Source organism: Aethalodelphis obliquidens, unplaced genomic scaffold (genome assembly GCF_003676395.1).
Source record: "Aethalodelphis obliquidens isolate GAN/ISIS:26980383/991018 unplaced genomic scaffold, ASM367639v1 scaffold2, whole genome shotgun sequence".
Classification (NCBI taxonomy): Eukaryota; Metazoa; Chordata; class Mammalia; order Artiodactyla; family Delphinidae; genus Aethalodelphis; species Aethalodelphis obliquidens.
The window spans coordinates 69,935,071-70,079,249 of NW_020837946.1; the positions used below are offsets into that span (position 1 = coordinate 69,935,071).

Consider the following 144,179-nt stretch of genomic DNA (forward strand, 5'->3'; position numbering starts at 1 on the left):
TGACTATTAAGAATTCACAGATTATCTGAAACGTTTGCTAATCACCCCACCCCCGTGCTAGAGAGAAAGGCTCAAAGCACTGGGAAAAGCCTGCTGTGAAAACGTCAGGCCCTTCTTGGGGTTTAGGTTGTCAACCTATTCCCAGCCACAGCTATTGTATGACTGTATCAGGGGAAACAGAGTACTTGTGTGTGAGAATTGGGGTGCAGTGGGGGGACCAGAATGTTAAGAAATTTAACAAATTCATACGATTTTTTTTTCTTTAAACATTTGAGAGTGTTGTGTTTATACATGCTGGGCAACATAAACCATAAATCTTGCTGGATTTCTGCAAACTGCTGCGTGAAGCCCACAAACGGCATTCCTGTCAATGGGAGGAAGAGACAGACAGAAATCAAGACACAGACAGGCAGCACCCCCAGGATGTGAAGCCTGCTCCTACTGCAAGCTGTAGTGGAAAGGGATGATGACATCCAGAACAAAATGTCTTTTCCACGAGGATGCTAAAGCTCTTGCTTTGTGTTCTCTGTGCAGAGAAAGAATGATCAGTGGAAAGGGCTTCCTTTCCACCCTTTTCTGGAATCACAATATAAGGGGTTTTAGTTATTTTTAAACTTCTTCCTTTAGAGTCTATTGTTATGTTCCATAAAACAGACAAAACTCAGCAAGACAACAAAGACTTGATCTGTAGGAGAAAAAGTAATACAGAGCAAGTCCTCTCCAGAGGGTAATTAAACCTTAGTCATTCATCCTAGAAGTCCCAGTTACAGTTAAGGTTAATGTTCAGGTAGCTTCTTTCCATTTTCTTAAAAAAATATTTTTAAACATTTTTTTTTTTTTTTTTTTGCAGAATGTTATACTATTAATTGCCAATTTGCATATGTGTGCAGCTGCTGTTTTGGCTCTGAACTCAATCCGATAAGCTTGCTGGAGGTATCGCAGAGCACTTGGCAGCTTTCCTGTTTGAAAAGAAAGCCTCTCTCCACTACAGAACAGCTGATCGTCTATCAGCGATAGACCCTGATGGCGTGAATTACAATTACACTACTTTTCACACTAAATCTGGGTGATAGCTACTTGGAAAGAAGTTTCATCATTTTTTACCACAAACTGGAAAAAGAATTACATGGTCATGCTGTGCTTTTAAAGGCAGTTTGGTTCACTTTTGTCTATTTAACACCTAATTCCAAGAAGTCCATAGGCATCCAGATATCTGAATGGCACGTAATGAATTCACTGTTTAGATGGAAGATTTAAAAAATCTACCTCAAATTACATTTATTAACAGGGCGACCAGGAAGTGTTAAAGTTGTTAGACGCTTCATTTATTAAATAATTTGTGGGTATTTTCAGTTGTCATATCTAGAGTCATGGGGTTTGCTTATTTTTTTTTAATTAGCAATCCAAAACAATGCTACTGCAATTTAACAATTCATCACATAATCTTGGGCTCTTCAGTTCTGCTGTTAATGTTAGATAATTCAGATGGTTATTTTGATCTGTTTATAAATGATTTGGGTTGCACTGTGCTGTGAGGGGGCTGCAGCCAGGCAAGTCTTTCTCATCTTCCTTGCATTGCTCAGGGTAGCTGAGGGGCCTTCTCAAAATGCATTTGGGGAGTTCAGCGTCTAGCAGGAGGAAACCAGGAATGGGGGCAGAGGACACTAAAATAACTGGATTTATTATCATTACTAAACTTCTTTATTAATTTACATTCCCTGTCTGCTTGGAAAACTGAGGAAAGACCTCTTTGCCAAAGTGCGTCTTATCAGATGCAAAGTGCGTGTCTCTCGTATCCTGGGAGGTTAGAAAGTCCCTTCTTCCCTCTTGCCAGATCATCAGAAAATGTAAGAAGCCCCCAAACATCCCTCTTCTTCTCAGTCTCCCCTCAAATCTCTTCCCCTCCCATCTGACATTTAACTCCATTTGTTTAAAGCAAACGCCCGCCCGCCCCCTCAAAAATGGAGTTAAACCCACCTCAAGCAGCAGAAGTGGAACACACTCATCCTGACGTAGTGAACCTAAGAGAAAAATAGATTTTGTTTTCCTTTTCTAGTCGCTAGCTTTATTAGATTTCTCACTCTCACAGATTATCCGAAGACTACCCATTGATTGATCGCCCGTAGAGCTGCATTTGGTGTAAAGAAAAAACTCACAGCTTTATTGGCTCCCAGGAGACAAAACAAACAGAACAAGATATTCATATTAATGCAAACAATGCAACAAATGAGGGGAAGAAACGCCCGGCTGAAGCGAGGCGTCGAGCGGCCGACCGGGCCGGGAAGCGCGGGGCTGGGGGGCCGAGGGTTCCGGGCGCCCCCAGCCGTCGGTGCCCGCGTCGCCCGCCGCCCACAGGGGCCACGGGGCCAGGCGCCCGGCTCCAGGCCTCGCGGGCCCGGGCAGGCCCCGGGCGGCGAGAGAAGGCCTCCAGGCCGGGCCTCCGGAAGGGCCTGCTCGGGCCCTCACCCCCTCCCGGGGCGGGCCTGGAAGGACCTAGCGCTCCTGGCTCCTCTCCCTTCCCTTCTTCCCGACGCTTCTAGGGGCCCAATTCCCGAGTCTCAGTTTCCCTTGGCACCTGGGTCAGAGGTTGAAGTGAAGAATTCCCGCTGCGCCTCCTCGCCCACCTGGGCAGCCTGGAAGGAGAGGTTAGCAAGACTCCAGAGAACCCAGGAGTTAGGGAGGAAGCCAAGCAATACGCGCCCTCTCTCCCTTTGAAAAGCTCACATTATGCTGGAGGAGACTAGATCAACACACACGTTTCGACACAACGCAAAACATTGTATAATCAAAAGCGAGGAGAGCAGTGTGTACAGCAAAGCCTGAGAGCTATTTAAGAGGCACCGAGACTCTCCTTGTGGAATGAGAAAGGAAGAAAGAAAATTCCGGGCACAATAGGGGTATTTGCTCTACCCCTAATTCCCTACCCCCAACCATGCACAGAAAAGCGAAAAAGTACGGGAAAATCTGTTAGGTAAGACTTGACTTCACATCTTTTTAGTCAACAAGGTATTACAAATAGGGGTGCATAGGGCATACTTATGGTAAAAAAATTATCTGTTGTTTATCTAAAATTCAGATTTAACTGGGCATCCTGTATTTTTATTTGCTAAACCGGGCAATCTTAACTAAAAATACTTTAGTGAGGAAAACTGTATGAGAAGCAAGGCTCTTTCTCCGATGTATATTAATCAGGATATTCGGGACATTTTTAATGGGACTTTGCCTTGGAGAGGAAATGAGTCATCCCCACAGCACACTTTCCCAAGCACATGGTGGGGTGGGAGAGGATGAAATGACTGAAACACTTGGAAACGTCCTTATTTTTGGAGAAAGTGGCAGAGTTTTTTGACTCTTGTTGACTCTTATCTGGACAATGGACCAGTGTCCTTTCCCTGAGGCTGGCTCCTTTCCAGGCCAGTCCAAGGTACCATAGCATCACCTAGAAGTGGAGTGTCACTTACAATGGCACTCCCATATTGGGATCGTGTATTTTTTTCTCTTACTAGAGAGCCACATTACTCCTTGGTATTAATTGTACTTCGAAAGAAACTAAGTTGGGACTTGACAACTTTAAAGATGGCAGGGTGGAGCAAAATCTGCTTTGAAATTTATCAAGCATTCTAACCTACAAGTAGATCTTATCCAGGCCTTGCCCCGTAGATGCTGAAGGAAAAGACTTTCAAAATGCCAGTGGTAAAACCTCAGGATACTGGAGTGAGTGTGTGTGTGTGTGAGAGAGAGAGAAAGTGTGTGTTTAAGTGTGTCACAAAGCTGCTTAGCAGAGGAAGCCTGCTGCTTGCATTTCTTCCTCAGTCCTGGTTGGAGAGAGCTTTTTCAAGGAAGCTGTATCACCCTTACTGATACTTCGGATTCCTAGTGAGCTTGCCTTCCTTTCAAGCCAGTTGCTTGAAGTTGTATGAATACACCCACACAGGATGCCCCTTTCTTGCTAGCAATTAGTGCTATTTAACAACTGCAAACGGAGAAACTATTTGTCTAATGAGAGCTGTTTTCAGTGTTGATTCACCAACACTCTAGGGAAGACAGGGTAAAGCTGAGACCTCCTGGTGAGTCTCGGGTCCATCAAGACAAGTGAAGGCCACCTCTTGAAGAAAATGAAGTCTCTGCTTTAGAGAATGTTTTAGTTCCAGATTAATAGTTTTAGAAAATATATAGGCTCGCTTCCAGTTCATACTGGTTTACTTTTTTTTTTTCTTTCCCATACAAACTATAACCTTTGATTTAGAATTTGGATTAGTAAATGGTTAGCATTGTGGTTTGGGTGTCACGGTGAGGTTTTAACCCCATGCTTTAGAGGTACAAATCCTTTTTACCTTCTCTCCTACCTCAGATTGTGTCTCACGCTGCAAAATACATTCCAACACTTGCTGTTTGTTCATTGGAGCAGGCATGAGGTATCTCAACACTCAGTTCGCTAAGATGCTTCTTCTCCCAGCAGACACGTTCTGGGGCCCTGTGTTAGGGTGGTGATAAATTGATAATCCCCCTATAGTACACCCCGTCCCATTGTCAGGGAACCTACTGTCTCTGTGGTTTAGCATAATGGGTAGTATCTTTGTGTACAAAAGATTCCAGATATAAGGTAATTTAAGCGTCCTATGAAGTCAAGTACAAAGCCAATGAAAAAGTATATCTTTTTTGAGGTAAAGGAGTATTATGGGAAAAAGTGGATTGAAATGCAGGAGAGCTTGAGCTGGGTTCTAGCTTTCTGAGTGGGTTTGAAGGACTCATTCATTCTCTCTAGACACAGCTTTGTTTTGCTGTTTTCTGGGTTGTTTTTTTTTCTTTTGGTCCACACAAAAAGAAAGTTGGATTAGGCAATCTATAAGATTTTATTTCTAAAATAATTATTCCTTGAATTAATAAGCAATAACTCATCTTTTGTACAGTTTCCAAAAGATATAAGCAAGGTATTTTTAAAATTTATTCATGATATAGCCCTAAACAACAAAGAAAGCATGGGCAGACTCCAGGTTATCCGGGCATTCCAGATCCCAAGGGGATATTCAAATGAGGGAGACCAGTTCAACATCAAGGGCTTGCATAATCAGGTGCAAATACTCTGGAAAAGTGTGAGTGACTTAAAGACAAACAACCCTGTACAGACAGGACAAAGGGATAACATGTTTGAGAACTTACACTTCAGTCCTATTTGGGAACCTTGACCTCAGAAAGAAGAGAACTGCAGTAAAGCAAAAGCTAAAGTTATTTAATAAATATATGCAGCATCCTCATTCCGAATATTCTAGTGCTCGCTGCGCTTTAAGTGTATGAATTCACTCTGAGACAGGAGGAAATTAGCAATCTAATTGTAACTGGTTCTAGAAATGACCTACAAGACTTGCTTCCTTATATATTATCAGTGTCATTAGGTGAAGTGTCTTTTAATTTGAGGCCCTCCTTGAACTGTAAGCTCCAACAAGCTTTCGCTAAACAGACTTCATTCACATTCTGAATCAGGTTTTTGTCTCACACATATTAACTTTTACAAAACAGAAAGAAACAATAGAGCTTATTAGGAAAAACTTGTTTTGAATAGTAAATTAAGCATAATGGAAATAGGCACATGTTTTAGCACGGTTCCCCCCCCCTCCCTTTATACCAATTGAACATTTACATCTTTTTCAAAGTGCTGTGATTTTCCCCTTAAGTCTTAAGCTGGCATCACACACTTTCAATAAATGAAACTTAACATCACTTGTATTTACTGAGAGTAATCATTGTAATACTGTGGATTCCAAATGCACAGCCTTCCCTAAAAAGAGTTTTAAGTAGTCACCCCTAAACTGTATTAATCAAGTCATTGTGGCATTCTAAGAATACAAAGAACTACCTAATTTCAAAGACAGTGTAAAATCAACTGTCAGTTTTGACTAGATTCAAATGATGCCCTGTTCTTGAGACTGGACACCTGTACATTCAGAGGTACACCTGACTACATGGTTTGTTATTGAGAGATATGTCCCAGGTGGAGGCACTTTCAAAGCCAATATATTTTCTTTATAACTGGTGTCAAATTGATGTATATATTAAAAAATCTTGGAAAATGATCTCAAAAAGGAAGTAACAGCCCAATGAGCCATATGTTCAGGGAACCTAACAGGTTTCCATTGGGACCAAATTTCACTTCACCTTTTTGTCCTTATGTGCAAATAAAAACTTATCTGTAAATACACCATTAAAACAATCATGCAAATTTGTGAAGTCTATAGACTGAGAAGAAATTACACTAAATCCATAATAACCAAGTTGTTGGAAGGTAAAGGATTTGATTATATATTAGAAATACATAACACAACATGGAATTGAACTAAATTTATTTGTACTTTATAGGTTTACCACATCAGAGAGAGACACTTTGCTTACACAGAATTGGTTAATGGAGAAAAGGCTGATGAATAGTTAATAAATTGCTTAATTTTGATGCTGATGGAGCATCTGAATCTCCAAGTTTACATTAAGAAATGTAAAGTTAATTTTTTTTTCTGTTAGATAGGTTGATATTTTAACAGACTGAGATGCCAGGGAATTTTCCAAATGCCAGCTAATACTCTAGCACTAAAAAGTCTGTGATGTACTAAGTGCAGAGAGGCCTACTTAGTGGTTTTCCCAAGAGTGGAAACCAAAAAGCATTAACATTTATTTACACACAATTCTTTATACAACTCTTTTTAAGAATTTTCAGTTTTAAAACTTTTAAACATTCTGTATGATTTCAGTAGATCCTAACAATTTTGCATTCAGCTATTGTATTGGTATGCCTGGGCATATTCTAAAAGGAAAAATTATTCACTCTGTGTGTTTGTGTAGTTTTTCATAGGACTAGGTCAGGGATGAAGATAGAAAATACCAAAATTTACTCAGGTCATTTTATTTTTTGTGTTGTACTTTTGTTATGAAACATTTCAAACAGAGAAGGGTAGAGAGAGTAATATAAATGAAACCGTCATATATATATGACAGTTTTATCAAACTTTCACATTTTATATTGATTTTTTTAAAGAAACAATTGTGTGTGAAGTTATGCAATGGTAAAGGTCAGCAGAACAAAAATTATACTGCATGGATTACCTTTCAACTGCTTTCCTTTTCCATGTCTGGCTTGAGGGAAGGAAGTTTTATTATGTTAATTTAGGCACCTGGTTAACTAAATAGTACGGAACAAGTCAGAAGAAATTACATTCTCCTTCAGTCCAAATTCCTACCAGTTCTCTGTAGCTGTGTTTCACTTAACCTACGTAAGCCATAAGAACGTCAATGTTTCAATGATTTTTATTCTCTAAGGGTAGTTTATGTAAATCTGTAGTAGTAAAAACGTACGAACAAAAGTGTATTTTAAGCAAAAGCTCAACAATCAGCTTTTAAATTCAAAAAGTAGACAGAACCTCAGGTCCTGGGCCTGCCTCAACAGGTATAAAGAGACCTTTTCCAGCAGAGACTCAGGTTCTGGTGGATTATCTGTACAGGGGCAGCCACGGCCCTGCGGTTTTGACCAGCTCTCCCAAGGCAAGAACGCGGAGCGGAACATTCAGGTGGGGAGCTGGGCTGCCAGAGATGCCCCGGCCCGGTCCTGCCTCTGGTCACCGCGGCGGAGGGCGCGGGTGGCCGGTTTCTGAAAGGCTTTCTTTCCCCCGCAACGATTGAATGGTATGATCTCCGGGGGTCCGGAAGCCCCTTAGTCTAGTCTTAGGGTCAGGAGGTCAAGCCTTGGAAGCACAACGAACGCTCAGGCCCTGTATTTGTCTTCCTCTCGGTGCTTACTAAACCGTGTAAGTCCAGTTGGGGCCTGGCTGGCGAGGGGAGGTTGCTGGGGTCTGCGGGGCTCGACCCGGGAGACTCTGCCGGCGGTGACCTCGCCCGCGGCCGGCGACGCTGCTCGGGGCGGCGGCGGCGCTGGGGCTGAGTCGGGGGGCCTGCCGTCGGTCCGGGGGACCTTTTCCGCCTTCCTGGCTCCGACTCTCTTCCCACCCCTCGCCCTTCCTGACTTCGCCTGGCTTCCCAACTCGCTGCCCACCGCGTTCAATTCACCAGCTGAAAGCGGTGGGCGCGAGAATGCAGGCTCCCCGGCCTCTCCTCCAAGACCCACTCTCAAGAGGCGCGCGGGGAGCGGGCCGGCCCTCGGAGCACCGCGCGGGGCAGCGCTCGCCAGCGGCTCGCGAGCGGCCCGGACCCCGGAGGGCGCCCGCGGTGGGCAGCGCAGGGGCTCCCGGGCCGTGGTGGACGCGGTGGCCCGGCCCAGGTTCCACTTGCCAGCGGCGGGAAGGACGCGCGGGAAAGAGAGGGAGCAGGAAGCGGGTGGCGGCGGCGGCGGCGGCGGCGGGCCCGCTGGAAAGGAGGGAGCGCCGCAGGCGGGAGGGGGAGCGCGGAGGAGGGAGGCCGGGAGAAAGGAGGGAGCGCGGCAGGCAGGCGGAGGGAGGGCTGATTAGCATGCAGCAGCGCTCGCGCGCCCGGCTCCATTGTTTTAACACCTCCCCTCTCCTCCGCGCCAATCTGTCACCGTTCAGCAGGCGAACGCTGCTGCCTCAAATGCTGCTCTTCTCAAATGAGACGGATAATTAGTTGCCCCGCACGAATGCCGCACTCTTCTCACCCCTGATTGCTATCACCTTCTTGCTCCTGGCAGTTTTGACACCTCGTAATCAGCCTGCTGCTTTTCTCTTTTCTTCCCGACTTCTGCTTCCCTCCCCCCTTTCCGTCCTAGTTTATTTATTTATTTATTTATTTATTTATTTATTATTTTAAATGCAATCCTGGTTCCTATTTGGACGAGGCCTCTGCCGAGTTAACCTTCTGCGTATACATGTGTGCATATAGATGTATATATAAAATAGTGTGCGTGTGCGTGAGTCGGGGGCGGGCTTGCAGTTTTGCGGGAAACACTGCTTCCACGCGGAGAGAATTCTCTTCCCCTAAAGATATTTTTGGGAAGGGAGGAGTTGGGGAGAGGAGAGGGACGGGGGGGGGAGAGTTAGGGAGACCTCAATTAATGCTTTAAAGATCTCTTAGAAATTAACAAACTGGGGAGTCTCGGAATCTGCTGTCATAAGCGTGTTTCCCCCCTCTCCTCTAACAAGCACTGACAGTCTAATTACTGTAGCTACAAGCAGCTGTCGAGGCAGCAGCCCGGGAGAGAAGGCGCCACCGGCTGAGCGCACCCGGCCTGCCCCTGCGCCCGGCGAAACCACCGAAACCCGGGCCGCCTCCGGGGAGGCTGGAGAGGAGGGCAAGGCCCCGCACCCGAGAGCCCCGCGAGCAGGAGGCGGGCCTGGGAGCCAGCGGACACGCTTATCGTTTCATATTTATAGTCTTTACTTTGAAGGTTAAAAGATGTGAAGAAAAAAGGAGGGGACGTGGGGGAGTGGGAAGAACATCTCCCGAGCTTCCATCCACCCCTTCTCTACCTCCTCGAGCTCTCCCTCCCCCCGTGTTGGTAAAATAACCACGCAACCCGGGGCTGAGGGGGCGGGGTGAGCCAGGCTGGAGAGTAAGAAAGCAGATGTCCCCGCTGGCAGCAGCCTCAGCCTCCGGGGAAAGCTGCACCGGGGGGGCCCTCCCGAGGACATTCACCTCCCACTTCTCAGGCATCCCGCTCACAACTGCCTCGCCTCGGCGGGGGTGGTTTTTTCAGACTCAGCGTTTCGCGTGTGCAGCTTTTTTACCTGGAAACTGTTCTTACCCGGCCACGCGTAGCAGATGCCAAGATGCAGCCCCTACACGACTCGGAACTAAGAGCCAGAGGGGAGACCCAGCGGGTGCCCAACTCCACTTTCCAAGCTGCAGCCAGCACCACCTCTGCAGTGCGGGCCCGGAGCCTGTTCTCCAGGCTGCCTGTCCCTTGGCCCGAGAGGGCCTCTGTCCCTCGGAAGCCGGAGCTTGGGGTAGCACTGGAACCCAATAGAAAACAAGAGTTCCCCGCTTACTAAAAGTGGTGGAGGTGTCAAAAGGGTGGACTGGAGAAGAGGAGTCAGTGATCCACTTCGAGTCACTTTCTGGGCCACAATTTCCTTTGGTTGTCAGCAGGCTAGTAGATGTCAACTGTGTGAGAGGAACTCTTCCTCACCTAGAAAAGAGAAGGAGAAAGAATCCCCTTTCATGAGATAGGTACAGTGGTATATTCTGGCTGGAACACGCTGGGAAGTTTTTATGTTTAATTTTGCGTGTGTGTGGGAGGAGTGAGCGAGAGGGGAGGCTGGCTGGGCGGGAGGTAGGGGGGGAAGGGAAGAGACTTGGATAATTGTCTAGGCATTTCCATTCAGCCCCAGCGGCAATGAAAGAAAGATGTACATGCCTCAGAACCCTTCACAGTGAATGCCTAATAATGGCTATGTCACCTTGGTGAGGAAGATGTCAGTGTGATGTGCTTGGCACCCTGAGAAGTCGAAGCACCACTCTCATTCTTCCACAAGTTAAGGCTCTTCACTGTGGCACAGGTGATACCTGAACAAATTGTTCCAATCCCTTACCTGAAACCCTCCAGCTTTCTACAACACTCGTTCCCAAGAAGGCTTAAATTTCTGTTTTGAGAGTTGCAAATCAGTGTTTACTTCATAAAATGGAAGCCATGCCTCGACCATTTTTAAAAATTAAGTGTGGGGTGGGGGAGGGAAGAGAAACCTAAAAGACAAGAATCATAGGGAAGAAAAATGAAAGGGAAGTCTCATTTTAAAATTCTGCAACCCTCTGAATTTGGTATCCTCTTTCTTAAATATCTTCGTCTCGTCATCAGGCAGGATGCTACCAATGAATTAACAAATTTCTCAAGAATGTGAACATTTCTAATATAAATTAATTAATATGGATAATCCTTACAGGGTTTTAGATTTGCTCCCATTAAAGACAAATGTGTTTCTTTAGTAAGTTTAGTTTGAAAAATAATTTTAAAATTCAAAGTGATCTACTAGTTATAATAAAATGTCACCAGATCTGGTATCACCCTTCTATCAGATTACTGGAAAGAAACATGAATTTTATGAATTTCCCCCAAATGTGATTTATTTATTTATTTAAGAACAAAGAACACATTAATTATCACAATATAAGTAACTCTTTTAATATTTAATTTCATCATGTTGCTATACGTATAGTAAAAATTAAAACCATGTCTATTATTTAAAAAAAAATAATAAAGTGTTTAAATAATCCTACCAGTGATCTTATCACTGAGCAACAAATGTCTTAGGTTTGGTATTTACTCAGATGTTTATCTTGTCTGCTATTCTCTATTATTGGTTTATTCAAAAAGAACACCCACAGCATAAATAATCTAAACTTTTAAATGAAAACAAGTGAAAAAAACCCTATAAACATTTGACATCACCAAATTCAATAGATCTAACTAGAAATCCAAGCAATAAGCTTAGACATTTGAAAAAAACATAAATTATTGTTATACAATTCCATAAGTCACATACATAATTTTGAATTATGGCAATAAACACTGTAAACATGAATACAATGAATTACAGTTTTGTACAGAATGATCTTTTAAAAGGTAATAAAAGAAAGTTACAACATAAGTTTAGAAAAAAATTCAAATAGCTGTGACACTGGATTTTTCAATAAATGATTTTGAGCTAAGTTTCAATCAAGTACATAATATTACAAACCCAGAATCATCACATAGAACTTGATATGTCTGTTTTCAAATGCGTCTTAAGTCTCCCCATTAAAGTGTGAATTAAGATGCCGGAGGAAATCCCCCCTGGATGTAATGGATGGTGGGAAAACTGCTTGACAGAATTCACATACTCGAGGTATATGCAGTTCTGAGCCTGTGCCACTTAGTACCGATAAGTCACTGTCTTGATTAGGAAAGGGCTTCCAAACGGGCTGCAGGAAACAAATAAAAACATCTTCTGTTATTTGTATTTAAAATCAACTTGCACTGAATTTCAAATTCAAATTTTTTGAACGGGTTATGTGCGTATATATGAAATTCCCTAATATGAAAGCGAATTACCTTTCCTTTAGAATTGGCATGAGGACATGACTCAATTCTCTTTTTCATAAAGGGCATAATTTAACTTTAGGAATCACTTAAAATACACATTCATGCACTTTATCTTCACACATTAAAACATCTTTCAGCTTTAACACCAGCATGTTTTAATACCCGTTATCCCAACGGGTTTTGGAGTTTTGGAACAATAGTCAATAATTGAGACTTTAAAAAAATTAAATTCTATCTCTTCTATTTTATATTGGAACTTTAAGTTATAGGACCTTTATTAATACACAGCATACTAGACATGATGTGTGTGTACATGCATTTTGATCAAGAGCAATGTAATTTCGCTACTATTTACAAGCAAATACACAATGAATAAATCATATAGAAATAAGTTCTGATTTTTGAAAATAATTTTTTTAAAGTATGAAACAAATTCTATTGATCAGTTGTTTTTTGAAACCTCAAATATTTAATCGTTCAACAAAGTCCAACATTGGATGCATTCTTTTGACTTCTTATTTTGCTCCTGTTACAAGCGCATACTTTGGCCTTCTTACCCTTTCTTGTGGCTAACTAAAGTGAAGCCTGTCAACAGTTGCCAGTTAAAGGATTATGGGAAGCATAATTCTACAGAGCTACCTCCATTACTATAAGCAACACCTACATACTCTTAACTGTACTTATTAAAAAATATCTAGAAGGGCCAGAAAAAGCATTTAGTTCAAGAGTAGGTGCTCAATATATGTTTGTTGGCTGGAATATCTTATTTTCCTGAAATGTTGTAAACCAAATTACTTCTAAAATTTGCTTTCTTATCTTGACATATCTAAATTCTGGCACTTTGAGGAAAATCACCTCGAAATGCCAACTGAAAGAGACCCCTTTGTATTCCTGTTACTAATAGGCTTTTAAAATAACAACCTAGTTCAACTCCTGACATAGTGTTAGTTTTCATTCCCTTAACCAATCTCTTTCATCCTAGTTAACCAATCATTACATAAACAGTATATTACTAATTGAAGCATTTGGGTTTCACTACATCACTGTCTTCTTATAAACATTTTAGTGGACAGCTGTGTACGGTTGATGTAAATATACAAAGTCTGTCTAAGCACCAAGATAACATTCAAATATCAGTACAGAGGGTGTATAATAACACTGACTCAAATACTTTTGTGAGAAGTGGCAATTTTATTACAAAAAACTGTAATATTAAAATACATATTTGAAATCTGGAGTAAAATAATTTCCTCTCTTCCATGATAAAAGAAAAGCAGTAATAATTATGAGTATATAACAGAGTTAACTAGATTTAAATTTTAGTGTTGGCAGTTTAAACAAAAAGTACAATTGATTAATATGCACCACTCTAATGGGAAATTGATACGATATAAATAAAAGATTGTTATGTTAAAGATACTTTAAATTAAGATCTATAAAATAGTAATAGACTCAGAAGCAATTTAGCTTCTAAATTGGATGAGCCAATCTTCTACTGCCAATTTATTTTCAAAGTCCATACTTATCCTTCTCTATTAGGAGCTATTAGTTCGGATTTGAGCTTTTCATAGAATTCAGTTGGGACCCCAATCACTGACTCAGCAAAAGTAGGAAAAAAAGAAAATCACATAGAGCAAAAATAAGCAGGTATATTTTAGACTTTATTATGATAGCTGAATGTATAAAAAAAGGTGCTAAGTAGTAATGATTGAGATAAAAGTAAAAATTTGAAATATGCAACCAAAATTTCACTTCCCTTTGTTATTACTGACAACTCAAGAATTTTGTATTTCTCATAGCTTTATTAAAACAAATAAAACAACAAAATGTTTTAAAAAACCCATTTTAAGAAATATCCTTTGAATCCTAAACTGTAACATGGCCTTCAAAACAAACAAATTTCTTTGCCTTTCTGCCAAAATATCAATTATCTAACCTTATGCCCCACGTCTTGTGACAGCTCAACACCAATTCTCCTGCATTTTTTAAGCTGAATACTTTTCCATCAAGTTGTAATCACATACCAGCTGTTTCCCTTGCTGTAGCCTAGAAAGCAAATGCACAATGCAGGGTGCCATCTACTGAAACATGAATGCACAGACTAGTAAAAGAACAAGCAAGAGATGTAATAGAGAAAAAAATAACAAGCATTAGAACTGATGCACTTCACAGCTCCACAGGAATTCTACTTGAAATAAATAAAATTGTTTAATCTGTTTCATTAAGTAGTAACTATAACTGTGACTATGATGTGAAATAAGGTACAATGTAGAACATAAGTGAGTTTACAATTAAAGCTTATTATTGTCAGAGATGCCTCGTTTTCTCCACTACTAAAATATACCACAGCTTGACTACTGCCTTCTTTGTATGCTGATTTAAAAGTCTATAACCTATAAAAGTACTTATAAAGCCAAAGGGTATTAATCAAGTTGTTGGTGTTTTTTGGTTTTTGGTAAATTAAGTATCTCAAGGCAAAGAGAAATCAAACAAATGTCTGCAAGTTATATTAGACACTTTTACCAATCTGCATTTTTATGAGCTTGTTTATTGTAACAATTACATATTTTCATTTGCCTTTAGGCATTAAACACCTTTTTTCTTTTTTAAACTTAAAGAATCATTTTGTAATAGAACCTGAATAAAAGGGAGGGTAGGAGTGGATTGGGGTGGGGGGCTGTAAGTAGTCTGCAAGCTTTAGAAACATGAAAGTATTTGATTAGAATCATACATATGTAGAGACTGTTTAAAAAATGTATTAGGCTGCAGATTAGAAACCAAAACCAAAACCAAACCCTACAGATCTACGTACTGTATAACTGAGAATGTAACAGAAGTATTATTTGAAAGACAGTTCGCTTATTTTCAGAAATAGAAACATACAATGTGATTATTTACTTATAAAAAAAAATCATGCATTCTTGTAAAGATAAGTATGATACACACAAACTTTTTGATAAAAAAATGCCACCTGCTTCACAGAATGAAATTTAATAAAGAATCCTATTATAACAATGATCCCGAGTTAAAAGCTTTGAATAAGGGACTAAGTAAGAAAATGACACACACTAGATATGGATAAGGTTTACATGTATTTTAAAATGTGCCGTAAATTTTAAGGTACTTTATACTAGAGCTTCACCATATTCATCTTTTAAATTTCATGTCATTTATTACAGGACTTGGATATTTTTATTGAAAGCTTAACTTCGGCTAGTCATTAGTTTAAAAAAGGTGTCTGATAATCTGAAAGCTACATATCTGTGCATGCATGGCAAAATGTGTGTTCACACTTAATATATTTGTTAATGCAAAACAGTTACCTGCTGTGGTCCTCGGATAGCTTTTCCTGGGTAATCGAGTGAAGGAAAAGGTGCATCAGATGGGTCCTGAAGTGGGAATGTATTTACATATAATGCATTATGGTCTCCAGGTGGCAAACACGGAGCTCTATCCAGAGTTGTCCTGATACAAGTATTTACAAGATTTGAGGGTTTTGTTTTGTCAGTTGTTTTAAGGTTTTGTATAGCTGAAGCTATGGGGTCAATTCCCTGAATTTCAAATAAAGTTTCTTCTGTTTTGACAAAGTTTCCCGGGTTGTCTCTGGGCTCCATATTAAATTTATCCTGGCACATAGCCTCACATGAGGCAGGACCAAGGACACTGGGTCTTTCTGGACTGCTATGTAAGAAAGTAGAGTCACTGTCCGTAGGTGGAAACTTGACATTGAATTTAGAAAGTGATTCAAAAGAGGTATCTTCCTCATCTTGGCCCAATCCTCTTGGTGCGACAGATGTGATGCATGGTGCACCTCTATTTATATCATCTTTTGCCTGAGGCTTAAATAGCACTTCTTGTTTATCTGTTTTATCCGTACACTGTATAGGCACAGAGCACTGTGTCTCTGCAGGGGAAAAAAAACAAAAGGAAAACAGTTGCATTTCAATCCTTCTCAAAAATCTGAACGTTCAATTAGCTTTGGATAGATGAGTATTATTTTTTTCTACTGGCTTTTACAGCAACTGAAGACAACTGGGATTTTTTTACATTTGCTACCACCTTACACAGAAATATTAGCAGTCTCCAGTGGGTGAATTGGAACGTAGCTTATTAGTCACAGTTTAACTACTTTGTCTTTTCCTAGGTCCTTGTGCTGTAAGCCTTGCATCTTGTTCACAGTTATACTGCTCTATACTTAAAAAACATTTGCTTGTAGTGTATACATCTAAACATTTTATCAGTAATGGAAGCTGCAACTGTGAGCTTGCTTAGGCAAGTAAGTTATTAAAAGGAAAAACCCTTACCAGGCACATATATAGTATACAGGTTATGAATCTATATGAATTAGGTCATTTACTCCCCCTAATATCTCTGTGTGACAAAGTGTATCACCAATCAGCTTAGCCATTGTCTACTCTTAATACTATGTGAAGGCGTGGTGGTGGCGGGTGCTGGGAGAGAGAAGACTGGAGGCAAAAGAAGGATGAAATTTTAGGATGCATGTTCAGAAAGGTCTATGTGAATATATGATTTTCTCATCTTATTAGAAAAAGGCCTCTGTAGATAACAGGTAGATATCAGGTAGATACCAGGACCTCTGTAGCTCATTTATCTAGAAGCCACTTATCCAACAAATTCAGCTCTCTAGGACATAGGCAAAAGCTAGAAAGTAAATAGTGCTTTTCAGGAGTCAGGCTAAGAGCCACAAGGCCCACAGATGAATTTTGCTCTTATTCTCATTTTAGATTTATTCTAACAAGCTTGATGATGTCTCCCTAGTTCATAGCTGGTAACAAGCAACAAACTACAAGGTATGGATATGAATTGTTGAAAGCAGATATAGATATCAGTAAGAGCTGAAAGCACGAGAGGAGACAAGAGAAACAAAAAAGCAGATATAAGAACTCAGAACACACTACAGTCTAGTGTAGAGCGAACAAAGGCTACATTTTTCAATGCAAAAAAATCAATGATCAAAGCACTCTCCATGTTGATGATACCGAGACATTAGAAAAAGCTAGATTATATTCCACAATGTTACTTCAAGAAGACAGTGAGGGACTTCCCTGGTGTTGCAGTGGTTAAGAATCCACCTGCCAGTGCAGGGGACATGGGTTCCAGCCCTGGTCCAGGAAGATCCCACATCTGTGGAGCAACTAAGCCCGTGCACCACAACTACTAAGCCTGTGCTCTAGAGCCCTCGAGCCACATCTACTGAGCCCGCGTGCCCTAGAGCCTGTGTGCTGCAACTACTGAAGCCCACGCACTCTAGGGCCCACGTGCCGCAATGACTGAGCCCGCGTGCCACAACTACTGAAGCCCACGTGCCTAGTGCTCTGCAACAAGAGAAGCCACTGCAATAAGAAGCCTGCGCACTGCAACAAAGGGTAGCCCCCTCTCACCGCAACTAGAGAAAGCCTGCAGGCAGCGACGAAGACCCAACACAGCCAAAGAAAAAGAAAAAAAAAAAGAAGACAGGTTGGAGGTTGGTAATGTGTATATTTTCATTAAATGGACAAAGGGTAAACATTTTATTTTAAACTAGCACTTCAAAAAAGTAGTCATCAGTGAAGTTATACATTAACCAACGATGCCTATTTGAGCAGACGGGGTATACAGAGCACTGCGTACAGTGTCTGTCCAGATTCGTAGGCACTTAACAAATGTCAGTTCTTTTCCCTTCCTTTGGTCTTTGCAGACTTGTGACACTTTTCTCTCTCTTGCCACAGCACATTTCAACACAGATGTTTTCTGTTTGGACATGATTGTAGTACAATACTTCTTGGTTCACCCTGTTATATGCCTACTAACCTCTCTTTAGTATGTACCATCTTCTCTTACTGGATTACAGCAGCCTTTGAACCACTTCCTTGCCTCTAAATTTTTCTCATATCCACTCTATTGTTTACACTGCTTTCCCCAACCCTCTCTTAGTTTTTCTAAAATACAAATCTGGTCATGTTACCTTCTTAATAAAACCTTTTCATGGTTCTCCAAGACCTTCAGCCCTAAAACTCACATAAAGCTGTGCATGATTGGCCCTTTGTCACCTCTCCATGCTGTCATCTTTCACCACATCTGCTCTACTCCGTACTCCAGCTATAATGAACTTTGGTACAGTTGTCCAAACAGCCATGCTCTCTTGTCTTTGGGCCTTTGCACATGCTGTGCAGACTGCCTGAACTTCCCCCTTCCATTACTCTTTGCCTGACTCTTATTTGTCCTTCATGTCTTGGCTTAGGCATTAATTTCTCCGGATGGTTCTCTCTGGTTTCCCAAGACTGGTTTAGTCATGACTCTTGGGTGCTCTGAGGACTATACACTGCATTGTATTTGCAAATATACCTCTTTCTCCCATTGAAGTAGGTTTCTTGAGGTCCTAAACTATGTTTTGTTTCCCACTTATCTCCAGTACCCTGCCCAGTGCCTGCACATAGTATGCCTTCAATAAATGCCTTCTGAATGAATCTGTGTTCTCTTTCCCACAGAGCCTAGCATAATAATGTACATTTACTAGATAATCTGTCTGTAACTAGGAGTGGTACAGTAATTGAGACCAAGCTCAATTGCTGTCATTTTTCCTGGTAGTAGACATAAGAGTGGCAGGAAATTCTAGGAAACAGTATTTTCTTTGTAGATTACAACACCTGAGAAGGAGGAAACACTTATCAAAATGTTCTTCAGTAGAACAGGAGAATAAAGAATCTGCTGCTGCTGATAATGACAACTATTAACATATACAGCACTTCTATGTGCCACACACTTATAACCATTGTTTGTGCATTAATTTAGGGGTTAATTCCAGGGCTACACAGCTAATGAATGAGTGACAGATCTGGAACTGGAACCCAGGCAGCCTAGAGCCTGTGCTCTGAACCATTATGATAAATTGAACATGCTGGTTTCTAAATTATAGAGAAGGGTCTCCAAAATGACAGAAATGTGCTTTGAATTTCTTTTCCAGTAGCAGATATCCCCTTTGTGAACAAAACATGGAAAACCCAAACAGGTGGAATAAAGCATATATTTTCTTTTAGTATAGCTAGCTGGCATACCTCAGCACATTAAAGTAATCTTTTGAATTAATCTGTTCAAGCAATGAGCGTTACTATTCACACACACAAAATTTTTTTTTAAACGTTAAGATTTCTAAGATTACTAGAAATCCAAGCTTAGAAAACTTAAAAATCAAACAAGGTGCATGAAAGCACTTGTCATTCTGACACTATACTAAGAAACATGATCAGGTGAGCTAATTGTCTTTCTATTTTGTTTTGTTTTGTCAAGACGTGTATTCCTGCAAGGAAAAAAAAGTAAAATGAGAAAATTTTTTCGGTTTCTAAATTTTAAGTATAGGCTGTCCATTTGGATGACTTTTCAGTTTAATTACCTTGTATACTGACAAAAGAAAAAGATCTGAGGGTTGTTTTAACCTCTAGTCCTATATCCTTGTCTCCTGATCGCCACTGAAATATGATCCTACTTCATGGACCAAACAGTACTTTTTTTTGAAGCCACAATTACTTAAACATACATTTTACCTTTGTCCTTTCTCAAGGCTACTGTCATGTGGATGAGAAGCAAAAAAATAAAAAGTACAATTCTACTAACTCAGCAATTTATGAATTATATCTGTTTACTTAAAAGTAAAAATCAAATTTTAACAAAAAAATAACACAGGGGCCAATAATGTCAAATAAACTCTTTCCAGCTGTATTATGCAAATCACATTTAAAATAGTTCCTTTCCATTTGTATTCAATGCAGTGTTCACTCTTAAAAAACCTGAATAGGCATCTTTTTCCAAAACATTTCTTTTTCTTTCTTTCCCCCTTTGATCTACTACTGTCAGAAGCATAATATTTGATATTGTGGTTTGTTTGGAGCCAGCAAAACTCCACTGGAGTCTGTAGCACAAAAGACCTAAAACATTTCAAGAATAATGTTGTATTTATTATTTGTGACACAGTTAATATAAAACATAAGAATAATGTTAGGAAGCAGTTTTAGTGGGAAGGAAATTGAAGTTAAACACTCAGTATTCTAGTTGACAAATACATACTCAGATTTAGACTTGTGCAATTTAAAAATGGTCAAAGTATTAAGCCATTGATAACGGGGTAGGTTCTTTGTGTAACAATGAATACGTCACCATTACAATGTTTTGATACTACGCTGATGTTCAAAAAAGCATGATTAATTGTAGGTACTACATCTCTATAGCTAGTAGATTTTAAATAAAGATAATTCTTTTATTGGTACTTCAGAAGTACCTAGTGTCTTCAGTCTGCACAAAAGATCAAATTCTCAAGAAAATGACAAAAATTAAGGTGGAAACATTAGAGTTCCTTTTGGGGAAGCAGAGGGAAGGGAGGGGAAGAAGTAAATTATGTTTGTCTACAAAGATTGTTTTGCTTCTCCAACAGCATACTGTGTACCTTTTCTGAAAATAAAACGGTAGTAGTAAGCAAAAAGTGAATTTACCCTATAAAATGATTTTTTAAATAGCCTAGCTATAAGAGCTGTAAGAAATGGAAAGTGATCTTTAATTAAAGGAGTGTTAGCACTGCTGCAACATCTTTCAGAGTAAAAACTGTAAATCACAGCTCTTGGGAATTGTAGGTAGAATATCTCAAATCACAAGGGTAAAGGAGAATTTATCATTATAAACCATCAGTTTACCTTCCTTTTGTTTACAGGGGTACATGGTAGCCAGATTCAATCCATGGTATTTTGCTATTCATATCGAACTACTGAGGCAAATACCAGGAAGCCGGTCTGGGGTTTTAGGGAAGGGTGGAGCTTCTAAAAAACACACTGCAATATATCTGTAAACCAGATATTCCTTTTAAGTTATATTTTATACTTAATTTGTACTTTGTACGTCCAACAGAACTGGCCTCATGAAATGTGAAATGTTTATTTCTTCAATCAAATTACAAGAATCTATCCATGGTGTCCAATTAACTTTTAGGCAGAAGTTAAAAACAAACCTAATACTATAATTTTACTTAGCTCATATGTGATAGTGTAGCTTCAAGGTTGCTTACTAATATATCAATTAATGTTTAATAAGACCCCCAAATAGCAACTGAAGACTTTGAGAGATATATTCTATATTTATTTTTCCAAGATGGGACTTCTCATTAAGATGATTAGTAATTATGTCATTCAGTTCAATCTACATAGTGCCACATAAAATAGGGAAAAGGCCAATAATTATATAATGCAATACATTACAGAATTTAAACAGTACTTACCCATTATAAGTGGTGAGAAGCGCAAGTTATAGATCCTCAGCACTTAATAAGGATTTAGAAATATTTTCACAATAAAAAATAAATCAGTTTCAACCAATAAAATTAATATTACTGTACATTACATCAAACCTTACCAGTTACAGTGGCTGGTACATTAAGTTTGCTTAAGTGGTCTTTTTGTGCTTTGGCTAGCATGCATATTCTATGAAATTCTTCTTTCAGATCCCGGAAAGTCTTCTCTATATAACCTCTAAAAATAAATCAACATTTTAAAATGTAAGGCTATATCTTCAATTTTTAAAAATCATGATTGAATTTACATAGCACTTTTTAATGTATCACAAAATAATTACTGAAAGGTTAAAGTTAAAGAAAAATCATTTAAAATTCCTAGAAAATGTTTCCTAAAACAACTTTAATATTTGGAGAGCCAGGTACAAAGTAAGTGATAAATTAAAGTTCTAATACATAAATGTAGCAAAGACTAGCATACCTACTTATTCATATATCACACTTATGCTGGCTGTCTCATTCTTACATTAGAAATTTCAGTGTATTGACTTTTTGTCCTCTGTGAACATCTTAAATAGAAAAAATTAAATATTCCTCACTTTGATAAGGTTAACATTAAGAGCCATCCATATAAAACAATGTGGCCATAGTACTTGTTCTATTGATATAGGAGAACTTCAGAGAATTCAGTTTTTAGACCCATCTTTGCTATTAACTGTATGACTTAATTAGGTCATTTTAACATGGAGGAGCCTTGAGTTGGTCTCTTCTAGTTTTGAAAGGCTGCTTTTTCTTACAATTGCTAAAAATTTAAAATATGTACATAAAAATATATTTCAATATTTATAATTTGTAGGGTTGGCAAAAAAGGATATAGAACTACCTTTCATGGAATAAAGGAATGCCAAGACTCCTTGGTGAAGTTTCTTTTCTTGGAGAAGAAACCTCTTGTCTTCTTACCTTAAAGATATAAAATGATTACCACTTTAAATTGCTTCTAAACTCAAATGAGAATGGGTTACCAGAAAACACAATAGAAAATTTATCTTCCTCAATGAAAAATAAGTTTTGTTAGCTTACAGATATATATATATATATATATATGGTACAATAGATTTTTTTTTCCCAACGAGAACATTCAGGGAAAAAGGAAAATGAAAGTAGAAAAATAAGATGAAGACATGAAGTATTTCTGGTAACTTCTTCAATTACTATTTCCAGTATTGCTAATTCAAGAAATTTCCTCAAATTCATATCTTGATGAAATTGCTACTCTGATCACCAAGCATCTGACATGACTAGAAACTTTAAGAAAAAATATCCGTGTGAGTTTACTTTTTTTTCCATTGTTGGCCTATACATTTAAATCAATGTCTTTGTATTTTGTTATAGATTCTTTGCTGAGAAATGCGGCTGTATTAGAGGAATAAAGAAAACCAAGCTACAGCTCCTTAGCATTTAACAAACATTTTAAAGATAGTGCAATTATGTATTTAAGCTCCTTTAACACAAGTTCCTGCCACCACCCTGTGGCTTCTACTGGTATTACATTCATCATGACACAAAAGTCAACATTTAGATTTTTAAAAAATCTTCAGTCATACCTAGAGAACTTTGTGTACCTTTTAAAACTACAAATTGATAAATCCAAATATTTGAAGAAGTCCTAATATTAATCAATCATTTATAATTCGGCCAAAACTGTGTAGGGTCTTATTTAAGTTCAAATTCAAACCAGTGTTTTTTATATTAGGTGACTTTTTAGATTTTATTCAGTTAAGGTCATTAAGCTCTTACTAAAATGGATGATTTTACTTCATTGTTTCTTATCATCTGAGTACATCTCCCTTATAATCTTGCTTTTTAAAAGGTTCTTTCAATTTCTTAAGAGTCTTATTTGTTCTTTAGGGAAAAAACCTGATTCTAGTTTGTTTCTCTTAAAATTAGTATCTTCTCCAATTTCTTCAGTTTATTGCTCTACTTTTTCAGCTTTTTCTAAATACTAGTGTTTGCTTACCATTTCTAAAATAGTGTATTACTTTACAGTAATTAGTAAAATATAATCTTAGCAACCCAAACAATTATTTTTATATATTATGTCATTAGACTTAGGTAAAATAAAGATCATTTGCTGCTGCATACTTTCTGTCTGACAAATATTTAAGCCATGTCTTCTTCTGGATTAAAAGAGCTTTATTGAGCTTTATAAAGCAGTCATATCAAAAGACATTTTCACATTCACAGTTTGTTTTTACAAGTGGTAGACAAGGCTTTTCTTTAGTGTTATGTGCAATTAGAACACTCAATGGATTTTAGTGTGGACTAGGAAAAAAGGCAACATTTTAAAGCTAACCAATCATTCAGGATGCTACAAGTATAAAAACAAACTCTTAAAAGGTTATATTATATTAAATCTATAGCAACAAAATCAGAGAAGAAGTAATATTAAGAGAACAGAAACATTTGACAATTTAAGATATTAAATAAATAATAAAACAAGTGATTAATAGAGTAATTAATCTCCTTTTAAAATTTACTATTTGAAATTCTCAACATGAAATAAAAATATTCTATTAGGAGCTAGAAAGAACCAAAAAGAAGTGCTTCTGTAATTTTAGTCTGAAAATGAAGATAGTTACAGAAAACAGTAATGAAGACTACTCCAATTTTCAAAGTACTGATTTTGACATAAAGTAGGAATGATTGCTTCTGAAGTTAAAGAAGCCTAAAAACTAAGGGGGTGGGGGTGGTGGTGGGAAAGAGGTGAAGGAAAAGGCAGGAGAAGAATGATAACTTTTAGCTGGCTCGCCAAATAACGTATTGACTTACTTCTGCGATGTTAAGATTTGATAACCGGTGTGGGTGAATTTATCTGGAAAAGATTTCTTTCTTGTGTTGGCAGGGGGTAAAAGGAGGACTGACTTATTGAGGAATTTCTATGAAGTATCTAAACTAAGGACTTCAAGCTTCTTTGGGGTTAGGAACAGTTCTGCTTACTATCATTTTTGTTATCATTATTGAAGAGACATATTACTGATTGTACTGAGCAATGCATTGCACCTTCTATCATTTGCACCAAATAAGTCTATTGATATATTTCAAATGAAAGTTTTATGTCCCCACAACCTAAGAAAAAATTTCGAAAGAGACCATAACATGTTAGTTCAAGAAAAAGCAAAGCAGTTCTCTGACATTTTGAAGTAGGGTTTATCTAAAATGGGTATAGAATGTTAATATTATTTTCCACTGTAGCAATCGAACACAACTTTCTGAAAAAGATCATTTATTTTTTCAAAGGATTTAGGATTAGTATAGCTAACAGCAACTCCAACATTTTCCCCAGAAACTCAGACTTTCTTTTAAATGCTAAATGATCTTACCTAATGAAGACTACTCAGTTTGCTGAGCATCCCAGAGAGTAAGTAAACGTTAAAAGAGATAATTTGTATTTTTCTATTTTCAAATATTATCCAGGTGGACCCCGCACTGCAGGAAGTTGAAGTTATTACAACTTCAAATAAGAAAGCAAGAGAATTCTGAACATTATATTTTAGGAGATTTTAACATTAAATCATTCAACAAATGAATTTATTTTGAGGTACTAAAACTTAAAATACTTAACATTATAAACTGTTCCAAGTACTAGTTTGGAAATGGCGAACTTGTGGAATGAATACTGAAATAAGAGTTTTACACGTCGTACTTTTCATTTACACTTCCAGTATGGCACTGGATAAGTCATTCAACTAAATCATTAAGATAAACCCATTTGAAGCAGTTGGAAGACGTTGTGAAATGATTCCTTAAATTTCCTCTTATGTAAATTGGGAGAATTTGTTTTAGTGTAAATCAATTTAAGCTTCTCATAGATGTGTATTATATATAAAAAAGGTTCTGTTCAAGACTTAGTTGAATATGCAATGATATTTAAGAAGGAGAAAAAACAAAAAGTGGCTAATATTTAATTAGTCCAAAACCTTCTTATTCTTAATGCAGCGATAATGGGAAATGTTTTTGTGTTGGAATCCAAGATCTGTTAGATACCAACATTTCTAAGAAAGAAATGTATATTTTCCCCAATGCCTGCCTTTTTAATATTTGGTACTAAAAGTGAAAGTTTTTTTTTTTTTAATAAATCAATGTGAAAAATACAGAGATGATTCACAATAGCCAAGATATGAATTCAATCTAAGGGTCAGTTGATGATGGATGAGTAGATAAAGAAAACGTGGTATATATACAATAGAATATTGTGTGTGTATATAAACACACACACACACACACACACACACACACACACACACATATTTTAAGGCCGAACACATCAGCTTTAAAAAAGAAGGAAATCCTGTCATTCGAGACAATATGGATGAACCTGAAGGACATTATGTTATGTAAAATAAGATAAGGCAGGCACAGAAAAACAAATATAGCATGATCTCACTTATATGTGGAACCTAAAGAAGTCAAACTCATAGAAGCAAAGTAGAACGGTGGTTGCCAGGGTTTGGGGGGTAGGGCAAGTGGGAAGATGTTGAGTACAAAGTTTCAGTCATGCAGATGGATAAATTCTGGAGATCTAGTGCATAGCATGGCAACTACAGTTAATACTACTGTATTGTATACTTGAAATTTGCTAAGAGTATAAATCTTAAATGTTTTTACCACAATAAAAAAGAAAAATAACCATGTGAAGTGATGGATATGCTAATTAGATTGACTGTGGTAATCATTTCATAATGTATACATACATCAAAACATCATGCTATACATTGTAAATATATAATATTTTTATTTGTCAATTTATAGCTCCAAAAAGCTAGGGGAGAAGAAGAAATGCAATAAAAATTTTTAATCAGAATCATGTTTTTTCTTAAAAATTTTAAGCAACTAAAGTCAGCAAAATTAAATTGAGTTATGGAACTTTTAAAGATGATTCAATTCAAATTCATTAATACCTCTCATATGGAAGGAATCTAAACTTTATTTATTTATTTATTTTGACATTGTACCAATTTATTTGATTGCCTGAAGCCATATACTTCAAAAGGAAATTAAAAACAGAAACGTTCTCTTCTTTATGGTATATAAGATAAAACAACCTCTTAGTTATTTTTTCCATTTTTTTTTCCAGAATCTAAACTTTAAAAGGCTAATACTGAATAAAGGTGGTAAGTCTTCAATGATACATATTTAACCTATAGCAATGACTATCGCTTTATTCCAGGGTTCACATCAAAGATTCTCTCTAAAATTTAGTTGAGATCCTTTCATGCAAAAGGAATATTTATTTTCAGGTGGCTCAGGCAACTGAGTGTAGCCAATATTTGATTTCATTTCTGAGATTACGCTTTTAAAACAGAAAAGAGCTATGTTCTAACTTGGAACAATGTCAACCAAGAAGTTAGCCCAGGTGAGATGGCATGGGTTAGTAAAGGTAATATAAACTGTGGAATAGTTATAAATACTAACTTAATAAAATTTATTACAGAAAAAGAAAAAATGAGTAGTGGAAAAAGAAAGTGAAAATAAGGTATCACTTAGATTTTTGAAACTAAGAATGAAATGTTAAAGGAGAAACTGAGGTTGAATTTACCAGTTTTAGATATATTGAAACAAAATGTTACAGTGAAGTCAAGCATTGAATATGGCTGAATTAGGGAGAAAGTGAAGAGCTTAAGGTAGAAAATAGGAACAGAAAAAAGTTACAAGAGATTTGATAAGAATATAAAAGCATATTAAAAAAGAAGTTTGAGACAAAAGGTAATTTAAAAAAATACACAGAAATTGTATTTATACGAACTTATGGCCATGTGAAATCTGTGGTTCTGTCACCCTCAATAATATTACTGAAAATCTAGAAAAGCAAGAGGAACACAAATCCTAGGAGCCTTGTCTGTTCTGCATGACACAGTGTGCTAGGCAAATCCACTGCCAGTGCGGGAACAATTCCAGGGCAAAATGGGCTCCATCCCAGAGTTCTGAAGGAAGAGGCAAGAAAATAAACAATATAAAAATAAAATTAAATATCCCAATTACTTCCAAGTTCTTTACAAGGTTTTGGTTTAACGTAAATCCCCCAAAACTTCTATCAATTCAATGTTACGATAAAACATTAAAAAAAAAGTTACCTTTCTGATTAATTTTCTTAATAGGAAGAAGTATCTAATTGTGGGAATGCCTTTTCATGCAAAATAGAGAAATAACGTAAGTGACTAATTTTAAAAAGTAAGGTTTCCCATACTTCCTTCACCCCTTCTCTGAACACTACTTTAAAATGAAATGATTTGGGAAAATCCTTTTCATTAACTACTACTTTTTTGTCATACCACTACCATGGTGAACAGAAAATATCTTCATGAAAATAGTTGTTATTTAAGCAATTTGCACATATTAATTATTTAACTAAATCCACATAATCTTGTGAATTAAGTACTTTAATTTGATTTTAAAGTTCACTATAGTTACTAAGGGTCTGGAGAGATCAAATATTTGTCTACAGTCTAGTAGGTGGAGTAGCTGCCACTGGAACCCAAGCCTTACTGCCTCAGGCTCTTAACCTCTCAGTTTACAGGTCCCGACTGCTAGAGAAGTGAAGTAGTAGGGTTACCTAGCATGGTGAGGAAGATACAGAAGGGTAACATTTACACATTGCACCAATGCAAACTACTTTTAAGACTCTAAAACCTGTCTGTAATACAACAAATATATTTCTCAGTGAGGCATAGTTATAAGCCAAGTTTTGATGTTTAAATACTGCCTGGGGAATGGCCTTTGGTATGGCCCTTTTTGTGCTCAAGAATGTCCAAGAAGAAATTTACACCCCAAAATCACCCTAGATAGACTTACTCAAGTTCTGCCAAACCAGTTTACGTGTGAACAGAGGCAATTTGGCAATAGCTTCTTAACCAGAATTTCACAGTTTAAGTATTTCTCAGACTTGTCATTAAAAGTTAACCATTTGACAAAGCATGACAGTGGAGTACCTTACTGTTAATGCTATCCTCTCGAAACCTTAATTCTCTTCCTGCCTTCCTAACTACCTCCTAATAGATGACTGGGCATAGTTATAGTAGCTGACTTAAAATCTTTGTCTGATAATCTCAATATCTGCATCATCTCAGGGTTGGTATCTGTTCCCTTGAAACTGGGTCATATTTTCTTGACTCGCCATATGTTGAATAATTTTGGACTGTACCCAGAACATTGTGAATATTATGTTGGGGAGATATTCGGTTATATGGTGCCAAAGAGTGTTGATGTTTTTGTTTTTGCAGGAAATTAAGTTGGTTAGACTCAGACTCCAAACTGTCACTCCTCTGAAGAGCAGCAGCTCAGATCTCAGTTCATTCCTTTATGCTTCAGCTGCAAACTGCTTTCAGTTTGCCCACACATCCTTGGTATTAGGGAGAGCCAGAGACGGGCTGAGTTTAAACACAGAACTTCAGGTTTACTTTCTCTGGCTCTCTCCTTTATGGGGCTCCTTCCTTCTCTGGTGACTGTGGTTATTCTGGGACCATTTTCCTTTCTGCTTCTTCCAGCCAGAATGGTGGTGGGCTTTCAATTGGAATTTTAGCCACTGGAATTGTGGCCACCCTCAGGACAAAACCACAGAAAACTCGGAATCTCCCATTAGTGACAGTACTTCACAGTAGTGAGCAGCTCCTCCTTCTTGATACCTTTTTGGCTACCAGTATAATATTTAGGTTTTCTTTTTGAGTTTTGGTGTTTTCATTGGTCCCTGTTCTTCTTAGACTAAAAATGTAGGCATTCTCTAAGGTTCACACATGGGTACACTGTTCTTCCCTCATTATACACCTTTCTCTTATTGTTCATTCTCGTGTTAAGTCTATTGAGTATTCATTTCCTAAAGTCTGTATCTTCAGGCCCACCCTCTCTCTTGATAGCCACTCTCAATTCTCTTTCAATCCAATATATTTTCACTTGTTCTGCTGTCTATAGTAGAGCACCACATTTTAAAATATAACATAATCAGGGGCTTCCCGGGTGGTCCAGTGGTAAAGAATCCGCCTTACAATGCAGGGGACATGGGTTTGATCCCTGGTCAGGGAACTAAGATCCCACATGCCGCGGGGCAACTATCCCACGTACCACAACTACTAAGCTCATGCGCCTCAACTAGAGAGCCTGCGTGACGAAAACTATGGAGCCCATGCGCCCTGGAGCCTGCGTGCCACAACTACAGGGCCCACGCACCCTGGAACCTGCGCGCCACAACTAGACAGAAGCCCACGCGCCGCAACAAAGAGCCCGCGCCACAATGAAGACCCGATGCATAAATAAATAAATAAATAAATAAATAAATAAATAAATAAATAAATAAAAATAAATATTAAAAAAAATTAAAAATAAACCCAATCACCTCTTCCTCAAATCTGGTTCACACTTCTAATCTTCATTTTCCTTTGTTAATGCAAGGCCATTCTCCTTAAAATAAAAAAATCTTAGGGAAAGATAAAACCTTCAAGAAACTGAGATTAAGCATTCCTAGAATAGCAAAATTCAAAACAAAACTAGGGGTCTGATAAAGGGCTACCAACTTTTTACTTTGCCAAGAAAAAACTTAGTAAAAACAACTAACTATAAAGATCTATTATCTTCTTCATGTAAAAGAGAAATGGACATTTATCAAAAAAGTAGAAGGGAGAGTTTTTGTTGTTTTTTTTTTGCGGTACGCAGGCCTCTCACTGTTGTGGCCTCTCCCGTTGCGGAGCACAGGCTCCGGACGCGCAGGCTCAGCGGCCATGGCTCACGGGCCCAGCCGCTCCACGGCATGTGGGATCTTCCCGGACCGGGGCACGAACCCGTGTCCCCTGCATCGGCAGGCGGACTCTCAACCACTGCGCCACCAGGGAAGTCCCGAAGGGAGAGTTTTAGATTCAGCTTTACTAAAAAGTTTTCACTCTGTCCTCAGGACAAGATGAGAAACAAGAGCCGGGGACAAGAACAGGGATTCTGTGGCTGCAGCATGGGGAAAGAGGAGGAAGAGAAAATGTTCAAATCAGCAGGAGCAAGAAGGAAAGCAACATTTACTGTGGCCACTGGCCATCCAGCAGGAATACATTCTAGGTGACACTTTCAGGGAATCTGGACAAGTCAGTGACCTCCTGCACATCATTATTTGGATGAAATGTAGAGGGAAACATGCTGCCTTAATGTTAAATAGTTAAGAGCAATTAGAGGTCGTAATAACGGTGGGTAAACCCATCCAATAAGGAATATAAAAATCACACCACTATTGATAAGCATAACAGGAGAGAGAAAATAAAAGATACCCATCTTGGAATTATTTGGTTTTCCAAAAGGAACTTACCAGAGAAGAAAAAAAAAAATCATAGTTTAATGACTTACAGAATGCCTGGGAACTACCTTACAATAATTTTATCAGGATTCTAGGATCTATCTATTTATCTTAGAGCCGAGTATCAAGTGTATGGAAAGATGTCTAATTGGCAAAGAAAAAAAATCTTTCAGGTAAAAAAGCTTTCATAACATGGCAAGAGTGCCTTAAGCAAGCAACAAAGACACTGAAAGAACACAGCATATTACGTGCAAATGATAAATTAGGTGTGACCTCCCCATCTCTCCCCCATCAAATTCTAGCAATATCTTAAAGGGGACTACAAATTCAATAAGAGTTGGTAAAATACAATATTGGGAAAAGTGCTAGCTAGAGATTCTATGGTAAAATGAAGCTAAGTAGTTTTTTTTTTTTTTTTTTTTTTTTTTGGCCACGTTACGTAGCTTGCGGTATCTTAGTTCCCCAACCAGGATTGAACCTGGGCCCTCAGCAGTGAAAGTGTGGAGTCCTAACCACTGGACCACCAGGGAATTCCCGCTAAGTAGTTTTCTTACTGTTGATTTTGGATCCTATAACACATTCTTGTGCCTTTAAAAATTACCATGAAGAATACATACTATGCAACATTTCACAAGTCTAGGGTTCTGTGGAATAGCTCAAGAAATGCATCAGGCACCACACCAGCTTTTAACAGCATAATGCAACACTTTGCATGTACAGGCATCCATTTGGGTCCACCCTGTGTCCCCCACCATGAGACCAATGCAAATATAATGCTCTAGCTGCTTGCTGTTCTATAAATAACAGAGATCTTTTTTACTCTGATCCAGGAGCCTCATGTCTTCTTCCACCATCCATGAAGTTATAACTTATTAGCTTGTAGGTAGGGTAAAATCAAACCCCAGACCCTGAAACTCATGGGGTCAACAACTGTCACAGTAGTATTAAATATTATTTGCCTTTTTTTTTTTTTAACTGTGTTGGCATTTATACTGATGATACAAAAGCAATGGTGAGTAAAACTGCTGGTGCCTGAGTATGACCAAGGCCATGTTACCAAACTGTACTCATTGTATTCTTCAATGCCGTATACTCGATCAAAAAGGAAGCCAGTTTCACCTAAGAATATCCTTGATGATGACATAGTAAAAACTATTAACTTTATTGAATTTTGATCCCAAGCTAACATTTTTTAGTATTCTGTGTGACAAAATGTGAAATATACACAAAGGACTTCTATTTCATACTGAAGTACAGGGGGAAAAACACCTGTGCAAGTGTTCGAGCTGCAAGTTGAACTAGTCACTTTTTTAATGGAATGCCATTTTCACTTGAAAGCATGATTATCATGCAAGCTATGGTTATTCAGACATTTTCTCAAAAGCAAATGAAGCTAGCTTCCCACTTTAAGGAAAACAACTGAAAAGATTTGTTGTTTACGAAAAAATTTAAGTTTTCAAGTGCAAATTTTGGAAAACTTCTGTTATAATAATCTTGACGGCTGCCCAGTATAAAGACTTTTCTGATGAGATCAGTGATGATGTTAAATGTGAGTTAAAATATTATATCATGAAATAAGTCAATATTTGGAAGTTGTGCATAGCTCCCTGAACTGGTATTTTCCAAATGACCAATTCATGATGCTACAAAATCATACATAAGTAAAAGACACATTCGAAGTACAAGACAGACCAATGGCTTTTAATGTACCAGAAGAGTTCACTGGTTTCAGCTTTCATACTGCAGCTAACATTAAGAAATTACCACCTGCCAAGTTTTGGTATAGTATCAAAGGAAAATATCTACAATTTCTAAAAAGGTTATTAAAATACTCTTCCCTTTCCCAACTACGTATCTGTGTGAAGCTGGATTTTCTTCATGTAATTCCACCAACCAAACAAACAAAAAAAACCCCCCACAACCCGCCCCCCTCCAAACCACCCACCACAACATATCACAACAGATCAAATGCAAAAAGCATTTCTAACCAAAAAACAAATATCTTTTTTTTTTTTCGCCACGCCATGCGGCATGTGGGATCTTAGTTTCCTGACCAGGGATCAAAACTTCACCCCCTGCATTGGAAGCGCAGAGTCTTAACCACTGGACCGCCAGGGAAGTATGAAGAAACAAATATCTTTAAAACAGATTTTGAGAACTTTTAGGATGATAGATTATAATATATTAATAAGAGAAACTAGATTGATTTGGAGGGCTAGCCCCAACCTACTGAGGTTGAAAAAACAGCCTTTCAGGCCTTGGTCAAGATAAATCACGGAAGAACAGAATACAGTAACTCTGTTTAGTGGGCTCTGGAGAAGAGTAGAAAAAAGAAAAATGGGAAATGTGAGAAAGGGTACAGAAAGGGGAAATAAGGGGAGAAATACCATATTAGAGCTATTTAAATCTTCTTAGAAGCCAGGGAAGAGGATTTAAAAAGTGATATGCCACTTCTCGTTTTCTTCTCCCCTCAAAAATTATTTCTAGTGTAATAACAAAGCAAAAACTAAAATTATGTATTAAATTAAAAAACAGAGACTCACCAAGATTAACATAAAGAAATCTGTTGCATTTCTTTACACTAACAATGAAGTATCAGAAATGGAAAGTAAAAGAACAATCCCTTTTAAAATCCCATCAAGGGGACTTGCCTGGTGGCGCAGTGGTTAAGAATCTGCCTGCCAATGCAGGGGACACGGGTTCAAGCCCTGGTCCAGGAAGATCCCACATGCCATGGAGCAACTAAGCCCGTGTGCCACAATTACTGAGCCTGCGCTCTAGAGCCCACGAGCCACAACTACTGAGCCCGCGTGTCACAACTACTGCAGCCCGTGTGCCTAGAGACTGTGCTCTGCAGCAAAGAGAAGCCACTGAAATAAGAAGCCCACACACCGCAACAAAGAGTAGCCCCTGCTCGCCGCAACTAGAGAAAGCCCGCGCACAGCAACGAAGACCCAACACAGCCAATAAATAAATAAATTTATTAAAAAAAAAATTGCATCCAAAAATAAATAAAATACTTAGAAATAAATCTGAGCAAGGAGGTGAAAAGACTTATAGCTGAGAACTACAAAACACTGATAAAGGACACTGTAGATGATTCAAGGAAATGGAAGGATATTCCATGCTCTTGGATTAGAAAAATTAATATTGTTAAAGTGGCCATACTACTCAAAGCAATCTACAGATTTAATGTGATCCCTATCAAATTACCCACGATATTTTTCACAGAACTAGAACAAACAATCCTAAAATTTATATGGAAACATAAAAGACCCAAAATTGCCAACACTATCCTGAGGAAAAAGACCAAACCTGGAGGTATAACCCTCCCAGATTTCAGACAATACTACAAAGCTACAGTAATTAAAACAGCATGGTATTGGCACAAAAACAGACATATGGAACAGAATAGAGAGCCCATAAATAAACCCACACACTACGGTCAATTTATCTTTGACAAAGGAGGCAAGAATATACAATGGAGAAGAGACAGTTTCTTCAGCAAGTGGTTCTGGGAAAGCTAGATAGAAATCAATGAAGTTAGAGCACACCCTCACACCATACACAAAAATAAACTCAAAATGGCTTAAAGACTTAAATATAAGACATGACACGATAAAACTCCTAGAAGAGAACATAGGTAAAACATTCTCCAACATAAATCATACCAATGTTTTCTTAGGTCAGTCTCCCAAGGAAATAGAAATAAGAGCAAAAATAAACAAATGGGGCCTAATCAAACTTATAAGCTTTTGCAAAGAAAGGAAAGCATAAAAAAAATGAAAAGACAACCTACAGACTGGGAGAAAATCTTTGCAAATGATGCGACCAACAAGGGCTTAATTTCCAAAATATACGAATAGCTCATACAACTCAGTAACAGAAAAAAAAAAAAAACCCAATCAAAATATGGGCAGAAGACCTAAATAGACATTTAACCAAAGAAGAGGTAAGATGGCCACCAGGCACATGAAAAGATGCTCAACATTGCTAATTATTAGAGAAATGCAATTCAAAACTACAGTGATTTTTGCAATTCAAAACTACCTCAAACTGATAAGAATGGCCATCATTAAAAAGTCTACAAGTAACAAATGCTGGAGAGGGTGTGGAGAAAAGGGAACCCTTTTACACTGTTGGTGGGAATGTAAATTGCTGCAGCCACTACGGAAAACAGTATGGAGGTTACTTAAAAAGCTAAAAGAGAGAGAGATGCCATATGATCCAGCAATCCCACTCCTGGGCATATATCCAGAGAGAACCATAATTCAAAAAGATACATGCACCCCAAAGTTCACTGTGGCACTATTTACAATAGCCAAGACATGGAAGCAACCTAAATGTCCATCAACAGATGAATGGATAAAGAAAATGTGGTATATATACATAATGGAATATTACTCAGCCATAAAAACGAATGAAATAATGTCATTTGCAGCAACATGGATGGACCTAGAGATTATCATACTAAGTGAAGTAAGTCTGAAAGAGAAAGACAAATACCATATAACATTTATACGTGGAATCTAAAATATGACACAAATGAACTTATTTATGAAACAGACTCACAGACATAGAAAACAAACTTATGGTTACCAAAGGGGAGAGGGGGTGGGGGAGGGATAAATTAGGTATTTGGGAATAACAGATACAAATTACTATATAAAAAATAGATAAATAACAAAGTTCTACTATATAGGACAGGGAACTATATTCAAAATCCTGTAATAAACCATAATGGAAAAGAACATGAAAAAGAATATGTATATATACCTGAATCACTTTGCTATGCACCAGAAACTAACACAACATTGTAAATCAACAATACTTCAATAAAAAAAACAAAAACAAAACCAGAGACTCAAAACAGGAAAGAGTTAGGATGAATTAATAATTCAGATTTGGAAATAATTTCTACAACAGAAGCTTCAATGTAAACATTAAAATGATTTGGATATCAATTTTCTTAGAGTTTGTGATATATTTATTATGACACCTTGGGGAAAACTATGAATTTTAATGAATAAACTTGTTGAATAACTTTTTTCCTTCTAATTATTATTCTACCAGAGAGTCTATAAACAAAGATTAATCTCTAGAGAAAAGTAATATAGAAGTGTTACATATAAAAAGAAGGTATATTTGATCCAATCTCTAAAAACAAAACCAGGGGGAATGGGACATTTGCTCTGACCAAGAAGGTAAGTTGCTACATACACACGTTTTCTCCAATCCTCTGTAATCCCCAGGCTAGGCTGTCATGTGTCATTGTATAATGGGCATTTCTATCTAATAAGAGATGATGAAAAGAAAGAATCGAGCCTTAAAGGAATATAAGGATAAATTTTTTTTTTTTGTTTTTTACAAAGGTGAGAACATAAGCAGTCATATTTTTTTTAAAGTTCCTCTCTCAGGAAAGGTACTATGTGTTTTGGTAATGTAAACCATATTTTACCTTGCCAAGGAAATCACTTGATAGTTACATATCTTGACTAATAATATAATTTCTAACTTCTGTTCAAATAATAAAAACATACTTAAAAACAGGTGTTTTTATCATATACCTGTATACGATACTCTATTTTAAAGCATTTACAATGTATATAAAACCAGGTACCTGACAATAAACCTAACCTATAAATAAATATAGTTTAAGAGACTTGCAATAGAGAAAGTATCTAGATGTTGAAAGAAGCTATGGGGGCCTGAAACTCAGATGGCGATCCCCACCTAAGTGGGTGCTGCTCCTGAAGTCCAGAGTATATGAGATATGAACAGTTCATGGATGGAGATGTCATCCAAGACCTAGATTTGTGAGGCTAGGATTTTATAAGCTACAGAAGGCCAGACAGCAGAACAACTTAAAGTTCATACAGTGTCTGCCAAAACTGTCATATATAATAACTGGAGGAATACACCATGGGCAAATGCCTTTCACTGAAGAACCGTCTACAGAATAAAGAAACAAAAATAAAGAATAAGGAAACAAAAAGAAGCACTCTCTCCTCTGAAGTCATGATTATGTAATTTTAAAAAGTTATAGTAAATGAAATTGCTCTTTCAAAACCCTCAGTTTTATTCTTACTTTTTTGCCGTACACGGGCCTCTCACTGTTGTGGCCTCTCCCGTTGCGGAGCACAGGCTCCGGACGCGCAGGCTCAGCGGCCATGGCTCACGGGCCCAGCTGCCCCGTGGCATGTGGGATCTTCCCGGACCAGGGCACGAACCCGTGTCCCCTGCATTGGCAGGCGGACTCTCAACCACTGTGCCACCAGGGAAGCCCCCAAAACCCTCAGTTGTAGCTTTCAGTTTATTTAATGTTCTCCAAAGTAGCCTGGAATAATATGGGTTCTTGCCTAGAGATTATTCTTTTTCTATTAAAATGCTGCACAAAATTTAAGTTTACATATCTATGCACATACTACCACATAAGCAAGTTAAGAATTTGTTTTCTTTCCCCTACTTAAACTAAATGTTGAGTGCCTGATCAAGCCTACCTTCAGCTCACTGGGAATTTTTATTTTTAAATTAAGGTCCTATATGTTTTATCTGTACCATAAAATGATAATTAGGATTTCATTTTGTCATGTAATTAGGACTTCACATTGTCTTTTAATTTGCTTGCTAATTGCTTTGGGTCTCCAAATTTTGTTTCCCCAACCAGATTGTAGCTCCTTAAAGGGGAAAGATCTTACTCTTTTTTTTTTTTTTTTTTGGTATTCCTATCAAGGACTAGCAAGACTGGGAAAATAGAAGGAGTTCAATAAATAACTTCTTGTCCACTCAGCCATAAAAAGAAATGAAATTGAGTAATTTGTAATGAGGTGGATGGACCTAGAGTCTGTCATAGAGAGTGAAGCCAGAAAAAGAAAAACAAATACCACATGCTAACACATATATATGGAATCTAAAAAAACAAACAAACAAAAAATGGTTCTGAAGAACCTAGGGGCAGGACAGGAATAAAGACGCAGATGTAGAGAATGGACTTGAGGACACAGGGAGCGGGAAAGGTAAGCTGAGACGAAGTGAGAGAGTGGCATGGACTTATATATACTACCAAATGTAAAATAGATAGCTAGTGGGAAGCAGCCGCATAGCACAGGGAGATCAGTTCTGTGTTTTGTGACCACCTAGAGGGGTGGGACAGGGAGGGTGGGAGGGAGGTGCAAGAGGGAGGGGATATGGGGATATATGTATATGCACAGCTGATTCACTTTGTTATAAAGCAGAAACTAACACACCATTGTAAAGCAGTTATACTCCAATAAAGATGTTAAAAAAAAACCCAAAAACTTCTTGTCTAACTGATTGACAAGCGAATTTTTAGACATCAGCTTTCTTCAAACATATCAGAGCTTCTATGTTTACTTGCAATTGACAGGTACAGCACATCCTACTTCCTTAATGTTAGCACTGATGGCAGCTCCACAGCTCCATTACTGTTTTACTATTCTAAACCTATAAAATCTTTCCTGCTCCTCAAAGCTACCATGTATCTGCTGATCTAATCACAATGATAGCTACGTTAGAAATTTGCCAACTGTCTAACTGGCATCTTTCAGTAACAACTGCATTCTTTGTATTTTTTTTTTTTTTTTTTTGCGGTACGCGGGCCTCTCACTGTTGTGGCCTCTCCCATTGCGGAGCACAGGCTCCGGATGTGCAGGCTCAGCAACCATGGCTAACGGGCTCAGCCGCTCCGCGGCATGTGGGATCTTCCCGGACCAGGGCACGAACCTGTGTCCCCTGCATCGGCAGGCGGACTCTCAACCACTGTGCCACCAGGGAAGCCCCATTCTTTGTACTTTTAAACTTTTGTTTAAAGCGTATAACTCAGATGAAAAAAGATGTATAAAGAATAAATTATACATAGAAAATCAGAAATAAAGCATAAAAACATCTCTATACACATGAACACATGGTCTCTAAATAATTAAAAGTTCAAATAAACTCATATAATATATACTTTGTATCTCGGATCCTAGAATCTGAAAAAACTTTATAACATTCAATAACGTCTATATTGGTTATTAAATCAGAGGGCAGTTTAGAGTTATTGAATGAATGAGTGAAGAAAATTTACCAACATCACTAAATTCTTTTATGTATTCTACATTTTTGCTCTCTATATTTTCTTGTGTCAAAACACTCTAGGACTTTTGTATAACTTCCACACAAAAAAAGGGATAGAAAGATGACAAAATCTTTTGTCACACCCTACACACCTAGGGTAGCATTTAGTTTGCAACTGAAGTGGTTCCCAGAGCCGTATTATAAAAAAATCTCATTTCCAAGATCATAAAAATGATCCAGGGGAACTCCCTGGCGTTCCAGTGGTTAGGAGTCTGCGCTTCCACTGCAGGGGGGCCTGGGTTCGATCCCTTCTCAGAATTTGTACTTATATTAAAATATAAAATTTGCTAAATAATAACTGCTATCATGACATATGTTACTATGTCTGACAATGGTGTCCTGCAAACAAGATAGTAGTCTTTGCCAAGAATAAGTGTATGCATTTTTGTGTTATTTGATTTCTTACAATTTTTAACTTTTAAAGTAATAACATGCGACAGTTTCTTGGTGCTCTAAAGCACTGCTCAGCTAATCTCCTCTGGAAAGTCTATATTCATATTAGAATTTTTGAAATTATTCTTAAGATAATAAGCTATGATTATTTCTTTCCTCTGAGATGAATAACAATAGGATTCAGGTGAGTCAAATTCATTATTAAATTCTGCCAGGTTCCTTTAGCTCTCATCAATATTTATCATATGGTAAATGATGTACTATGCTGCCCCCACGCACACCCTTGATCTTTTGGTACCCTGTTCTGTATACCACAATCAACAATCCCTGTGATGCTTTTATTTTTATTTTTAAAAATATTTATTTATTTAGGCTGTGCTGGGTCTTAGTTGTGGCATGTGGGCTCTTTTAGTTGTGGCATGTGGGATCTAGTTCCCTGATCGGGAATCAAACCCGGGCCCCCTGCATTGGGAGCACGGAGTCTTAACCACTGGACCACCAGGGAAGTCCCCCTGTGATGCTTTTAAATACAGTAGGTCTACAAAATCTTTGATAATCTTTTTTTTTTTTTTAAAGAAGAACTTATTTTATCTCTGGAGCACTTAGTGACTTGTTTCTAATGAACAGAATAAAGTGGAAGCAAAGGTGTGATTTTAGAGACTAGCTTGTAGAAAGCACTGTGGCTTCCTCCTTGCTCTCTTGGATCTCTTTCTTTGTTACTCTGAGGAAGATAGCTGGCACACTGTGATGAGAGGCCCATGTGGTGAGGTATCTTGCCAAAATCCATCTTGGAGTAAGCCATCTTGGAAGTGGATCCTCCAACCACCGTTAAGCTTTCAGGTGACTGGAAGCCCTTGGCCACATTCTGACTTCAATCACATAAGATCCTGAATCAGAACTACCCAGCTAAGTCACTTCTGAATTTCTGACCCACAAAAAGTGATTAATAAATAGTTGTTGCTATATATTGGGGTAAATTTGGGGTACTTTGTTTTGTTTTTTTTGTTTTTGCGGTATGCGGGCCTCTCACTGTTGTGGCCTCTCCCGTTGCGGAGCACAGGCTCCGGACGCGCAGGCTCAGCAGCCATGGCTCACGGGCCTAGCCGCTCTGCGGCATGTGGGATCTTCCCGGACCGGGGCACGAACCCGTTTCCCCTGCATCGGCAGGCGGACTCTCAGCTACTGCACCACCAGGGAAGCCCGGTACTTTGTTATATGATAGATAATACAATGAATCCTATCTCAACAAGAAATACTGTACAAACTACAGTGGTGTACAAGAGGTGAAACTCAAGTTTTCCATTAAACTGAGTACTTCTCCTCTAATGTCACTAAACTACAAGCAGAATACTAAGGGTCATCCAATGACACAGGTTCTGCGACCTTGACTTTTTTATGTCCTTTTAGAAATCAAAGGACTCTTGCATGCTCTTTGTGTAGGATTTCTATGAACAGACTAAACTATACGTTTCATGTTTCTCAAATACAGTTTTCTAAAAGGTCCTCTTTTCCCTCAACATATTCCTTTCTCCTCCACTCTATGTGTCTCATTTTCCAAGGCAGCCATAGTTGCCATTTGCCATAATGTCTGGGGGTCTTTCCCTTTTCAAATAACCTATCCAAGTCCCAAACAAGGTAAACAGTCCTCAAACTACCCACCAAATAGGAGGAGGAAAGGACTGTGAGTGGTTAGCAGTAGCCTCCTTCTGTTGTTGGTTCAAAACGTTTCTATTAACTCACTAATTCATTACAGAGGCTAGGCCAACTGATTGGGAATGTAATTTCTAAAATCAGTTAAGTTTTTCATGACACAGAGAACTATATTCAGTATGATAAACCATAATGGAAAAGAATATATATATATGTATAACTGAGTCACTTTGCTGTACAGCAGAAATTAACATAATGTTGTAAATTAACTATACTTCAGTAAAAAAAATAAAATCAATTCGTTTTTGAGAAGGCTAATAAAAGCATATTGAAAACAGAAAATTGTGCCATTATCTTAGCCATTTCTGCATACTACCTTCTAGGTTTTGTCTTGTGTATACATGCATACTTTGACAAAATTGCAAGCAACCAATATGGAATTTTTTCATTTTGGAAAAACCTTAATGATATCCATGCCAATCAAACTCCTTCAGGAAAGGATTTCAATTGTATTACCTAAAAGTGTATTTAATTATAACTTAATTAGCTCAGATCAACATATATGCCAATGGAAAAGATTTTAATTTCAATTGGCCAGTATTTTTCTAAATTAGGACTAATTTTTGTAACGCATATATAGCCAGCTCTTAAATACTCAATAAATCCAATTTATCCATTCTTTTAGAATATATTTCTTCCCTTTAATCCTTTATATGTTTAGTGCTCATTAGCACTTTGGCTCTAGATACATAAAGGAAGATTAGAAAACTGAAATATAAAACTGCTAATTTTTATTATAATACAAAAAGATTGAGTTGATGAGCTATTCAAAGAGTTAAATACGTAGCTGTCAAATAAATCTTTCCCCTGTTAGTAAAGATAATTAAGAGAACTCACTGAATTTAGATTTATTTCCTACTTGGAGCTTTATATTTTTCCCTCTTGTGGTCTGTCAACAAATAAGGTTATAATTGATGCAACATTATTAATTTTTTGGAAATAAGCTACCTTTGACATCATTTCTGTTACTTACACTTAATTTCAGCCCAGCTGTTCAGATATATATATATTTGAGACATAAAGACATCTTACAAAATTAAAACAAACATAATTTAAAAAAGAAATCTGTTTGAAGGTTCTCTTTGAACACTAATTGACAAACTCTAAAACTTTCATAATGACAAATTATCCAAATTCAAAATAAACTAAATTATTAATATATCTTAGAGCCTTTCACATTATCCCCTTTGTTCTAATCAAGACTGCTACTTTCAAAAATACTTTCTATGTACTTGAACTGCAGATATTTTATTATTTTCAGAGAAATGTTATAATTGGAATAAATATAAGAATTTTGACTAAAAATTGATGATAAATCATGACATTTAGAAGTCTCTGAAACAGGAAAATGGTCTGCAAATATTATTTACTTAAGCACTAAATTTATGTCAGCATTTTATAGTAGTTCAATGATTTTAAAATGTACTATAACAGGCTCTATCACAAAATTGTATTCTAAAACTCAGAATCACTGTTTCTGAATTTTGTCTTTTGCAAAATAAACCTGAACATGTTCCAGTGGCACAGTTTCTTGTGTTTACTAGCAGTTTTAGATAAACGGAAATTGGAGTGGGGGTGAAGAGAGCTGAATGATTCTCCACCGTTCCTGCCCATCCCAAATGTGACAGAATACTGACTAAATAATTCAAGAAGCCCGATTTCTCATTTATTTCCTTTAGGGAATAAACTGGCAGCGCAGTCTACCTTTGATTCTTTTTCTTTTGGTATTCGTGATTTTACGTTATCATGTGGCTGATCCAGAGTGAAATTATTCCTCCTTGCTTCACTGTCTTCAAGCAGGGGAACACAGCCATAACTGTTATCTGTAAGACAAAAACCTCTTAGACATAAGTGGGAAATCCTTGTTTTTGGTACCACCTGGAAAAGTAAAAAGAATACAAACCCAAATCCCTAATTTTAAAGAGTAGAGATTTTAAACTATGAATTTAAAAAATTCTTTAGATAATAGCTACTTTGACAATTTGCCCATTTAGATTTTGGCATATTTGATTCATATTTTTTTACTTTCATTCCCACTAAACGCACAAAACCCCTACTCTTCCAATATCAGTAGTATATAAAATATGTAGAATTTAGAAAACTAGAAGTATGTTCTTTGTATCTTATCATCAGCAATGTAATTAAACTTTTATTTAAGTCATATTTTCAGGTATGCATTTCTTGTTTATGATAACTATTTGCATAATACTCTATGCTTATTATTAAAAAATGAGAAAATGCAGACATGCTGAAAAGAATAAAAAAAATAAAAGCTACCCACAGTTTTTATTATCTGTGAATTATTCCTATTAACATTTTGGTTTATATTTTATCAGAATTTTTCTTTTCCAATACATATAAATTCACAAAAGAATCTTTTTTTTTGCATAGATAAAATTACATTTATTTTTTATCTTGCTTTGCTCAGTTTGCCATATGTCATGAATATGTCTCATGTTTGTAACTGAACACCTATTATCACTTTTCTTGGCTACATAGCTGTTCACTACACAAATGACTGTAATTTAACTGTTGAACATTTATTTCTAGTTTTCCATTATTAGAAATTATACTGTGATGAGCATCCTTGCATATATACCTTGAGTACTTAAAGAAATATCTTCTTATGATATATTCTTAGGACTTGAATTTTTGGTTTAAAAGGCACAGACATTTTAAAAGCTTTTGCTATTTATTGACAAATTGTCTTCTAGGAAGTTTTATCAACTTAAGAGTTCCACCAGATAATATATGTGAATGTCCATTTTCCCATTTCCTGCAACTGTTCATTTCTTAAATAAATGTAACTGTACCACAGTTATTAAAATATCAGAACTACTGTAAAACAATGGAGAAATAAAATAGAAAAACTTAACTTCCATCTTTCTTTTCTCCCAGAGGTTTAAGAAATAAATAAAAATTTAACATGAACATACCTCGACTGGAATTCACAAGAAGTAACTGTGATTTTAGCTTGTCAATAATAGTTTGTTGAAGTGACAGCTGTTCCTGTTGCTCACGTATTCTCTGCTCATAGTTCTCAGTCTGCTGACATGAAAACCAGTTAGCCTGATATTTACTGACAGACATGTACATACATTTACTGCCCCTTAATAATTACATATAGATATGAGTTACCCATATTGCCATTTCCCAGGTACTGGAGCATTTATTTATGAGCTAAAAATAGGATCCAATAATGCATTTATAATCATTACACATAAGTGATTTAAAACGCTTTAAACACTGTAAAATTTTAAAAATCTTCTTAAAGAAATTTCAGTTAGGAGTTCAACGTATAGTTTCTTGGATAAAAATTATAATTTAGAATTTAATCCTTAATAATAACAAAAAAAGCATGAATGACAAAATGGATATTAAAGTTATTCTATAAAAATACCCACTAACTTTAAAAAGTGAAGATTTCATGTCTTTTAAATAAACACACTTTTGAATTTACTTTTAGAGTACAAAAACACAAACGAAGTAGCTATAGCTAAAACACTATGAAAATCAAAGGGACATGTACAAATTATAAAATATATTGATCAGAAACTTCTAAGATTAAGTTTTAAGAAGTCAAGAGAACACATGGTTAATCTCTAGTGGATATCTTAAATACCACAATTTCCCTTATATTTTTAATCCATTCACCTTACTATTTCATTGCAGTGGCTGTGAGAATTCAGCAATGAAAGAAGAACACGAGTTTGCATTAGAGAATACAAATGTTGCAAACCCGAAATTTGAAAACGTTCCATTACAATTATCAAATTAACACGAAGTCTGAAAAATATATGACCAAAGAATAATAGAGAATTCTTTAACAATTTCTATCACTAAAAGAACATATAAATGACTAAATTGTAAATTCCTTGAAATATGAAATGGGGTTCTAATAATCTTGGACTGTCCTTCAATAGATACTAAATATACTATTTTGAATTGATACTTAATCAAAGTTCAAAATTAATGAAGCTCTATTATTTTCAGAGATCTATAAACCTAAAGTTCTTTATATACACAGCTGTTCCTAGATTCCCAAAGTAAATTAGCTTAAGAAATGAAAGCAAAATACCACATTTTCCCAAATAAAAGGTGAAATTTTATAAGTATTACACTTCACACATGAGTAACTGACAAAGCTGGTAAATAACCCAACTGGTGTGTTGTCTTTGCATGTTGCCTGAGGGTGGTATCATATAACTTGATACTCCCATAGAACTCTGCAAAGTAACTTACACATAGGAGGAATTCAGTACATGCTTATTGAAAAAATAAAATAAAAGAAATAAAGAATCCAATTAAAAGAAAATCCAAGTAAATTTTATTATAATGAATAAAAGAATGAGTCTTTTGAATCTGTCTGAACCATATGTCCTATGACTAGGAGTCTGAGAACAGAACCTTGGATACCAAATTCCAGTCGAGGGCCAGGCTTCCCCAAATAAGACTTCTTATTCCTACATAAACTTACATCCAAGCCCCTAGGAAGAGTGGGTAGGTTGACTGTAAGAAGGGTTTAAACCTCTAATGCAAATTCTGTAATACTTTAAATTTACCTGGCTACACAGAGCCACCAGGGCTGAGGAATCAGCAAACACGCTGATATTACAGTCTGTACTACCTACTTCTGTGTATTTAGAACTTTCTCTAAAGAACTCAAAGCTTTTCATAAATATCAACGAAAAATTACCCATTCTTTCACTATTCTTTGAGAGCTATATATATTCTACTATCCAGCATTAAGTAACCAGTACAAAAAACTTAGTAAGTTAGAGACGGGCCCAGAATAAATGTATAAGTTATTCAAGCCTCAGTCCATTCTCCATGTACTATATATTTTCCCCCAACCTTAATGAAAAAACAAATGACTTGTATTTTCTTTTGGAACCAACTCAGAAAGCCTCTGCCAGGTAATTTTCATCTTCTAGTTTCTGGCTTAAAAATATACTTTAGCACACCTGCATATAACATATTACAATAAATGAATAATGCTGAAAATGTTTTCATTAGCTGGAAAAAAAATCTATAGATCAACAATAATTTCAAGTTGAAGTTTCGAACTATTTCTTAAACAACTTAACAAAGTACTTTATAAACTTAAGCAAATTCTGTAATAATTTAAAAACCAATACTCTGGAAGTATAGCAGGGGAAATAGAACAGCAATGACCCATGTTCTTTTACTGTTCTTTCCACATACTTACATTATATCAATTACAGTAGTCTAGCCTAAATGTTTATATGTATGATTTCCCTTTAGACTATGACCTCCTCAAGGGCAGAGACTATTTTCTCCTGAGTACCCCATCTCCAGAGTACAGCAGAGTACCTAGCACACACTGAGATGCTCAATAAATATTAGTCGAATAAATAAACTGAGTTTTATAAGGAAATATAAGAGAAATAGATATGCCTTCAGAAGTAACCTGAAGGAATGGAGATAAGGTTTTGCTTACATTTCTATAAGGAAAATAGGAAAAATAGAGACAGTAGGTCAGTAGGTAAATAAGACAAAAGGAAATTAAGTTTCAGAAGATGGATGCAAAAAAAATAGGCCATGTCTGAAGATTTTCTTTTTCTGGGAAAAAAGGGAAGCTTATACTATCAGAAAAAAACGTACTAATTTGAGAAGAGAAAATACTTATTTAGAAAATAGTATAAAGCTTCTGACCACAAGGCTATGAGAGGGGAAGTCCAGAAGAGGATACTGTATCAAACTGGGAAATAACCAGCAGAATTCAGTTTACTTGCTATGTTTGGAAACTAACAGGAACAAGAAGTTTGGTTTTTTTTTCTTTTTAGTAAATGCTTTTGTTCACTGAACAGATGTTAACAAACTTACTATCTGAAAAGTCTTTTTAAAAGGTCAGATAATTGTTGCACTGTCACAGTATTTTTTTTAAAAAAACAGTACAATTAAAAAGCAAGTACATTCCAGCACTACCAAAGACCCAACAAAACAGAAAAATCACTAACAACCACATTGAAAACGTACAACAGCAATGTCTTGTCAACACTTCTGTACAGAGCACAGACATGACAGCTAAAACAGACAGAAGAGAAGATGCTTTTGACAGCCAGTGTGTGTGAATGATTCTTTGAGTCAGATGGCAGCAACAAGTTACCAACTAGGAGATCTGCATGACAACTAACCATCCATCTGTATCAAACACCATCTGGCCGAGATGACTCTGGCTTCTGTGTATTTGACACTCCTTCCAGTTCCAAAGACTAGCAAAACAAGTGGTCTATCAGCATCTAAAGAGGTAAACAGGTACTTAGGTACTTGGTGCCAGAATGTACTTTGTATTCTTTCTCAGTGTTCAAAAGCAAAACTTAGAACAATGGTGATTAAATACAGTACACATCTTGAATTTACTAAAAATGGTTGTCCATACATACTCTCGACTATCATAAATAAAGCAAAAAGCTTATCTTAAGAAATGTCCCTTTATCCAGGCAAAATTTCAATCCATCTTCAAAACTAAGGCAGCATATTCTCTATAATTTTGGACATACAGCTGCTCAAGTTTTCATGGGTTTCATAAATATTAATATAGAGTTCTATAAATTGAATTTTTTCCTACTGCTGATACTGAAAATTCTCATTTTTCATAGTTTCCAAAGCACGTATTTCCTAAATGGGAAAAAAAGTTCAAGTGTCCTTAAGTCATCCATAATTCTCTAAATAGGTCAAACATTATCTCTTCTCATCCTCAAGAACTAATCCCAATATTCTGAGACATACCATTCTTTTCCTCTAAGTATAGAAAGAATAAAAATTTTAGTAAATATTGAATGGATTAAAAGAAAAAGCCTTGGTTTAAAAACCTTTCAAACTGTTCCAAGATTAACAAAGAGGACAAAAGCTTTATTGAAGGATTTGCTTGGCTACCACAAAAGCTCTCAATAGGGAGCTCCACAGTTCATGAAGGAAGATAATTAAATATTAATTATTCCAATACATAACACTTCAGACACAAACTAATTGTCTTATCTTGAAACTTTGGTAAACTAAAAACCAACTTCAATTTTAGGTTAAAAAAAAAAGAGACGGTATAGGATTAAAAACTCGGAGATATGGTTTACACGGCTCATTGCTAAACCATTCTCTGCTGTATTCTCCTATAACTAAGAAGTTATAAACCCTGCCCTCTCCCACCTTCCTGATACCAAGACTCACCTGGGAGATCTGCAATTTGACAGATCAGATTATCAATCTGATTATCTACTATTAAGTGACAGTGCTGTCACCAATTTCTCTGCATGCCAAATGGTAAACTATTTTTATTTTACAATATTGCATTTTGGTCCTGATTAATTTATTCAGCTTCTTTGAGCTGAATAAATTCAGCTGAATAAATTCAGCCTTCTTTGAGCCTTTCTTTCACTTTGAAATGAAAATAATATTTACTTACAGGATTGAAGGAGATTGCTTATTATGGTACATAATAAGCTCTTTGCAAACATTAGTTACTTTCCTGTAATAATGAACAACGTTTCCACATAATATCTATTACTATAGCATGTAGTGCATACGTCCATTAACTAAAGCTCTAATTATCACCGTACATAGGCAATTTGTCACCAGACTTACCACACAACCACCCCATGCTCTAAGCCAGTTTCTCAGTCCTTCTAGTTCACTGTAATCTAGGACTCAGAAGCTTCTCTTCAAGAAATCAGTGTGGTATCTCCATTGAATCAAAAACATTCTGTCAAGCAAAAAAACAAACTCTGGTTGTTCAAAGTTTACAAAGAGACAAAATAGGCTCAGAAATGATTAAGAAACAAAATTGTCGTTAAAAACTACAAAAGTAGCACGTTTGTTGAAAACAATGCAAAAAACAACAAAATGTCCACCATTACCACCATAACAAAACCCCAGATACGTACAAAGTAAAAGTGACAGTCTCTTCCTTTACTTTGCTCTCCTTTCCTCCTCAGAGGTAATTACTACTGACACTTGGGCATTTGCCCCTTCAAAACTTCCGTGTACATGTGTATGTATCTTTTTTTAAAAATGTGAACTGTTTTGCAACCAAATTTTTCATCAACACATCATCATCATATGATCATTTCACTGACTACTATGCTCCAGAAATTAGAGAGCTTTATTTTCTCTATCTCACTTAATCCTTAAACTAACCTTCTGAGATTATTTCCCACATGTTATAGATGAGAAAACTGAGGCACAAAGAGTTACAAAATAACCTGCTCAAGGTTTCTCAGTAGGTAGTAGAGCTGGGATTTGAATACAGGTTTGCCTGACCACAATGCCCAAGACCCTAAATAAGCACCATGGCTAGACTCATGTGAGTCTATCTAGCTCTACCAAGGTCCTCTTTTTGCTATATATTCTCCCTTCGGGCAATCTCATTCCCAGTGGTTGGTTATTTCCCAGACTTTCAAATTCTCCTTCTAGCAGAACCCTCCTTTGAACTCTATATCTATGTGGTCAAGTGCTCCTGAAAAAGCATTCAAATTTTACTTACTCAAATCCGATGATCTCCTCCCTCCAACTAACAAACCCCTCAAACCCCCCGCAACCCCACCAAATCGGTCCTTTTCTAGCATTCCTTCTCTCAATACATGGCACCGCTATTTATCCAGAAAGCTACAACCATCCTTGACCTTTCCTCGTTCTATTGCCAATCCACCACCAAGTGTCAATTTTAATCTTAAATACTCTCAAATCTATCCACTTGTTCATTTCCAATGTAGACATAACAGTTCAAGCATCCAACATTAATGAACTACTGCAACAGCCTAACTGCTCTTCTTAAATCTATCAGCCAATCCACTCTCTACACTGTAGCCATAGTGTTCTTTGCAAAATGTAAATCTAATCATAAGACCCACTCTTTCCTCCTCCCACCCCTCCCCCCAAAAAACCTTAAATGGCTCCCTACTGATTATAGAATAAAAACCCAAAAATCTTCAATATGGCCTCTAAAACTCTACAAAGTCTTGCCCTTGACTCTTCTCATTGCATTATTTCCCTTATACTTTCAGTTCTTTAGGCCAATGGGGCTTGTACCTGGAAAGCCCCCCAACCTTGTCCTTCCACAATCACTTCATAAAAATTGTCTTCTCTAAATTAGGTCAAATCCCTAACAGACATTTTAAAAGCAGTTTATTTTTCTTCCTAATACTTATCAGAGTTTGAAACTTTACATTCACAGGATTGTTTGACTAGTCTCTGCTTAACTAGTCTGTGCCACCATTTCATGAAGCAGGGAGCATTTCTGCTGTTCATTGTAGACCCAGTAACTTAGAGCAGTTCTTGATACAATACATTGAGTAGGTGCTCAAAATAATCTTTGAATGGGTATCATAATTTAAATATTCCTAATTATTAATGAATCTTCTTGAATATATATCCTAGCATACCTGCCTAAAAGTTTTAACAGGACATATTTCTGAAAATTAAGGCCTGGAACAAAGGATACAAACATTTTAAATTCTAATAGGTGGAAAACAAGTTTATGGCAAAGTACTCACAATGTACAATAGAAGAAATAAGGCTTCGATCAGAAAGAGCCAGAAGCACCTTTATTCTAATACCAGTAGCTTCAGTAGAAAAAAAAAAAGAGTGAACTACTTTATTCCTACCGACACTTTACACCAAGATAAATGTTTTGAGGAGCAAAGAAAGGTAAAAAGGAAGAGTAGTAAACAATAATGAGGCCATTCACATCTTAAGTGAAAGTAAAGGCATTTTAAAATAAAGTAGTACATAAAATAAAGGCATGTTACGCCTTTATGCATTCCTTTAAAACATGTTTTACAAGCTTTTATGGGTAACATAAGCCTTGAGAGTTTACATTTCACATGGGTCAAGACTAGCTCTAGGATAAAGCAATCTGACAGCCCAATCCTTATGGCTTTACATTTATTGTCAGAAAAACATTTAGAACTGTAATTTATGATAAAAAGACAGCATAAATTTAGTCTTATTTGAGGTTTTCACCTTATACCCACTGGTTAGTCAATAAGGCTCTTTGCTTAGCACACAGGATGATTTGAAATATTTTATATCCTTCAACTTACTTATCAGTACAAAGAAAAAGCAGTTTATAGCACAGCATCTGAACTATTTTAGAATTAAGAAAATTTCATCCTTTATATACAAGTTATTGTAGATATTTCTCTTTTAATCAAGAACTGGGCAAGAAGAGACAAATACTTCTTTTCTCAACAAGAAGATATTTTCTGATTACATAATACAAAGGCTCTGGGGACAAGCAGATCAAACGCAGGAAGTTTTCTGTAACTTAATCATTTATGAATATGGTAATCTGACTTTTAAATTGGCAATCAGTTTTTAAATTTTCAGATGTTTTTATTACTTTATTAAGATTCTTCTCTTGGTCAAAGAAACAATAGAGGGTACTTAAGTCTTTTAAAAATATATTTGGTTTCTCCCACAGGACAGTGGCAGAAATGAGTGATAAGCAACTTGGTATAATAAAACTGATTTAATATTTAATTCCACACTGTGGAATCTTGTGATATTTGAAACTCCCTAGGCAACTTAACTAGTCAGTCACAAGATATGGCAAAGACTGCTAATTATTACCACATACGCATTCTCATTCTTTCTTTTAGTAATATAGACTTTTTTTGTGTGGCTTCTCCCGTTGCAGAGCACAGGCTACAGACGCACAGGCTCAGCAGCCATGGCTCATGGGCCCAGCCGCTCTGCGGTATATGGGATCTTCCCGGACTGGGGCACGAACCTGTGTCCCCTGCATCGGCAGGCGGACTCTCAACCACTGTGCCACCAGGGAAGCCCAGTAATATAGACCTTTAAGTGGGCACATGATCATCCAGCTAGAGAATATATTTACTGGCCTTCCCCTCTACTAGGTGTGACCATGTAACTAAGTTCTGGCTAACAGGGTATGAACAGAAGTGACCTGTCCAAATTCTGGACTACATCATTAAAAGGAAGTTGTTTGCTCTTCCCCACTTCTCTCTCTTCTTACTGGCAGGGAAATGATAACAAGTAGAGCAGCCACTGTGACTCCAGAGAGGGAAACTGTAATTTAGGGGTGAATGAGCTGCCTAACTAGCCCTGGCTACTCACTTCTGGACTGTTACATGAGAGAGAAATAAACTTCTACCTTATTTAAGCATGGTATTTCCTGATCTCTTTGTAACAATAGCTTATTCTATCTGCACAAAATTCAGAGGCCAAGCCAACTCTATCACTGCCCTATATAATAATCTCTTCTCTTATCCTTCAAGCACATTAAAAGTTGTTTATGTCAGGGGCTACCGTGATTAAAATATTCCTCTACTTTGCAACAGTCAGAAGACCTTTTAGTCTGGGTATACCTAAGTGCTTATACAAAGCAAGAAACAGAATAAGCCATATTAGACTGTGAATCCTTTAAAAGGTACATTTTATGTTTTATGTATCTTTGAATCCCTAGCATTTATTATGTTCCTGGAACATCATAAATTATTTGTAGGATGAATAAAAGAAATATGAATGGCAAACTTTATACTCTAGGCTCTCTTAGTAAGAGATGTATAAATCACAAAGTAAGGATTTATCCAAGGATAGGGAAGATTATATTTGGTTATTTATAGCAATGGGAAGAAAACGGTTTGAAAACCTGGAATGGGCTGTGATTTAACTAGGTTAGTATAATGAATATGGACTTTTGAGTCAGATAAACTGTTTCAGTATAGATTCTGCCACTTATGTCAAAAAATTAACTTATTTCTGAGAGTGTCAGTTTCTTCATTTGAAAACGGGGCTAACAATGCCAACTTTGTAGGGCTGGGAGTATTTACATATAAAGTATGTGACTCTTGTAAAATATACTCATTCATAAAAAGTTAATTCTCCTTTCTGCTTTCTGAAGTAATATGAATTTAAGGATTGAAGGAGGGAAAAGGATACAATTGGTTCAGTATTTTCTGGGATTACCTGCCATTTTAATATGGTCTAGAATAAAGGCTAAACTGTAAGGAAGAGCTAAAAATAGTCATGTTTTCTTACAGACTAGAGGTTCTAAGACAAACAATTTAATGTCATGGTGGTAGGAGTGCCTAGATGTAACAATGGAAAATTTGGTATAGAGAAGAACACCTCTTAGGGGCCAGGGAAAGTAAATATACTTGACGATCAATAGTAGGATATTAGTAGCCGTATGAAGGATCATCCTTTGAAATTTAACTGAGGTAACTTAGGATAAATAAAAGGCAGTATTATTCCACACGGTACCTTATAAAACTCATTACTCTATTAATATGGTATAGGTGGGAAAAAAATAGTGGATATATAAGTTCAGGTCTGACATTCAGTTTAATGTGCCTTCCAAGTGACAATAAGATATATGAGTCTAGAGCTCAGAGAGTAAATCTGGAGTAGGGAGATAAATTTAAGAGTCACTGTCATAGGTATTTGAAGCCATAGGAGAAGATGAAATAGCTCATACAAGAATATAAAGTAAGATGCAAAGAAGGCCTTGAATAAGTCTAATGTTTAGTGACCTGGTAGTAGAGAATAAACCTACAGAGAAGAATGAGGAAATGCAACCCAAAAAGGAATGAGAAAAATCAAATATGGTATCTGAAGTGTTAAAGAAAAATAGTGCTTTAAGTAAGAGGTAGTACAAGAGAGATGATCAGTTATTAGATGGAATGAGGTAGTTCTGTATGTGTGAACTTGAAAGACTATGGATGATTTTAGGCAAAGAAGTCATAGACATGAAATCTGTGGTCAAGCAATTTTTTTTTCAAATCATAGTTCTACTACTTATTAGTGATGTGGTTGTGGGCAAGTTATTTCACCCTTTTTGTACTTCAGTTTCCTCATATGAAAGATAATTCTTCCTCATAAGAGCTGTAAAATGATTAAATCAGATGACTGTGAAGCACTTTGGCAAACGTAAGCCTCAATAAATCTTAGTGATGATGATGGTGAAGATAAAGATATTCAAAAAAATTTAAAACCTTTTTCAAATTAGCATAACTCCATTTTTGAAAAAACATGATTCACATATTTTGGAAGGATATACATATATTACTAACAATGATTACCTCTGGGAAGTGAGGAAGAGGACCATCACTTTATATTCTGTGTATCTTGGATTATTTGCATTTTTTTCAATAAGCATGTGCTGCTGCTTTTGTAATTTTGGCCAATAGTATTTTAAAAAAATCACTTACCTGCCTTATTTGTCTTTGTCTCCTTTATTGATTTGGAATGCTCAGATGTCTTTGCTTGACAGAATGTTCTTAAATGGATGTAGCACACTGACTTTTCAAAGAGGAGCTTCTGAGTCTTAAACTGCAGTGAACTAGAAGAAATGCTGTGAGAAGAACTGACTTGGAGTATGGACAGCTAAGTGGTAAAAGGCAGGCGAGTCTGTACAAACTGATGAATGACAGGTGAACAGCAATAAAACATAGATAGCAGGAGAATCTAGGCTACACTGATTTTTGTTTTTTGGTAATAGATTTTTTGAAAGTTGTGGTAAAATATATGTAACATAAAATTTGCTATTTTAACCATTTTTAAGTGTACAGTTCTGCGGCATTAAGTACACTTACATTGTTGTGCAACCATCACCACCATCCACCTCCAGAACTTTTTCATCTTCCCCAACTGAAAATGTCCTTTGAAACACTAATTCCCCACTCCTTTCCCCCAGCCTCTAGGAACCACCCTACTACTTTCTGTCTCTCTGAATCCAACTAGTCTATCCATTGTATGTATATACCACATTTTGTTTATCTATTCATCCATTGAGGGGCACTTGGGTTGCTTCCACCTTTTGGCCACTAAATAAGGCTGCTATGAACATGGGCATACAAATATCTCTTTGAATCCCTGCTTTCAGTTCATTTGGGTATGTACCCAGAAGTGGAATTGCTAGATTATATGGTAATCCTATGTTTTGTTTTGAAGAAACATCATTTATTTTCCACAGTGGATACACTATTTTACATTCCCATCAGCAATGTACAAGAGTTCTAATTTCCCCACATCCTCACCAACACTGATTTTTTTTTTTTTTTTGCGGTATGCGGGCCTCTCACTGTTGTGGCCTCTCCCGTTGCGGAGCACAGGTTCCGGACGCACAGGCCCAGCGGCCATGCCTCACGGGCCCAGCCGCTCCGCGGCACACGGGATCCTCCCGGACCGGGGCACAAACCCGTGTCCCCTGCATCGGCAGGCGGACTCTCAACCACTGCGCCACCAGGGAAGCCCCTTAATTTAATTTTCTGTAATAGCCATCCCAATGGGTACAAAGTGGTGTCTTACTGTGGTTTTAACTTGCATTTCCCTAATGATGTCGAGCATCTTTTCATGTGCTTATTGGTCATTTGTGTAACTTCTTTGGAGAATGTCTATTCAAGTCCTTTCCCTATTTTTTTATCAAGTTGTTTTTTGTTGTTGAGAGTAGGAGCTCTTTATATATTCTAAATATCAATCCTTTATCAGATAAATGATTTGCAATTATCTTCGCTCATTCCTTGGGTTGCCTTTCACTCTGTTGATAGCGTCCTTTGATGCACAAAAGTTTTAATTTTGATAAGTACAACTTACCTAATTTTTCTTTTGTTGTCTGTGTTTTTGGTTTCATATCTAAGAAGTCATTGCCAAACCCAATGTCATGAAGCTCTCCCTCTATGATTTCTTCTAAGAGTTTTATAGTAGCTCTTGCATTTAGGTCTTTGATCAGGTTTAAGTTAATTTGTATATGGTGAAAGGTAAGGGTCCAACCCAAGAACACAGACTTTCCCCCATATGTTTCTTCTTTTAATTTTTTTTTCTTCTGGCTGCTCTGTGCAGCTTGCAGGATCTCAGTTCCCCGAACAGGGATTGAACTGGGCCACGGCAGTGAAAGCCTGGAATCCTAACCACTAAGCCACCAGGGAACTCCCTATTCTTTTAATTTCTTTCAGCAACATTTTGTAGTTTTCAGTGTGTAAGTCTGTCGCCTACTTGGTTAAATTTATTGTTAAGTATATTATTCATTTTGATACTATTGTAAATTGAATTTTCTTAATTTCCTTTTCAGTTTGTTTAATGTTAATGATTTCTGAGTGTTGACTTTGTACCCTACAACTTTGCTGAATTTGTTTATTAGTTCTACTAGTTTATTTGATGGAATCTTTCGAGTTTTCTACACACAGGATCAAGTAATCTGGAAACAAATGGAAATAATTTTTCTTCTCCCTTTCCAATTTGGATATTGCTTTTCTTGCCTAATTACTTTGGGTAGGACTTACAGTGCTATGTTGAATAGAAGTAGTGAAAGTGGACATCCTTGTCTTGTTCCTGATCTCAGAGAAAAAGCTTTCAGTCTTTTGCCATGGAGTATTACGTTAGCTGTGGGTTTTTCGTATATGGCCTTTATTATGTTGCAATAGTTTCCTTCTAGTCCTAGTTTGTTGAGTGCTTTTATTAAAAAAAAAAAAAGGTGTTATTTTATCAACTCTTCTGCATCAATTGAGATGATCCTGTGGTTTTTGTCCCCCTCTTCATTCTGTTAAAGTGGTGTATTACATTGACTGATTTTTTTTTTTTTTTTTTTTTTTTTTTTGCGGCACGCAGGCCTCTCACTGCTGTGGCCTCTCCCGTTGTGGAGCACAGGCTCTGGACGTACAGGCTCAGCAGCCATGGCTCACGGGCCCAGCCACTCCACAGCACGTGGGATCCTCCCGGGCCGGGGCACAAACCCATGTTCCCTGCATCGGCAGGAGGACTCTCAACCACTGTGCCACCAGGGAAGCCCACATTGACTAATTTTGATTACACTGATTGACTTGACCATCCTTGCACTGCAGGAATAAATCGCACTTGGTCAAAGTGTATAATCCTTTTAAAATGCTGTTGAATTTCGTTTGCTAGTATTTTGTTGAGGATTTTTGTATTAATATTCATAAGACATATCAGCCTGTAGTTTTCTTGTAGTGCCTTTGTCTGGCTTTGGGATTAGGGTTGCTGGCTTCATAGAACTGAGTTAGGAAAGTGTTCCATCTTGATCAATATTTTGGAAGAGTGTGGGAAGGACTGGTGTTAATTCTTCTTTGAATGTTTGGTAGAAATCACCAGGGAAGACATTAAGTTCTGGGCTTTCTTTGTTGTAAATTTTTGGTTACTGTTTCAACCTCTTTACTAGATATAGGTCTATTCAGATTTTCTATTTCTCCATGTTCCAGTCTTGGTGGGTTGTGTGTTTCTAGGAATTTGTCAATTTTATCCAGGTTATCCAATTTGGTAGTATTGTCCCCTCTTTCATTTCTGATTTTAGTTATTTGAGTCTTCTTTTTCTTAATCAATTTGGCTAAAGATTTGTCAATTTTGTTGATCTTTTAGAAGAACCAATTCTTGGTTTCATTGGCTTTATTAGTTTCTAGTCTCTATTTTGTTTATCATTGCTCTAATCTTTACTATTTCCTTCTTTCTGGTAGCTCTGGGTTTATTTTGTTCTTTTTTTAATTTCTTAAGGTGTAAAGTTAGGTTACTGATTTGTGATCTTTCTTCACCCTTTCAGCACGCTTTCACTGCATCCCATAAGTTTTGGTATGTTGTGCTTTCATTTTCATTTGTCTCCAAGATATTTTCTAATTTCCCTTATGATTTTTCTTCTGACCCATTGGTTACTTAAGACTGTGTTATTTAATTTCCACATACTTGTGAATTTCTTAGTTTTCCTTCTGCCATTGATTTCTAGTTTCATTCCACTGTTATTAGAAAAGACACTTTGTATGATTTCAATCTTTTAAAATTTATGGTGCCTTTTTAATGGCTTAAAATATGGTCTTAGAGAATGTTTCATGTAAACTTGAAAAACATGTGAATTCTGCTACTGCTGGGTGGAATATTCTGTATATGTCTGCTATTTCCAATTGGTCCATGATGTTGTTCAAGTCTTCTATTTCCTTATTGATCATCTTTGTCTGGTTGTTCTATCCATTAATGGAAGTGTTGAAAGTGAGATATTGAAGCTGCCTACTGTTACTGTAGAGTCATCTATTTCTTCCCTTAAATACTATAAATGTTTGCTTCGTATATTTTTGAGTTTTGATGTTCAGTGCATATACGTTTATAACTGTTATATCTTCTTGATACCGTCCTTTTATCACTATGTAATGTCCCTCCTTTTTTTTGTAACAATTTTTGACATAAAGTCTACTTTGTCTGATATTAGTATAGCCACACTTGCTCTCTTTTGGTTACTATTTGCACGGAGTCTTTTCCCATCCTTTCATTTTCAATCTATGCATGTTTTAAAATCTAAAGTGAGTCTTATAGACAGCACATAGTGGAATCCAGTTTTTTTATCCATTATGCTAATCTATGTCTTTTGAGTAGAGTGGGACCATTTATCCTTAAAGTAATTACCCATAGGGAAGTACTTACTTTTGTCATTTTGTTCTTTATTTTTTGTATGTCTTATAGCATTTTGTTCCTCATTTATTCTGCTACTGCCTTCCTCTGTATTTAGTTGGTTTTTTGTAGTGACACACTTTGATTCCCTTCTCCTTTCCTTTTGTGCATATTTTATATTTTCTTTGTGGTTATCACTGAGATTACATATAATATCCTTAAGCTATGACAATCTATCTCAAATCGACAACAACTTAACTTCAGCTGCATACAAAAACCTTATGCCTTTATAGCTCTGCCCCCCACTTTGCTATTGATGTCACAAATTTCACCTTTATATACTGTGTACCCATTAATATAGACTTAAAATTATTTTTTATACATTTGTCTTTTAAATCCTGTAGAAAATAAAAATCAGAGTTACAAACCAAAATTATAATAATACTGATTTTTATATTTGTCTATGTATTTACCTTTCCCAGAGGACTTTATATTTTTACTTGGCTTCAAGTTACTCTCTAGCACTCTTTCACTTCAACTTGGACATTCCTTAGCAGCTCTTGTAAGTCAGGTCTAGGGGTAATGAACTCCTTCCACTTTTGTGTGTCTGGGAATATTTTAATTTCTCCCTCATTTCTGAAGGACAGTTTTGCCAGATATAAAATTCTTGGTTAACAGTTTTTTTTCTTCAATACTTTAAATACATCATCCCATTGTCTTCTGGTCTGCAAGGTTTTTGCTGAGAAATCCACTGACAGCCTAATTAGGGCTCCCTTGTACATGATGAGTCACTTTCCTCCTGCTGCTTTCCAGATTCTACCTTTGTGTTTCAACAGTTTGATTATAATTTGTCTTGATGTACGACTCTTGGATTTATCCTCCATGAAGTGTGTTAAGCTTCCTGGATTTGTATATCCATGTTATTCCTCAAACTTGAAAAGTTTTATTATTTATTCAAATAATCTATTTCTTCAAAAGAATTTCTCTCTTCTCCTTCTCCCTTGATGCATATATTGCTGCACTTGATAGTGTCCTATAAGTCCCTTAGGTTCTGTTAACTTTTCTTTCATTTTTCTTTTTGTACCTCAGGCTCCATTTTTTCAAATGACCTGTCTTTAAGTTCACTGATTATGTACTCTGCCTGTTCAAGTGTATTCTTGAACCCCTCTAGTAAAATTTTTATTTTGTTCATATTATTGCTTTCCCGATTTCCTTTAGTTCTTTGAGTCTGGCTTCATTTAGCTCTTTGAGCATATTTACAACAGTTATTTTAAAGTCTTTGTCTATTAAGTCTGATGCATGTTTTCTTCAGGAGCTGTTTCTGGAAATTTATTTTGTTCTTTTGAAAGGGCCATGTTACTTCCCTGGTGGTCCAGTGGTTAAGAATGTGCATTTCAGCAAGCCTGGCATCTCACATTAAAATGGGAATAATTATGTTGTCTCTTGAGGATACAGATGCCTCTGTAACCCCCTCATATGAAGCTGTCTAGTGTCATATCAAACCACAGGGGTTGCGTGATGGAGTTAGATGTGGGAGAACAAAAAGATAAGTATGATCTTGCTTCATTATTGCCACTTCTGGGCCATTACTCATTTAAACTTAAGCAAAAGACCATTCACAAGGCATTCAATTATACCAGTCTCTCCTCAAAACAGTTATCTTCCAAGATACTAGTCATTTCCTCACATTCAAGAATTTTTGCTCTTCCGTTCACAACAGTCTCTCTAAATGCTCCTAAAACTACCACCATTCTAGGAGAATTGCTCTAGTCTTAGAGTTTCTTGAATTCCTCAATCTCATTCCAGCTAGCCACTTTTATGACTCATTATGAAGACAGAAGATCCTAAACATCAATATTTACTCATTGACAATAACCTATCCTTTGAACTCTCACATTCTTCTACTCCCTCTATATCTGTTCTCTCACTTCATGAACACTTCAGCCATAAACCCTCTTTTTGTTCTTAGTCTGTTAGATTCCTCCTAGATTAGCTTCTTTCTGATTTTAGCTTATATCGCAAAGCACATAATTTCAATTGCTTTAGTATGCACTTTCTGGCCACCTAACCAGAAATTCTTCTACTCTTAACTCTACAATCTCTTAATCCTGGATTTGGCCACCCACTTGTTCTACTTCTATATCAAGAAACTTGATGAAAAAATAACCAGCAAACATGGATTCACACCACCAAAAATTCATGGTGAAGGCTGGATGCAAAATTTTTCTTCTTTCTTTTCTTAACTGAAGCTTTCAAGTCTTTATTACCACTTTCAGAATATTCTAAAATCATTTCACTCAGTAGATGACCTTATCTTGTATTTCACAGGAAAAAAATGGACTCTCATATGATAACCCTACTATTTTTTGTTTATTTGATTTTTTTAAATTGAATGAATTTGACATGTAACATTTTGTAAGTTTAAGGTGTACAGTGTGTTACTTTGATACATTTATATATTGTAATAGGATTGTTGTAGTCATATTTATCACATTAAATAATTATAGTACAATATTATTATCTATATTTGTCATACTGTACATTGGATCTCTAGCTTTACTACTTGTTACAAATTTAAACACCGTCAGTCTTATCTGCCCCCCTCCAATTCCTTAGTAACCACCATTTTACTCTCTGTTTTTTACAGGTTTGACTTTTTTTGGATTCCAGATATAAGTGATTCATGATAACCCTTTTAACTTCCTGCCACCTCCACCTCTTATCTGCAAACTTATTTTCACTTGCAGCTATTTCTCTCTCTTGTTCCCTCCAATTCTTAGAGGAATGGGTGTTTCTCCTCTGTTCATAGTAAATTCCTTAACCTATTTCTGAATCTCCAGCAACCAACTGGTTTTCCTTATTTTCTCCCTCTTACCCTCCTGTCCTTCATATATTCCTTCACCCCATACATATAACTCAGAAATGTTATAAACATTCAAGGCTATGATGAAATCTGTTGTTCTACAACCTATATCTAGAATCTCCAATTCAGAACTCTACCTAGGCTTTTAGGTCCATATTTGCAACCATCCATTGGACATTTTCACCTGCATGTCCCATAGGTAACCAAACCTAATAACTAAAATCTAATTATACATCTTATTTCCCAACCCCTTAAATCTGAACCTTCTTCTCCATTCTTGGTTTCAGTTCATCAGCACCACTATTAATCCAGTCTTCTCTTCCAGATACGTGGGTATCATCTTAGAATCTATGCCATCACCCTCAGAAGTGGCCTACATTCATATGCCACCTGCTTTTCATTCTATCTCCTAAATAAATCTTAGATTTATTCCCAAATTTATTCCCAATGCTTAATTTAAGTCCTCATTTTGATCGCTTGAAATGATTGCATTCATTCTTTCTTTTGTAAATTGAAGCATATGTACATATGTATTTAATATATGTATATTAATAGAAATATATATATATTAAAATGCAACTTGATTTGCCACTTATTTTTATATTCCTGGATCTTAGACCATTGCTTAGCATCAATGTATGTTTGTTGAGTGAATTCTCTATCCTATTTATCCCCTATCCCACTGTCAGGAAGACCCTTCTAAAGCATATATTAAATCCTTCAATAAATTTTGAATGAATAAGAATACGTACAAACTACATAATCATGATCATAGAGATAGGGCTCTAATCTACCTTCACAGCTTCTTTTCCTATACTGCCCTATAGTTCCTTTTGGAGCCATAGGATCACCTTATGGTACATAAAACATACCATACATTCCTCACTTCCAAGATTTTATTATATAATATTCTCTCTCTGCTTGCAGGATCCATCTTCCCTAATTTAATTTCCTCCTAATCTTAGCTAAAGGGTTGGGCTTAGTAGTGGGCTTATGACCTGATCCTTCCAGACTGAGATAGATGCCTCTTCTCTGTGCTCACATATTATCCTGTACAGATCTCTACTGTAGCACTTAGTATGCTATGGTAATAACTTGATCTTCCTTTTTTACTTATTGAAAGTTCCTTAAGGACATAAACTATATTTTATTTCAGTATTCTTAGAACCTCATTAAGGACCCAGTACACAGCAGACACTCAATAATGTTTCTTAAATAAATCAAAATATTTAGAGTTTAACATATAAGAATATATAGTATATATTTTTTCTTCCCCTGTTCTTGAGAAATGTAAAAAAATATTTCCCTTTCCCCTCTTTAAGATAATTGCTGCTGTGAGTGAAGGTTTCTTCCATGGCAGATAAGAGATTAAATTACAAAAGTTTTCAATTGCTTACCACTGGCCAGTGCAGAAAGAAGAGGAGACAGAGAAATTCCTGTGTCTGCCTTAACCCAAGAATATCTCAATATTCCTTTTCCCTAATTCTGTATTTCCTAACTTTCCTAGAGCAAGTACAGTATTGCTGAAGTTTCTTAATGAACCTAATGGGAAAATAAGAAGAATAAAAGCTGGGAGTTTTTGTTTTGTTTTTTAAAAAGTGATTATGCCTTATACATGAACTGGAAAGGAAAAGAAATCCAAACTTCATTTCAATAATTGAGAAAGGGCTTCCCTGGTGGCGCAGTGGTTGAGAGTCTGCCTGCTGATGAAGGTGACACGGGTTCTTGCCCCGGTCTGGGAAGATCCCACATGCCGCGGAGCGGCTGGGTCTGTGAGCCATGGCTGCTGAGCCTGCGCATCCGGAGCCTGTGCTCCGCAACGGGAGAGGCCACAACAGTGAGAGGCCCGCGTACCGCAAAAAAAAAAAAAAAAAAAAAATTGAGAAAGTGCCTGTCATTATCCCATCTCTGTTTCTCTTGTGCACCCCTAATGAAGACATCTAGCCCATTAAGTTTACCTATATAACTGTGAGTATTCTTTAGTAAATCAAAAGGAGAATCACAAAGAATAATGATAATTTCTGAGGAATGCAGTGAAGTATGTATAACAGCTAGTTTTATAGTAGATGTATCAAACGGAAAGGAGGAAGGGAATTGTGTAGTTCCTATATTTATGGAAGAAACTAAGAACCGCATGGCTAGCATATTTCTTAGACTTCAGAATTCCACAGGCTAGTAAATTTTTTTTTTTAATTGAGGGAACCAACATAAGATCCTCCACTTTCAACTGCCCGTGCAGGAATAATTTAACATAGCAGGCCTTAGGCTGTTTATCTTCAGAAAGGCCTATTTGCAAGGCTGGCCCTTGACAGCATCTGGGAACTTGCTTTTTGAAAACGTTTAAGTGGTAAGATTCTAAATGCTGTGCCAGCCTACTTAGACTGTACCATGAGATTTATGGTGAATAACTACTTTCCTTCTGAGAATCTGAAATTTTGGTTGACAGAGGGTGCCTATGTAACCAGCCCTTAAAAAAAACCCAAGCTCTTGAGTCTCAAATGGAGTTCCCCATGCCAAAACACTGCAAGTGTGCTGAGTGAATTTTTGAAGCTGGAGAGGGTGCACTCTGTGTGACCTCTCACAGGAGGGAAAGAGCGTAGGAAGCCTGCACACAGATTCCTCTAGACTCCACCTGATGTCTTTTTCCATTAGTGATCTGGCTGTGTATCTTTACAATGTCTCTGTAATATACCTTAGCTCTGAGTATGACAGTATACTAAGTCCTGTGAGTCCTTCTAGAGAATCGCAGAATGTGTGGGTGGCATTGGGGACCCCCAAAACACTAAGTAATGATATTAAACAAGCAAACAAAAAACTCTATGATCATCATTCAATGAATATATATGTTAATAAAATTTTGCTCTTTATTCTGACAGTACAGAAACATGGAAACAATATCAGAATAAAGGACAGAATTCTAAACGGAATAAATTTAGCATTGTAAGAAGTTCATTACATTATTCTCATTTTGCTGTAGACCAGTGAAAACCTTATAATGGACAAATAACAGACATGTGCCTGGTAACTACCAGACCAAGTAATTTTTGCCTGGGTATACCTTTCTTCCAATTTACTTTCTCTTGAAACTGAAAGCACTAAACAGAAGTTTTATGTGTACAGGAGTAATTTTAAAAAGCTGAACATTCTGATAAGTCACTAAAGATTTCAGTGAAATAGTTGATTTTTAACTGTTACATTTAAAGAATGGAAGACTATTATAAATTAATAACAAATTTAGTTCCAGGATATTTTAAGATTTGTACAGTCCTCGCACCAGCCAAATAACCATGCAAAAAAAAAAAACACAAAAAGGGCTTCCCTGGTGGCGCAGTGGTTGAGAGTCGGCCTGCCAATGCAGGGGACACGAGTTCGTGCCCTGGTCCGGGAAGATCCCACATGCCATGGAGCGGCTGGGCCCGTGTGCCATGGCTGCTAAGCCTGCGCGTCCGGAGCCTGTGCTCCACAACGGGAGAGGCCACAACAGTGAGAGGCCCGCGTATCGAAAAAAAAAACAAAAAAAAACACAAAAAAATAAAACTAGCTGAGATAATAATACTTCTGACTTTCAGTTTGTCATTTTATTTAAAAATTATTTATGGAAGATAACATTCTTATCTTTCCTCAATACAATCACCTTAAAATGAATTCTTCCCACAGGTCACAATGTTTTTAAAAAAGATAACAAATAAAAATCTCAAATTTCATCCATTAATATATCACTGTGTTTTAGTTCTTCAAGGCACTTTCTAACAATATAATATTTTCCATTGCACAAGACTCAAATTCCATTTACCAGGGTAAATAACTTTCAAAACCAAAACCACATACCTTTTGCTGTAGTTCTTTTACTGCTGAATCTCTATCCATGCATGCCTGTCGAAAGGCTTCATAAGCTTTATTGAGTTGCTCGCCAATGTTTTTATCCATTCCTCTCTGTCCTGTAGCATCACTATAAATGATGGAGTAAATGACAGGTCTGGAAAATAATTGAAAAATTTAGATAGCTATTAAGTTATATAAATCTCACTTTAAAAATGTACCTCAGGGCTTCCCTGGTGGAGCAGTGGTTGAGAGTCCGCCTGCCGATGCAGGGGACACGGGTTCGTGCCCCGGTCCGGGAAGATCCCACATGCCACAGAGCAGCTGGGCCCGTGAGCCATGGCCGCTGAGCCTGCATGTCCAGAGCCTGTGCTCCGCAAAGGGAGAGGCCACAACAGTGAGAGGCCCGCGTACCGGAAAAAAAAAAAAAAAAAATGTACCTCAAAGACAGTTCTATATGGTTTATCATGAACATTATAGCACCAAGTACTATCAATTTTTATAAAGGCAAAAAAGCCTCATTTAAAATCCTGATCAGAAATATTGTGAAACCTTAACTTCTACAATTTTTAAATATTTTTTTACTAATGTTTAAGGAGCAATTAGGGTTCCAGTTCATAAAGATCCTACTTTGCACATGGTATTCTATAAATGCAAGCTAAAAATGGAAAAATATAAAAGGCCATTTGTTATTACTCTTTATTACAGAAATGCACAACAGGATTAGCAATGTGAGAAGGGACTTCTTTTTACTAAATGGACAGTTATTCCCACTTACAAGGTAAATGCTTGCTACACTGAAATTAGAGCAAAATTAAGTAGATAAATGTTTGTGGATGGAGTTCACACTGTTGTTATCACAGAGCAATTAAAATGTGTGAAAATGCTCTTATTTTAGCACAAAATCTAGGGAGAGCTGCCGTTGGACTCTACATTAAAAAAGAAAAATCACATCCCATCAGTCCTACCCCTATGCTCTATTAGTTTGCCAACTTTTTTGCTATTTCTGAACTACAGGTGATTTACTCAGTGGAGGTAATTTATTTTTATCATCTCAACTTGCATAACATCTCTAACGACATTCCCTGACTCTGAGCAGAGGGTCATCTAATGACTGATCCTTCCTGTCAAGCTGTAAAAACCACACCACAGAGCCTTTCTCTTAATCCTCTGAAAGCCAGAGTAGACAAAGTTCTCTATCAGTCATAGGGGATTTCGGGGGTACCAAATTATTTCACTCCCTTATGATTAGAAATCCTTCATAACCGTCTCTAACCTTTTATAACACCTTTATCTTACTGTCGGGTATACATGCTTTAAAAAACTTGCAGTATTTTACATTAAGATATTCATATAACATAAATTCACCATTCTAAAGTATACACTTCTGTGGTTTTCAGTATATTCACAATGTTGTATAACCATCACCAATATCTAATCACAGAACATTTTTATCACCTCAGAAAGAAAGCCTGTACCTATTAGCAGTTAGTCCCAATTCACATCTCCCCTCTATCCCCTGACAACCACTAATCTACTTTCTGACTCTATGGATTTGCCTACTTTGGACGTCTGGAGTCATAAAATACATGGCCTTTGTCTCTGGCTTTTTTCATGTAGCATAAAATTTCCAACCTTTATCCATGTTGTAGCATGTAACAGTACTTCATTGCTTTTTATGTCTGAATAATATTTCATTTTATGAATATACTACATTTTGTTTATTCATTTCTCAGTTAATGGACATTTGGGTTGTTTCCACTTTTTGGTTATTTTGAATAAAGCTACAATTTGTGTATACATATCTGTGTGAACATATGTTTTTAATCTCTTAGATATGTGCTTGGGAGCAGAATTCCTGGGTCAGATGACAATTATGTTTAACTTTTTGAGGAATTGCCACAAAAGTTCCAGACGTTTCCACAGAAGCTGTACCATTTTATATTTCCACTAGCAACGTACAAGAGTTCCAATTTCTCCACATCTTCACCAATAATTGTTGTCCATTTTAAAATTATATGCTAGGATCCTAGTGGGTATGAAGTGATACCTCATCACAGTTTTGATGTTGAGCATCTTTATAGTGCTTATTGGTCATTTGTATATCTTCTTTGGAGAAATCTCTAGTCAAGTCCTTTGCCCACTTTTCATATATACATACATATATATATAATTTGTAATATTTTCTCCCATTCTATAGATTATCTTTTCATTTCTTTGATAGTGCCCTTTGACAAAGTTTTTAGTTTGATGAAGTCCAATTTATCTTTTTTTGTTCTTGTGCTTTTCATATCATATCTAAGAAACCATTGCCTAACCCAAGATTACATGGATTTTCACCTGCATTTCCTTTTAGAAATTTTATAATTTTAGCTTTTACATTTAGATCTTTGATCCATATTGAGTTAATTTGTATAATATGGTATGAGGTAGGGCTCCAGATTCATTCCTCTGCATGTGGCTAGCCAGTTGTCCTGGTATCATTTGTTGAAAAGGCTTTTCTTTTCCCACTGAATGCCCTTGGCAGCCTTGTTGAAAATCAGTTTACCATAAATCACAATGCCCTTTTAAATACCTAGGTAATATTTCAATCCCATCAGCCAGTCTTTCATTTTAAGATACTAAATACACTCCTAAGTTATTTTCTAGGCTTGATAAAAACAATTTCAAGGATTTTATTATGGGGATTACAGTGTCTTTACCTTGTGAAGCAATGAAAGAATGATATATTTTTTAGGCACTCCACTTGAAATTTGTTTTTATTGCTACTTCTGATAGATGGAAAAGATGAAATACTGTTAGGATAATTAACATTGCCAGGATCTCTGACATACCGTAGACACTATGGAAACATGAGTAATTAGCATGAACACAAAGCATCACTTCGAGTATTTATTTAGATATTATCATTCAAAAAATTGATTTAGGGTGGCTTAAAAAAACACAAGATTAAAAATAAGTATATAAGCAGGAAAAGAAAAATAAGGGTAGGTAGCTAAAGGGACTATAGTATACTGTAATATGCTCATGCAGAAATTAGATGATTTAAGTAGCTAAGTGGCTAGGTTGTCTATCACTGTCTTAATAAGCTGCAGATGTCATAACAAATTGTCAATGTAAACCACACCTACATTTATCTGGGACAAACAAGAGGCTTGAATCGGGAACCCATCTAGTTTCTTGTTTTGTTCTATCACTGGCTGACCCTGTGAGCTTAGTTCAGGGCCACTAAATCTTTTGGGACTCAAGTTTCTACCTCTTCAAAACAAAAAGAGATGTCTGGATTCAATTTCTAAGAAACTTCTTTGTTCTACGGTTCTTGAGTCTGTGAATCTAAAAATGCATGTCTGTTCCATCAAGAAGGTGCATTCTTGCTTTTAAAAATGTAAATACAGTACTAAAAACAGCTGCATCATATGCAAGTAAATCATGTGCAGCCTTCATTTCAGTTCCTTGAATTAGATCACACAAATGTCACTAGGAAGAGTTACTGAGTAAATTCCACATGGATGCATCCGATTTCCTGAAATAAGAATGTATGCTGGGGAGATATGATTCAGGTCAATACAACTAAATAAATGATGCATTTAATTCCTTTCTCACAACAAAGAAGAAAATTGGGTGTTAGATCAGTGACACTGACCAGAGAAAAAGGAAACAGTCTCTGGGAGGCAGTTAATTAAATTGGACAGATTTCAAATATTAACACTCTGAACTTTAAAGCCACTTGTTCCTCTATTTTTTAAAGCATTTGTTAAGTGTAAAATTAATTTCACAATTTAAGAGGCAGTCACAATTCAATTACATTTTGGTATGCCTTCTGCAAAACTTGCCAGGCTCCAGGGAAATGGTTTTATTTACAATAAACATGCTCAAACTCAAATCAAATGGCCACTCTCATCCCCTAAACCCAGGAGGTCCAAGCTAGAGCCAGCTCTGCCTTGGAAACATTCTTCTAGTTATGGCTTCACTCTTTTAAATGTATTTTAAGGAAAGCCTTCCGTGGTAATTTCTTTATTTCTGGGTTTGGTTTACTAGTTTCCTCATACCACACAAGGAAAAACTTAACTCACTGATGCCCAAGACAGTATAGCTGGGTGGGCAGAATACAAAGCATCCCACCCCCAGGGTAATCCTGGCTTCAGGATAGTCCTGTCACACCTACCTCTATTCCTCTGACAGAAGTCCCTTTTTTCCTTTGGGTTGTTCCTGTAAGATGGAAAATGGAGGGTGGCAAGTTCCTATTCTGCCTCCCAGGTCCAGCATGTGCTTGCACAGGAAGAAGTACTAAGAAAATCCCTGGGCATCAGGCTGCTTCCTCTTTCATTGATCCTTGGTTCATAACGAAACTGTTCTAGGATAGGAGAATCAGCCTGCATGAGGGCAATAATTTTATTTTCCCTCGGTAAAATTTCCCAGCTCCAACAAAGCTGTGTCAACTACTAGGGCCAAACTTTGATTTCAATAAAATATATACCATTATGATTCAATTAAATTAGAAAAACTGAAGTAGTTGTTTGCTTAATACATGTAAGGCACTATGTGGGATGCAGCAAGGGGCTTTAGGGATAGTGCCACCTTAATGTTGTGTTCCTTTTACAAAGTTTTTCACCAGCTCTTCATTTCCTGTTACTCGTATTCCAATCTGACTGATAAGGCTCAGAGGAGTTAAATGACCTGCATACAGCTACAAAGCTATAAGCAAGTGACTGGGACTAAATCTTCGAAACTCTTAGTTCAAGGATTGTTTATTAAAGCCAGCTGCAAAGTATTCTCCTAAAATGCCATGATGGATATTTCATTCCATAAAACATTTACTGAGTGCCAACAAAAAACAAAGCCTGGGCTGGGCGCCACTGATGTAGTGAAAACAAAACAGACATGAAACCTACCCTGACGACGGCACCATTAGCTGTAACTTAAAGAATATATATGAGTACCTGGAGATATTTAAAGGCTAGAGTTTGGAAAGGAAAGTGCTCACATCAATTTACAAGGTTTAGGAAAGGCATTGAGAGGTAGATGGCATTTGACTTGGGTTTTGAATTATGGGTAGGAATGACCTCACCCATTCCTTTTATTTAACTGTCAAATAGCAGTCATCCTTTCTAAAACAGGTTCCTGACAATTATAAAGATGTTTTTTTTTGTGCTAGATAATATCCATTCTTCACTAAAACAGCCCAGGATTACACACATTTCTTATGCATTGTTCAGTTTGAATTTCCAGATCAGGACAACTCTGCAAACCTGAGACAATTCTTAAGTATAACAATTATGGTTACTTATAGAAGTGATTAATTAGGCTAGTCCTCGTCCATGATGCTTGAAAAGAAGCAAGGGTAGTAATGGAATACAGGACAAGTCCTATATCTGCTCTGGACCTCGATTTTCCTTGCTTTTAAAGTGAAGGGGTTACAAGACAATCTCCTTCAACTTTATGACTAGACAGCATTTCTAAACAAATATAGAGTATAGAAGCTTTTGCTTGGCAAATATAGTGATTTATTTTTCCTCATAAATGATATCATAGATTTAAAAGTTACAAGCCAGTTGATATGGTAATTCATTTAAAGATAATGAGAAGTATGGAATAAAGTTATATGGGATGTCCTAGAAGAGATATGATATTGTGAAAATATGTGATATGAAAATACATGATGTAACACTGTGAAAATTAATGACTTTCTTTATTTCATAACAATTATATAGTCCCTCCTAACACTTTACTAGGTAGAATGAAAAAAAAGTACAGGCTTTGAATTCAGATCTCAGATCTGCAGTTTTCTAGCCATTTACTTAGCTTCTCTGAGTATTAGTTTTCTTATACATAGTTTGTAGGTTTATTGTGAAGATTGAGATCATATATGAAGCAATATCTGTTAACTGTTCCTCAATATCCATTCTCTCCTCTTCGAGTATTCCTGATTTTTAGCTGATGTGGTCATGTGACTGTGTTCTGGTCATCAGCAAGTAAGTGTAACTTCCAAGACAAGCTCTCTTCTTTTTCCCTTTCCCAGTTGGATGGAATATTGTGGTTAGTCACCTGAAACACTGTGGTGAGGGCAACACTTCCAGGATGGTGGAACAAGGAGATGTGGAACAACAAGAATGAAGAAGCCCAGGTCCTTGACACTGTGGAACTGCCAGATCAGCTCTGGACATCTTATACTTTGAATTGTAATAGAGCTGCCAGATCAGCTCTGGACATCTTATACTTTGAATTGTAATACGTGAGAGAAATAAAATATCTGTCTTATTTGTTTAAGCCAGTGTCTTTGGGGGTCTCTTAAGAGAGGAGCTGAGCTGTATCCTAACTGGTACAATATTCAAGACTGGTTCAGTGCTGAACACACAGTAGGTTCTCCTTTTTCCATGGGAAAGAGACAAACTCATAGTCTTTGCCTTATAAGCTCTAATCAGAGCTTATAATTTAGTAAGGCAGAAACACATGGAAATGATTAACCATATTAACAGATCAATTATAAATGTGTAAAAATGTATAAGCGTATCTTGATAGGTATCTGGGAAACACAGGTAGAAGCATTTGTAGGAACTGACCCAAAGGCTCACTCAAGATTTGTACATTTCATTGTATTTAAGTTTTATCTCAAAAGAAGCAGAAAAGAAAGAACTGTTAAATAAAGAGTATAAGCAGGAAAAAGGCTCAATAGAAGGAACAATTAACATGAGAGGAACTGTGGAAGGCTTCACAGAGGATCTGACGCTTATACTGGGACGTGAAATATGAGAAGGATTTCAACAAGTAGAGAATGAGAGGGGAAAGAACATTCACTCTGAAGGAGCTGAGGCTCTGAGAAATCACTAGTATAGTGCATATAGGGACTGGTGGTGAGTATTGTATTTATGAAAGTAAGGTGTATGTACAGACAGGATGGAGAGGTCAGGGTGCTAAGACAGGTGCATAGTCAGGGCCACCACGTATGATTGTGCTGCACTGAAAGAACCCTATAGGTACCGTTCATGTAGACCATAATTGGAAAGAGTTACACCCTAGAGTTACAGAGTGCACTAACTACATAAACTATACTACACAGCAGATTAGATACGGCCAGATTGCAGTAGACCTTGAATGTCACTCTTAAGAAATTTAGACTTTAACTTGCTAACATTAAGGAATAATGGAGGATTGTCAAGCAGGAGATGGATATGTTTTAGAAAGATTAACTGGATACCAGCTGGGAATATAAACAAATGAGGGAGACGAAGTGAGGATATCCATAAGAAACTACTGCTGTATTCTGAGTGAAAGATGAGGGCTTAAACTGGAGTAGGGAAAATGAAAGATGATGAATTTAAAAGACATTTTAAAGGTAGAATCAATAGGATTTTTTGGCCAACTGGATCTGTACAACAGACAAGAAGGAAGCGTTCAGGGCTCAGCAATTCTGAATCAGTTGGCCTGGGAAGGAGTCCTATAATCTATATTTTAATAAGTAATCAGGTTATTTTGTTAAAGATAGTTCACCAGCCATATTCTTCAAAAATTAGGCAAACAGTGATGCTAGTCAGCCACAGAGAAACAGGAAGAAATACTGAGGGGGAGAGGAGAGGATATTGAATTCAATTTTGAACAAAAGTGCTAACAGAGACATAATTAACAACAGTCAGGAAAAATGTACCAATTGAGTGATAATGAAATCTAAAGGAAGAAATGATGGCTAAGTATGCCTTCCCTCCTGCTTATATTCTTAAAGTTTTTAATGTCCTCTGATATTGATTGACAGTCAACCAGGCCAAAATCTTTTTACCAAAAAAGAAACAAACAAACAAAACCCTTACATTTTTTAAAAGAAAACAGTGGAGGGAGAAAGAAGCAATACTTGTTATTGTACCACTTTGTGTCACAAGATGCACACTTTTTTTCTCCCAAATATAAACCAAAAAAGAGGATAGGCCCACTGGACAACGTCAGAAGGAAAACTAGGATATGCATAAAATAGTAAGGCATTTTAGTATAAGTCTGTTACCTTATATGAAGAGATTATTAGCCAAACAGGTAGGAATGTTATCTAACGTTCTGTTCTGTTAACATTTATACAGTGTTAAATAACAAGAAAAATAACTTTCTGGTAGAGTGAATGTGTTATTTTTCTTAAGTCTCTCTCTTCTACTCTACCAAATTTATGATAATGAAATAGTATTATTAATGATCTTTCACAAGAGTAGAACATTTGTACCTATCTTCTGGTTTTAATTTAAAAAGTGTGAAAAAATATTTTCAGTTATCTTAAAAAGGTCCCGCCAACCAGAAGAAATGACACAGGTTGCACCAGATTCATAAAGGGCAAAGTTGTTTTTGAAAAAGAAGTAGTTAAAATCTCATGAGTTAACAGATTAGGGGCCCCTCCAGCATCTCTGAGTCATTTACTAAATCATAACCACTACGAAAGGAGAGAGCTCTTCTATGAAAAGAGAATGAAACTTCAGGAGACAGAGGACCTTTTCACAAAAAGGTCTATTTTCTCTTAAATCGCAGTTGAAATCGCTGAACAGTCATTTAGCCTTGAGAATATTACCAATGATAAATGGGAACAGGCAAAAGCCTACATAATTATAAGCTGTACTCTGTGCTCTTAATTACCAGCACAGAACTCTACGGCTCTTCATACCGCTGCTTTTAATTTCCCTGAGGACACCTAGAGGCTGCTGGGCAAATGTTTGCAAGTCACAACTTGTCTTATTAGAAGTAACTGAGAGAACTCCAGTGAGAAAATAAATAAGGTTTCAGAGATATCCAGATCTCCATTCCTAGTCATTCCCAAGATGTTTAGGTTGTGACTTTAAATGTATAATATGATAGAAGTTTAAAACCAGATACAGTATTTTTATACCATGCAACACACTATCTTACTCCTACTGTTGAATACTCCTGAAGACAGGACTAAAAATCCCTGGGTAGCCTGACAAACCAACTTCTCAAACCTGCCTCTGTGCCAAAATTACCCAAATCTCTACTCTTTTCAGGGCCACTCCAGTTTTCCTCAAACGTGAATATTCAGATCTAGTTAAGTCCCAGATCCCAAATGTGAATATTCAGATCTAGTTAAGTCTAGCTTGTTATGCTACCCTACTGTGGAGGAGCAAGAGTTTATTAAAAAATTTGATTCTGTTTCATTTCCTTTTGCATCTGGAAAAAATTAAAAAGATGCTATAAAATAAGATTCCAAATCTTATTTTTAACTGAGACCACATCTTGTGTAAAATGTGTTAATTTCTCTCTTAATACAAGTTAGAGAATCAAAAATTAAAAAGCCTAGTCAACCAAAGATAGAATCAGAGTTGAAGTGCAGAAAACATGTCCAGTCTAGATATGCTTGTTGATGGGTGAGAGTAAATAAGCTGTAGCCTTTCTGTGGACCTCGGTTCTCTCATCTGTCCCAGTTTAGAATGTCTGGGGTACAGCATGCTGTAGGACATGGGTTCCCAACCTGTCAGTACATTAGAATAATCCAGGGCAGTTTCAAAAAACAGATCAGCCACCCCTGTCCAAGACTTCTTGGATCATAATTTTTTTTGGTGGAGAGGGGGCGGTGAGGGGAGGAAGAGGGAGAAGCAAGTGTGAAAGATTTAGAATCACTGCCATAGGGGATCAAGTCATAACTGGGAAAGCACTGTACTCTGTAAAACACTACACAAATAGGCACCAAGGCGGGGAAATAGGCTTTCATAAAGTGTCCTTCTGTTCCACAGTGATCTGCTTTATGAACTGTTCCAAAAGAAGTGTATAGAATTGAGAAACAAAAATAGCAGTTGCTAAGGTAGATGTTCTTAAAAAAAAAAAAAGGTATTTTGATACTTTGGCAGATGGTCCAGAGCAACAGCACTCTTGTTGATCTTGGTTCCATGAAATTCCCACAGTTCATCAGTCTATGTGACAACTGTTTTCTCTATTAATGGAAGAGACACCATTAATGGCATTTGCACTGAAGTTCATGCTGAAAGAGAAATCTGAGTGTGACCAGAGTTCTCCCACCAAGCAGTCCTTATAACTTGATTCTACCCCTACCAATACTCTAAATCATCTCAATTCTATTTAAATTCTCTAACTATCTACAGATAGTTTAGAAAGGGCATAGATCCCAGTGCCATGCCTTCAATCTGAATAGGCACACAGCTATGAACCAGAAGGACAATCTTAGTCTTATAATTGAATGGGAAGCTTCCCAACAGTGGTGGTGGTTCCCTATTTCCTCCTGGGAAACCTTAGGGACGGGGTAGAGACTGACACCTGCTGAGGTAAAAACTGCTTGCTACTTTACATGAACTACCTTATTTTAATGTTCCCTTTCCAGATAAGGAAACTGAGCTTCAAAAGGTTAAATACGTTGCCTGAGTTCAACGAATGAGAAAATGGAAGACCCAGATAAATCCAGGTCTCTTTGATGTGAAAGTCCAACATCCTAGCTCTTTTCACCCTAATTTAGTTTTTATTTTATTTTTAATCAAAGCATAACACATCTACATTTTAATGAGTAAAATAACTTTATAAGGTTTAAGAAAAACAGTAGTACCTTACTCTCCTCCCTTCCCATTTCCTGCTTCACCTTGGCAACAATTTTCAGCTCTTTTGGTTGATTCCTCTTTTTTTTTTTTATAAATTTATTTTTATTTTATTTTTAATTTTTGGCTGTGTCAGCTCTTCGTTGCTGCACACGGGCTTTCTCTAGTTGCAGCGAGCAGGGGCTACTCTTCGTTGTGGTGAACAGGCTTCTCATTGCAGTGGCTTCTCTTGTTGTGGAGCACGGGCTCTAGGAGTGTGGGCTTCAGTAGTTGTGGCATGTGGGCTTCAGTAGTTGTGGCACGTGGGCTCAGTAGTTGTGGCACGCGGGCTCTAGAGTGCAGGCTCAGTAGTTGTGGTGCACGGGCTTAGTTGCTCCGCGGCATGTGGGATCTTCCCTGACCAGGGCTCGAACCCGTGTCCCCTGCATTGGGAGGTGGATTCTTAACCACTGCGCCACCAGTGAAGTCCCTTTTGGTTGATTCTTTTTGGTATTATCTCTGTATCTCTAAATAACATGTTAATATTGCCACTACTGAGTTTTCAGTTTTACTTGTCTTCCCACTATGCAAAATAAGGATTCAGCTCTCTTTAAAATCTCCCCTCCCTTTATATTCTCTCCATTCTCCTCATATAGTTATATCCTATTTTTTGGTTAGATTTGCATTCTACTTTAACTTTCTTATGACTACGTAATGCTATTCACTGCTGAGCCATATAATATACTATGGCTCCTTTTCCTTTCCTGAAAAACATTTTTCCTGAAAAAATTTCTTGTTTGTTTCATTTCTTATTATCATTACTACAACTCCTCAATCCACTGAGACACTTCAATTATTCTATCCATTTCATCTTCCTAGAAGAATCTCTCCTTGACCTTTCTGACTTGCTCAAGTCTAGATTTGTTGATTTCTATGCCTAGAGGAAAGCCTTCATCTTGAGACTTTCTTTCAACTTGAATTTGATGATTCCCTTTATTCACCTCTCTCTCTAGCTGAATCCCTCATTTTCAGTATCCCAAATCTTCATCCTTCTTGTTTTACTCCCCAATTTGGTGGAGTAAGCCCTCTAGTAGCTTCCTGATAAAGTGCCTGCAAAGTAAATTTTTTGAGACCCTTCATAATGGAAAATATCTTTACCCTCAGATTTAAAGGACAGTTTGCCAGGTTAAAAGTTCTAGGTTGGAAGTAATTTTTCCTCAGAGTTTTGTAAGTTTTACTATGCCCCCTTTTGTTTTTGTTGAAGTCCAGAGCCATTTTGATTTCTGATCTTGTACCTAACCCACGTGGAAGTTCACCCTTCAGTTCTCGTAAATTTTCTTGAATAACTTTTTGAGCAATTTCATTCCTTCTGTGTCCCTTTCTATGACTCCTACTATCTGGATGTTAAATTTTCTCAAGTGGTACTCTAACTCCTCCCACCCTCCTTCTTCTTGTTTGTTTATTTATTTATTTTTAGCTGCATTGGGTCTTCGTTGCTGCGCGCAGGCTTTCTCTAGCTGTGGCGAGCGGGGGCTACTCTTTGTTGAGGTGCACAGGCTTCTCATTGTGGTGGCTTCTCTTGTTGTGGAGCATGGGCTCTAGGTACCCGGGCTTCAGTAGTTGTGGCATGCGGGCTCAGTAGTTGTGGCTCGTGAGCTCTAGAGCACAGGCTCAGTAGTTGTGGCACATGGGCTTAGTTGCTCTGTGGCATGTGGGATTTTCCCGGACCAGGGCTTGAACCCATGTCCCCTGCATTGGCAGGCGGATTCTTAAGCACTGTGCCACCAAGGAAGTCCCCCTCCTTCTTTTTAAACAAACATTTCTTCCCTTATTTTATAGATAAAAATATCTTAAGCCTGTTGTCTTTGACAACCAGCATTATGATACCAAATGATATCTAACCAATCCTGAATAAAAAGTAATAATCAAAGAAAGTAGTGGTGCTTTTGGAGCTCCATTGAGGCTGCAGGTGTATGAGCCAAACAATGGTCTACCACCAATTGCCCAGTTCAACCAGAGCAGCTCAACTGTGATTAGTTATATACATTGGGATTTCAAGTTTGAAAAGAATCACAGGCCTAAAGGTAGATTTCCATCACCTCCACCCCTAAAATGATTTATAAATCTTTAACAAGTCTACTTTTTGTGGACAAGTAGAGACAAGTGTGGGTGATTTAGTAAGTAGAAAAAGGTCCTCTGCTGGGTTTCCCCCACTGCTGAGACTATTCTGCTTCTGGGTAAGTATTCTACCAGGGTTCACACTTGTGGTAAGATGCCAGTTCAAATCTACAGAAGCTTCAGGATGGGGGAAGGATCACATAGAGTAAATATGACGTCTTCCACTCTGCCCTAGAAAAGAAAGTCACCTGCTTTTCCCAACCCCTCGGGGTATGAATAATAATAAGAGTTCATATTCTATCTCAGAAAAGTTGCCATCTTAGCAAACGAAGAGGTGAATAAGTGAGATACATCCTGTCTTTTCTCTATCTTAGCTCTATGTTTGCCTCCTCACTCACACAAAGCAACAGAAGCAAAAAGCAGAAAATAAGTCAACAATGTAGTATATACACATAAATAAAATAACATCCTCTGTCTTAGATGGTTAAGGTAAACCTTTAAAGACACTTAAAAAGTATGTATGTTTTCCTTGCCTGAAGAGAGGAAATGGAAGAGAACTGTCACTCCTGACATTTACTTACGATCATTTCCCACTTTTAAGAAAGTTCCATAACACAAGCAGCCAATTCCCCAAAATGACAGCTTGCATTTCTGTTCTCACTTTCCAGGTTGTAAACTTCGGTTATGGATATACCCATAGCACACTGCACTACACTGTTACTATGTTCCAATCAGGCAGCTAAAGTAATAGAAACTTAAATATCATAGATCCAGTAGTGTCAGAATTTGGATATCGTATTTTTTTCATAAGCTGGATTGCTAAATGCATCAGGATAAACAAGGTAAGACAATCCCACTGATCAAACCAAAAGCTCCCCAGACCAGGTTCTCCACTTCGCTGGATGTTAAAACTTGGTGAAACTTTTTGTGCTATCTTCTAAGAGTTAAAAGAAGACGTTATAGCCAAAGACCACACCCATGAGTCTCAGCTTTGCCTCATTTCCTTTTTTATCTCCAGTAGGACCTCTCTCAAACTGTTTATCAAATTCTATGGGTTGAAGTGCAAAACTAAATAGTATTAACACCAAAAAGGAAATTAGGCATGTGATGTTCTACCCATCTAAGGTAAACATAAACACTGCATTGCTCAGTTGTGGTTGGTTGAATCCCTGGATGTGGAACTGCCAGTATGGTGGAACCACAGATACGGAGGAACCTTAGATACAGAAGGCTGACTGTAAAATATATGCAGATTTTCAGCTGAGCAGAGGGTTGGCATGCCTAACCCCTGTGTTGTTCAAGGATCAACTGTAGTTAGAATAGTGAAGTTTTACATCAACAGGCTATCTATTTTTCACCATTTCCTTACAGATAATAGGTATGCTTTTAAAAAACATGCAAGTCTTTATTTATTTAGGGCATGCCCCCCAAATTATGCCAATAATTATCTGTTCTAGATTAACAGATGATAATTTAAGATACTCAAATATCCAAGCATTGACATAATGCCTGTATTCTTCTGTAAATAACACTTACGAGTGTCTTGAAGTCTCCTCCACAGTTCACAGATGTACACTGCTAAACTCCATTATCTAAGGTAATAGTCTTGAAAGTAATCAAAAAATATTTAAAATAATCATTTATAAAAGTTAGTAACTCTACCAAAGATTACATAATACAATACTATCCACATATTAACAGTAAACCATTAGCTGAGTAAAACGGTGGGCTCTGGTTGGATGGTTTGTATTCCTTAGAAGCCAGCCCTGTTCTTACGTGTGTGCAGAGGCCATGTACATACCTAGACGGTGCTACTGATTTTCACTTCAAATTAAATAAGTAAAAGCATGCTGAGCTTGCATACGTTCTCAACCACTCCTTTTGAAACTCCCCTATGGGATTTGGCTAGAGTAGAATGTAAGCTTGGTTACTACCTCTAAAGCAAGAAATTTCCTGGCAAAATTGGGAAGCTGATGACAACAAAGTGAAACTGATGCTTTCTCAGTTGAGTATCCCTCCTGGTTTCTTTCAGGGCATAGAAGAGCTTGCCCATGTAGAAGCAACACTCCTTCCTTCATAAACTGGAGTAGAGAAGAGAAAAAACAGTAAAACACTTTATTATCAGCCTCAGTCTACCTACAGCATTTTCCCAGAACAGGGGGGGGGGAAAAAAAGGTGGGGGACAAAAATAACCAGGATCAGTACAGCAGTTCTTCTTTCTTGACATTATTGGTGTTTCACACCCTTTCTTTTACAAGGATTTACTCTAAGGAGTTTTTGTTTGTTCGCCTTTTAAAGTTCTGGACCTTTTAAAGTTCTGGACCTTTTTGCTGAATATTATTGCTGTTTTTAAGAACAATGTACAATTGACCCTTGAACAACATGGGTTTTAACTGCATGGATACACTTACAGGTGAATTTTTTTCCCACTAAATATATACTACAGTACTATACTATCTGAAGTTGGTTGAATCTGAGGATGCAGAACCTCAGACACGGAGGGCTGACTATAAATTACATGCAGATTTTCAACTGCTGGTAGGCTTGGCACCCCTAACCCCCAAGTGTTATTCAAGGGTCCACTGTACTTTCAGATGGGTTCATGAGTGAATTCTTTCAGACCTTCAAATAGAGAGCTCTTAAGCTGTATTTAAACTACCTCAGAGCAGAGAAAGAAGGAACTCTTCTCAATTCTTTTTAGAAAATCAGCATAGCCTTGCTATCAAACTCTGCCAAAGATAACAGTAAAAAGATAACTATAGATGAAACCCAATTACTGATTTTAAATAAAAATGTGACCGAAAAGAAACCTATATGCTTAAATATTACACAATGACCAAGTGTAAGGTTGGTTCAAAAAGTAGAAATCAAGGGTAAAAATGAACTTATTTACAAAACAGAAGTAGAGTCACAGATGCAGAAAACAAACTTATGGCTACCAAGGGGGAAAGGGGGGGAGGGATAAATTGGGAGATTGGGATTCACATATACACACTACTATATATAAAATAGATAACTAATAAGAACTTGCTGTATAGCACAGGGAACTCTACTCAATACTCTGTAATGGCCCATATGGGAAAAGAATCTAAAAAAAAAAAAGTGGATATATGTATATGTATAACTGATTCACTTTGCTGTACACCTGAAGCTAACATAACATTGTAAATCAACTATACTCTAATAAAAATTAAAAAACAAACAAACAAAACAACAACAACAAAACCCCCAAAAATCTACTAAAACAATTTTCCATTCTAATAGGTCAAGGAAGAAAAGCACATGATAGGCCATGATAGATGCCAAAATGCCGTATGACAAAACTCAACTTCTACTCCTGATAAAAATGTTTAGTAAGTAGTAATGAAAAGACATCATCTTGACAACAAGAAATATACAGACCAAATGAACATTCAACATCTGTTAGTTAAAACTGTTCTCCAAGTGCTAGCCAATGCAAACAGACCAAAAGAAAAAACAAAAACAAAAAAACCCAACTTCAGACACAATCCAAAATCCATTCCCTGCAAAAATCCCAGTAGCTAGAAATATTAAAGACACTTCCTTGATAAATAAAATTATTTGAAATTTACTCTAAAATTCATATTTAATGATGACACAGTAAAAACATCCACAAACTAAGAAATATGATAAGGATGGCCTGAATCAATGTTGTTATACACCACTGTTCTGGAGAAGCTAGAAATTTATTAAACCAAAGAAAGAAAGAAGTATAAGGAAGGAGATAAGATTATATTTAGATGACTGTTTTCCTAGAAAATTCAAGAGAAAAAATTTATTACAATAAGTTTAGAAAGTTGGCCAGATATATAAATTATCTACATACCAGTCACAAAATATTACTGGATGGCTAAAATCCCCCCCAAAAGTTACGTTTTAATGAAACATAAACAGTTTACTTTAAATTTTACCTGAGAAGAGAACGCAATCACCAAGGATATTTTGAAAAAGGCAAATGAAGAGGGACTTGCTTTATGAATTACTAAAAAGTGCCTAATCAAAGAGATTGGTATTTGTATAGGAAGAGGCAAATAGAACACAGCAACAGAAGAATCCAAAAAAAAAAAAAGACTCATGTACAGGTGGAAATTTACTATATTAAGGTAGTATTTCTAGTCAGTTGGGAAAGAATTGATTTCAGCAAATGATTTCAGGGAAAATGGCTAAACCCTATCTTATACAATGTACAAAAATAATTTTCATATGTTTTAATGAGTAAAGCATACAAAACTATAAAAAGAATTAACAGACAATACAGGAAAATATTTTAATAATTTTTGAGTAAGGACAGCATTCTTAAGCGATACAAAACCTGGGCATTTAAACCAAAGACTGATAGTTCTTGAAAATATTTGCCATATAATTCACAGAGGATTAATATATCTGTATCCTAATGAAATACAGATAATTTTGTAGAACAAGAGCAAAATATATAGACAGGCAATATCAAGAAATGGTTAACTACATATGGTACATCCAGGCAAAGGAATACCATGCTGACATTAAGATAAAGTAGAGCTACATGTGGTAAGATTTCCACTATATATTTTTCATCTGAAAAACCAGATAATAGAACTGTATGCATACATAATCTCATTTTCATAAGAAAGCGAAACAACATGTTTACATACACATGAGAGATGTGGAAGACGTTGGAGTACCTGTGGTTGGGGAGAGGGCTGTGAAGGAGTTACATTTTCTGCTTTATACATGACTATCACTTTAGGGTTCTCCTCCCCTCCCTAATGAGAGGGGCAAAATAATTTTTCAGCAGAATACAGAGCTTGCTTCTCTGCTACCTCTCGTTTGAAATGTGTATTCCAACCGTGGTAGGGAAGCAGATCACGTTATTTTCCTTCACTTTCATGTCATTTCACTTCCTTTACTACCGGTTTCTCTCTTAAGATATAACTTGTCAAATGAATCTGTGAGATAAATGACACTTGACATAGCAAAGGCTGCTCTACTTCTGCTTATTACAGCATAATAAGAGACACAAAGACTCTTTGGTTTGAGTGTCTTCCCCCTTCTTTCTTCACTTCGTGACAAGCACAGCTTGTGACACCCGTAACTCGTCGCTAGTCAGTTTACGCCGCGCTGGGGATTCCACCTAACGCCCGGTTCCCACTGGGGGCAGGGTTTGCTTCTGCTCTTTCCGCCTCAGCCATCTATTCTCTCCGTGACCCTCGGGGAAGTTACCCAACTTCTCATTGACAAGGCTATGATAACACCCCACAGGAAAGCTGAGAGCAAAACTGTGCAATAATCTTGGGGGGAAAACAACAGAAAGAACCGACGAAGTTTTCGGAAGAGTAACAACGATAGTACTAGCTTCTGCAAGGCTGCCCGCGTCCTCAAAGGAGGCTGGGACCTCCAGGCGGGGTCCACTGCTCACCCTGATATCGCAAACCCTGCCTCCCCGGTGGCTAGCCAAGAACTCAAGTCACCGAGAGCAGCCGACGCGGAGTCGGGCAGGATCCCTCCCCTGCTGCCGTCGCAGCGGGGTCCGTCGTTGCTGCGCTGACGTCGCGGGCCCGGAAAGCCCCTCCCTGGTCCGCTCGGGGATGGGGACCCAGGTGGTTTCTCTCGCACTAAGTCCCTCCCCACTCTGAGAACTGGTTGTCTCTGCAGCTCCTCGGCTTCTCTCCCTGCGGCGCCCATACGGCCAGCGTCGCTCACACACACAAGTTCTCTGTCGCCGTGCCCGACGGCTTCGGACACACCAACTAGCTCACGAAGTTTCTTACTCACAGTTCAGGGCTTCCGCGCCGCTCTCTCACACCGCGGGTCGCCGGCGCCCGGCAGAGTGACTCCAACCGGAAGTTGTTTTCCGTTCCAGTTCAGAGGGCAGCGCCTGCGCGCGGAGCATTAACCCTTCACCCTCTACCTCTCCAGGCCTGGCCTCTCCGGCCCCGCCCCTCCCCGCCCCGCCCACTCTCGCCCCTCATCCAAGCCAAGCCCCGCTCATCCAAGCCCCGCCCAGCGCAGCCCCGCCCCTCCTCGCAGGGAAAACCACAGCCACGGAAAGGCGTACAATGTCAAGTTTAAAGGTCACCTGAGTGTGTTGGCTAGCTTTTTTGCCAAACAACAAATAACAGGGTCTAGCATCACCCAGTGTGTGAGCTGAGAATCACCTGAGAATTACGCAAGAATCACCTGAGAGACTTGTTAAAGACGTAGATTCACCCCTAGAGATTCCCAGAGTTCAGAGCAACTGGGGTGAAGCCCAGGAACCCGAATTTTCAACATATCCCTATATGAATGTGATTAAGGTGATTAAACTCCACACTCTGAGAAAAATTACACACACACACACACACACACACACACACACATTTGGTTTTCCCCCAACTAGTAACACCTTTCATTAAAAGTACTTGCTAAAGTTGAATGATTGCTACATGCAAGTAGACCTTTAACATTTCCCATGACTTACGATTCCCCATTATTCCGTTTCCTAACCATGCTTGAATATTCTCCAAGATAGAAAGTTTAGACAGATAACTCAAGAAAAGTTTTAGCTCGAATACCTACTACCTCAGGCAAGTTGCTTAACCTATTGAACATTGATACTCTAAAATCTGACAAATGACAATGATAACCTACATCACTGGATGGATGGTTGCAGAATCAATCCATAATGTAGGCAAAAGTCGTGGTAAAGTTCAGAATGCTCTGTAAATGAAAGGTGTTGTCTGGAATCACTCATGTCATGCTGGCTCCTTCCCACCACCGAGGTCATCCCGAGGACTCCTTTCAGGAAAAGAGCAGTCAAATCCACAGCACATGTGGAAGCTTCCTGAGAGCACTGAAGGCTGGGACTCTCTACATGGACTGGAGCATAACTGTTCTGGGTGAATGCATGTAGCACTTTCAGAAGCTTCCATGGTGATGACCTACTATTTATTTAATTAAACATTATTTTTAAAACTCACTATTTTTGCATATATCTGACAAGGGTTAATGGTGTTTGAAAAAGACTTTATCACCAAGCACAAGCATACTAAGGGTGCTGAAATAGTGATTTCATAGCAAAGATTAAAATGACCATGAGTACTGTATATTGTTGTCAGGCAGAGCCTGCTCTAGAGCATAGCTCTATATCCATGGACTTGATGAAATTTCCAAAGTTGAGAACACTCCTGAACACTCCTGTAACACTCCTGTCCTAGTGGTCTTGGCTAAGCCATACCTTGACAGGTCTTCAGTCCATCCAAGAATCTTTATTCATCCTGAAAGTTGCAAGGCTAGCCCTGGAATCTTGAGCTCCTTTTTTCTAGTCATGCTGTCCCATGTAACTTAGAAGCTACTATCTTCCCAGGGAGGTCCAGGATCTTGCTCCTCCTAGGATAGTATCTTTTCTCTGTTAGAGCAGAAGGATGGGGTTCTGACTGCCTCAGTTTCTCCCTACATTTCTGAATCACGGATGTTTATACTTCTTTCCTTAGGCCAGTAAGTCCAAGAATTTAAAAACTTGCCAAATTGCAGTGTATTCTACTTGGTTAACTTGAATATTGGGCTTATTTTTTAAAGTCAAAGCCAAAATATAATTTAAAAACCTTTTTTAAAAAAAACAACAGAAACTTCTTGTGTATAGCATTATGACCAGTTGAACAATTTTCTTGTAATAAGTAATTGAGTTAAACATGACAGTACAGCACATTTTAAAAAAGAATTTTTAAAAGTAACTTTAAGTTCACGGTAAATGTGAGAGGAAGATACAGAGATTTACCACATACTCCCTACCCTGAAACATGCATAAGACTGTTTCATCATCAACACTTCCCGTCAGGGTGATATGTTTGTCACAATTGATGAACCTACATTGACATACTATTATCATTCAAAGTCCATAGTTTCCATTAGGGTTCACTCTTGGTGTTGTACATTTGATGGGTGTGGACAGAAGCATAATGCCATGTGTCTATCATTATAGTATTATACTACAGTATACTGGAGGATACTAGTATACTCTATACACTCTGACATGTATCCATCATTATACTATCATACTATACAAGAATAATTTCATTGCCCTAAAAATCCTCTATGATCCACCTATTCATCTCTCCCTCTCCCTAATCTCTGACAACCACTGATCTTTTTACTGTCTCCATAGTTTTGCCTTTTCCAGATTGTCATATTGTTGGAATCATACAGTAGGTAGCCTTTTCAGATTGGCTTCTTTCACTTAGTAATATGCATTTGAGTTTCTTCCATGCCTTTTCATGGCTTGATAGATCATTTCTTGTTAGCACTGAATAGTATTCCATTGTCTGGATGTACCACAGTTTATTTATCCATTTGCCTACTGAAGGACACCTTGGTTGCTTCAACTTTTGGCAAGTTGAATAAAGCTGCTATAAACATTAGTGCACAGGTTTTTGTGTGCACATATTTTCAACTACTTTGGGTAAATACCAAGGAGCGTGATTGTTGGGCTGTAGAGCAAGAATATATTTAGTTTTGTAACAAGCTGCCAAAGTGTCTTCCAAAGTGGCTGTACCATTTTGCATTCCCACCAGCAATGAATGGGAGTTCCTTTTGCTCCACATCCTCATCAGCATTTGGTGTTGTCAGTGTTCTGGCTTTTGACCGTTCAAATAGGAGTGGAGTGGTATCTCATTGTGTTTTAATTTTCATTTCCCTGATGACATATAATGTGGAGCATCTATTCACATGGTTATTTGCAATCTGTATATCTTCTTTTGTGAATTATCTGTTAAGGTATTTGGCCTATTTTAAAATTGGGTTGTTTGTTTTCTTATTGTTGAATTTTAAGAGTTCTTTTTATGTTTTGTATAACAGACCTTTATCAGATGTATCTTTTGAAAATATTTTCTCCCAGTCTGTGGCTTGTCTTTTCATTCTTTTTACAGTGTCTTTTGCAGAGCAGAAAAATTTAATTTTAACAAAGTCTAACTTATCCAGCACTGCTTTTGAGCAAATTGAAGGAGCTACTTTGACTATTTCTAATTTAAATAGTAGAATTTAATAATACACTCAGAATCTAAAACTGAATTCATGAGCATTTTGAAATATGAAAGTGCTAAACACTTTAAATAAGGAAAGAAAAAATTAAACACACATTTCTTAACTATATATTTTTATCTCTTTCCACTCCCATGATGTTGTAGTCATGAAGAGAAGTGGCTGCATACTGCTCCAATGTCTGAAACATGCATAAATGCTGGGGTAAGTGGATGAGTTTGTGCTAAAACAGTGTCAAACATTTTCCTTTTTTTATAATGATGATGAATTTTTTAGAAATGACATACAATATGTTTTATTAAGGTTAGGAATTGAGTTGGGATATTCATTTGAGGAATAATTCTTTAAAACTGACATAATTTCACTCTAATTTTCCTTATATTATTATATACCTCAGGTTAACAAGTAGTACTGGAGGGTAGGGTGGAATGAAAATGAGAACTGCAGCTTTATTAAAACTATTTCAGGACCTGTTTTCAAAACTGCTTAATATTTTATTGAGAGTTCTGAATATAAATCTAGAAACAAGGAAAGCTGCCAGTATAAACACTTACTACAACTAACTTGGAATGCCAGGTATGCATCAATGGTCTTAGTCAAATCTTTGATGTGAAATATCACTATTAATAGAATCTGGTTGACTTCTGATTTAGGATGACATCTGGACTAGCTGTTTTTGTCTCAGAGTCTCTGAATTAAATGCCTAATGAAAAATCAGAAAAATATGAGAACTCATAATAGCATCAAAAGGTAGGATTGATGACCAGACCCAGCGCATATGGCTGAGAGGCTGTGCCCTGTACAGGGCACTCGGCTGAAATAGGTGCTCACTCACTTGCCAAGCCTTGCTACCTTGGGCTTGAGTCTTCCAGAGTTGCTATAACCCTGCTGATAAGCATCCTACTGACAGAATTTGACAAGATTTTCCACCACTTGCAAGAACTGTAGGGCTGAAATGGACATGAACTTTGTTGTTTGAAGGTGAGCAAACCTGTGACCCTGAAGGATAGTAAGAAAGCTATCTGCTTCATGTCACCTACTAGTGAATTGGACAGTAACCCCACTACTATGTGTTACCTTCAAGTACTATTTTACAACTTGTTGCCTCATTGTCCCCCATTAGTACGTGTTTTTATTATCTATTGATATTTTTGAGTTCTGGTTTGGAGTATATCAACATGATCCCAATGGGAGTGGACAGATGTGATACTCTGTATCTAAGGATATGTGAAGCAAATAATGGAAGGGCCTGGGCAGATAGAGCTGTGTGTTTGACTCTCTGGGAGTTTAGTTTTTCATACATGGCTCGTATCAAGGAAAAGACCAATGATTTTTTCCTGATTAACCAGGAATTCTCTTCTTCATATTAAAACAACTAGGCAATAAGGGTGAGGGATCTCTGCCTCAGGCCAGTATTCATAGTGACAAAGTTGGTAAATGTTAGCTTTAGGTCCAAAAGTTAGCTGTGAACTATGCATGTCTTTATGTCTCCCAGCTCAAGATCTGTGCTGAGGAGCTAGTAGAAATCAGGAAGATAATGAGAAGAATCAAATAAAATCCACACTTCTGGTTAGTAAGGGCTACACAAACCTTGGAATGAGTTTAATACAAGATATAATATACTTGTATTAATGAGTGTAATACAAGATAAAGCATCCGTTTGAAAAGACTGTGCTGCACAAAGGAAGAAGAGCAAAGTCCCCCCAAATCCTGAGAAAATGAACACTCTAGAAAATGGTTTGCCAGAAGCATAAGTAAGTGGAAAGAATCCAATTTGTATTTTCTGTGATACAAGAGTTGAAATCTAAGGCATGATATTGAGCTAAGACAAGAAGGGAGAAATAAAAACAAAGTTGGGTAAGTTAAGGCTGTAAGGACACAGAACATGCAACATCAAAATTCAAACATTATTTGAACATAATAAAAAATGGAATCCATACTGCAGAATGTTAAATCAATGATTAGAGAAAAAGCTTGAAAAACTCTCTCAAAATGTGAATGGAAAGGAGAAATAGATGAAAACCATTAAATGTAATAGTGGAAAGATAGTGCTCCAACTTCTGAAAAAGAGATCCGAGTAAATGGAACAGAAATAGCAACTAAAGATATATCAGAATATATCCGAAGTAATACTTTGATATAAGACAATCAGAGATGAAAAGAACTCAGTGAGTCTTGAAATGTATTAATGAAAAGAGCCCAACATTTTGACCTATCCTGATAAAGATTGTAATGTTAAATTATGTATCCATTCATTTATTCAGGAACCATTTTGTGAGTGCTTGCTATATGCTAAAAGTTAGGGCTACAAAGATTACCAAGTCACAGTTCTACCTTAAAAGAACTTAGTGTCTATTGTGGATGATATGCATACAAGAAACAGGCAATTGCTATACCATGTGGTATTACACCATAACAATAAGGGTAAGAATAGGGTACTCAAAAAACACATTGGAGAGGCCTTAGTCTAGTCTTCAGGGGGTGAGAGAAAGCTTTCTGAATCTAAAGTATGGAAAAAATTCAATAAGAATACAGATTAAAAAATGAAACTATTTTCAAAGGAAGAAAAAAAATGAAAAATAGACTTAACTTCAACATTAAACTTCAGAAGCTGAATAGAATAACACGTACAGCAGCCTGAGAAAGATTTGACTTACAAAATCTATACCCACTCGAATTATCATTTTCATAGGAAAGGAAAACTAAGACATTCTTAGATACCTTATAGTTCAGAGATATTTCACCTATGTCCTGAAATAACTGGACATACACTTCAGTTAGTCAGAAGGGAATCAAAGTGCAAAAACTAAGAAAGGTGAAATTCTGATATAAAAGAAATATCTGTAAATATTTGAAATAATTTAAATATTGGATTAGGTAAAAACTTGTTGCAAATATAATGAGAATATTAAAAATAATCTTTAAGATATAAGGTCCAAGTATAAATAAATAGTTTAGTAATAATTTGTTCTAAACTTCCTGATTATAGCAACAAAAACTCAAGTGGGTAGAAGAGAGGTGGCAGGAAGGAGAAAGTTCTAATTTACTCATTTTCTTATCTTCTATATGTGAAAACAAGGAAATGATAGGCTCTCATTCTAACAATGATATTATAATTGAACATATATTATTTTAGATTTTTAAAAAAAATATAAAGGTAAATAACTACAAGTAGAATTAAAAGCAATTATACTCCAATAAAGCCATTAAAAATTATATGCTTATTGTTTATGTTTATGTTTTTGGCCGCACCTCATGGCTTGTGGGATCTTAGTTCCCCCACCAGGGATTGAACCCTGGCCCTTGGCAGTGAGAGCGAGGAGTCCTAACCATTGGACCACCATAGAATTCTCCATTTTTTCATGCTCCTCAATAGAGGAGAAAGAAAGGAAAACATTGCTCATGTAATGAAGATGTAAAACTCATCCAATAAGGTAACTCTTGTGAGCACTCCTCTGCAACATTGTTTTTGCATGCATATACTCTGTTCTCATTGTCAACTCTGTCCTCACTGTCACACTCTGACTCTACTGACACCCCTTGTTCAGACCATCATCAAATTCATATTTACTACACAATCTCCTACCTATTCTCCTAACTTTTTCTCTTGTCAAATTCTAAATTTTATTATGTTCCTTTAGCACCTAAAGTCACTTTCTATTAACCTTAGAATAAAATCCAAACTCTAAACATAGTATGAGGTTTCTTCTTACTTCTCCAGACTCATATCCTGCCTCTTCTTCTGGCTTCTTTCAACACCTCAAATGCTCCGTGTTCTGTCTTTTTCAGGTGTTTGCTAGTGTGTTTTCCTCATACTAGAACATGTTTCCCTCACATTTTGCTTGGTCTATTAAGGCCTCAGCTGAATGGTCTGATTCAAAGCAGGGCCTCACTTGACTTCTCTTCCAGGTTAGAACTATGGGCTCCTATTTCACCCTGTCCTTTCCCCTTTATGACATGCCTCACACTTGAAATTCCAAGACACATATTTGTGTGTTTCTGAAGTTAGGATGGCTATTACAACTAATATTAAAGAAACTTGTAACACAGTCTGAGGCCTAGATGATCATTGCCTTCACAAAGGCAAACTCAAGCTGACATAGGCTAATGCAAGCAGGCTATAAATGAGAGTTCTCATTAGAATTGCCCCAGTCATATGTTGGTATTGTCATTTACTAACCATATGACCAACCCCGAGCTTCAGTTTCTTCTCCTGTCAAGTATAGATTATAATAATACTGGCCTCAAAAGTTGTGTGTGGGGCTTTCCTGGTGGCGCAGTGGTTGAGAGCCCGCCTGCCGGTGCAGGGGACACGGGTTTGTGCCCCGGTCTGGGAGGGTCCCACATGCCGCGGAGCAGCTGGGCCCATGAGCCATGGCCGGTGGGCCTGCGCGTCTGGAGCCTGTGCTTCGCAACGGGAGAGGCCACAATAGTGAGAGGCCCGTGTACCACAAAAGAAAAAAAAAAAAGTTGTGTGTGTATGTGTATGTGTACAGTGAGATAATATATGAACAGGGCCTGGATTATAGGAGGAACTCAATAAATATTAGCTAATACAGTTGACATTTGAACAATGAGAGGGTTGGGGCACCAACCCCCTATGCAGTTGAAAATCCACATATAATGTTACAGTCAGCCCTCCATATCCATGGTTCTGTAACTGCAGATTCAACCAACTGCAGATCGTGTAGTACATGTTTATTGAAAAGAATCCACGTATTAGTGGACCCATGCAGTTCAAACCCATGTTGTATAGATAATATCTGTAACTTAAGTAGGTCGTTCTACATGCAGTTGATTTTTAATTTAAGTAAGTAGTCAGAATTATCATTTAAAATGTCTTTAAAAGTTCACCCTAAGGAAGTGTAGAGATTGTACTTACTAGGAAAATCTCTTACTTTAAATCAATTGTCTTACATATGCCCAAAAAGCCAAAGGAAACTGTAGACCAAAAAACCAAAGGAAATCAGAAAATGTTGTATGAACAAGACAACATTATCAATAAAGAGATAGAAATTGTAAAAAGGAACCAAATAGAAACTCTGGAGCTGAATAGTACAATAAGTGAAATGAAAAATTCACTAGAGGGGCAACAGATTTGAGCAGGCAGAAGACGTCAGTGAATGTGATTATAAGACAATTGAAACTATCTAGATAGAGGAACAGAAAGGAAAAAAGAATAAAGAAAAGTGCATAGAGCCTAAGAGGCCTATGAAACATCATCTTGTAAGCCAAAATATGCATTATGGAAGTTCTGAAGGAGAGGTGAGAGAAAAGGAGCAGAAAATATATTTAAAGAAATAATGGTTGAAAACTTCCCAATTTGATGAAAGACTGAATCTGTACATTCAAGAAGTTCAGTGAACTCAAGTAGACTAAACTCAGATTCACACTGAGACACATTATAATCAAACTGTTGAAAGCCAAATACAATGAGAGAATCTTGAAAGCAGCGAGAGAGAAGCAACTCTTTATTTACAAGGGATCCTCTGTAAGATTAACAGCCAATTTCACTTTGGAATCATGGAGGCCAGAAGGCAGTGGGATGACATATTTAAAATGCTGGGAAAAAAAAAGAAATAGGTGCCAACCAAGAATTCTATATCCGGCAAAACCATTCTTCAAAAATGAAGGAGAAATTAAGACGTTCTGAATTTATGAAAAACCCACAGCTAACATCATACTCAATGGTGAAAGACTGAAAGATTTGTCCCTAAGATCAGGAACAAAACAAGGGTGCTTTTTTTCACTATTGCTATTCAACATTGTCATGGTAGTTCTAGCAAGAGCAATTAAACAAGAAAAAGAAAAGGCATCTAAATTAAAAAGGAAGAAGTAAAACTATATCTGCAAATGACATTATCCTACATGTAGAAAATCCCAAACAATCCACAGGAAAGCTACTAGAGCTAATAAATAAATTTAGCAAAGTTGCAGGATACAAGATCAACACTCAGAAATCAGTTGGTTTCAATATGTTATCAATGAACAATTCAAAAAGAAAATTAAGGAAACAACTTAATTTATAATAGCATCCAAAAGAATGAAATATCTAGGAATAAATTTAACCAAAGAGGCAAATGACTTGTACACTGAAAACTACAAAATATTGCTGAAAAAAATGAAAGAAGACCTAAATAAATGGGAAGACATCCTGTGTTCATGAATTGGAAGAGTTAAAATTGTTAAAATGGCAATACTCCCCAAATGATCTACAGATTTAATGTAATCTGTATCAAAATTCCAATGACTTTTTTCAGAAATGAAAAAGCCAATCTTCAGTTTCATGTAGAATTGCAAGGAGCCCTAAATAACCAAGGAATATTGAAAAAATTAAAAGAGTTGGAGGACTCACACTTCCCCATTTCAAAACTCATTACAAAGCTACAGTAATCAAAACAGTGTGATAAGAGCATAAAGATAGACATATAGACCACAGGAATAGAATGGAGAGTCCAGAAATAAACCCTTACATCTATGGCCAATTGATTTTGAGCAGAGTACAAAGACCATTTAATGGAGAAAGAATAGTCTTTTCAACAAATGATGTTGGAGCAACTGATATCCATAATGAAAATAACAAAACTGGACTCCTATCTCACATTATATACAAAAACTAACTCAAAGTGAAAAAGTAATCTAAATACAAGAGCTAAAACTATACAACTTAGAAAAGACGTAAATCATTGTGACCTTGAATTTGGCAATGGATTCTTAGGTATGATACCAAAATCATAAACAAAAAAATACAATCAAGAAAAAAATAAATTGGACTCTAAAAATTTTTGAAAATAAACTTTTGTGCATTGAAAGACATTATCAAAAGGCAATCTGTAGAATGGGAGAAAATGTTTGCAAATTATGTATTTCATAAGAGTCGTGTATCCAGAATATATAAAGAACTCTTTTATTATATTAGCCTAACAACAGAAGGACAACTCAATTAAAAAATGGGTAAAGGATTTGAAGACATTTTTCCAAGGAGACTATACAGTTGGCTAAAAAGCACATGAAAGGATGTTTGACATCATTAGTCATTAGGGTAATGCAAATCAAAACCGCAATGAGATATCATGTAACATCCATTAGGATGACTATAATAATAATAACTTAAAAAACAGAAAGGGGACATCCCTGGTTAAGAATCCACCTGCCAATGCAGGGAACGTGGGTTTGATCCTTGGTCTGGGAAGATCCCACATGCTGTGGAGCAACTAAGCCTGTGCGCCACAACTACTGAGCTTGCGCTCTACAACCTGCGAGCCACAACTACTGAGCCCATGCATTGCAACTACTAAAGCCTGCACGCTCTAGGGCCCACCTGCCACAACTACTGAGCCTGTGTGCTGCAACTACTGAGCCCGCATGCTGCAACTACTGAAGCCCACACGCCTAGAGCCTGTGCTCCGTAGCAAGAGAAGCCACCACAATGAGAAGCCTGTGCACCACAACGAAGAGTAACCCCTGCTTGCCACAACTAGAGAAAAGCCTGCACATAGCAACGAAGACCCAACGTAGCCAAAAACAGAAAACAAAAAACAAAACAAAACAAAAAACCCAGAAAATTACAAGTGTTGGCAAGAATGTGGAGACACTGGAACTTTCATGCATTGCTGGTGGGAATGTAAAATGGTTCAGTCATTGTGGAAAACAATTTGGCAGTTACTTAAAAAGTTAAACATAGGACTTCCCTGGTGTCGCAGTGGTTGAGAGTCCGCCTGCCGATGCAGGGGACATGGGTTCGTGCCCCGGTCTGGGAAGATCCCACATGCCGCGGAGCAGCTGGGCCCGTGAGCCATGGCCGCTGAGCCTGCGCATCCGGAGCCTGTGCTCCGCAATGGGAGAGGCCACAACAGTGAGAGGCCCGCGTACCACAAAAAAAAAAAAAAAAAGAAAAGGAAAAAAAAAAGTTAAACATAGAATTAGCCCACAATGTGACCCCACAATTCCACCGTGAGGTATATACTTAAAAGAATTGAAAATAGGTAATCATACAATGTAAATGCATGGTCATAGCAGCACTGTTTACAATAGACAAAAAGTGAAAACAGCCCAACTATCCTGTCCATCAATAGATGAATGGATAAATAAATGGTGTATACATAGACAACAGAATATTACTTGGCCATAAAAGAAATGAAGTACTGACATATGCTACAACATGGATATATCTTGAAAATACTATGCTAAGTGAAAAAAAGCCAGACAGAAAAAGTCACAGGTTATATGATTTCACTTATGTGAAATACCCAGAATAGGTATATTCATATAGACAGGACACAGATTGGTGGTTGCCAGGGATTGAGGAGAGCAGGAAATGCAGAGCAACTGCTTAATGGGTAAAGGGTTTCCTTTTGGGGTGGTAAAAATGTTTTGAAGCTAGATAGAAGTGGTGGTTGCACAACACTGTTGAGTGGACTAAATACCACTAAATTGTTCACTTTATAATGTTTAACTTTGTTATGTGAATTTTACCTCAATTTTTGTAAAAGGAAAAAATAAGGAAATTTGAATAAACTATAAACTGAGTTAATAAAAATGTATCAATATTGTTCCTCTATTGTCACAAATGTACCATACACTAATACGTTAATTACAGGGGAAACTATGTTGGGGAGCAGGGGTGCGGGGGAAGAGGCAGGGTGGTACATGGGAACTCTCTGTAGTGTTTACTCTTTTTTTCTCTAAATCTAAAACTGTTCGAAAAAAATAAAGTCTGTTAGGTAAAAAAAAATCCAAAAAACAAGAAAAACCTTTATTGTTCTAAATAACTCTTGGATCAGAGAGGAAATAAAACTGCAGTTAGAAAAACATAAAATAATAATGAAATAATGTGAAAATGATATAAATGTGTAAGAACAGTTAAAATGGTACTCAGAAAATTCCTAGCCTTAAATACTTTCATTACAAAATAAGAAAGAAAAAAAATAAATGAACTAAGCAACCAAATCTAAAACTGAGGAAGGGAAAAGTAAAATAATCTAAAAGGAAGGAAAGGCAGTAAGAAAATAGTAATAAAGATAAAAACAAAAACTATTTATTTAAAAAAGAGCTAACCATAAATGAGATACATCCAAGAGATTAACCCTTTGACATGTCCAATCAGGAAAAAAAGAGAGAGAAAACATAACGAAAAGGGTTATCCATATGGTTATGGAGATGGTAAAAATTACAATACCATGTATACCAATACATTTGAAAATTTTGATAAAATTTTATTTATAAACAACAAATAACCTAAACTGTGCGAAAAAATGGCATAAAACCTGAATAGATCAATAACAATAGAAAACGTTGAAAAGCTTTTAAAGAATTACTTCCAAAAGTGCGTGTCAGGGACAGAGTGCTAAGATATGCTCTTTAAACATTTCAAGGAGCCGATAAGTCCCACGAAATTTTTTTAGAACATGGAGAGTTTGGGTATTTTTATCAGAAAATACAAATACAGATGAATTTCACTTGTGAATAGGAATGCAAAAATTCTCATTAATTCTTTTTCAGTATGTATTTTCTTAATATAAATTGGTGTAAGATAAATCAATTTGGACACACATTTTGCACACCACTGTTGGTTGTAACTGAATTGTGGTCTGCAGCTAGCAGTGTTAAAATAGGGAGAAAGCTTTTTGCACAATGTGTAGGAACAGCTGCTTTGTCTGAGTGTTGGTTGCTCTGCCTTGATAGGGTTCCTTGGCTATGCCACGTTTTTTTCATTCTTTTCTGTTAATTTGAGTTGTGAACTGAATTGTGAAGCCAAAATAATAGGGGAGAGGCGTTTAAGCATGTGGATTGAAGAGAAAATGAGGAAATGTGTAGGTTTGGTTTGCTTTGATCAACCAATTTATTATCTTAACCAGGGCAATAACAAAATATACTTCATAATTATAAACCTACTTTTATTACCGAGGGATGATTTTTAACAACATGTAATTTTTAAAAAATACAATTACTCTATTGTGTAACAACAGGGCACTATATAGTTTAAAGTAGAAAAACCATACAGCTGTCTCTGATGATATCAAAAAGACAATGAATATAGTTTACCATGAAGTCTTGATACACTTTTAGCAAACTAGGGTTAGAGGCATATTTGGTAGTTATTTGGTCTTTATGATTAATGTGTTTATCTCAAACCAACAGCCTACGTCATTCTTAATGTTAACCACTAGGGAAATTCCCACTGAGATGAGAACATGATGAGGTTGGCTGCAATCTCCTCTGTTATTAAACACTGTTCTAGAAGTTCTGGCCAATGTCACCACCAGAAGAAAAAAGGAGACAAAAGTAAATTCTTCCTATCTAGGCTTTGCATGTGAATTACCTAAAATAATTTAGAATAATTTAGAAATAAATAAAATATCAATATAATGACTGGATGCAAGATAAAATTATGTTTTCAAGAACTTTCCTAAATGTCAGCAGTAATTAGTTAGAAAATATAGTGGAAATAATACCCCTATCAAGATAGCATCCCTATGACACACATGAAGAAGATAAAATATATTGGAATACATTTTATAATAAACAACCAACCTATGTTTCCTGAGGCCTTAACACATGGAGAGAAAGAATGTTTGCAGACAGTAAGGTTCTCTCCTGTAAGGATAATTATTTTCTTCAAATTAGTGCGTAAGTTTCATGAAGTTCCAACCAGCTCTTTTGGGGAGGAATTTAACATATTTATTTTAAATCTTCCAGTTGGCCATCTCTCTCATTGTCATAAGTGTTTAAGAGAAATAATTGGATGTTGCTCTAGTTGGCTGCTAGCAGGAACTTCAGTCAGGTTAGACCTGGTATACAGCCATAGGTCCCCCCTTCTGCATGGAGGCAGACTAATGTGTGCACCTGTGCCCAGGTGGAAGTGAGCCCTGGAGGGAGTGAGGAGATGGGGTGGGCAAGTGAGGACAAGGAAGACCTAGGAATGAATTCTAAGCTTCTATGAATGACTTGGCTTCTCTGTGATCTTGACCAAGTATTGTCATTTTCCCCCCATCCGTTTGCAGTTTAGATAAGATAACTCAAAACACTTTTTCAGTATTGTAAGAAGGCAGGGCAGTGGTAACAGAGAGCCATGGAAAAAGAAATGATGTGGATTTATGGTTAAGCTCTGGCTCTACCACTTACTAGCTGGGAGATCCTGTGACCATTTCCCTGTAGCAGACACTCAATAATGGCAGCTATTAATATAACAATAGTAATGATCCTTGAGGTTTAATCTTTTTGAACTATCTCCTTGTTCTTGAGAATATACTATACTATCTTTAATATTCATTTTTTGTGAAAATAAAGGCCAATTGATAATAGAATAAGACTGGATTGCTATTATTGTGTAAATTTAAATGTTCGAAGGTAGGAAATGCCAAGTTTTCTATAAGGTTAATACTTTACTGTTAAAGAAATATTCATAAACATGTGTTTCTTAGAAGATAGAAAAATAGTAAATGTGAGTTAATGTTTGAATGAACACACTGGATCAGGCCAGAATTGACCTTTAAAAATTTAACCAAAAAAAGTATGAATATATACAGTATTTACTTTTCAACCTAGTAAGCGGTATACAACTTAACTTATGCTAAATATATATCTTTTAAGTCTTATGTTATAAAAACCACTCACTGGAGAAGGCTATATTCCAGATATAAACTTAAAAAAAATCATTTCAAATAAAGACATAAATTCTACCTTAAAAGTTGAGAAGAATGCAAAAAGATCACAGTTTAAAATTTTTTCCTTTAGTCTTGGCTAGGGACCCCATTTTTAAAAGGCTGAATTTCCAACTGTGGCAATGAATAAAAGGCATTACTGAATCATGTCATAAATTACTCACTTAACAGAAGGAATTGTAGAGCAAATCTGCAACACGTCAGTTTAAGACATCCAGGCCACCTTGCTAGCTTGAGAATTGGTAGGAACTACTAAAGTTTTGATTACCTCTTCTCCAGGTTACAAGGCTTCCTTCATAGACTATTGCTTTTAAAGAAGTAGGCAGTTACAGGGTCTGGAAGTTTTACCTCAGTCTCTAGCAGTGCCGCCCCAACTGTCCTGAGATCTCCCTTGAGTTAAACTGGGAACTTCCACTGAGAAATCCCCCGCCTTGAAGACTTCCTTTTTTGTAACTTTCAACAGCCAATCATGGCAAGATATTGAAACAAAGCAAAGACTACCAGAAAATGTTCTGTAAACCACCGTGGCTGTAACTTTGACTTCCTTTTGAAGCAAAGATACTTTACTTGAAGAGCTAGGACGTTTTAACAAAAATCCAGAAATTGTAAACCCCAAATTATATTTGGACTAAGCACATTTTCATGTAGCAAAATTTTAAAGTAAGCTTATTTGATAAATGGCTTTTTTTAGGTTTTAAGAAGTCACTTTTTGACCTGAGCAGTATATTTATAAACAGTAGGTGAAGACTAGATTTGAGTATAGTTGTCTTTGCTTCATGGCCTACAGAGGTCACTAGGATGAAGCCTAGTAATATTAAAGTTTATGCTGGATTCCAGAGCCTGACCTCATGTACTTAGAAGAGAGGTGAAACATAAAAGGCTCTTAAGAGCTTTTCTCCCTGGGACCTCAGATTCTCTCTTCATGTGGATAAGCATATATGCCAGCACACTGGGGAAATGCTTTACAAATACATATATTCTTCTCAGGCTACTTGGAGCAAAACATCAAGTTCTACATGCAGATGGAAGGCGGCATATGCACCCCAGACATTTTTCTTTGTTATAAAATTTTAGAGCTGGAAATGTCCTTAGACACCATCTGTTCCATTTCCTTTTTATTACAGATGAGGAAACAGGAGAGGGTAGATGCTCAAAGTCACCAAGAAAGTTAGAGGCAGCACTTAGATTAAAATCTGTCTTTTGAATGAGTGTATTTTTCTCAGTGTAGCAAGTTATTGAACAGGAAAAGGACTATAGCGATTGAGCAGTCTCCTTGTTCAACTCCTGCATTTTATAGATGAAGAGTTTGAGACCTTACCCAGAAGTTCACAGTTAGCAAAAGAACTACAATTTAGAACTTTGGATTCTTGGTCTAGTTTCTTTTCCACTTTAAAACACCACCTCTCTTAAATTAGATGTTAAATAAACCTGAGTTATTTCTATTCCTGAAGAAATTATTCTATAAAAAGGAAATAATTCTGAATTAATCTAAAGTGATGAATAAGCTTATGATTAAAAACATTCCATTTACTCATCTAACATATCATGAAGTATTAATTTCCTTTAGCACCTTACATTTTATAATGAACTTACTGATATCAAACATTAAACTTTTTTGTGTATAACGGGAAAATAAAACCTATCTAATACTGTGAATACAGAAAATCAAAACAAAAAAGTGAGATAGCCATTGGTGGAAAGAAAAGTTTTTTTGTCAAGAATTTACACTTTTGAATTGGATTTTAAAAACATAAGTTTTTAAAAAATTTTTTAATTTTTATTATTACTTTTTAAAGCAGTGCTGATGTCTTAACTGGGAAATGCCCCTTTGATCTCTTTATTCTGTGCCCCCTCCCTCTTCTATTTACTTTGGCATGTGAGCTTGGCATGAGCCCAAGCCCCAGCAGAACTGGCTAATCCAGGGTAATTGGTCTCAACCTGGCGGGGCACTGTTTGCAGGAAGATCCTGAGGCCAAGACAGAGAAGCTATAGTTAGAAACGCTTGTGGAGGAAATTTTGGCTGCGTGCATGGAATTTAGAACCTCTGTCACGGACTGGTTCTGGCTCCAGGCAAAACATGTGAGGCGGATGGAAGTTTTTATCTTTGTTGTCTCTAGTGGTTCCTTTTCCTATTCCCTCCCCCTCCTTTTTTCCTCTCAGAGTCATAAACCATGTGACTGGAGCAGATAGAAATGCAGAGATTCCTGCAGGGGAGGAAGGAGCAAATTGGTACTGAGGGATTGGCAAGGATTAGGGTCCAATGATTAGAAGAAGGGGGGGGATTCAGGGGGTGGGGAGCTCCCATCCCAAATGAGACAATGGGAGGCACAAGTCAGGTTCCCATTCAGGCAGAGGTGAATGGCCAATGGTTTGCTAATCAAAGAATGAAGAAATCACCACCAAGGGACAACAAGGTTCTCTAGGCAGGTCTGGGTGAAAGACGTCCCGAAGAAGAATCCCTGGAAAGCAGAGTCTTCCCTGGGGATAGCGGAGGGCGCAGAAGCCTGTGCTCTTCATTGCTGACTGGGATTCAGAGATAGACTTCCTCCTTCAGGACGGGACCCAGGTGCCTGTAACTCTGGCCAAGAAGTTAGTTAGGCAGCTGGGCTGCATGCGGTAGGTGTTTAATTGGAAAACTTCGTTCAGACTATTTCAAGGACACCTGCAGTATAAATCTATGTTCCAGGCATGGTATTTGTGGGAGGAACAGACTTTTCTAGCCTCTACTTGCTGGTGAGCTGATGCTACAGGATTTCATTGGCCCATGGCCGCAGCAGGGCTGCGATCTGCAGGGATGATGGATACTCTCTTTTGCTACCACCTCAGTCTCTATAAAGTGCACTGTGGGGAGTAGTTGATATCACTACTTTGCAACTTAACATAAATTTATTCCAAAGTGTTGCTCCAGTGGGGATACTTATATTTTCTCTCTTAGAGACTTGTAGAATTAAAATGTCCTTATTTAACTGAATTTCTGGTCATAGTGAACAGGGGAAGGGGATTTGGTGCAAGTAGGGAGGAGGTAGGGAAGGGGAAATGTCCTTACTTCTTACAATTCCTCTACTTAAGCTGTAACCTAAATTAATGACGGACCTCGTATCAGTAGGTACATACATTTAGCATGCTTACTCAATAAACATGTATTATCTATTATGTGTTAGGTTCCGTGCTGGGTGTAGGAATTATTAAAATGCTTTTTCTTGCCTTGGAGGAGCTCATGACCTTAAGAAAGAGACAGACAGGCAAACAACATTTTCCTCTGCCTATCGCCAAAATGAGAGCAGAGATACGTACAAAGTGCCGTGTGGGCAGAGAGGCAGTTCTCAGAGCTAGAGCAACTCATAAAGAGATGCCTAGACATCCAGGAACTGAGCAAGCAGAAGATCAAGGGTTAAAAATCAATATTATACCTTTCTGCATATTCTCAGTAAATTCATTCTTTTAGGCTAACCTTGTGGCTTTTTGCTCATTTCCATAGCTTTATAAGTAAACATTTTCTAAAATATTAATTTTTTTTTTTTTTTTTTTTTTTTTTTTTGCGGTACGCGGGCCTCTCACTGCTGTGGCCTCTCCCATTGCGGAGCGCAGGCTCCGGACGCGCAGGCTCAGCGGCCATGGCTCACGGGCCCAGCCGCTCCACGGCGTGTGGGATCCTCCCGGACCGGGGCACGAACCCATGTCCCCTGCATCAGCAGGTGGACTCTCAACCACTGCGCCACCAGGGAAGCCCTTAATTTGGTTTTTAACATTCTAGAGGATTATTTACAGTCTTGATGATAGGTAGATACCATTTTAGTGTTTTGGGTAACTCTCGTTACAAAACAAAGCTGCGAAGTACACAGATGGCCTGAGCAGTTAAGAAGTATGTTAGGCCTGTTAGTTTTGAGACTAGGAATAAAAATACGACCCTGGTTTCCACAGTACTCTGTCATCCTCATTGTATGATGGCTACATACTTTTGACTATCAAAGGAAGAGGACACTTTGTGATGTATGATGAAATGAAGGTTGATAAAACTAAAATCCAAAAATATCTTGACAAACTCATGTTGTAGGCTGCTGCCACATGAACTATAACAGGAGTAATCACTACTCTCACTTACAGACTACATCACCCTACAACCATCCACCATCCTACAAACAAACAAAAAACACGAAAAAATTGCATAAGGCCAGAAAGGGATGGTGAGATGCAATTTGTAGCAGTCATACAAAAATGACTTAAGAGTTTCATCTGAGGTGGTAATACAGGGATGCTAAAAAAATTCCAAAATGAACAGGACCTTTGAATTCCCTCTAGAATGAGGGAAGCACTAGTTCTGCTTTCAGACACATCTTTCCAGGTACCACGCTTTAAAAAGACCACAAACTATTTATTAAATACTCATTCATATTACATATGTATGATTGCAGGAATGGAAGATATTTAGCTTAAAGAAAATGAGAAGGAAATAATAGTATTTATACCTGAATTAAATTCTTCTATAGAGCTCCAAGGTGAACCTCAGACCAGTAAGTAGGAGCTAAAAGGAAAACAAATTTTGGTTCACTGTAGAAAGATCAACATTACAATAGTAAGAACAATAGTAAGTTACCCTGGGAGATAATGAGTTCCATGTTCTGGGGAAAAATCAAGCATGGGATAAATGACCGCTGCTTGGGAATATTGAAAGGTTATTAAAATCTCAGATGAGATAATAATGAGTAATACCTATATAGCATTTCCTGTGGTCCTGGCACAATTCTAAGTGCTTTACACGTATCACCTCATTTAATCCTTAGAAGTATCCTATGAGGAAGGTGCTCTTTTATAGATACAAAAACTGAGGCATAAAGGAAGTTAACTAATTTATCCAAGTGCATGTAGCTATTAAGTGGAAACCCAGACATCTGTCTCCAAAGTCCATGCTCTTAACAAATTCACTATAGTGCAGCTGGGATGTACATTATAATGCACTTTATTGAATACAAATTCCTTCATTTACTGAGGGCACAACATTTTAGAGGCAGTGAGAAGAAATTCAGGTGTTTTCTCTGTCACTTTTTATTCCTTCTTATGTCCAGTTTTGAAAGCTTCCAGCCTGCCAAGAAGTTAATGAACTGAGCATATGCCACCTCCAATCCCCTGCCCAACACCTACCAGTTTGGCCTTAGGATGGGCATGTAAGAATGGTATAATTGGAGACAGCAAGGTGATGGGAAAGGAAAAGGAGGGTGGGGCAGAAGTTGGGCTCCTGTGGAGAAGTGGAGGAGGTATTAGACTTGCTGCCTTTTCTCAAGTGTCAATTTAGAAAAAAAGGGCAACTTTGGAACAGATTCAATGCCATTAGTTAAGGAAGATGACAGTGCACATTTTGTTTCTGCAGATTTACTTAGCCTTCAATTTTTTTGCTTTCTCATCTGTTATGGATTGCTAAGTAAATCTCATAAAATAAAAATTCATGATACTTTCTACAGGATACAAGGTGAACTATCTAGGTCTCCATAAAAAAATCTCTATAAATTGACAGAATTTCATCAGGGAATGAAGGTACCTCACCACGGAAAGGTTTGTTTCAGGTATTATACATTCTGCTTTCTCTTTTAGTGGCCAAGGTAGCAATAGTTCATTGCCAAATGGCCCTTTCATTTTGATCTATGTACTGGGATTTCTCTTGTCTGAGGTTAATGAGAATCACCAACCAAAAGAATGAGTCTCATAGGCACTTTCTTTCTAAGCTGAGAAACCCAGAAAATGATTTAGCTATTAGAATAGAGAAAATAGAAGTTACCTGGATCCTTCACAAAGGTCCAGAATTTATGAATGGTGCTTTTGCATTACCTGAAACATATTTATTTTGGATTTATAAATTTATGAAATTGAAATTGCTGTGAGGTGCTTAAGGTCATCAATAATTTTCTATGCGAGCACACAGTACAGTAATTTAGTCCTGATATAGTTTCTAACATTAGCAGGATTAATAGTTCCAACTTGTAATTCTATATAAATAAGGAGATAAAAAACATGTTAGCCCATCTATAGCCTCTATGACACAACACAGTGAGAGAAGAGAAAAGAGGGAGAGACAGGAAGGATAATCCTTAAACTCTGGGTTTTTCTATGGCTTTAATAAAATTAGTCAGGCTTTCAAAGATCTGACCTTTGAAAACGATTAGCTTGACTCCAAGGGGATGTTGGGAGGATTAACCAGCTGAATCTTGCAGAGAGATTTCAAGATTTCTCGTGTGTTATTTATTCTTTGGTTTACCAGTTACGTTCCTTTTTAGTTTGATCATATTTGGAGGGATGCCAGAGGCATGATGAAAGATTTAATAAACATGGGTTCCAAATAAAATCACAAGCTATTGTTTGAGGGGGAAAAATTGAGGTAGTGCTAGAAGTGTAGGAGTAATTGTGTGTGTGTGTGTGTGTGTGTGTGTGTGTGTGTGTGTGTGTACATGCTGTTCTTTAGATAACCTTGTTGTATTCCTTTACTTCACAGGGGAAGAATCTGAGACTCAGATTGATTTTCTCGATTAACAGTGTTGACAGCTTTCTAATCTTTGGAATTAGAGATCATAGATCCAAGATCATCTCTGACTTTACAATCTGAGGATGCTCTTAAGGTTTGGAAGCTGAGTGGAATGTGACTGGAGAACTTCAGATTACTCTGTTGGTGAATGGCCTATGTGCTTTGTCTCTTGTCATTGGGTTTCAGGTTTTAAAACGTTGTTTGAATGGAAAAAAAAAAATCTTTCTAGAGCACCTCCTTCCCAAGTCATTCATTTACTCATTAGTCCTTCATTCATCAATTGCTCTGTGCTGATCACCCCTGGACAGAGGGCACCATAGAACCAAGCTCCACAACATTTCTGTAGCACACCAGAGGAATTAAGTATCACCGCTTTGTTGAGAGACAGTCTAACAGAAGGGTTAGGCACACAGTTTCTGGAGCCTTATTGTCTAAGTTTCAAATCCTGATTCCATTCTTGGATAGCTCCTTGCTTAAATCTTGTAGTAGTTTTGAGGATTCAATGAATGAGTATATCTAAAGCATTTAAAACACTGAGCACATGATGAGGCTATGTGAGATTGTTGTTGTTGTTTATTCTTTGTTATATTTGTATTCACTATCTCTATAAAATCATAATGTGAATTTATACAAGCTTTACAGGAAAAATAGACAAGGGAAATTAAATTATTTAAGCAAGATCTTTTTATTTTTCTATGCAACATCCATATAGCTTTTTCCTTCTCCCCCTTATAGCCTATGTGCAGTTTGGGAAAACACCCCTGATTTCACGGGTAAGCTAGGATTGGCTTAAGCCAGTCAGCACATTACATTTCTCTGAACTTTGCTATTGGGGTGAGCATGTGACCTAAGCCAATCTAATCTGAGTGAATTTCAGGACTCTGCTTTGGAATACATAGCTCACTTTCCCTTTACCTCTTGACTTTCCTATTATGTAGTCCCCAAAGCACTTTTTTGATTGTTTAAGTGAATTTGGGTTGGGTTTTCTGTTACTAGCAACTGAAATCTTCTTGCTATAATACTCAATATAATAAAAAAGAAGTCATGAATAACAGCAATAACCACAAAAAATAGACTTTTGGAGAAGTTGCTATGCGGCAAGCACTGTCCTAGGTACTGATCTTTATAATAACTCCATGAGACAGGTATTATGATTCTCATTCTCTGTGAGTCAAAGAGTGAAACTATGAACACCATGTGCAAAGTGTCATGACTGCAGACCTTATACTTCCAGCAGGTCCTGTTTGTGGCATATTTTTGTGCCAATATTTTCACAGAAAACAAATGTAAATGTCTAATTATTCAGGCATCCTCTTCCTTGATCCCCCAGATAATTTTTTAAACTAAATATAGAAGATAATCATTTGGGCACAGCAATACTGAAACTTGACAATTAAGGCCCTTGTGTATTGAGGTTTGAATTTTTAATTTTGTTTGTTCATTTTGCTTTATTTTATTGCAGGTTTAATATGAAAATCCTTTTTTTCTAAAATTTGAATGTTCACTGCCTTTTTTTCTATCTCATTTATTGTAATCAAGATATTGGGCTCACTTGCAATAGATTACTCCGACAGAAAGTCAAACTATCTTTCTGGTTCTTTGCATTCTTTGGGTTTTTAAACAAATGCTTTGAAGGTTTATCCTCAGGAATGAAGATCTTTTCTCCCCTCTATTATATCAATGAGAAGCCAATCAGGAAACAGACACCCTAGAGTAATTTAAACAGGGAAAGTTTTATATCAAGAATAATTAACTGTAACAGATGGTGATCTATGAAGGGTAAAGATAACTCAAAAGAATACTCTAGGGCTCAGGAGGGTACCCAAAGAGGGAACAAATGTGGAAAAGATCTCTCTTCCCTAAGGCTGAGATAAAGGAAGGCCACATTGGAAAAGGTGTGGCTGTGGACCCCTGGATTGCAGAGAATTTTGCAATCCAGTTGCCCAGACTAGGACTTATCCATAGATACTGGACAAGCAGGAACCACTCCTCCAAAGTGCAGGTGGGCCAAGGCTGGGAAACTGGCTTCTGGGATACCTGTGAGACTCATTGGGAAGCTGTCAATCAAGACGCTACTGAAACTTGATGAGAAGCTGTCTGCACATGTGCCACAGAAACTTGATGAGGGTGAGTGCCACTGGAAGAAATGCAAGCATGAAGCTGGCAGCCGTGAGATAGGAACAAGAAGCAAATGGAAGATACCAGAACCAGTAAGAGAAGTCCTGTTCCTCTTGTAGTGTCTCTCCAGTTCTCTTACTGACAAAGTTTAACATCGTGCTCATTGCAAAGAAGAAATATTCCAACATTCCATCTCCATTTTTTTAGGGCAGACAACAAAGGTGGCTTTGGAACTAGGAAGCAATACAGTTTTAGCTGGAACACTTTTGAAGGTAGGGGATTCGTTTTCATTTTACCCTGTTATGTCAGTATTCAATGGTAGCTTTTATTTAAGTATATCCTCTATATTACTTGAAGGTAGGTAAAACAGGTCTCTTATAAAATGTCTCTTCAGGTCCTCACCAAAGTCTTGAGGCTCCCCAAATCCTCCTTGACTAAGGTCCAAAATAGGTTGACTTTTATTTGTAATATAAGACTTTGACCCCAATTAAAATGTAACTACCTCATGAAAGAAAACTGTTATACTGTTATGGGCCGTTAAACCTTAGGGTGACTGAAGACTCTAATGATAACCATTGATAAGGGAAATGAGAAATTTTTGAGGAACTAGGATGGGGTGGTCACTGAAGGGGAACATGGGCTAAGAATGAAGAGGCTAGGAGTACAAAAGACAGTTTTGTCCATTTCCCAGTTTTGTCTAAACCGATCACATAGAGAAAAGGCAGGGAATAAGACCCTTAAGGATAAGGGAGATATAACAGTAAATACAGTTACTGGGAACTTTGTATATGATAGGATGGCTTAGATATTTTTGAAGTGAAATAATGAATAACTAAACAGTAGTAGAAGATAGAAGTCCTCAACTGCATACAGTGGATGAAGGGGAGGGTAGTCTATGATGTCTAAGATGCCATCTGGCTCCAACACGTCAATAATTTGTCATTCTATTCCTTGGCATGATCGAATTTCTAACACAGAGCTTGTTTATGAGGGGACAGGACACAGGAGGAAATTGAGAAGAAAAGAAGGTGGAGTGGAGGTAAAGGTGGGGAGTGAAAGTGTGTGCCAGGATGGTTGCAGGTAGGTGGGCTGCAGAGATGACTTGCCCAGTGTGCAAGGCTGAAGGTGGGGTTCTTGAGAAGAAAAATGAAACTATCCAACTTGGAACAAATATAGTGAATTTAGTATTTGATGGTACATTCATTGTGGACATTCTGTTCTTGAATTAGAAGTCTTTTTTTTTTTGACCCTAAGCTGAAACTTTCCCCTATCATTAGGGAAACTTTCCTGTCTCTTCTGAACTTCTCTAAGCAACAAGATTCTGAAACACACAGTTTAGCTATATCTTACATATTCCTTCATTGTTGTAGAATTATTCCACGTATTTTGAAAGCAGAGGCCATGACTTGCACATAATTTATACTCTCACGGCACCTAGAAGTGCTATGAGGTTAATGATATGTTTAAGTTTTGATATATTATGAGTTAATGATATAATCAAAGGAAGAATTTCCTATTTGGCATTACATGTTAAGAAAAACTTCCTATAGCAACAAGACTCTTATTCACAGAAACAAAAGGCTAAAGGCTTTGGGCATTCACTCTTTTCTTGAATTGAGCCCCACCCAGAAACTTAAGGAAACCACCCAATTGAATACCTTGGTCCTGCCCATTTATAAGAATTATGGTCCAAATAAAACAAAGAAACTTTATGACAGTGCTCAGTACGAGCTAAAGTCATGACTGGCAGGACTCCAAGCTTTTTTCCAAGATTCTCAAAATAATTCAAGGTGTAAGACGAGAGAGCCAAAAATAAATATTAATAAAAAAGATAAAGAAACATATTTATTAAGTCACTTCATTGTGCCAGGTGCCATAGTATCTTAATGACTCATCTCAACCACACTATTAAGCAGATTTTGTTCTCACTCTGCAGATGAGAAAACAGAGGTGGCAGGGTCACACAGTCACTGATGTGGAACCAGGATTTGGATTGAGGCCTGTCTAACTCTGGAGCCCAGGCTCTTTCTACCACATGACATAGTCTCTCTTGAGAAGAGAATCTATAATCATCAGAATGAGTGGCAAATTCACTTACTTAGATTAGGTGCATGACCTGGGTCTCCTCTAAAAGCAGAGAACATTTCCTTGAGGATTGGGTTTGTAGCTTTGAATGAAATTGGCTAGAATGAAGTGGGGCTTGTCAGGGAAGTGGCCTAGACAAGAACCACAGTTTTAATCCAATTGGTGGCCCAGCAGGGCAGGCATGTGACAGGGAAGATTTTTTTCCAGCTGCCGAAACGAGGGGGCATGATCTGGAAACAGGTAGCACCACAGATGGGATAGCTTTGGAGCCTTGTAAATTTTTGAAGCTAAAAGTACCTGAAATATTTATTTGTTGGGATTTCCCATTACACTTTTAAAATTTCTGTCATCTAGAGGAGATAGCTTTTGTGTACACACATTCTCTTTCTGAGGAAAGGGTTATTTAATAACTGAAAGCTCTGAGTAGAATAAATTACTTGTACTAATATATGGGATACAGAGAGGTATAAAACATTATAATCTAATCTAATGAAGAGAAGAGAGATTAGAGGCGGGGAGATCAGTTAGGAATGATTATTAGACTGTACAATTGGCAGAATACGGGGACTGAATAAATGTGGGCAACCAAGGAAAGGCAGTTGTTGAGGATGCTACTGGGTTTCTAAGTGGATGACTGGAAAGTTGGTAATGCCAGTATCTGAGTGCTGAATGCTGTGTCAGACACCATTCCAGATGCTGCATGCAAATATCTCATTTCATTGAATCTTCGTAATCACGCTAGAGCCTAGATGAAGGATGTAGAGAGAACAGGACCATGGTGGTGGAGAAGATTTGTTCACTTTTATGGAAATTCAGGAGGCAATCGAGCATTCACGTGGAGATATCTTAGCCAGGATTTATATTCACTCATAAAGTATTAAGGTGGTAAATCCTACAAGAGTCTGAGGAGACTGGAATTGAAGTTCTGTATCTCAATCATTATTCCCCCTTTCCCCACAATTTTACTGAGAAATAATTGATATACACCACTGTTTAAGTTTAAGGTGTATGGCATGATGGTTTGATTTACAAATATTGTGAAATAATTACCATACTAGGTTTAATTAACAGCCATCATTTCTTAAAGATAAGACAAAAATAAAAGGAAAAAAAAACCTCCTTGTGATGAGAACTCTTAGGATCTACTCTCTTAACTGTCCTATCTATCATGTGGCAGTGTTAACTATAGTCATCATGTTGTACATTATATCCCTCTTACTTATTTATAACTGGAAGTTTGTGTCTTTTGACCACGTTCCTTCAATTCCTCCTTCCCCTCCCCCTCTGCCTCTGGTAACCACAAATCTGATCTCTTTTTCAACGAGTTTGGTGTATTTATTTGTTTGTGTGGATTTTTATTAGATTCTACCTATAAGTAAGATCTTATTCCTTCTTTGTCTTACTTATTTCAGTTAGCATAATTCCTCCAAGGTCCATCCATGCTGTCACAAACGGTAGGATTTCCTCGTGTTTTTGTATGGGTGAATAATATAATATGTATATATCTCACAACTTCTTTATCCGTTCATCCACTGATGGACACTTAGGTTGCTTTCATGTCTTGGCTATTGTAAATAATGCTGCTATGAACATGGGGAGGCAGATATCTTTTCGAGTTAGTGTTTTCATTTCCTTTAGATATATTTCCAGAAGTGGAATTGCTGGATCATACAGTAGTTCTAGTTTTGATTTTTTGAGGAAGCTCCATACTGTTTTCCATGGTGGCTGTACCAATTTACAGTCTCACTAACAGTGCACATGTGTTCCCTTTTCTCTACATCCACGCCAGCATGTATCTTTTGTCTTTTTGTTACCATTCCCTTTTGAAACTTCTTGACAAATAATTACTCTCTCTGAACAATTCCTGTCCCCAAACCCCCCAACCCAAACTCCACCCCCTGGGCCAGCTATAATCTTGTCAGGATGCATCACCTTGCCTCTTTTTATTTTTGGAGTTGAGTTTCTGGGTTAGCTTTTTTGGTGACCCCTGAGCAGATGTACAGATAATGTGGGCTCTTAACACTGTTCTCTGCTCTTGGGCTTCAGAGAGGGTACGGAGAAAATGGAACCCTCCTACACTGTTGGTGGGAATGTAAACTGGTGCAGCCACTATGTAGAACAGCATGGAGGTTTCTTAAGAAACTAAAAATAGAGCTACCATATGATCCATCAATCCCACTCCTGGGCATATACCCAGAGAAGAACATGGTTTGAAAGGATACATGTACCCCAATGTTCATTGCAGTGCTGTTTACAATAGTCAAGGCATGGAAGCAAGCTAAAAGTCCATCAAAAGATGAATGGATAAAGAAGATTTGGTACATATATGTAATGCAACGGAATATTACTCAGCTAATAAAAAGAATAAAATAATGCCATTTGCAGCAACATGGATGGACATGGAGATTATCATACTAAGTGAAGTAAGTCAGACAAAGACAAGTATCATATGCTATTGCTTATGTGCAGAACCTAAAAAAAATGATACAAGTGAACTTATTTACAAAACAGAAACAGACTCACAGATTTTGGGAACGAAATTTTGGGCACCGGGGTTGGGAGTGGGGGAGGGATAGATTGGGAGTTTAGGATTGACATGTAAAATCCACACTGCTATATTTAAAATAGATAATCAACAAGGACCTACTGTATAGCACAGGGAATGCTGCTCAGTATTCTGTAATAACCTAAATGGGAAAAGAATTTGAAAAAGAATAGATACATGTATATGTATAACTGAATCACATTCTTGTACACTTGAAATGAACACAACATTGTTAATCGACGATGGCTCCAATATAAAATAAAAATTTTAAAAAAACATAAAAAAAAAAAGAAAATCAGAGGCAACAGGAACAAGTCTACTTATACTGCTACACACATCAGTAATTTTACTATTGAGACAATTTAAACACAAAGTGTAGATTTGGGCTATATCTTTCAACAAGACAATGGCTTAATTTATAGACTTATTTGAAGTACTGCTTCAGTCAATATGGTTGAACCCAGTTTGGTGTGTAGAATTAGCCTCAGAGACTTTCATCACTCTTTCAGGGTGGTTCCCACAGACGGATAATGAATAGACTGGGCAAATGAGAATAATTTTTTTAGGCTAGAGCCAACAGAGGAGCAGATTTCCAAAACGTCTATTTAAGGTCTTTTAGGCCTTCTTTCCCAGAAAGCCTGAATCGAGGGGCTTCACTTAGTATCCATCTACCTCTGGTCTTTTACATTCCTGATCCTCAAATTATGATGCAATTCTGATCTATTGTGTTCCTAATTTAGGCATGATCAACAGACTCAAACAGCCTGTGGCCTGTGCTACTTCTAAACTTTACTCTTGATTTCAATAATCATATTTCCAATCTTGAAATTACAATCTTGGCCTGATTCCTGCTTCTCCCTTGCTAGAGTTCTGGTTTCCGTGGCCTTGAATTTGCTTGAGTATGAATCATCCCATTGTTGTGACTCATCAGGAAAGATCCTGCCACTGCTTTCACAGCTTGCCTGCTAGTAAAGATTTAAGAAGTTAACATATCTCAAATCCCCCAAATCTTTTCTTTGATTTCATCTTTACTGTCATTGAGGTCAGTTTAAGACAGGGAGAAAACATAATTGCTTTGCCTTCTCTTCAAAGCCAACATAACTTCTTAAAAGTAATGACAGAATTAAAACCTGACGGAGACTTGGAGACCTGTTCCTCTTCTAAGTACTTACACTGTGTGGGCTGCCTCATAAATGGGCTCATAAATGCAGCCCACACAGTGTAAAACAGTCTGTGGCAACTTGATAGAAATCAGAGATTCACATTCTGGAATAAATGAAGACTGGAAAAGATTGTTTTGTCTATAACCTGGCGTTTCCTCAGTAGATAGGAGAGAGGATTGCCATACTTAGACATGATAGAACCTATCAATATGGACAAGCAGGTGAGGGAAAGAAGCTGAGATGGGAAAGATGGATACAGAACTGCCCTTCCAGGGATAGCTGGGTGTCCTCCACGCAGAGCACAACAAGCATGATTTGTACAGGGCTGGTTTTGGCGGGTACTGATTTTCTAGCCTGGTTCAAAAAGAGCCAATTCATTCCCTGAGCAAAGGAAGACCCTAGTCCTTGCTGTTGATGAGGAAAACATTACCTGCTGCCCAGAGTTCAGTTACTTAAGCCTGTAGTACCCAAAGGACAGTATATGGACTGTTGTCTATTATCAGACCACGTGAAATGAGGAGGATAATGTAGTGGTTTTTCCTCTAAAGCTAAATTTAGTCACTTTAAAGAATTGCTTTTTAGTCTGTGATTTGTTCCCTCCTATTTTATTTTTTTTGGTATTAATATGTGCTTTTAAAAAATAAAACAACAGTGTTAGTGGATGGTCATTATTGGTTTTTATGTCTTTGCTTAGCAAATTAAAGATGAACAACCTTATATTAGTCTCCAAAATATTTTTTGAAAATATTACTAGTTCATAAAATCCAAACATTTTGGAAGTTCTGATCTAAGCCACACACTCTCCAGCTATATACCAACTGACAAGGAAACAGGAAACCTAATCAGGGAGAGACCATGTTTTTTGCATGGTAGCAAACGGAGTGTGGAACAAAAGTGGCATCGAATTCCAGACCCAATTCTCTAAGTCAGCAGTAGCAGCTGCTGACCATCCTAAATGTCATCTATGGGTTTTCTATCAAAGCTATTTTTTTTTTTTTTTTTGTGGTACGCGGGCCTCTCACTGTTGTGGCCTCTCCCGTTGCGGAGCACAGGCTCCAGACGCGCAGGCTCAGCGGCCATGGCTCACGGGCCCAGCCGCCCCGCGGCATGTGGGATCTTCCCGGACCGGGGAACGAACCCGTGTCCCCTGCATCAGCAGGTGGACTCTCAACCACTGCGCCACCAGGGAAGCCCTATCAAAGCTATTTTTGAGTACCATTTGAAATTATTGTTGTTGTTTGGTTATTATTGATAGTAAATCAGGAAGATGAAAATCAAGGATTTCATGAGAAGTATTGATAAAGCACAAACTATAATTACATAGTTACAGATAAAATGAATGTAATGTTATCTTAAGTGACCATTTAAACATACTAGTTTATTATTCACTGTCAGGTTGGTGTCACTAAGAGATGCTGTTAAATTGTCTGGCCAGGCTGAATCAAAATCCACTCCCTTTGGGAAATGCTCCTCTTGGAATTGATTGTTTCTTTGTCTAAACTCTCATCATATCCATGTCAGGGATGCAAATGCTGGACATTGGGTTAGGTTGCTGTGTTGGGAAGGATTCTAAGGCTAAATATGTGCTCAAAGAGAAAGAATGTTATCAATGGTCATTGATATCTTCCAAAGGCTCCAGAGGCAAGGTAGTGGGACATATGTTTGGTGGCTGTGTATTTACCAACTTGGATTGATACCCTCACTTGATATGTAGCATATACTGCTCTAAATTGTAGCTATCAGTTAATGTATACAGAGACACTCTTTCTTGTCACCATGGTGCTTCCTGTGAACTGAATATAAAAGTGGGTTTTCATAAAATGGATTGTGCTTTTCCATAGGAGCAACGCTTTAATTGTGGGATATATTTCTACCCACAGACTCAACATCAAATATACCAGAAATAGCAAACAAAGAATGTCCCACAAAAGAAAAAAGGCCTTGAAACAAGAGCATTGCTTTCTTCCTTAGAATTTAGAGATAAAAAAGACCATCCATGTCCTTGCTACCTACGTGTGGTTGACAGATCGGCGGCATCAGCACCATTAGACTATTAGAAATGCAAAATTTTAGGGCCTTGCCTCTGCCTTTTGACAAGATCCCCAGGTGATTCTTGCTCTGTCAAGGAAACCAGGGCCTGGCAGAGTAGCGAACCGAACAAAGTCTCTCATGACCACAGGATGAGGGCATTCTTAGCACAAGTTTAAAAGAGGAGCCCAGGGCAGCGGGGACACAGGACCAGGCCAAGTCATCAGGAGGGCTGAAAGGAAGAGCTGCGTCATAGGAAATGCTGCTGGGCTGTGCCTGGAAAGTCAGTGCAAACTCACCGGGCTCCTTCCTGGGAAGAGATGATGTGGCCCTTCTAAAATCCCAACGAGTGCCTTGGCTGGAGTTGGGACTCAGAGATTAATCAGTGGGAGAGGTATAATAAACAAAAGGGGAGAGAACTAGTCATGTCTTTTCCATCCTACTTCCCTCAGGCGGCTCATTAAAATCATCTGGGGAACCTTAGAAACCCTCTAGCGCCTGGGTACCACCCCAAGAGATTCTGACTTAATTGGTCTCAGGTCTGTCCCAAGTATCAGTATTTTAAAAATTTCCCCAATTGATTGTTTTGTGCAAACAGCATTGCAAAGTCTGTGATATTTTATTTCTTTAAAGACCTTTAAAATAAAGACCTTCAGGGGAAAAAAGTAATAAGTGTTTATACTCCATAAAAGAGCAGCTCTCCTATAGCATAAATACATGCTCACAGAAATTAATAAAAAATTAGATAAGCATTTAATTAGAAATATCTTTTTATTGTGTTAGAACCTAGAAGGATGGGGGTTGGGGCATGAATTTGAAGAGCTAAATATTTTTCCAAAACTACAAATAAAGTCTGTACTTTAAATTTCCTGTCGCAAACAGATACTCAGAAGTTTAAATTGGGATTAAGAATCGGGAGACCTGGATCTGATATGTGACCTCCTGCTGGTGATTAACCATGTTGACACTGATGAAAGCCTGGGTGAAGGTGAAGCGTGGCTGTTAATTAGACTGCCTTGAAGTGGAGCAGCTCCACAAAAGGCTAATCCTGGAAATGCAGAGATTCTTTTTATTACCTTAACACCTAGTTGGAAAATTCCTATGAAGGAAAGCAGCAAGAAGCTCATGTTTATCGGGAGCCTATTCTGTGCTGGGCTAGGCTTTCTCATTGCATTTTCACAACTACCTTGTGAATTAGATACTTTTCAGAGGATGAAGTAGGCTCCCAGAGACTAAGTAACTTGGACATAGTAAATGGCAGATCAGGATTCGAATTCAGGTATGTCTGTCTCTAGGGCCTGTGGTCTTTGTATAGCACACATGCTGTGTTCCCCAGAGGGCAGAAGGGCCTGTTAGATCGTGTTTTTTTGATATCCGTAAAGATATTTCCCACACACGATAGATGGCTGACAAGTATTTCTTTAAGAGTCCACAGCCAAGTGGCATGTGAAACGCATATTAAGTAGATGTGTCCAGCTGTGTTTTACATTGTGGTAATGGACTGTGGTCTGGCTCCTCTCACTTCCCATCACATCCCATCATTCTCTTTCTGGTAAATCTTCAACTATTCCCATCCTATGGTACACTCCTTCTCTCCCTGTGTAGCTGAAGAGCCGAATGCTGGACTAACTCCCAGACTCTCTATAAATCCTATAACTGATGATTCTGGCCTGACAGTCTTTGCCAGTTTAGGTGGAGTGTCAGATTGGACCAAGCCTGGAGACACCCAAGAGAATTCAACGAGTTGCATGGTGCTTGAGCCCCGATTTGACTTCAATCCAGGTGGAATTGGGATAGAATCATAACTTCAAATACTCTAATTCAGAGATTCGTTCAGGCTTAACACTCAATAGTTAACATTATGGTTTCCTAAGACTATATTTCTGAATTATGGATGGAACTGAATAAAACTATTGTCAAAGGTAATTCTGGAGCTGGCTCTTCTGTATAATTTGATGTACTCAAGACTGCTCGAATCACTAGGGTGAGCTCATGGGAAAAGTTTTTTGATAGCAACTCTGCAAAATGGACACTAAATATTAAACACCTAACATAAAAGCTGTAGTTTTCATTAGATTTGAATGAGAGAAAGTGTTAAAAATAAGCAATTCTATAAAAAAAAGTACCGGTGGTTAAAGAATTGGTAACAGTTGTAAGATTGGTTTGGCAGCAGAAGCAGTCTTGTGGTGGTTTGGGACAGCTGTAAGGGCACATGACTGTCACAAGTTATGGTTTCAATCCTAAGCATGGTGTGAACATTCATTAATCTGGGTAAGAGTTAGCTAAGTGGAAAATACAGTTTTGGGACTAGTCTGAAACTTACCCAGTGCATTACTTTGGGATCTCCCCACCTCCAACTTAGTGTTTGACTGATTTCCTCTTTACTCAAAGTTTAGATGAGAGAGACGACAATGATGAGAATATTTGTGATTCACTAGGTACACAATCATTCTAGGTTTTGTGTTAGGCACTTGTATGCACACATTAGCTCTGAAGTTAAAGCTCATAAATAGAAAGGACTTATTTCTTTATTTAAAAAGTTTTCTTCCAGTTTTATTCAGATATAATTGACATACAGCACTGTATAAGTTTAAGGTATAAAGCATAATGATTTAATTTACGTACGTCATGAAGTGATTACCATAATAAATTTAGTGAACGTTCACCAACTCACACAGGTACAAAATTAAAGAGATACAAAAAAACATTTTTTTCTTGTGATGAGAACTCAGGATTTACTCTTAAAAACGTTCATATATAACACACAGCAGCGTTAATTACATTTGTCATGTTGTACATTACATCCCAAGTACTTGTTTATCTTATAACTGGAAGTTTGTATCTTTTGATAGAAAGGACTTATTGTAGATACAGAGTGCCAGCTTCCATCTTGTTCTCCATATTCGGAAGGAGCTATAGCATCTTCAGGGACACTAGCAACATTATTATTGAGCTCTCCTGGAACTGTGCTTGGGTGGGACAGGTGCTAGAGTTAAGTCAGGGAAACAGAAGTCATGCTCTGTTCAGGAGTCTGTATTCCCTGAAGAAACTGAATATCAGGAGTAGTCTTGGCAGGGTCTGATCCATTTCCTTTGTTTCCCAGTATAGTTAAAAGTACAGGGGAAAAAAAGCATGAAGAAAGGGAACAAGTCTGTATTCACAGGTTGTCTGCTATATTGAAGACTTTCTTGGGCAGGCTTTTTTTTTTTTTTTTTTTTTTTTGCGGTAGGCGGGCCTCTCACTGCTGTGGGCTCCCCCGTTGCGGAGCACAGGCTCCGGACGCGCAGGCTTAGTGGCCATGGCTCATGGGCCTAGCCGCTCCACGGCACGTGGGATCTTCCCGGACCGGGGCATGAACCCGTGTCCCCTGCATCAGCAGGCGGACTCTCAACCACTGCACCACCAGGGAAGCCCCTGGGCAGGCATTTTTGATGCAGTGAAAATCATGCAATCAAGGAGCTTTAAAAATAGACAACCATAGCAGACTTCTCCCAGTGGAGAATGTACACTCTCTTCCAGGTGTTACATCAACAAAAGAACAGACGTAGTGAGCAGAGTTCTGACTCGATGTTGGCCGCCACTTAATGTCTTGCCTGAGCTCTTGTGTAGTGTACCTCCTGAATAACCATTCATGGCATCCCTGACACAAGATTTTATTTTATTTATATTAGTTTACTGCTTATAAGATAAGGGGATGGTTGAAGAAAAGTATTTCATCTTCAGAGTCTCAGTATCATATGTTTTCAACTTGTATGTAGTGGGAAAAATTTCTCCCCTCCTAAGTTGAAACTCTAAGAAGAACAAAACAACAAAAAACCCAAATATGTCCAATTTTCATAGGTCAGTCGGTGGCTTTTGTACTGCAGAGCAAAATTTATTGTGGATTCTACTGTGGGTTTCCAGAGAGGGGAAATGTAGGTACTTTCTGGAGGGTGGATCTTGGTGCTACCCCTTGAGAGACAGTGAACAGATGTAGGAACTTGAAGCCATTCAGGGAGGGAGGAGAAGAAGGAGAGTATTGGGTTTCTAGTTTGAGAAGTGAGTTAAAAGTCCTGATGATAAGCGTTTGGATATCAGTGGGAAGATTATGGGAATGAAAAGACCCCGTAATATGTTCATGTGAAATCTAGGCCCCATTAGAAATCAAGGTTAACAGAATTAGTCACTTTCACTTATTCTCGTGTCATAATACTTACAAAATAGCATTGTTAATCTACTTGATAGAATTGTCAGAGGCTGCAATTTGGATTCCCAAACTCTATCACAATCTTCTTTAGCTTAAATTGTAGAAAAAATACATTAAATATATTTTTGAAAAAAAATGGAGTGGTGTATTCATCCGTAATCTTATGACTCTGACCTTTTCTCTCTTAGACTTTCCTAAACACATACATATATTTAGTTGTAGTAATTATGTACATGCAGTTTTGTGCTCTACATTTTGATGTATTTTCTCATAGATATTTTTATATTGCTTAATAGTTTTCATAATGATCATTTGTAACAACTGCAAAATATTCCATTGAGTGGATGTACTATAGTTAACTCTTTTCCTATTGTTGGATATTTAATCCTTTTAGACTCTTTGCTTTTTAATAAAGGTAATCAGGCTATTTACACATACTATATATATATCTATATATACACATAAAATTGAGACATACTTGGTCTTTAGAAATCATTCTATTTAATTAAAAAACATTGCTTGTCTCTTGCTTGACCTATGCTCCTGTCTTGTATTCTGTAATTTAGAAGATGAATGTAATTACTAAAGTTCTATTGGTGATTATTTTAAAGGATTGGTTCTCAAACTTTAGTGACTGTCAGAATCACTTGTGGGACTTATTAAAAAGCACATTTCTGGCTCTATCCTTAGATGTATTGATTAACTAGATCTAGAGTGTGGACCTAGACTTTCTTGTGTAGGGGTTATAGAGCACATTTGATAAGTAAACACTGTTTTCAGGAAAATTTAGGACATCTTTTAACACAATTGCTGTTAGAATTAACCATGAAATGCTTAGGTTCTATATTTGAGCTTAAGTAAACTTTTAAATATAGTCTGTATAACCTAGTGATTCTTATACTTATAAGCATAAAATCTAGTTTTGACTTTATGCCATCACTCACCAGGCAGTAGAGAGGAAGTGAGACTGAGGGAATGAGGAGGAGATCGGTTACCCCTGAGCTGGAACACAGACAGGAAGGCAGTCCTGCCCACTGTGCATGTGACGTGATGTGGGGTGTGGGGAAGATGTTGTAAGGAGGACCCAGGGATCCCTGAGCTACAAAGTGATGTGATAAAGAGACAGCACACCTATTGGATTTCTTAAGAAATCTAAACAGTGCTTGAAATAAAAACAGAATATTTAAATACATGTAATCAGCTTTACAGTTTGATGAGATTAATGGCTTAAATTCATGTTCAGCATTAAAAAATTAATATCTCCATGTTCTCAGAATGAAATATCTATATGTTTATCATACTTCCTTCAAAGGCATCAGAGAATAAAATCGTGATTAGAACCCAGTATGTTTTTATATGGTGTTCTTCTATTTTAGTGTGTCCATCATGAAACTCAACACATTTGTCAGACTATTCTTTTTCCTTTATTTCTCAAAATAAGCAGTGAGTGGGCAGATATCTTTCCTACTTTATAATCACAGGAAGAGAAGCACTGGAAAATGAAATTTTTTGCTTCAAATCCCATACCAGCTAATTGATCTCTTTTCCTGGATTATCTGAGGGTTGAGGCCTTTATAAATGCTACAGTAGACTTAGCACTGTTTTCTGTGTGTCTCTCACATTTCTGCATGAGCAGAGACACAGTCTGCCCTTTGCTATGGAAAGTCTTTTCAAGAAGGTTTATATAGCAAATAGCCTTTGAAGACAGAGAGAGTGTTTCCCACCAGAACAAAGGGCAGGCATGCTTGCTGTCCAGTATAAAAGATCTAAGTTTCCTAAGTTCAAAGATCCTTTTCTGAAATGCAACCCACTGCATGTGCCAGCACCCATCTGGACCCATCTGCGTTGTCTCCCTGGGATTTGAAGACAAGGAAGAACTGACAGAAATATGCTATCCTTGCTGCCTGCTGCTGTGCCATGAGTAATAAGTCCTACATCTCTGACCCAAGAATCTCATGTCATCAGCCAACATTCATGAAACTATGGCAGGCTAACTTGTTATCTAATCAATAGGATACAATCTCACAGCCTTCACAATTCTTGACAACCACAAAATGGCATTCAGTTAAAGACTGTGGAATAGAATCAAGGCCCAGATAATAGACTCTGGGTCTTCTGATTATAAATTCATGGTCCATGGAGAAGTTGGCACTGCCTCACAAAGTATGGCCAAAGAAGAAATAACGGCAACCACACATCCCCTGGGAGAAAAAGACACCTACGTAGAATGCACTGCTAACAAATACGCTTAATCTATCTCATTTGTACTTGAAACTGTCGAATTTGGAATCACAAATATGTATGACCAAGAAATGTTGTTACTTTATTTTCTGCAAGTTACTAAGCAGGTAAAAAAAAAAAAAAATTGTCATCATTGTGCTCCTTTTCCTTCCTTCCAGAGGTTTAAATTTTGCCCAGAAAATAGAGGCAGAGCCAGTATGGTCACCACTGAAATGCATTTTGTCTAAACCAGTGAGGTTCCCCTTGAATCAGCAGCTGACCCTGCTGCTTCTGTGACACCTGGCTCTCAGCATCATCTCTCCTGAAGCTCTACGTTGGGAGGGAAGTGCAGGTCACAGGCTCCTCCAATCTCTTTCCAGATGAGAGGAAACCTCCTCTCTCTGTCAGGCCAACTTCTTTCTCATCATCCTCATAACATAATACCATAATGTTTACCTTCAAGGAGCTCTCAAGTATTGGAAAACAAAGTCAGGAAGGTAACATTGGGACTTCCCTGGTGGCGCAGCGGTTAAGAATCTGCCTGCCAATGCAGGGGACATGGGTTTGAGCCCTGGTCTGGGAAGATCCCACATGCCGCAGAGCAACTAAGCCTGTGTGTCACAACTACTGAGCCTGCGCTCTAGAGCCCACGAGCCACAACTACTGAGCCCGTGCGCCTAGAGCCTGTGCTCCGCAACAAGAGAAGCCACCGCAGTGAGAAGCCTGCGCACCGCAACTAAGAGTAGCCCCCGCTCGCCGCAACTAGAGAAAGCCCGGGCACAGCAACGAAGACCCAACGCAGACAAAAATAAATAAATAAATAAATTAATTAATTTATTAAAAAAAAAAATCATTGGGCTCCTGGAGCAAAGGAATCCAAAGGGCATGGCTTTTTTCTGGAAAAGGGCTTAAGAGGGAAGTGTAATTTGAGAATACAGCATGATGTAATATCTCAGTAAATTATCCTGCCACACTATGTTTTATATTTTTTCTTTCTTTACATTCTCCTTGGATCCTTTCCTTTAATGAAAGTGGATGATTAGGTGGTAGTGATGGGATGAATTGGGAGATTGGGATTGACATATATATACTAATATGTATAAAGTAGGTAATAATAACCTGCTGTATAAAAATGTAAATAAATAAAATGAAAAATAAAACTGGATCACAACTTTCTGTAGAAACATAGGTTAAAAAAAAAAAGTGGATGACAAGTTTTAAAGTGTTGCATGGACCATTTTAAGGGTGTAAGTTCCAGAACAGTAGCCTGGGCGTGGGAGCTGGGTTTAACGAAAGAGGCAGCACCTACAGAGAACAAGCAAAATGAATAGGAAACCTGTGGGTTGGTGCCTTTGGCTCTAGTCCTCTTTGTTCTCTTCAACTAGTAACCCTTCCTCCCTCTATCAGGCTGTCAAGGTAAAACCGACTAGCAGGATGCCTGCTTAGCCAACCCTTCTACATTTGAAGACTATGTAAATGACAATAAAACACTGGCAGTATGTGCAGATTCTCTTGCATACTAGATTCAGAAAGGAAAATATGGTCTGTCTTGACTCTCACTGCTGTCAAGTGTTTAAATTGTCCTTCCAGCATATATTTAAAACACATTGTCATTGCAATGTTACCAAACAGTGAACAAGTCAATGTATCTGAGACCACGCAGTGATTGACACTCTCTAAGTCAAACAGAGCGACATGGAACCTCAGCCTGGGACTGCCGTTTCCAGCTCCGAGGATGGCTGACGCTGTTTCTGACAGTGTGGAGAGATGTGTTGTGTTGGTTCACAACCACAAGCTGTAGAGTCAGAAGGTAGCTTCCACTCCTTGGTCGCTTGGCACACTTGCTTCCCTGAGTGGGAAAGAACCGAGGCAAATTGCAGTGATGTCACAAACACATTTTCAAGCAGTTGTTCTTTTTAATGTGAATCTTTGGGGGATGGTTTCTTCTTTCGTTGATTTTGGTCTTTTATTGTATTTGGTTTGGAGAAGAGGAGCATATCTGGGTTACATGCTCATGTAGGATCACTTATAGGATCATGGAGCAAGCCTTCTGGGTCGCACGGTCGCACGTGGGTACGCAAGGTCCTCGTCCTCAATTTAAATCATTTGCTAAGTTGCTCACTAATCATCACAAGAACTCATCTAAGCTTCAACTTTTAAAAATGGAATTGGATTTTTCCTGGTGGTGCAGTGGTTGAGAGTCCGCCTGCCGATGCAGGGGACGCGGGTTCGTGCCCCGGTCCGGGAAGATCCCACATGCCGCGGGGCGGCTAGGCCCGTGAGCCATGGCCACTGAGCCTGCGCGTCTGGAGCCTGTGCTCCGCAATGGGAGAGGCCACAACAGTGAGAGGCCCGTGTACCAAAAAAAAGGAATTTGCACCTGGAATGAAAGGTCCAACTAACCTTCTCAGTTAGAATGAAGTTCTAAGCAGCTGCCCGCACCACCCTTTCAACAGAGTTAGGATGAAACATTTTTTCACTCCTAGATTATGTGCCATTGTGGAAGGCAGAAAATGCATTTTTCATCCTTGTATTCTGAAGTGTGTCTCAGTGCCTGGCACAAAATACATGTTTGATAGATTTTTGTAAAATGAGGAAAGGAATGAATGCCGACAATTAAATAACCATGCAAATAAAAAAAGGGCCTTGGACTTCCCTGGTGGCACAGTGGTCAAGAATCCTCCTGCCAAGGCAGGGGACACGGGTTCGAGCCCTGGTCCAGGAATATCTCACATGCTGCGGAACAACTAAGCCTGTGCGTCACAACTACTGAGCCTGTGAGCCACAACTACTGAGCCCGTGTGCCACAACTACTGAAGCCCATGTGCCTAAAGCCCATGCTCTGCAACAAGAGAAGCCACCGTAATGAGAAGCACACCACAAGGAAGTGTAGCCCCCGCTCGCCGCAACTAGAGAAAGCCCATGCGCAGCAACAGAGACCCAATGCAGCTAAAAATAAATAAATAAATATTTTTTTAAAAAGGGCATTTCGGGTTTCCTGGGTCTTGTTTTCAGAGGTTACTCTTTTTAGGCCATTTTTTTTCAGCTCTAATGACTACATCTCCTTTTATTACATCTTTCATTTTTTTCTAATTAAGCTTACCATGGTTCACAAACCCTGAGAAAGTAGCAAGGTTATCCACTAAAGAGTGTTTTTTGACCTACATTCTCTTAGTAAGCATCCCTGGCAATGCTTTTGACTTCCCCAAAGAGTTGTTACATAGATTTTATATTATTTAGATGGAGAAAGAAGAGAACAACATGATCAATGAAATTAAGGCTTTTGCATAATTAGGGAAAAAACACCCTTTGCCTGGCACAATTTCAATCTTTTTCACCAGCTGCTAAGTCATTTTCATATCCCTAGCTGCTTCCTCCAAGTGCAAACACACCTGTTCTCCCAGCTCAGTACCCATTTTATGCTGGCTCCTTGTGAGCAGGAGATATGAGTATTTTGACTTGCATCAGAGAGCAGAATAATCATCTCTTTATTCTGGGATGACAATAGCTGTCTTTGGCAGAGGTAGGCAGCTGTGTAGTGGTCAAACTCAGAGTCATCCTCCTGAGACTCTGAGTAGGACAGTTCACTTAGTAAACCGTTTTAGGTAAAGCTACAAGCTTGGATTTTTCTGTCTGGTCAACTTGTTGCGCTAGCATTCTGTGAAAGCCCCTCTGACCTGGCTGTGCTTTATGCAATGCCCAGTGCTTCATGTCTGGTGGCCAGTCCAGAGACAACCAATCCTGTGCTTCCGTGTTTACTGCAGATGAAGTCCCCAACAGACTGGGTGACTGGCAGCCTAAGTGGCTCCTCTTTCTTTGGCACTCGAGGAAGGAACTTGAACTAAAGCATAAAGCCTGCATGGCTTATGTGTGAATGGGAACAAAGCAAAAGCAAGTGTCAGAGATAAGATCAAGTGAGGTCAAAGGCGGAGCAATTAGTGTGCTGACTGGCAGTGATGTTTGACAAAAGTGGGGGCTATCCCCACCTCTGCTGTTCCTATTATACTCCCATCAGGTACAGATGAATTATATGGAAGTCAGAGTTTCAGTTCTCAGTATCCTTAATGCTTTTTAGCTCAGAATGTTCAAGAGTAACTGGCTCATTTTTTATTGGGAATTGCTTATAGGTCCCCAACCCCCATCTGATTTATAATAGTTTCCAAAATAATGGTGTCATTCTGAGGATTTCTTTCCATTGTTCCACTCTGTATTCCTTCCATCTGGTTATACAGCACTCATCTTAATTAGTGAAATGCCATCCTGTCCCTTTCTCCTTTGCCAGCAAGCCATTCAGTTCCCAAATCACTTCTTCACCTCTATCCCATAGTTTAGTATTTTGCAGCAGAAAAACTGTAACATACCACATTCTTCTCCCTGTTAGGGAAAAGTGAAATCCGCTACAGCAGCGCTAATTAAGCCGAGTTTAACCTTAGCTTTAATTTAAAGCGGCCTTCCCGAGACTTCCTAGCATACACTCAGGGTGTCATTAAATACGAAGCCACACTCCCTCTCCATAAGCGTCCATTTATTTGGGATCAACACCGATCAGCAATAAACAGGCACAACATGTTCCTTTCTCTCCTATGCTGTCGGGCAGCAGCCTGCTCATTGGAGACTTGCTGTAGCAGCAGTAGCAGCAGCAGAAGCAGCATCCTTTAGGTGCCTGGGTTAACGCAAATTGGGGCCAAATAAAATATCTTGCTAGGCATCTCTCTCTCTCTAATCTTAGGTGTGTTTTATAGTTTAAAGTGCATCATGGCAGTGAGTTAACTGTTGAAATAACTTGTATTAAAAGGAAGGCTTGATCACACTCAAAATGGAATTGGTTTGGCCAGAGGTGATTTTCCGCAGAAAGCAAACAGGCAGTGGAGGATGCCGGGCATGATACTGTGATTATGATAGGTCTATGAATCAAGTTGCCTTTTAAAAACCTTTTGTATACCTGTTGTCACACCTCCACCAGCCAGATTTAACCCTCCACCCCCTTCTCCTGTCTCCTGGCAGCCAGTGCCCTCATTACCGAGTTTTCCTGATCCCCTTCCTTCATGGAACTGTAAATGTTCAGTATATCTCTGGCCAGTAGTTAATGCTACTCTATTAGTTTAGTCTAAAGTGTTTATGTTAGACCTTCCAGATAAGCATTTTTAGTACAGGTAGGGTTTAACAATTTTTTTCAATTTTTATTTTGTAAACATCGAACACCTAAAAAGGAGGTTTTAAAAGAAGAGAAAGAAATCCTAGCACATCAGTAACTTCTTAATCCAGTTGTATCAGTTGTTCCTGCTGGTAAGACCTCAATGTGTTTAAAAATGCAGAGGAGTAATACATTTTAAACTGTCTGGATAAGGCGATCTTCACAAATTCAGCCCGAACACAGAAGCCTTCTGTTTTCTTCTTGTCATGTAGATCAGAGCTAGAATTTTAATAAATAATAAATAAGAGAGGTCGGAAGAAGAAAAATCCAAGGGAAATATCAATAATATCAAACATCTTCTAAGTCCCATCTGTTGCATCATCCATTAGCCGAGAAATTGCAGAGAGCCCTAATAATAGTACTTGTGATTTAAATAGCACCTTTCAAACAAAGAGCTTTGCTATCTCTAATCTCATCTTTTACAACTTCCTTATAGGAGCACCTGGGACAGGAATTATTTTCTATGTCTTACAAATAGAAACACCATGGCACAGGGGTTAGTGATTTAAACAAGGTCATGCTGTTTGCCGGAGCAGAGAGAGGATGTGGACCATATGGCGTGACTATGGTACATCTGTAGCAGCTACATTGTTTAGATCTATGCAGACCCAGACCCAGATGTAATATAATGACTTGAACAGCATTGTGCCTAAGCTAATTGTGGGCAAAGATCAGATCCTCTGCTTAAGGGGATGATGGTTGCATGCATAGTAATATTTGTTCTTTGTAAATGCATAATAAATGTCCTTTGCCCTGGGTGAAAACACTTAAAGGACTGTCTCTTAACTGCCTTTCTCTAGCACAAATTTATTGTTTTGATGGTAATGTATGTTTATCATAGCCTGAGTTCAGTTCTTTCTGTGTGTGTGTTTAGGTATGGAATTTTTGATTTGCTGGTCAAATCTGAGCTACTGCTATTATAACAAATTTAGACAAAAAGTAACAGTAAATCTGATAAGAGATAAATATGTAATAAAGTTCTGTCAGTCTTAGATGCACTCCAGCAGATTTCCCTGGGATATGCAGTTGCGAGTCATCTTCCACTGATGGAAAATATTCCTAGTTGGAGGTCCACGTCTCCTTGGCTGTGGGCAAGACCACAATGCTTCCCAAGAAAAACTATAGGGAGAACAGTAGCTCCTTTTATTTAAGAAACATTGGCCCACCCCTTCGTTGTAGTGAGACAAACCTTCTGGGGCCTGGCTGCGATCCCTGGCTTAGCAGTGGCTCTGCTACAGTCTGTTCACCCACGATCCTACTGAACTGCCCATGAGCTGGACAGCCAACACCTTGAACCATCTTCTGTGACCACTCAGTCATGTGCTGGCCCTGGGGAAGAAAGTGCTCTCCCAGGCCCTTCTGGTCGGGCGGCTCGTTTTAGTCCCTCCTGTATTGCTCAGGGTCCATGTGACTGTGGGGTTTCTCTGAGAGACTTATAGCTGGCCCAGGAGAAATATATCTCTCTATACGTGTATATGATAGATATATATATGGTATTAGTATAGGGATACATAACATTTTGAGGAAGTTTCCTGATCCTAAAAATCAACAGTGAAAATTAATAAAATTTGAAGAGTAAAATAAAATGAACTATGGGGTTCATACCTGTAAAAAATTTACAATCTGCTAACAATTTTATAGCAGAGTTCTAGTAAAACGTCCTAAATAACAAGGAATTATGTAGGAAGAAGGAGTCATTCCATATCTAATTTCATTCCCATATATTTTAATAGAGTGGGGGCCACTGTTTTCACTGTCAATTTTTCCTTGTCTCAATCTAATGATCCAGGGGCCTAATTACTTAGGGCATTAAGATCTTGATATTTAAGAGACATTCTTCCTCATTTTACCATGACTTAACTTTGCATGCTGACCCAAATATGGTGGAATAAAATAATGCATTATGTACATGTTTTCAAAGTTATTTGTTTACCGAGTCGAGTATCTGTCTTGGACTTTTTTTAATATAAAAACTTATTTAATCTATTTATTTTGGCTGCTTTTGTTCTTTGTTGTGGTGCACGGGCTTCTCATTGCGGCGACTTCTCTTGTTGTGGAGCACGGGCTGCAGGCACACGGGCTTCAGTAGTTGTGGCTCGCGGGGTTCGTTGCCCCGTGGCATGTGGGATCTTCCCAGAGCAGGGCTCGAACCCGTGTCCCCTGCATTGGCAGGCAGATTCTTAACCACTGCGCCACCAGGGAAGCCCCCTGTCGTGGACTTTACTTCCACCTCCCATCATGGTTGACCATCAGCATTGTAGTGGCTGAGGTTCATAGAGCCCTTTCAGCTGCACTTCACATGTTCTTTCCCCAAATGCTACTGTGTCTCGATATTCTTCAGCCAGTATTTACCTAGCAGGGAAATATGTCTCATCTCTTCTCTGTGACTGTCTAAAGGGCTGCACATCTATAAAGTGGCCTCACTCTTCTGTTCTCTGCCCTACATCTGTGCCTTTGACAGCTGGCTCCTTAAGGGCCTGGGAATTGGGTGCATATGATTATGCCACCAGCAGCACCTTAGGGCTCAGGTTTGAAAACTGACATGTAACCTAAGCAGTCAGAGATAGATGCTAACATTTTCTTTCTTTACTGCATTTTTTCCCTGTTCGGTTACGTGTTTTCCATAATCATGATTAGGTTTATGTTGATTTTTTTTTGTTTCTTTTTTTTTTTAGCTTCCTTTTGTAATCTAAGAACCTGAAATTCCCCAGAACTTGACCATGTCCTCAGAGGTGGGGAATCTGGGACTTGTGCAGGCTCTAATCCTAATTGAGTAAATGTGGGTAAATCATTTGACAGAAGTCTCTGTTCCTTCATCTATCGTATGGATTTAAGGATTTCTTTAAAGTTTTGAAGAGATTATTTGTGAGCATGTGCTTTGAAAGGTATAAAGTGCTGTACAGTTTGACTTGATATTATAATATTATATATATATATTTTTTTAAGTATCTATTTATTTATATATTATTTATTTTGGCTGTGCCGTGTCTTAGTTGGGGCACGTGGGATCTTTGTTGCAGCACGTGGGATCTTTTCATTGAAGCATGCGGACTTCTTAGTTGCGGCATGCATGTGGGATCTAGTTCCCCGACCTGGGATGGAACCTGGGTCCCCTGCATTGGGAGGGTGGAGTCTTACCCACTGGACCACCAGAGAAGTCCCCTATAACAATGTATTTTTGACATACGTCTATCAAATTTCTGTAGGAAATCACATGGATGAATTTTTGTTGTATTATAATAGCCAGCTATTTCACCTAATTCAGCCAAACATCTGGTCAAATCCATTGTAATGTTATTTTGACTGAATTGATTAATAGGCATGAGAAGAATCTCCCCAACCCCTGTAGAGAAAGTCCAAAATAGCCTGGAAATTTAACTTTGCTATTTAATAAAGAAGTTTCCTGTTTATCTCATTAACGGCACCTATATGACTCACTTCGGAGCCAGATGTTGTACTTCACCATTTCATAACGTGTCATTTCTGCACACCGCATTTCTTTTCATAGTTTCTGAAGCAAAATCTATTTCATCCCATCACCAGGATATTGTTGGTGACAGCTGCAGCACCTGAATAGGTAGCTTCAGCTTTCATATGGACATAAAGGTGGAACATGTTCTCAGAACGGAGCCAGCAGGGGATGAAACATATGGCAGGAAGTGGAAGAAGTGAAGACTAGTTTCTGTAACAAACTCCTGTGAGTTTTGACAAGGCTGTCTGATATACTGTCAAACCACCCCAGAGAGGCAGGTAAAGCTTCTCTATCTCTAGTCTGAACGCTAAGATTTGCCTGAGGAAAGAACTTGCTTACATTGTTATCCAAAAAACTGTTGGGAGGCAGTGGGTTCTTCATTACTGGGTATAGTAAAGAAATGGTTTGTAACCTTCACAGCTCATCAGATTCACCTGTGTAGATGTTTCGACCATCTCCACCCACCAACCCCCACCCCACCTCTACCCTTAGATATTTAATTCAGTAGATCAGGGATGGCGTTCAGGCACCTATACTTGTAAGAAGTCCTTCTGATGTTTCTGATGTGCCAAAAGCTAGGCAGAAATGTATTAGATAATCTCATTACCTAATGGATGACTGTTCTCCGAGATGGACTTTAAGGCTGGTGCTAATGCTGTGTTTACGTGAAAGTATGAAGATAAATCTTCATTGGAAGGGGTCAAAATCTGAAATGTATACAGGGACTAATAGATAAAGTGGATTGTGAAGCGCTTCTGTGAAATATAATGTGTAGCGGTGGGGTTGTGGCATATTGAAGAGTGATGCTCTGTGGAAAGGCACTCCAGTTATCAAAACACATCTGTGGCCAGATTTGGCCCCCTTCGGTCTCCACTTTGACCTGAGTATAAAGTCTTCTGGGGGTTGAGGTGTTGGGGAGATCCTTCTCATGCCTGGAGTTTTCTTCAGCTTTTCCAGTGTGGAATAGTCAGTACTATTTTCTTTTTCAGGTTTTTAAAACAATGTTAAAACATTAAATGTAAGAGGTATATCTTGTAGATTGTCTTTTATAAAGATGGAGGATAAGACTATGATTAAAATGGATCCATTTCCTTCTCTCGTTTTATCCCCCGGCTTATCCCATCTGATGACATGTTTGAAGCTAGTTTGACTTAGATCTGGATAAGCAGAGTATGGGGAACTTGATCTTCAGTTTACCTAGATTTCTTTTGCTCCTGCATCCAGTCCCTAATTCTGTAGGACACTAGTAAGAAAACGTTAATAAACTAAGAGAAATATAAATGAATAGCAAGCACTTCAAGAACATTTAAAGAACTATTTTAAAGTTAGAAGTATTTTAGGGGCATCTGCTGAAAATGTTGCCTAACTGTGGTATTCATTTCTTTCACTTTGGGGCAATGAAATTTTATGAGTCACTAAATACGTATTTTGACATCTGGCTTCACTGCTTTTTTTTTTTCTTGAATGCTATAAATTCTCATCATAAGAGTTTCCTTCTTGTCAGTCTTTTGATACTACACTTTCAATCATTTTCTGGGTGATTTACAGATGGTTGTACCTAATTGCTTTAGGTCTTAGTCTCTTGTGAATTCTCTAGGCTAGGGTAAGGTGTTAGGGCAAGGAATGGATATGTTCAATTTTATTGTGAGGACAAGCTAAGTTTTGGCCTTCCTTAACTGTGTCATTTTTATCCTTGTGCCTGTTTCATTTGCTAATGTAAATTCTTATATCTAGCATTATTTAGGCATTTCTTTCAGATTTTAAGATTCTCTTGCCTTAAAATTGCTTTCTGACACCTCTAGTCTTAATTACAGCTACCAGTTTTGGAACTCTGATCCATGTGAGATTCTCAGATATTTTAATTTTGAATTTGTCTGCTGATTTTGTTTTGTAGAGAAATTAATTTTACATTGTTATAATGTGATGAAGGCTCTTTTTATGAGTAAATTAAAAAAAATTCTAAATAGGACGTTTATGACCAGAAGAGAGTTTTAATTTCTATAACTGAGGAAGTATGTCTGTGATGTTTGATATATGGAGTCCTGGTTCTGCATTTGTGGATTCATGCTTTGATGTATGAACTTTTATATCAAGAGCTAGATGATAAATTGAAAACGACTATTGACAATACTGCCTCAAAACTGGTTGCCTAGAAAAAGTGTATTTTTTTCCCTCTTATCTCCCAGTTCTCAAATTTTATAGATTCCTCTAGTAGTGTTTGTAAAAGTTTCATTAAAACCTGATCATCCTCATGGGGAGAAGTACCTGTGAAGAGGTAATCAATCATATTCTCCATTAGACAATTTTGTGAGGAAGCACACCAGGAAGGTGCTGGGGTGAGTTTGCAATCACATGTGCTGGGACATTTAAGATAAAGTGAAGTCCAGACTCTCTAATAACCACCTTGATTAGTGAATCTGTGAAAATGTGAGGGAAACCCTGCTTATGTGTGTATACTTTTAGGAAATTAGCTCAGAATCCCTCAGGAAACCTTAACATCTGAGATATCAACATCAAGCCCTGCTGATCACATTAATTCCTTAACTGGTATTGCCTCATCTTAGACATTGCTGCCAGCATGTGAAAGAATGTGTTTCGAGTGGGTTGCTCTTTGCAGTTGCCAGCAATACTCTTTGGGGTGTCTAGAGGCACAGAGTTAACTGCTGAAGCAAACTACAGTAACTCAGCGTTCTTCGGACTGCAGTGAGAAGCTTGGAATGGGGCATCACCCTGAATTGCTAACATTTCCCAGTAACTCTGATTTCTAGTTGAGAACAACTTGGCATTTATTTTACCATCAGTGGAATGGCTTTCACTTTCTGTCTTGTTTTGGCTTACTTTCACTTTTTTTTTTTTTTTTTTTTTTAGCTGCACTGCAAGGCTTGCCAGGATCTTACTTCCCCCAACCAGGGCTCCAACCTGGGCCCTCCGAGGCGAAAGCGCGGAGGCCGAACCAGTGGACTTCCGGTGAGTTCCCATGGTTTGCTTTCACTTTTGACCATGGAATTGGTGAGGAAGGTTTTGCCAGCCCAGTGGCCTGGACCTCCTTGTTAGCTCCTTTTGGGCAGTGGACACTCAGCCCATTTGCCTGAGGGTAAATAACCAGTTCTGTTTTCCTGTTTTTCTGAAGGAGAACTGCTTCATTATGTAGCCTAACTTAGGCTGGAGCTAGACGTTAATAAAATTGAGACCCACCTCTGAGGGGCAATACTTGAGCTGCTCGAAGTCAGTTATATTTTTTGTTTCAACAGCTGCCTACACGCCACTCATTGGTTTTTACTCTCACTAACATCACGTATATTCATCCCATAAAATTTGATTAAAATATTAGAATACATTTTTATTTTATTGCTTTTTGCATCTGAGCATAGCTTACCCAGACAGCTACCTCACAATGTGCACATTATTGATTATTCATGAAGACACTCTAGGCATTGTAAGTATTAGTTTTTCTTCAAATGGAGTAGGCCTAGTCATATAACTGAAAAGATTAATACGAGCTGGAGCAGCAAATGAGGAAACCAGGAAGGCCAGCTTGCAAATCTGATTAAAATGTCTAGTATATTGAAATTGAGGAGAAGATGTAAAATTAAGAAAGTTACAAGCAGGAAATGGCAAACACCAGCTGAGGCGATAGGGAATGCCATATGTTATATGTTCTTCATGTTTTTTTTTTTCTCTTGCTTTTTTCAAAAAAGACTATATATAAAATACATTATATATATATATATATATATATATATATATATATACATGCATATATTTCCTTGGCACATGTATCATTAAGGATCTCCTCAGGAAGTCAAGTTGATATATTTATTATTTTTGAATAACAAAAATCCAAAGTTATTTTCTGCAGCATCAGGTTTGCACTGATAACAGTAATACCATGACGCTAGTCATTGTTAAAAGATTTAAAATTCTAGTCAGTTTTCTTTTGGTTTTCCTGTTGGATTTTATCTGTCCAAGTTCTGAGCTCTGCTGTCTCTCTGTGTTTCTGTTGATGAGCATCCAAGGAATGGTTTTGGAGCCTGTTCCCATCTATTCTTCCCACAATATTTGTTTAACACGGGATAAACAACTGATCACAAAGGATAAACAGTGATAGAATATTCTTAATCTTATTGTATTAGGAACATGCAAATCTAGTCAGCATTTATTACACAGAGGCCAATGTGAATTTTATTTCATAATGTGTAATTAGTTTTGAATGTCAAAATGAATTATCCCATGTCTGTTTCCTGTGCAGATTTGTTTTAAAAATTTGACATTTTCCCCTTGAATTCACTGTTCAGAACCCATCTGCATATTTATATTCTTTCATCATATTCTGCTATAAACAATAATCAATAAAGCATCCAATAAAAGGTCTAGAATTTCTAGTTGTCTAGAAGATCAACAGCTTTCGTAAAAGGAGCAGCTATTCATCCTGTCGCCTCATCTACATTTCTCCAGGCCTTAGATGTCTTTGACCTTCCTAGTTTGCCTTCCAGATGGCAATAGCAACTAAATTTCCTCTACATGTTCTGTATTCATAATTTCATAGAGCTTATCTTAATAAAAACCTCTTAGCCCTGATTAATAATTTATTATCAGTTTACAGATTTGCAAAATTTATATCAAGAATTTACTCCCTCCTTATTACAAAAAAAGAAAAAATAGCAATGATGCTTTCCATTTTAGAAAGGAGGTTACCACTTAAATGACTTAGCCATATTCTATGTCTTAGCTCTCTGTTTTTCTGCTTCTCCAAACCTGTGGGGACTGTTCTCCTTTTGGGGAGACAATGGAAGTGAGCTGTAGTAAAATAAAGAAATATGCTTCTTTGTTTTATCTTTTCTGAATAGCATATCTAGAAATATTCATTCTGGATATGCTATTCTCTTCTGGAAGACCCATTTGCTAGAAAGAAAGGATTCCTATTTCAGTCAAAAATTGGCGGTGACCTGGTATATCAGCTTATGCTAAAAATAGACTGCAAAAAAGGCTCTTGTTAAAATGTTTTCTAGACAATGATGACTTTAGCTAGCACAGTTACTAGGACCAACTTTTTAAAGGGAATTTACTGGTAGGGATGCAAACATTACAATTCCTAATTCAGAAGTCCAAAAACTCTAAGACCTGGAGAGTGTAAAGGGTTAGGGATAATAAAAAGCTGTGTCTACAGAGATAGCAATAAGCTTTAGATTATTCTACAAAATCTTGAGTTACTGGATGTTTCAAGTAAGTCTCCCCTCTTCCTCTTCTTCATCTTTCTTTTTTAAAAATAAGTAAATTATCTATCTATGTCTTAGTCGTCTATTGTATATCATAGATGATAGTCTAGGTGAGGAAAATGGAACCTGGAAGTAGGGAAAAAAATAAAGCCTTACTCTTTTTATATTATTAATGAAATAGTAGTTATAAATACAAAATCCCAGGATAATTTGGCTGACAAATGTATCAGACCTAGCTAACTCTTTGTCTCAATCTTTACAAAGAGAGATGCAGAGCAGCGGTCAGGAATCAATGTAATTTATGTTTCTCAGGAGAGAAAGAAGAAAAACTGAAGGAAATAAGGACTATGTCAGAGCAAATGATTAAGAAATTACACTACTGTGGAGTTTAAAAGAACTGTAGTATCAGAACAATTGAATGAGAAAATAAATGAGCTAGAGTATAGCAGTCAGTAAGTTTTGGAAGTGGGAGATGGGAAAGAAAGAAGATACTTTGGAACCTTAATGTAAGATAAGTGAAATAGAACTGTATTCCTGTCTGTCATTGTCTCTCCTCGCTTCCTTCCTCCTCACCCAATCATCACGCAGAAGGTCAGTGAAACCTGTCAGTTGGGACTGGTTTCTCATGAAGGTGTACACCAGTCATCCAGGAGGTGATATCGCTTATGCAGAGTGATTTTTTTGTTTGTTTGTTTGTTGCGGTACGCGGGCCTCTCACTGCTGTGGCCTCTCCCGTTGCGGAGCACAGGCTCCGGACGCGCAGGCTCAGCGGCCAGGGCTCACGGGCCCAGCCGCTCCGCGGCATGTGGGATCTTCCCGGACCGGGGCACGAACCCGTGTCCCCTGCATCGGCAGGCGGACTCTCAACCAGTGCGTCACCAGGGAAGCCCTATGCAGAGTGATTTTTGATAAATGTGCTTAAATAAATACATATTCCCATTTCAACTAAATCATTTGGTGGGAATCACAGGGTAAAATGCCACATTATGAACCATATTAGTTGTCCCCTAAAAAAGTGAAGGTAGAGTTTTTGTTCTTGTAAATACTGATAGATGATGTTTCTATTAGTACTTGTTTTTTACAATGATATTTGCATTCTGTGTGATGTTCAGGTATGGAATATTGCAGGGGTAGGAAGGTAAGCAAGAAGGGGAAAATATAGGAGAAGTATTTTGCAATTTTGTAACATTTCCAGCACACTGACGTCTCCTTTTATTTTTTTTAAGTTTACTTTAATTGATTTTTCTCTGTTGTACACATTCCTAAACAGAGCTGTCTTTGAGTAAAGTGTTACTTTTCTTATATGATTTAATTGTTACTGGGAGAATCCTATTTCTTCCCAAATATTTTAGTTTCTTACTCTTTCAGTCTCTATGGTTTGACTATTCAGAATTGACTTCATCAGGTCTTCAAAAATGTCCCATTGAAATTTCTTTATACTGTGTAAGATAACATCTAGAGCTTCTGACAGTGGAAACCAGGGTGGGTGGATGAGGGTGGACTTAATTCAGTGAGATAAACCTGCTTGAATGTAATATAGGCTAAGTGTGAGGATGGAAGGGACAGCAATGTTCCAACAGGGAGGCTGAGCAGGGAGGTAAGAAGTTGTTATGTAGATGGGAGAGTTGTAAGTTACTTTGAAGAAAACTAGTTAGCAGTTAAATATAGCTTCCATTCTAGAATTGAACAGATGAGTTACTTAAAATGGTTGCTTTGGGGGGCAGGTTGAAGAATTTCATGTCATTCATCATTTTACTGAGACTGATATACAAACAGGCTTACTTTCTATTTTAAAACAAAGAAAACAGAGGGCTCTGACAGAAGCACACTGTAATTGTGACCATGTGTGAAACTCATATATAGGCCATAACACTATTTCTACCTGCCCCTGCAGGAACTAAGACATTTGGTGAACTACTTTCTAAGACTCCAAATAGATTATAAAAAATTTAGAAAATATAAAGAAAAAATTACATGTAGCATCACCTTCCAAAGACAACTTCTGATAATATTTTAGAATATTTATTTCTTGTCTTTTTTTCTTTTAAATTAATAATGTTTCTCATCATCTTATGAAGGAAATAGATAGCCATTGTAGGAAGTTTACAAAATTCAGAAAGTAGAAAGAGAAAAATTACCCCAAGCCCTACTATAGATGGCCACTGTGAACTTTTGGGTGTATTTCCTTCTTGCATTTTTTTTTTTTTTTTTTTTTGGTGTGTATAATGTGATGTGGTAGACTAGTGGTTGACCTCCAAATTCATTCTGCTTTTCTTCCTGGATACATGGCCATCCAACTAAAATCTACATTTCCCAGGTTCCCTTGAGGCCAGGTGTGGCCACGTGACAAACTTCTTATCAATGAGACATGCGCAGAAGTCGTATGTGGAATTTCTGGTCATTTTCTGTAAGGTGACTGCTAGAGCCCTGTTCCTCCATTTTATTCCCATTCACAGGGCTTGACTGCTATGACGGAGCAGGAGTTCCAGGCTAAGAGGGAAATGGCACATGCATCCACCCCAGCCTGGGTTCTGCACACAGTCTTCATCTTGAGAACCCATGTGCCCTTTGGGGACTTTCTAAGGGGTATTCAGCAGAAGGAAGCCTGAGGGTTTGTAACTTGGATGTTAAGAGCTAATGATCCCCAAAGGGAATTATATTCAATATCTTGTGTGTGTATATATATATATATATATATATATATATATATATACACATATATATATATATCTGAATCACTTTGCTGTATGCCTGACACTAACACAATATTGTAAATCAACTGTACTTCAATTTAAAAAAAGATAAAAAATATTTAAGGTGTAAACAATCTGTTAAACCAAATAAAGGATATTTAAAAAAAAAAAAACAGCTAATGATCCCTTGGATTTAGTGGCCTTTCCTACAAATAAGCTGATGGGACCTAGGGGAAATTTGGATTTATATATTAATATTTTAATGAATACTCTATACATTTATATATACTCTGTAAATATTTTAATAAATACATTAGTTTGGGCACATATGTCTCTGTATCATTAATTATTCTTTGAAAATATACCCTTTAACAGTTGTGTAATAATTAACCATATAGATAAACAGTTATTTATTGGACGTTTTAGTTGTTTTCCATTTTATTATTAGAAATAATTTTTGATATATATAATTTTTGTTTTCTTTAACTTACTAATTTTGTGTTTTGAATAAAATGCTAGAATTGGAATTACTGGGTTAAAGGGCATATGCATCTTAAAGACTCTTAACATATTTGGGGGGTTAATAAACTGTGACCACAACTGTGAGGTACTAGGGATGGATCTGTAAGTCTCTTCCTAAAAGGTAAATTATACATATGGCAGCAAGGGAAGAGATCATGTAATGTTTGTACAAGGATCACAAAAAGCCCCTTGTTATCAAGCAATTATGCTTGTTTACTCTCTAAAGTTTCTATTAAAGAACAGAGTGGGACTTGCTTTTCAGTGCTTTGAACAAGTCAAGAAATTTGAGATTGAAATTCCCATAGATCTCGGCTTAAATGACACAAGACCCCTGTAATCTCTCAATTTCTGCTTCAGTAGAGGTAATAAAAGAGGAAATCATCTTTTTCCCATTGGAAGCAATTGCACACCTGCCACCTTGGAGCTTGGCTGTAGTCTGAGGTCAAATGCTTCCCTGGCAGCCATTCCTAAGACCAAGAGCAGCAGTCCAGAGGGGGTCTTAGATGCAAAGTATCCCCCCTTCAACAGATGCCTAGGAGTTGTGAGGTATTAGTTGAATATTGTTTAGTGCTGTATGTGTTAGGGAATAAGGGGAGAACAAAAGCCTTTGGCTTAAAACTTCCTTTTCACTGTGATGAGAAAACCTAAGTAAAACTTTGCTCAGTATGGAGGAAGCAGCACTAGTTCTGGTAGTTCGTAACAATGTTAGTGACATTGGAGGCTTCAGTTTCACGGATGAAAGGCATTACTGCTTCCATTGCCCAGATGTGCCATTTGCTCTTACTCCTTATATTTTTTCCTATTTTAGATTACGATTTGCAGAATCACCTTTGAGGTGGATTTCACAATGAGATTTTCCAACCACACTTCACAAACAACCCAAATTTTATATTTTTATTTTTTCTAAGTAAAAGATTTGGTTAGTAAAACTGTATGATTCCAATGACTGTAAGTGTTCCTCATAGCAGGAAAGGAGATAACTTCCTAGGAAATGTACACCAGACCTACTTAGGAGTATGCAAGACAAATTCTCCACTTCCTCCACTCCAAGTTGGTTTAAACCATTCTGAATTCATAGGATAGCCCATCTATTTGCCCTTTAAGGTAGGAAGCAAGGAAAGGACTTTGGTTCTTTGCCTTGGAGATAAGAACAGGAATGTAGTTTCTCTTAGCCCTATGTTTTCTCAATTGCAAAGATAATCTTCATTGCCTGTTCCCTCTCACATCCACTTGTGTTGCCCACCAGGGTTGCAGTGGCAGGAGCAATATACCCGGACTTCGCTGCTGCCCGTAGTCTAGCTAAGAGCTGGTTTCATATGGCCATCTTGCTTGCCAACAATTGGAGGAGAAATTATATCACATGCTTAGACTGGCTGGTGAATAATTGGCCAGGTTCAATTGTGAGTCCTAGCCCTCCTGTTCTACAGAAGTTATAAAAATGAAGGAAGCTAATTAGAGTCTGTGGGTCAAGGTCTATAGTCTATATGATATCTCATTAGCAGGAACTAGCCTCTCATTTTCCAATTCTTTCTGCATTCCTGAGGTGAGGCATCATTCAAAATGATACTAAAGTTTAGGGGTTGGGTTAGGGAAAGAACCAGGCAAATTATGAGACAAAAGAGTAATAATGTGGGGACAGGACTAGGAGTGGAGAACAGCCCCACCAAAAAAAATAAATAAGATTGTAACAATTTTAAAACTTTGAAACAAGACAGACCAAAGGAATAGAAACGAGAGTCCAGAAATGGACCCAACTGTGTAAGGAATTTAGTATGTTGGAATTTCAAATTAGAGGAACAGATATCCATTATTCAGCAAAAATGTCGGAGTTCTAGCTAGCTATCTGAAAAATATAAAATTGTATCACTAACTTACTCCATAGCTGAAATAAGTTGCAGACCAATCAAATATTGAATGTGAAAAATAAAACTGTAAGAAACGCTGGACAAAAACATGAGTAACAAAAAAAGTTGGAGCAGGGAAGACTTTCTTTTCTAGCATGACATAAAATCTAGAAATCATAAAGGAAAAGGCGGACTAGTGAAAATTTAAGACTTTTGAAAAGAAAAAAAAACACTATTAAAAAAGTTAAGAGACAAGTACTGGGAAAAAATAACTTCAGCAAAGGTGGAAATAAGGAACAAATTCCTTTAATATGCAAAGAGTGCTTATAAATCAATAAGAAAAAGACGAATAACCCAACAGAGAACTAGGCAATGGACACGAGCAGCTGAGATTCACTTGGGTTGGTAGAAATGGAAGAAAAGTGGGTGGAAAAGGACTTTGAAAGATGCTGGTGAGACCCAAGGTGAGGGGACTGGACTTGTGGGAATCACATGGAGAGCAGCAGTCACCATTGTAGACAGCTGAGTACTGCCAGTCTCGGGCAGCGGGGATCCCCCCACCGAGGGAGTCTGCCAGTGCAGACAATCTGTCGCCATCCAGAGGACACCGCCCATAGCCTGTGTTGAGAGACCATGTTGGGCTGTTTCCATATTCTAGCTCTTGTGAGGGTCTTGTGTGGAAAGTTACCTGCATGTCGCATGTGGATTGTTCAACAGTTGTGACCTCTTAGCTGTGATGTGATATTTTGTCCAGACTCATCTGATTTCCCCGTGTGGTTTCCTCCCTCCTAGAAATATAATACAAAGTCTTTGATTTCCAGGACACTGGGAGTCAGGAAGGGAAAGCCCAACATATGTACTTGGGCAGGCCTGGACAAGTGACATGGCGCAGGCTTCCTGTGTTTGCAGATACACTTTCTGGAAGGATACACAGAGAAGGAACTGAAGTAGAGTTGTATAACATTTATTTTTTAATGATAAATAGACATTATTTTATAATAAAAATTGTTGAAATAAAGTTACAAGTAACTTATCCCCCGCTTCCCCACAAACCCATTTTAATCAAGTTTAGGAACAGTCATGGCAATGCATATTACTTGTCAACAGATATTTTAATTATTTAGGTGTCTTGAAGCCTTGGAGATGCTTCAAAGTCGCAAGGTTGGAGCCACCATGCATACTTCATAAGACTGAAGCCACCACACGTTATTGAAGATCAGCTGCATGGTAAATAGAAGTGCTGGTTTGAGAGCCTCGGTCATACCTAAATGATTCTGAGATTTAACCTTTTTATTGCCTCTGTTCCCACATAAAACCAAGTCTTGCTCTGCCACAGTTATCTACTTTGGTGTTTTACTTCCTACTGTGCCACTGAGCCTCCTGAAAATGTCCATGCAGGAGACCCTCTACGCTGTTGTTGAATTTGAACATGAAGACAATGTTTGTTCCACCCAACACTCACCTTCTTGTTGGAGAGAGAGAGCGTGGTGGGTGGAATATCCTCCCTCTGGGCAGAGGCAAGCAAGTAAGTGGTGAGAAACCATCCCCCAAACCCTCATGATGCTGCTGCAAAATTATCATCTCCAGTTTGAAGATGAGGAAACTGAGGCTGAGACTTCTCTGTGCTACACAATGTATAGGACTTGAATTCTGGTCTATATGGTTCCAAAGTTAGACATCTTCCTGACTCCTTGGTGGATAAAATATTGAGAACTAAGGCGATGGGGATCTTTCCGTGTCCTGGGAAACAGCATGGCTAAATGTTACGTGTTCACCCCTTTGGAATTCTTGTAATATCAGGCTAAACTGACGAGAAGTGGAGTTAGCCCCCCGAAGTTTTTGCCTCATTAAGGGGTCATTTGCTAAAAGCTTGCCTGTATTTTTCTTATTTTACTTCTGCCAGCAAAACAGACCAAACCTAATTGCCTATTTTACAAAATTGCTGAGGGCTAGCCTTTGTTCTAGACTGCCAGTACAGATCCTAGCCTTTGGAAATACCAAGTTAGAAGTGGTTATTAGACACACTGCCTCAGTTTTCTTCTGGAGGAAATTCCATGTGGACACTGGTGTTCCAAGAGTCTTGGGTAGTGTGTACGGCATGGAAGAAGGTGCCTTGGTATGAAAACTCTGCTTTGAGGCATAGCTCACTGTGCCAGTATGTCCTGCCCATGTGTTCTCCGGATGGAAAAGCTATATGGTTTCCTTCTTTCTCCTTTTTCTTTTTTTCCCCTTAAACAAAGCTTTATCTATAATCACAAACCAGCTGGAGGAAAGAAAAACCCTGAAGAGTTGAATTCAAGCACCAGCAGTTATTTTGGAGATAAATGATTGACTGAACTTAACATTTCCTTCCAGCAACAAGTTCTAGGGTGAAGACACGAAGTAGGAGAAGGGCAGCAAGTTCAAGAAGCACAAAGTAAAGGAGGAGAATCTGCTTTTATTTGGTCAGTTGTAATTACTCAGTTCAGGTTACTTGTCCACAGATTTTGATTCCGTATCTTATTTTATCTTTAACCTTACCAGGACCAAAGCAAGGAATGTGAGACAGTTCGGACTTAAAATATGAAATATGTCAATCTACATATATACTACATAACTGCTAGAAAGTGGTTTTTTCTTGCTCTTTATCCTATTCGGTGTAGATTCAGCTGAACAAGAAAGCACGAGGGGTGGCTTTACCACATTTATTCCCATTGCACAGAAAGTATCTTGCTTGTTTACGTAGTAGGTCTGCAACAATTCTGTATTTTTCTTATCGGATTTCTTCCTTGGTAATTGGCATATTTTTTTTCTTAGAGGAGCATATGGCATTCTTACTTGTAAACAAACCCTGCAAACCTCTTTTCCTGTTGTTGAGATTTGAACTGAGCTGTATTTTATTGAGTCATAATCATGGAAGCACAATGCAGTCCCAGAGATAATGAAATTTAACACACAGGCAAAATAGGTACATTGGCAGGAACTGGACTAACTGGGCCTTATATTACCAGATGATTCAGAGTACATACGATGTATAGAACTATAGGATGAAGTGAGGACACCTAATTGCAGCAACCTCAGGCTGCAAACAAAGCTAGGAAAAATGAAAGGCCCGATAGAAGTAGGGAGCTGCTGTGTTTGAACCACAAACTTGGGTTCAGTGACTCTCCGAGGAAACTGAAGTTGTTCTTTTTTTTTTTTTTTACATCTTTATTGGAGTATAATTTCTTTACAATGGTGTGTTAGTTTCTGCTTTATAACAAAGTGAATCAGTTATACATATACATATGTTCCCATATCTCTTCCCTCTTGCGTCTCCCTCCCTCCCACCGTCCCTATCCCACCCCTCTAGGTGGTCACAAAGCACGGAGCTGATCTCCCTGTGCTTTGCAGCTGCTTCCCACTAGCTATCTATTTTACGTTTGGTAGTGTATATATGTCCATGCCACTCTCTCACTTTGTCACAGCTTACCCTTCCCCCTCCCCATATCCTCAAGTCCCTTCTCTAGTAGGTCTGTGCCTTTATTCCTGTCTTACCCCTAGGTTCTTCATGACATTTTTTTTTCTTAAATTCCATATATATGTGTTAGCATACGGTATTTGTCTTTCTCTTTCTGACTTACTTCACTCTGTAAGACAGACTCTAGGTCCATCCACCTCATTACAAATAGCTCAATTTCGTTTCTTTTTATGGCTCTGAGAAATATTCCATTGTATATATGTGCCACATGTACCAAAATGTTCATTGCAGCTCTATTTTCAATAGCCAGGAGATGGAAAAAACCTAAGTGTCCATCATCGGATGAAGTTGTTCTTTAAGCAAAACATTTTTTTTTTTTTTTTTTTTTTGCGGTATGCGGGCCTCTCAGTGTTGTGGCCTCTCCCACTGCGGAGCACAGGCTCCGGACGCGCAGGCTCAGCGGCCATGGCTCACGGGCCCAGCCGCTCCACGGCATGTGGGATCTTCCCGGACCGGGGTGCGAACGCGTGTACCCTGCATCGGCAGGAGGACTCTCAACCACTGTGCCACCAGGGAAGCCCCTAAGCAAAACATATTTTTGCTAAGAAGATTCTTATATTTAGTCTGAGACAGGATTAAGCATGATTTTTAGCTACGTGATTTGTCATAACTCAGTAGGAAAGGGGTGGTTATATATGGTCACATTTTGGAGAGTGTTGTCTAAAATTGCACATGGAAATTTTGCTTGACAATCATTGTATTCAATATGCTTATCACAATTGTAGCACACAAA

At 37.8% G+C, this 144,179-nt stretch overlaps 1 protein-coding gene across 10 annotated transcripts; it reads right to left on the minus strand.

Annotated features, from left to right (window-relative positions):
* Positions 1–10,986: 10,986 nt before the first annotated feature.
* TANK (TRAF family member associated NFKB activator) lies at positions 10,987–98,531 on the minus strand. Of its 10 annotated transcripts, XR_003437906.1 has the most exons (9): positions 82,892–83,228; positions 64,865–65,012; positions 43,743–43,854; positions 42,511–42,629; positions 22,126–22,202; positions 21,365–21,480; positions 15,295–15,875; positions 13,908–14,072; positions 11,739–11,850 (listed from the first exon to the last, which is right to left on the minus strand). XR_003437906.1 is itself a non-coding variant. In XM_027130098.1 (8 exons), exons 2-8 carry the CDS (start codon positions 64,961–64,963, stop codon positions 11,674–11,676), a joined length of 1,278 nt encoding a protein of 425 aa, XP_026985899.1. In that variant the 5' UTR covers positions 64,964–65,012; positions 98,315–98,531; the 3' UTR covers positions 10,987–11,673. The 10 variants fall into 10 exon arrangements, 9 of the variants coding, with proteins under 9 accessions (XP_026985899.1, XP_026985909.1, XP_026985883.1 ...); XM_027130098.1 differs by lacking the exons at positions 13,908–14,072; positions 82,892–83,228 and adding an exon at positions 98,315–98,531 and having other exon boundaries at positions 10,987–11,850; positions 43,743–43,851; XM_027130108.1 differs by lacking the exons at positions 13,908–14,072; positions 82,892–83,228 and adding an exon at positions 98,419–98,520 and having other exon boundaries at positions 10,987–11,850; positions 43,743–43,851.
* Positions 98,532–144,179: the final 45,648 nt, after the last annotated feature.

Excerpts from the sequence above, each read along its gene's own strand:
- TANK (XM_027130035.1), bottom strand. The coding sequence starts at position 83,157 with ATGGGCGCCGCAGGGAGAGAAGCCGAGGAGCTGCAGAGACAACCAGTT. Across the intron at positions 21,481-22,125 it reads ATTCCTTTATTCCATGAAAG|AGGTTATATAGAGAAGACTT; the intron begins GTAGTTCTATAT and ends ATTTATTTTTAG. Across the intron at positions 11,851-15,294 it reads CTATCCGAGGACCACAGCAG|CCCGTTTGGAAGCCCTTTCC; the intron begins GTAACTGTTTTG and ends TGTTTCCTGCAG.